General features: G+C 41.4%; 2 protein-coding genes across 2 annotated transcripts; one reads left to right on the top strand and one right to left on the bottom strand.

The window, feature by feature from the left end:
* The first annotated feature begins 41,576 nt into the window (after positions 1–41,576).
* On the top strand, positions 41,577–42,209 carry LOC104221103 (uncharacterized). The gene has a single exon (XM_009772089.2). The coding sequence runs from the start codon at positions 41,577–41,579 to the stop codon at positions 42,207–42,209; it is 633 nt and encodes a 210-aa protein (XP_009770391.1).
* Positions 42,210–71,556: 29,347 nt separating this feature from the next.
* On the bottom strand, positions 71,557–122,455 carry LOC138886441 (uncharacterized). The gene is made up of 3 exons (XM_070167554.1): positions 122,237–122,455; positions 121,801–121,899; positions 71,557–71,595 (listed from the first exon to the last, which is right to left on the bottom strand). The coding sequence occupies exons 1-3, from the start codon at positions 122,406–122,408 to the stop codon at positions 71,567–71,569; spliced, it is 300 nt and encodes a 99-aa protein (XP_070023655.1). The 5' UTR covers positions 122,409–122,455; the 3' UTR covers positions 71,557–71,566.
* Positions 122,456–144,179: the final 21,724 nt, after the last annotated feature.

Here is a 144,179-nt window from a genome sequence, read left to right as displayed (position 1 = left end):
ACGGCATTGTCGGCCTATGTTTTGAGTTTATAAAGGATCATGTTGGCCTATTAGACCCATATGTCATGTGTATATGATAATGTAATAAGAAAGATACGTTACGTTGGTAATCAGTCAAGTAAGGTACTGGGTGCCCATCGCGGCCCATCGGTTTGGGTCGTGACATTCTCTTAGTCCTGTCAGAAACAAGAATAAAGGGAAGATGGAAGATCTGAACAATACCAGAAAGGAGAACTCAACTGAACGGGTAGAGGTCAATCATGCCCATGGTACTTAGGTTTCCAAAGAGAATGCATCCCAACTGGAACAAAAGCTGCTGAAGTTCCAAGAGGAACTTGATCAGGTTCGGAATCTGGCAAATCTGTCATTTTCCCTCACCACTCCAGATGCCAACTTCCCAAATGCTCAGAACCCCACACCTCCACAAAATATCCCAAAGCCACAAAACTATCCCGCTCCTCACCACCATTGCAACACCTGCCATACTTCCAACAATACTCCACTGCTCATCCCGAAACACCAAAATTCCACATTGGAGACCATGCCACACTCCACCCAACCCGTCTCAAGCACACTCGAGTCTGATGATAAAGACTTACTCGTCAGGAACTTGGCTGAAGAACTTAAGAAGTTGACTAGCCGAATTCAGGGCGTTGAAGGAAGTAAGGGGATTGAAGGGTTGAACTATGAAGATCTTTGCATACAACCCGATGTCGAACTGCCAGAGGGGTACAAAACTCCTAAGTTCGAGATATTTGATGGTATAGGGGATCCAAGAGTTCATTTGAGAACATACTGCAACAAGCTGGTCGGAGTAGGAAAGGACGAGAGGATCCGCATGAAACTTTTCATGAGGAGTCTGAAAGGAGATGCTCTATCTTGGTACATTAGCCAAGACTCGAAGAAATGGTCGAACTGGGTGAGTATGGCATCTAACTTTATGGACAGATTCAGGTTCAACACAGAAAATGCACCAGATGTGTTCTACATCCAGAACCTAAAGAAGAAGCCCACGGAAACATTCCACGAGTATGCTACTCGCTGGAGATCAGAAGCTGCTAAGGTCAGGCCTACTTTAGAGGAGGAACAAATGAAAAAGTTTTTCGTTCGGGCTCAGGACCCACAGTATTATGAAAGGCTAATGTTGATTGAGAACCATAAGTTTTCTGACATCATCAAGCTGGGAGAAAGGATCGATGAAGGCATCAAAAGTGGTATAGTTACAAACTTTGAAGCCTTACAAGCCACCAATAAGGCTTTACAGTCTGGTGGTACGTCCAAGAAAAGGGACATAGGTGCCGTAATGGTGGCACAGAGAACCAAATCCCCTATCAAATACCAAACCTATCCAATGCCTCCACTCACATATCAGCCTACTCCGAACTACCAGGCACCCTCACTCTCTCACCAAACTCCACCACCCACTTATCAATTACCTCCACCTCCCACATGTCAACCTACCTCACTAAGATATTCCCAACCTGCACATGTCTACCAATCCTACAATGTTCAACCATCCCACTATTAATCGCCTCTCACACGTCAAAACAATTCTAGACTTCGACCAAATTTTAACCGAAAACCTCCCAAACAGTATACCGCCATTGCTGAACCCATTGATCAGATGTACGAAAGGCTCAAAGCTGCTGGTTATGTCACCCCTATCCCTACCATAACCCCTTAGAACCCTTCTCAATGGGTCAACCCAAATAAATCCTATGCATACCATTCCGGCATGAAAGGGCATACCATCGACGAATGTCGCTCCCTCAGAGACATGATCCAGGCCCTAATTGATAACAAGATTATTGTGGCAAAAGAGCCTGCTCAGAATGTCCGCAATAACCCTCTGCCAGACCACAAGGGTGGAGGTGTTCACATGATTGAAATAAAGGATGATTGGGACCCCAAGGGATCGATCGGTTTGATCATAAAAGGCGACAATCCAAAGAAGCCAATAGTCACCCTTAATCCGATTGTAGTCCAGATTCAGCCTTCTGGGGACGCCAAGGTAAATATGTCCATTCCACTTAAGTTTGAAGCACCATCCTCTGCAAAGACTCAAACGCCGATTGAAGTCGAATTTATGTCACCAGCAAATGTACATACACCATTCAAAGTTGCAGTTTTACCACCCAAGGGACCTGCTTCGTTCGAGGTGAAGATAGCCACACCGATCCCAGTGGCGATGTCGGCCGTGACACCATTCCATACAAAAGCTATACCCTGGGACTATACAGCCGAGGCAAGGACGAATGACAAGGTTAGGTTTGAGAAAACTATTGTCGCACAGGGTATGACAAGAACTGGCAGAGTTTATACCCCTAAACACTTAGCTGAGTCAAGCAAGAAGGCCTCCAATCGGTCACCCATTATTGAGACAGGTCCAGACGACCTTTGGAGAAAGATACAAGCCAAGGAATACTCGGTCATTGATCAGCTGAACAAAACGCCGGCACAAATTTCTATCCTAGCTTTGCTACAAAATTCCGATGCACACAAGAATGCCTTGTTAAAGGTGCTAAGTGAGGCATATGTACCAAGAAACATCACCGGAGGAGAGATGGCAAACATGGTATGGCAGGTATTAGAAAGCCACAAGATTACTTTCCATGAAGATGAGCTGCCACCCAAAGGGTTGAGTCACAACAAGGCGTTGCACATCACCGTGCAATGCAAAGATTATTTTATCACCAGAATCCTGATTGATGGAGGATCCAACCTCAACATTTGTCCGTTGGTAACACTCAAGACATTGGGAAAAGGGCTGCATGAGATCAAGGACGGGGCCATCAAATGTCAAAGCTTTCGACGATTCCCAAAGGTCCACCATTGGGGAAATCAGCCTGTGTTTGCAAATGGGGCCTACTTGGTTCGATGCTAATTCTCAAGTGATAGACGTGTCAGCATCTTAAAATTTGTTGTTGGGACGACCGTAGATTCATTCCACTGGGGCTATAGTGTCAACACTACATCAGGCGGTGAAATTTGAATGGAACCACCAAAAGGTGATCATTCACGGCAACAGTAGCAATCCCATATACAGTCGCGACACCATCCCATCAATCGGAGGCAAAAGAAAGATAGGCAGGGAGACCTATCACCACATCGAGCGAGTCAACGCCGTCGACAAGGACAAAATGGTGGGACAATAAAACTGAAAGCATATTGAACTGGAGCAGATACGAACTTGGCAAGGGACTTGGCAAGAACCTCCAAGGAATCGCTAAGCCTATCAAACTAAAGAAATATGGCACCACCTTCGGTCTGGGATATGAGTACACTTGGGAGGAATTCAACAACTGGTCGCCACCATGGTGCGGTCCTTACTATCCGCCGAAGCATCCAATACCACATTTGGAGCAGACTTTCCAGCCAGCCGATGTTATTTATGGGTCAGAAGAAGAGGAAGCACTAGCATCAGTGAGGAATTTGTTCTTAAAAGACGATGATATGGATTGTTGTGTTGTCTTCGAGGAGGAGGGGGAGGAAGGCCCTTCCATACAGGAAGTAAGCAGAGGATCATGCCTCAATAACTGGACCATCAGAACCACTAGAGCCCGGAAAGCCTCGGGGCAGCAAGGCTGAACAAGCATCATGCACTATCTTTTATTTTTACTAGTTGACTTTCCTTTCGAATTTTCAAATTTCGCAATAAGATCTTCAATGTTCAAAACAGTTATGGAATTTATCAAAGCATTTCGACTTTCCCTATAAATCTTACTCTTATTATTTTCTCTCATTACTTTACTTATATAGCATTACTATTACTTATCTTGATGAACCAATGACTGTGACATGCAACGAGACAACGCAACAAACAGACATAGATTCAGAGGAAGATGACATACCGGAAGAGATTGTTAAAGAAGTCGAGAATTTTGAGAACAGACCTAAGTCCAACCTAGACGAGACTGAGGTTGTTAACCTGGGAGATGCAGAAAATGTCAAAGAAACACGAATTAGTGTTCATTTGTCACCGTCAGAAAAGGAAGAGTACACAAAATTTCTAAGGGAATATGAGGACATATTCGCCTAGTCGTATGATGACATGACTGGTCTAAGTACATCTATTGTGGCCCACAAACTGCCAACTGATCCGACATGTCCGCCGGTAAAGCAAAAACTCAGAAAGTTCAAGCTTGATATGAGTTTGAAAATCAAAGAAGAAGTCACTAAGCAGGTCAAAGCTAAGGTTCTCAGAGTAGTAGAGTATCCAACATGGTTAGCCAACATTGTGCTGGTACCAAAGAAGGACGGGAAGGTCAAAGTCTGTGTCGACTACCGGAATCTCAACCGGGCCAGTCCAAAAGACAACTTCCCCTTGCCAAACATACACATCCTGATCGACAATTATGCCAAGTATGAGTTGCAGTCATTTGTAGATTGTTTTGCATGGTATCATCAAATCTGGATGGATGAAGAAGATGTTGAGAAAACGGTTTTCATTACGCCGTAGGGAATGTACTGTTACAAGATGATGTCGTTTGGGTTAAAGAATGTTGGGCCACTTACATGAGGGCCATGACCACCATTTTCCACGATATGATACACAAGGAGATCGAAGTATATGTAGACGATGTTATCATCAAGTCCAAGAAAGCCATTGATCCCATGGAAGATTTGAGGAAGTTCTTCAATAGACTGCGAAGGTACAACCTAAAACTGAATCCCGCAAGGTGTGCATTTGGGTTCCTATCGGAAAACTACTTAGGTTTATTGTGAGTCGCCAAGGAATAGAACTGGATCTATCAAAAGTCAAAGCTATTCAAGAATTGTTACTGCCAAAGAACAAGAAGAACGTAATGAGTTTCTTGGGGAGACTCAACTATATCAGCTGGTTCATAGCACAATCTACTGTTATCTGTGAACCAATCTTCAAGATGTTGAAGAAGGACGCCGCTACCAAATGGACTGATAACTGCCAAAAGGCCTTTGACAGAATCAAGGAGTACCTATCAACACCACCAGTTCTAGTCCCGCCCGAGCCAAGTAACCTCTATTACTCTACCTTGCGGTACTGGACGGAGCTTTCAGTTGCGTTCTAGGGTAACATGATGAGACGGGGAGGAAGGAGTAGGCCATCTATTACCTCAGTAAGAAGTTCACCCCGTACGAGGCCCGACATTCTCTGTTAGAACGCACTTGTTGCGCTCTGACTTGGGTAGCTCAGAAGTTGAGGCATTACTTCTGTGCCTATACTACATATCTCATATCAAGGATGGATCCTTTGAAGTACATCTTCCAGAAGCCCATGCCCACTGGAAAGCTAGCCAAGTGGCAAATCCTGTTGAGTGAATTTGACATTGTCTGCGTAACTTAGAAAGGGATCAAAGGACAGGCACTAGCAAATCACCTTGCAGAAAATCCCGTGGACGGAGAGTACGAACCCCTAAAAATGTACTTTCCTAATGAAGAGGTATCTTTCATAGGAGAAGATATCGCAGAATCCTATGACGGTTAGAGAATGTTTTTTGATGGAGCAGCAAATTTCAAAGGAGTCGGCATAGGAGCAGTCCTAGTATCAGAAATCGGTCAGCATTATCCGTTGTCTGCCAAACTCAGGTTTCCTTGCACCAACAACATGGCCGAATAAGAAGCCTGCAGCTTAGGGCTCAAGATGGCCATTGACATGAACATTCAAGAATTGCTAGTAATTGGGGATTCAGACTTGCTTATACATCAGGTCCGAGAAGAATGGGCGACCAAGAACTCCAAGATACTCCCTTATCTGCATCATGTACAGGAGTTGAGAAAGAGGTTCACAAAGACAGAGTTCCAGCATGTTCCCAGAGTCCAGAATGAGTTTGTCGATACATTGGCTACCCTATCATCCATGATACAACACCCAGACAAGAACTATATTGATCCCATTCCGGTAAAGATATATGATCAACCAGCTTATTGTGCTCATATTGAGAACGAAGCAGACGGAAAGCCTTGGTTTCATGATATCAAGGAATATTTGATGAAAGGAGAATACCTAGAACTTGCAAAACCTACTCAGAAACGCATATTTTGGAGGTTGTCCAACAATTTCTTTCACAGCGGAGGTATCCTGTATAGGAGGACTCCTGATTTGGGATTACTAAGGTATGTCGAGGAAAATGAAGCATCTAAACTGCTAGAAAAAATCCATGCTGGGACCTGCGGTCCACATATGAACGGTTTTGTCTTAGCCAAGAAGATACTCCGGACTGGTTACTTCTGGATGACTATGGAAACAAATTGTATCCAGTATGTCTGAAAATGCCACCGCTGCCAGATACATGCAGACATGAACAAGGTACCCCAAAATGAGCTTACTGCAACAAGCTCACCACCATGGTCGTTCGCCGCCTGGGGAATGGACATTATTGGACCAATTGAACCAGTCGCGTCCAACGAGCACAGATTCATCCTAGTAGCAAATTGACTATTTCACCAAATGGGTCGAAGCATCGTCTTACAGAGCAGTAACTAAGAAAGTCGTGGTAGACTTTGTCTGCAACCGCATTGTTTGCCGATTCGGGATTCTAGAGTCAATCATCACTGATAATGGCTCCAATCTCAACAGTGACTTGATGAAAGCTATGTATGAAACCTTCAAGATCAAAAACAAGAATTCTACAGCCTACAGGCCTCAAATGAACGGAGCCGTAGAAGCTGCCAATAAGAATATCAAGAAGATACTAAGTAAAATGATAGAGAAGCATAAGCAGTGGCACGAGAAGCTATCATTGGCTTTATTGGGATACCGCGCCACAGTCCGCACGTCAATTGGGGCAATCCTCTACATACTAGTATATGGTATAGAAGCAGTCATTCCCGCCGAGGTGGAAATTCCTTCCTTAAGAATCATACAGGAAACAGAGTTTGACAATGCAGAGTAGGTAAAGAGTCGTTACGAGCAGCTGGCTCTTATCTATGGGAAAAGAATGAATGCAGTTTGCCAAGGTCAGCTTTATCAGAATAGAATGTCCCGAGCCTTCAACAAAAGAGCCAAGCCAAGATAGTTCACACTGGGACAGCTGGTGTTAAAGAAACTTTTTCCATATCAAGATGAAGCCAAAGGGAAATTCTCCCCCAACTGGCAGGGTCCGTACATGGTTCACCGGGTTCTAACAGGAGGAGCCCTCATACTTGCGGAAATGGACAGAGAAGTCTAGCCAAATCCGATCAACTCAGATGCAATCAAGCGATACTATGTGTAATCTTATGCTTTCCTCATATGATATAATTTGAACTACGCCTGACCTGATTCTCGTTTGAGAGAGGATACGTAGGCATCCCTATGGGTTCGGTCACAAGTCAATAAAATTTTCATTTCCCCTCGTAATTGGAAACTGGGGCAGAATTTTGAGGAGGACCCTCAAAATTCTGAAGTGATTTCAGTCAGTCATCGCAAGCAGCCGTCAGAAGCATCAACCCAGTAAAATAGGGCAAAATTTTGAGGAGGGCCCTCAAAATTCCGTAGCAAGAAAAGTTGTAGTGTCTTGAACCACGTCGCAGTCGTCAGTTCATCTAAAGAAAACTATTCTCGATTATGTACTTATGTTATATTTTTACTAAATCATGCATGTCTGTTACCAAAATTGCTTCGTTTAGCAATTCTAACCCAATGATACGCACAGTATCACCGAAACAGAGCCGAGCATATCGAGCAGAGCCAGCGGGGATACGAAATAACCTTTCCCCTATACAAAACTCACGATTTTCTTTGGATGCAGGCACCTGAGGTGCAAAATCATCGAACATATTATACACTCATATTGTTCAGGAATACAACTCTCAGAATTATTCACGTTTACCAGCATTTGCTATCAACGCACGCCGGCGATATTTCCTATATCGCAACGTCCCCAGCAGTCACAATGTCGCAACCTACTATCAACTAAGAAACTCTATTATCATTTGCCCTTTTATTTTTATTTCTGAATTGCATAAGGCTACCATTCTGCCTTCCGATACTAAGCATTGTCTCCATATGCATTCTCTATATTGCATAAGGCTACCATTCTGCTTTCTGATACTAAGCACTGTCTCCATCTGTATTCTCTGCATTGCATAAGGCTACCATTCTGCCTTCCGAACTAAGCACTGTCTCCATCTGCATTCTCTGCATTGCATAAGGCTACCATTCTGCCTTCTGAGGTTAAGCTCTACCTCCATCTGTATTCTATGCATTGCATAAGGCTACCATTCTGCCTTCCGAGACTAAGCACTGTCTCCATCTGCATTCTCTACATTGCATAAGGCTACCATTCTGCCTTCGGAGGTTAAGATCTACCTCCATCTGCGTTCTCTGCATTGCATAAGGCTACCATTCTATCTTCCGAGGTTAATCTCTACCTCCATTTGCATGGTTGAAAGATCGCTACCTTTACATTTGCATGGCTGAAATATCGCCGCTTTATTTACACTTGCATGGCTGAAATATCGCTGCTTTATTCACACTTGCATAGCTAAAATATTGCCACTTTATTCAGACTAGCATGGTTGAAATATTGTCGCTTTATTTACGCTTGCATGGCTGAAAGATCGCCACCTCATTTATATCTGCATGGATGAAATATCGTCGCTTTATTCACACTAGCACAACTGAAAGATCACCACCTTCTGCATTGCATGGGCTGAAAGATCGCCAAATGCTGCATCTCATGGGCTGAAAGATGGCCAAATTATCCGAAGGCTTCATTGTTCGGAGGCACCATTTTCATAGCCCGAGAACACCATGCCATGGCCCGAGGACTCTTTTTAATCTTTTGCATATCATTATTCAAAGTCATCATAGTTTGGAGGAATCATTCTCATTGCCCGAGAGCATCATTTCATGTCTTGCGAATCCTTTATCATACACTTCATGGCCCAGGATGACATGGTCTGAGGACGTTATCCTAACCGTCCAAAGACAACATTCATGGTCCGACGAGAACTTGCATCACGTTTAAATTTATGCACAATATATGCTTGTATTGCTCATTTGCAGGTAAACCAACGAGCAACGGCCATCTCAGCAGGAGCGATTCTGCTCCAGTTCCTACATCCCTATTTGGCCTTAACCATTTATCCCGACCTAAATATTGCGCCCGTTCTTGAAAAGGTCTCCATCGGCATACTCCACTGACGGATCCTGATCTACATATAGCCTGATTCCAATAAGACCAGGGATATGTAGGCAGCTCAGGAGCTAGAGCACGGCCAACCTCTTCAAACCATTTCGTTCGGTCAAAATTGGCCATCATATCTTTACCCGAGAACTCTTTCATCCTTCCTGGGTAAAGAGAGGCAGCTGTAGATACCCAATTTTTCCCTTTACTTTTTAAAAACAAATATGCAAAATACCTTCAAAATATCCTATATATGCGTATATAAGTATATCCCAAGGTTACATTATTTTTCCTTAATTTTTCAAAGATTTTTAAATAAATTTATTGCCCTATTTTATCAAGAAAAAAAACTCAATAATTATCCCCAAAATTATCATTTTTGGTGATTCATTTATTGGAGTCTCATGTTTATATTAAAATATAGCTAATATAGTTTTTACACATTTTTACAAATTTATTTGGTATTTTTTAAGGATAAAATTGTATAATAGCAATATTAGCCATTTTTAGGTTTAAATCCGTCTTGTATTTATAAAATGGGATTTTATATTTTTTTTAATTTATAATTATATATTATAAATCATTTTAGTGCTTTTAATTTATTTTCAGAAACTTATTTATTATTTTTAATAAATTAAAGGGAAAAGGGGGGCTATTTAACTTATAGCTACATTTGGCCTAATTAAATCCAATACCCAGCCCAATTCCTAATCAGATTACCCAACCCAAGCCCAATTACCCCTACCCGACCCAAAATAATATTAAATCCTGGTCGTTGATCTTTTAGATCAACGGACCTCATCCATCATCCATTCCCATTTTAATTCCAAACGACCCCCCAATACCCCTCTCATTTCCTCACTCGTCTCTATCTCTCTATCTCGAGTTCTATCTAGAACCTTCCTTCTTCCCTTCCTCTCCGATGAGTTCCCTTCATCTTCTCCGGCCACCTTCTGACCTGAATCCATGGTAGTTTTCACCACCCACCGACCTCCTATGGCTCCTCACGTTTGGTTACTGAAGTTTCATGACTTGACCACGAAGAGTTGGGTCCAGACCTCTGTTGATTCAAGCTTTACGTCCATCTCCGACCTGCTCCGGCAAGCCATGTCTGTTTCGAGCCTGACCTCGACTCCTCCCGCTTAGATCCAAGCCTTTCTCACCGTTTGGGTTCCTTTGAAAACCCTAGCTTTTGAGGTTTTTCTGATCTCTTTAGATCTGTTCCAGATCTATGCTTTCCCTAAACTTTTAAATGATTTTTTGATATTTTTTTCAAAAAGTTATGCTTTCAAAACCGTTATTTTTCGATCTAGGGTTTTTAGATGTCTATCTGATTTTCTTTTTCTCTTGTGTGTTTGTTCTACTATGTTTCTTCTACTGTGTTCTCGTTAAGCTTCTGCTACCATGTTCTTATCAATTTCCTCTACCATGTTTTTTTTAGTTTCTTTACGGTGTTCTGATTAGGTTTCTTCTACTATATTTGTTATTAGTTTCTTATACTATGTTTTCTTTGAGCTCTTCTACTATGTTTGTTATTAGTTTCTTTTACTATGTTTTCTTTGAGCTCTTCTATTGTGTTTCGCATGTTACTCTTCTACTATGTTTCTCATGAGTTTCTGTTACTAAAGGAACATGCTAAATGGCTCAGTTACGTTCTGAAACCTCTAAACCTATTTCGACTTGATTACTTGTCCTCTCATCTCTGCACTCGATTAATGGTAGAAACCCTAGAATTTGGGGTTTCTTTCGAGTTTGGAAACCATTGGCTATGTGATTTGCTTGAAACTGGTTTTATTTCAAGAACCCTAACTCTTGTAGACCTATTTCAAGTCTCTGAACTGAGTTTTGAAATCTTTGTCTCTCATATGATTCTGACTTTTGCTAAACTCTTCTAAAGTCTTTTACACTGGACCTTTTGTATGCTATTTGATACTATCTATCTTCTACACTGCTAACCTATGTGACTATCATGATCCTGTAGTCTACTATCTACTTATTTTTTTGCAATTGCATGACACTTTCACTCTGTCCTAAATTCAGCCTCGCATGTCTGATACTTGTGTACTCTTTATATGTGCTGAACTTCCCTTCTAAAAGGCTTTCAAATTTTGATTAGTTTTAGACTACCTTCTGTATAGGTTTGATTGATTTCTTTCCTTGTTTGCTGATTTCCCTGTAACTCGATTTAAGTTAAAAAAATTCCTTAGCTTTTCTGACCTAATTCATTTATGGACCAATACTTACATAATCTCTGACCCTTTGATTTACTGCATACTGGGGGATCCTTACCTTATTTGTTTTAACCATGTATTTCAAAGTCCTTCCCTTAATTAAAACCTCTATGTAATTACCCCTAATTGCCTACTTTGCACAAGATGTTTATTTGATTTCTTTCCCTAAATAGCTATTACCGTTTAAGTCTGAATTCCTTGATTAAAGGAAGTCTTGTATTGATTGATTTTAATTGATATTCAGCTCCTTAATTGTTTTCTTACTTTGTTTCTGTCTGTTCTTCACACTATAAATACCTGCTCTTTATTGACACAAAGGGACCATCACTCATAGTCTTTCTGAACTTACACTTACGCTCGAAAGAAAATATTCTTTCTTGTTGCTTGTACGGTGGCCTATTTACAAGACCTATGGCTTACTTTTCTTTATTTCTTCTTTGAAAACTGGTGTGTCCTGATTTAAGATTTTTAGCATCACAACAATGTGTTTATTTACTGCTTTTGTGTCCTTGTCTGTTTACTGCTTCTGTGTGTTTCAACACTACTGATCTCTTTCTGCCTGTTCTATTATGAATCCCAAACCCCTGCCCCCTATGTGTTTAAGTTATGGTTTGAGGCATGGCAATACTACAATTTATTGTCCATGAATCATACTCGATCCTTTGGGATCCTAGCCTTTAAATAATGTGTTCTGGCAGGTTTGAGAGTATGCTAGCATCCTCCATGGCTGAGCATGCTTGAAGCTTGTCCTGGCCTAAGCAATAATCTCTTCACAATTTCCCTACCCCTCTGAACTCTCTATGTGTGTTTATTAGTAGCTGTTTCCCTCTCTTTTTCCCCTTTAGTAGTCTATTATGCAATTCCACACTTTCTTAGTCTTTAAGTTCTTCCCCCCTCTTGTGAGACTTGCCTTGGGACCCTTTGAGTTCCCTCTGAACTTGGACACTTGAGGGCTGGCCCTTCCACACTGCACTTGTCCTAATCTGATTATATATTTGGGTGTGAGCATTGCCCGGAGTCCCTTTGAGGCTTTTAAGGAACTTTGACACACTCAAATGGGAGAAAGGCTTTTGATCATGATCTCATGGAGTTGGTTTACCTCATATTTCAGACATGAAGTCTGAATCAGGCTCGCCTTGGTTGTACTTTTATTTTTCTGATGTATTTTTACTTTATTCTAGGCTGTAATAAATTTTTAATAAACTCTCGGGGATAGATAGTGAAGAGGGGGATAACTATGTATGCAAAGGGTAGATATCATGCCTATAGGTATTTCTGAATTCTGCATTCTCAAATAGATATCATGCCTATAGGTATTTTTGAATTCCGCATTTCTCACATAGATATCATGCCTATAGGTATTTCTGAATTCTCCATTTCTCACATAGATATCATGCCTATAGGTATTTCTGAATTCTGCATTCTCTCATATAGAAATCATGCCTATAGCTCCTTCTGAATCTTGTATATCCATTTTTTCATCTAGCAATCATGTTCATAGGTCTAAAACAATCAACTGCAATTAGATATCATGTTCATAGGTCTTAAACAAAATTCAGCACCTAGATATCATACATATAAGGTTTCTGTATTTTACCATGTCTATAAAAGGTTTAAAATCAACAACACATAGAAAGCATGTTTATAGGAACTATTAACTGAATCTGAATCGCTTTATTCATGTCTAGAGCTAAAACTAGTAATAACGAGTATCATCAGTGGCAGAACTTGTGACCTTCATAAAAACTTGCTTTCTTTAATGATATGACAACCTTTTTAACTAGTACGTATTCAGTTTATTATTGCTTTCTGAATTTAATAGATACCATGCCTATATGATCCTTGTCCAACGCTTACGCAAGCCTTAGGGCGAAGTTATAAACTGAATTCGTGCTATTAACTACAACCAGCAGGCAGGCCTGATTCAGGTTTCTTATCTGAATCATGTAATAAATCAGTCTGCATCAACCTTTAAGTTCTTAATCAGACCATAAACAATATGTGAAAGTCATGCTAATTATGTGCTTTCTTTGTTCAAGGAGGTATATTTGAGCCTTTTACTTGTTATGTGCTTTCCCCTAACTTGCTATACATATTTTCGTATGTCGCCTTAGAATTTTACCTTTGAAACTACAAATAAGCCTAATATCCATCCCTCTTAGTATTAGTAGTCCTAAATGCCTCCGAGACTGATAGGATTGGGACAGGTAATATCATGCGATAAGTAAACAAGACCATTCCGCACTTTAATACCTTAACGGGGTGGGAAAGGGTAGATATGGATATGATGACCACGCGATAACGTTTCGTATAGCCCTTCACTGAGGAGTGATTACCAGATGTTGTGTGGGGTGATCCAAATTATTAATAAACCTAGGACCTCCCCTTTTCCCTTTGTTTCTTTGTTTCTTCTAAAGATTTCAAACTATTTCTTTTAAGAAAATCAGCTTCCTTTTAATTCTTTCCAATTTTATTTGTAACCAATATTTGAAAATCCCCTCTTATTTGAAGTTTTATTTGCCTACATGTTATTTGCACCTAAATTCACAACAATAGTCTGGCCAAGAACCACACTAGTGGATCCTAAGGGGTGCCTAACACCTTCCCCTTGGGATAATTTTAAGCCCTTAACCCAATCTCTGGTTACTCAAATCAAACCTTCTTGGTGTCCTAATTCACCTTAAACATTAGGTGGCGACTCTTCAATTCAAACCCAAATTCCAAAAAAGGGAATGAGTTGTCCTCCCAAATGTCATAAACCCGATTTCGCGAGAAAAAGGGGCACGACAGGATGCATATCCATGTGTCGGGACAGTGAATGACTTGAAATGAGGTTTGTACAGTGCATGGTTCCGAGATTCAGTATCTTATTTTCGGTGGAGGAAAAGCAATTGGCCTATGAATGTCCATATTTGGGTAGGGGAAGTAACGAGACTTGGTATTTTCAAGCGTGGTGGAATTTTCATCTGCGATGTAGTGTCATCATCCTCGATTGTACGTGTTAAGTTCGTCGGTGTTATGGTCTTCTGCAATTCGCCTTTGGGGTAAGATATTGTTAAATAATATTGGAGAAATGGATGTTAGATATCGCGGGGTGTGGTGGTTCAGGATTGAATCGGTATTTCTAATGTTGACGGCTCGAGAAAGATGATATTCGAAAAGGTTTAAAGTTAGTAGCGATTTTTGGGTTCAAGTGCTACAAAGATAGATTTTATTTAAGGAAATTACTGAGCAGCAAAGGATGAGGAAGGACATGTGGGGAGTGTCGGGCGGTGGCTAAAATTTCTAGAATGCTAGGTATAAGAGGCAAAGGTCGAGTAGTCAATTAAAGGGGTGAGTTTTGCCAAAGTGGGAGAGTGACGGAGTTGCATATGGTCTTGGTGGTAGGATGACTACGCACCTTAAGGAGAGTTTGGAACGACTTAGGAGTTTTAGTGATTGGTGATTGGGGTCTACGAATTTAAATTGATATAACGGGAAGGAGCTGCTGGAAGTGAGGAAGGATACAACATAACTTTGAATTTGGAAGGATGTTGTCGTATATTTAATTGATGTCTACGAGGGGTGAATGGGATTGTGCAGTTAGGGAGTGAGCTCGGTCTCAGGATGGGTTATTGATGTTGTAATGATTGTACCCCGTGCAGCAGCGTTGGAAGATATTAACACGTAAATTCCATATGTGGGTTATCTCTAGTGAGCAGATTGGCGGTCCATGGTTGGCAAAGCTTCTGCGAAGAATTTTATTGGTTATACAATAAGAAGATCGGTCGTGCAAATGTGGTTGATGATTTTGAGTATAAAAAAGGGTTTTACAGAAAGATTCTGAGAATTATGGCGGTTGATTGCGTAAGGTTAAGTCAATAAGAGATAAAAAATCCTGGTGAATTCAAGAGTTGTGTAATAGTGGCTTCAGGCTAAGTGGGAGAGTCTCATCGCCTATGGTTGGGTTGCATGGTTACTTGCAAGGTTTCTGGTTATTAGCATATTAATGGGATATTTCAGCAACGGGAAAAGAGCATAAGTGATAATTTGAGCAAAAGAATTGTTAAAGGTATGCTATGGTTGGCCTTATTGGCTCATGCTCAGACTTGGGGAAGGACTCAGGATTTATGCCTTCTATAAGTACGGGTTTCAAGGGAAGTGATTCTGCCAGGTGCTTCGTCGAGGGGGTATGCATGTGCTAGAAGAATCATGGAGTTAATTACATTCGGGGCCAAGTCAGAGCGGGTGGCTCTCAACAACGGTCCTAGTGGATTTAGAGGGGCAAAGTGTGGTGCCTAATGATTGCGAGCCTATAGGTACGGTTAAGAATCAAGCTTTGTAGCAGCTTATAAGAAGAGGCACAGAATACTCTATGGTGTTTTGACTTGCATTGTAGCATTTGCGAGGTATGAAATGGTTCGTGGAATTTGAGGCAGCATGGTCTCGTGATTCAAGGTCACTCGGGATAAGTGTGGATGGAGTGTGTTATGTGTTTAATGTAGTTATTATTATTTCTGAGGCAATCAAGGATAAATTGGAAGAAGATAGAATGGTTAGCCATAGTTGAATTGGCATATTGGTGGTAGTGATCAGTTCCTTCAGCGTGATCAAGTTATGCAAGGGATTTGTGGTGGTATGTACGAGGCCTATCGGCTGCCGTAATTGATGTTATTCAGGAGTATTCTACTGTTATGGCCTGTTATGTATAGGCGGATTCCAGAAGGGCTATGGTGGCTTAGACCACTACTTAGAGATTTGCATATTCTACGAATATGAGAATTCACATGTGTGTTGCTATGGTTCTCCTGAAGTGAGTTAAGTGAAAAGTTTTTAAATGATGAAGTGTTAATCTATTAGTGGTTCCGGAGTTATGATAAAAATCATGTTCTATCGTATATTGGCATGTTGGGTGCAGTGAGTGGTATAGAATTTGAAGTCAGGATCAAGGTTGCAGTTAGGTGTTGACAAGGATGTCACTAGCTCAGATGAGTAGGAGAGGAGTCTAGATGTTTAAAGTAAGTTGGTATTGTCCTCAGCGTCACTTGAGATCGGTGTTTGGTGAAAAAGGCTTTGCATCCTGGTTAAGGATTCTTGATCGCTTTTTAGCGTTAGTGCTGCCGGTGGTTTGGATGTACATACCTGTTATCTGTCACGGAAGGTTGTAGGAGCATGCCCCATGGGAAGGTTGTATAAGTGTGGCATGTAGTCACTTGATTGATTGAAAAGTTAAACCAAGTATGAAGATTGTGGTGATATCGTTAATTTGGGAATTGATGCCTGGAGGGCACTTGATTTATTGGGTTGTGGACTGTGGATGATTACTCCGGTTATGATGGTTGTTCTTATGTGTTATGAGAAAAAGGGGAGTTATTATGGACTTTGGAAAGGTTATTAGCCTAGTTCAGTGCGATCAGAATCAGCTTGAGGTCTGTGGATGGATTTAAATGTGAATATGGGCTCTATATCATGCCAGATGTGTTCATCTCAGTAATGCACTCCTTATGGAAAAGTAGTCAGTTTGTTATTTCGCCGTCAGTTATTTCATGTAATGATATATTGCGCCGTGTGAGTTATGAGACGGCTTGGTGAATTGCTTATGTGTTGAGGTTCCGCGTAGAGATGATGTTATATGAGCAAAATGGCTCTTGAGATTCAGATCATATATCGCACCTCAGTTGTGCTTGAGTTTTGTAGCTTATAGCGCTATATGTCCCCTTAGGGATGGTATTATGCACTTAGCGTGCTTGTGACCGATATTCGGTATTTTGTTGTAATGAGCAATTTAGCTCGATGTGCACCTCCTTAGGTGAATTTTATGTGTGGATCGGGTGGCACACCGCCATGGATATGTTGTTTGGATCGAGTTGCGCGCCGCAACAGTGTGATGTTGAATACAGTTTTCATACTTCATCTTATGTGTGTTTGTTTCCCATTTTCTGAGGAAAGTTCATATTAGTTGTGCGAGTTGAGTAGTCCCTTCCAGAGTTCGTTTTCTTTTCGTATTGTGTTCGAATTGGCAGCCTATTGGCGCATCATGGCATCATATGAGACTTTTGATCATGTCCGGGGTGGCCTATTGCTTGAGCAGTTCGTACTGGGTGAGACGAGATCATTGGATTTAGGATCAGTGCAATTTGATTATATGAAGTATATTAAGGAGCTAAGACCATTATTTGGTTCATAATGAGGTAATGGTTCTTGTCAGGAGTATAGACCCAATGATTTGTTGATTCAACAGTTGGTTATAAATTTCTACACATCTTCTCCATTGTGGCGGCATTGTAAGAGCTAGAGCAAGACCTATGTATGTCATGAGGTGCAATGGGAGCATCAGATTCATGGAATTTCGACTAAATGGATCAGAGAATATTATTTTGGTCCTATGAGTAAAGTGGTGCAAGGTGTGAATTCAGATAAGGTATGCAGTCATGTTTTGGTGTTGCATGCAGTTATTGATTCGGTGAGCGTATGTTGGAACAGGCTTGGCAGAGAATTCCGGATGTTGGAATTGGGCTCTAAGGCTTATTTGCCTAAGTGAAAAAGGGTATCTTCAGATTGATCGAGCTAGGGTGCCCAACTGAGTTATGGTAGCACGGGTAGGTGCTCGAGGTGTTAAACAGTGATCTCGGACAACTCCAACACAGTTCTCAGCACTTCGAGGACGAACGTATGTTTAAGTGGGAGAGAATGTAACAACTCAGCCAGTCGTTTTGAGCTCTAGCGCGTCGTTCAGCAGTTTGAGGCCATGAGTGCTTCACTTCAGGTATTATGACTTGTGCGCACAGTCGGAATTGAATTCCGGGAAGTTCGGAGTTGATTTGGAAAGAGAATTCTCATTACAAAAGCTTTAAGTTGAAAGAATTGACTAAGATTGGATATTAGAGTAAACGACCTCGGAATCGGGATCTGAAGGTTCCAGTAGGTTCGTATGATAATTTCAGACTACGGAGTACGCCCAGATTGGGTTTTAGATGACTCGGGAGCATTTTGGCACCTATTGTGGAAGTTAGTATTTTGTAAGAATTTCATAAGTTTGGGATTCCGAGTCTAGGAATAGCTCCGTATGGTGATTCTGGTTTTAGGAGCGTGATCAGAAGTGAATTCGGAGGTCCGTGGGTCATTTTGGAGTCATTTGGATAACGATAGAAATTTGAAGGCTTTATAGAAGTTTGATCGGAAGTGGACTTTTTGATATCGGAATCGGATTCCAATTCCAAAAGTTGGGGCAAGTCTGTAATGTCGAATATTACTTGTGTGCAAAATTTGAGGTCAATCAGACGTGATTTGATAGGTTTCGGCATCGAATGTAGAAGTTTGAAGTTCTAAAGTTCATTTAAGCTTGGATTGGAGGTTGATTCATTATTTTAGCGATGTTTGATGTGATTTGAGACCTCGAGCAAGTCCGTAATATGTTATGGGACTGGTTGGTATGATTGGACGGGGTCCCGGGGGCCTCGGGTGGATTTCGGGTGGTTAACGGATCGAAAATGGAATTTTGGAAAGGGCTGAAGTTGTTGGTTGCTGGTGTAACCGCACCTGCGAGACTAGGGCCGCAGGTGTGAAGCCGCAGAAGCGGACATGGACGGCTAGGGTGGGACCGCAGATGCGGTCGTTTTACCGCATATGCGGGACTGAATCTACATAGGAGAGGATGCATAAGCGAAATGTGCTGGGAGCCCTGGACCGCAGAAGCGGCGTTTGGTTTGCACCTGTGAGACCGCAGAAGCGGTCAAGAGACTACAGGTGCGGAAAGGGCTGGAGGCAGTGGGTTGTTTTAAAGTCGGGATTTGGCCATTTTCTTTCATCTTTCTCTTGGCTTGGGCGATTCTTGGAGGGTTTCAAGAGGGGGTTTTCATCATCAGCGACAAGGTAAGCTAACCCCACCTATATTAAGTTAAATACATTGATTACGTGCGGATTTGAGCATGAAAATTTGGTAAAAACTTGGGGTTTGAGGGGAAACCTAGAAAATTCGTATTCTTGGAATTTGACCACGATTTTGGGTATAAATTAAGAGAAAATCATATATTTGAGTTCGTGAGTTCATGTGTAAACTTTATATTTGAAAAATTTCGGAATCCGGGCTCGTGGGCCCGAGGGCAATTTTGTCAACTTTTCGATCGGGGTTAGGAATTGTTATAAATTGGATTGTAATGAGTAATTGAACATATATTAATGGATTTGCATAATTATTGGCTAGTTTTGGGAGCATTGTGCATCGATTTGAGTCTTCGGAAGAGCATGGAATGCCGGTTATGGATCTTCGGAGTGAGGTGAGTCTCCTTTCTAACCTTGTATGAGGGAATTGTCTCCGTAGGTAAAATAATTGGTTATGTGCTCCTATTTGTGGGGACTACGTACACACGAGGTAACGAGAGTCCGTGCGTAGCTACTATTATGTGTAAGTCCGAGTACTCTAGGACTCAAAAGCATGTTGTACTTGGAATACTTGTAACCTTGATGACCGTTTAAATTGCTTAAACCATATTGGATTAGTTAATGAATTTCTAAAAAGATTTAAACTTCATTTTCAAAAATCTTTAAAAGAGAATTGGCATTCCTTTGGATAATTGTTCCCTATTGACTTCTTGATTGACTATCTGTGTGTGCTTAATTTCGGAGCGGGCTGAACGCCTCGGCAGATTAAATAGATGCATCTATGGTTCGCGCCATTCGACCCTCTGACAGTGCACAGTTTAAATATTGTTGGATCGGGCCGTACGTCCTCGGCATGATTTGTGCATGCTTGTATTGCTTGCCTTGAGATTTATTGATATTGATATTTGCTCTCCCCGACTTGAGATAATTGTTAATTAATGGATTATGAATCCGAAGACTTTTGATAAAAGGGGCTTTTACCTGATTCGTGACTTATTTGTTTTACTATTGTTCTTAATAAATCCGTGATTCATTGCATTAATAATATTACTATTGTACCACTAGTAAGTGTCGAAGTCGACCTCTCGTCTCTACTTTTTCGAGATTAGAGGGGATACTCATTGGGTACACGTTGTTTTCGTACTCATACTACACTTGCAATGCATTTTTGTTGCACAGGTTCATATGTGGCTAGTGGCTTAGTGGCATAGCGGCAAGGTTGATACGGAAAATTAGGTGAGTTGCATTTATCGAGACGACCCGCAACCAACAGAGTCTCCTTCAGAGTATTGTATTGTATTTTCATTTCTGTCCTCTTGTATTCTGGATAGTCACTGTATTTTATTTCATTCACTGGTAGATGCTCATGCTCTTGTGACATCGGGTTCTGGGAGAATCATGGGGTATCTTGTATTAACTTCTTAACAATTATATTTGACTTAAAGCGATTATCTTTTACTGGTAAAATTGAAGGAAAATTATAGTTTTCAAAATTATTAAAAGGAGAATTTAATTAAGTAGCTTGGTTGGCTTGCTTGACAGCGGTGTCCGACGCCATCATGACCTTTAGTGCATTTTGGGTCGTGACAAGTGGGGTCATTACCGCACGTTACTACTACTTAAAAAAGAATTAAGAAATAAAATATTTTGTATTCATTCATTTTCCAAGTTTTTTTTTTTTGTTTTTGATTCTACTTTAAGCTCTAAAGAAGATTGTCAAAGAGATCCATTGTCGAGAATTTTTTTTTAGTTGAATTTATTTCCAAAATTCTTATACTGCGACAAACTACTACTACTAAGCTAGTAAACCAATGATACTACTAAGCAAATGCCAAAAATTAATAAGCTAATAATATTACTACTAACTATCTACCCGAGAGAACTTTCCTACCTCACATTTAAAGAGTGTAGTATTCCCAATGCACAATAAAAATAAAACTAGTAAGGGTGTAAAAAGGAAATCCCTGCCACTCAGAGCCGTCCATGAAGAACGCTCTATCCGGCTTCTCAGCCAACTCAAATCCATCATCAATAGCATCCTCATCATTCGTGGCATCATCCGCCTCCTCCTTAGCAGCGTCCTCATGAACAGATGACTCGAGAGTGTTTATTTCCTTCTCTGGAGGCACTCCTCAGCCAAACCCAATGCTAACCAACTGTTGTGCATGAATGTTGGGCAGAAATTGCTCATGAAACTAAGTCATAAAGCTTCATTCCGAGCATGATGCTCAATAGAAGTCAAAGTATCAGCTACGCCCTCATTTGCCCATGTATACTAGTGATGTCAGTAGCTCGCGGTTTTGCCAGAATAATGACGTCACAATCCAGATCCTCAAGACACTTTTTGAAGTCCTAAGTACTGGGTCAGTACATTGCCAAAGAACATCCTAGAGAGCTTGCCAGCTCTTGTCTACTCCATCTGCTCGCGCATCAAATAACCCACATTCACGGGCTGCCCAATCATCAAGAAATAGACAAGGCACACACGCTCCCTCAAAATATATGTATCATGATCACACGGTAAAATTAGTGTTCACCAACTTCAAGCACACCTTTCACGGCCTTCAAAAAACTTCACATTTGGCATAGTACCATGCGTTCTCCCTTTTTTCTTATGCATCCACGCAACATTTGAATTGATAACACTTAAAGTGCATCTAATATCTTGATAAATAGGGTGTCCAATGAACTCATACAATATCACGCTAGAGAAATCATGATTGTTTAGAAATTTGCACAATGCACCAAGTGAAAATATAATCAACCTCCTGCGAATGGATACCAAATTCTCTGGGTCACCAACATGCCAAGAAGTGTAGAATTCTCTAATAATGCTCACATTTTCCTCTCTCAAATTTTTGAACACAAAGCCCCACTCCATATTATGCACGACTTCCCATATGTTGTTATACTTCGCACAAAGTATTCTCACCAATAGCCGTATTAGGGGTGTACTTGGCTGCGCGAAACTTCTTGTATCATGCCTTCCTGTAGGGTCGAACATGCTTGGTATCAAAGAGATATTACTTCTTTTCTTGCGACTGAGCTGGAGCTGATGTGGAGGCCGACTACTTCCCTTTTACCTTGCCACTAGATACAGCCTCAGTGTGATTCCTCTTTTTAGGTGGTGGTGTTGAAGTGGAGGTCTTAGCCTAAGGCAGAGCTTTGGTTTGATCCAAATACTTAGCCTTAGCTGCACTGGATTTTGGCGAACCATTTTTCAAAGTACCTGAATCAGTTTAGCGATCCAAGAAAGAGAGCATAAACGTGTCAGAATGGCCCCACACTTTAAAGAACATATGCTAACTAGATAATCACAAGTTATTCAGGTTTTATTTGTTTAAATTTAGCGCATTAGCATTAAAAAACTAGGGCGACACTAGGAACCACGAATTATATGTAACGCTTTCAACACTCACCCGACTTCATTGATCCACCCTACACTTAATTCTTATGCTAAGCATTTTCTCAAAATAGAATTATATCAATCTTGGAGATTCGGGCTCCAATGGGAACATGAATTTCCTTTGAGGCAATTCATCAAACACTTAGCATGAAAAATTTGTCTGAGAGTATTTTCGCGAGTGAGGAAATACCTCACCCTCCCAAATTGGCTTGGGAGTTGAGCGTGAAACACCCCCCTTATCAATAATCAGAACAAGTAGGGGGGAAAAGGCTTGGGATCAATTTCACCATGTTCCACCATTGTAGAGCCATAACAAGCTAACAAGTATATGCTATATTAAACTATCATAAAACAAGAGAGAAAAAGAAATACTTAGAGAGAATAAACTTACCGTGCTTATAAGGGGAATTTGTTGAGAGAAGAGGGGTGTGCGCGTGTGTGACTACGTTAATTTGTTGAGGGTGGAAGTGAGTTTAGAAGATAGAAGAGGCTTAAGTTTGTTTTAAGAGACGAAGGGAAAATCGGGGGGGGGGGGGGGGGGGGGGTTCAGTCGAGTGAAATAAAAGATATGGGGTCGGTTTTGGTTTAAAAATAAAAGAAAAAGGGTCAAAGCTCTGTCAAACCTGTACGAGTAGTGAAGAAGTATAGAGCACTTTGGTTGGTTGTTGACCAACGGTAAGCATGGGAGAAAAAAAGATGCACAAACGAAAAAAGGCTAAAAAAAAGGACGAAGTAATTTCGTATATCCAAAGGCTAAAAGCCGGAGTAGTTGATCCAGTAGTTCTAAATATAGATAGAAGAATCCCGAATGAACAAGCATCCACAAATGTCGATTCATTCAAGCAAGAGAGTGCAACAATCCTTTCCTTTGACACTGGTCCCGTAAACGAGTGAAAAATACCTTGTACAGTTTCCCCTTTCCCTTTCAGCCAGTCCAAGAGTTCAGTTCACTCGAAAGCGGGTAGCCATTAAGGAAAGCGGCTGTTGGATATTTGGTTTTAACCGGTTGCCCCACCCCTTATAGTAAGTACTGGTGAGAGGGAAAGAGCGCTCCTGCCCTTTACCCAAACAGTACAAGAATGGCAATCCACCTATTGGTGTGCTGCTGCCCTCAACCGACCTGATCGTCCCAATCCGGTTGTCCTCACTAAGAAGAGATCCACAATCTCTTATCTAATGAATATGAAATTGCTATATAATATTCCTTTGCCTGACTCCGTTAGGCAAGTGTCAAGGGTCTTTGATTTCATGCTCCTGAAGATAGGAATCAAACGTGAGCTATCGTGTGTTCATACTCCGCTGCAGAATGGGGTCATTTCATGTATTTTTGTTTTGTTTTGAATAAAGAAGTTGCTTAAGACTGAGTCCCCGTAGACCACCTTCTTGTGACTATGTTGAAGAATTCTTTCCCCCCTTTGAGTTCTCGAGTAACGAAATGATCTTGTTTTGTTCTTTGCTTAAGCGCTTCTCTTCTCTGGGCGCATGCTCTCCCATTGGGAATTTTATATCCTTGTACCACTGAAGGGCTCTGGCTCTCTCAATCAAAGGATGGTCTCTATCAATCTCCTGGCCGAAGTCAGTGTTCAACTCCGCGGGGGATTCCAAGTCCAATCCGAGTATTCGCGCCTATGGACTCCCCTTTTGAAGGAAGCTTGCGAAGGGTTGAATGAGAGATAGAGCTTCGATCAAAAAGAATAAAATTGTATACTAGACCTTCCCTCACGGGAGAACCAAGCAAGGAATGCATTCCGAATGCTAAAAATTTTCGGTTCATTTTATTTACGATTTAAAAGATGCTAAAAAACTAAAGATCTGAGCCATAGAATTTCTCAATTCTAACACAAGGTACTTATTAGATCGAATGTACTTATTCGATCTAATAGAATGATTTTGCCGTATCCAGACTAATACCAATCAAAGCCATTTCATGAATAAAATGTGACCAATTAACCAACCAACAAAACCACAGGAAAGGAATACAAACTATCTAGCCTTTCAAGCCCTACTAAGTAAAGGGGGATGAGTTGTTGGCTGCTTTAACCTCACTTCTGCTCAACATTTATCCTCTCACATACTTTCTCAAGAAGTGGAACACGTCTAGTTGGTCTCCTTCTTGGCATCAAGAGTCGTCAATACTGAAAAGGCCCTGGCATTACCTTCGGGAAATCTAGGAGGACAGCTCGCCGAGCCTATGGTGGACGTCGGTTGGGTTGTCGACTCTCTTCCTAGCATTAGAAAAGTCATCTAAATCTACTAAATAAAAAAAATCCTCCAATATTAGTATAGGTGGGGCAGAAAGGTTGAGCGGAGGCAGGCAAGTTTGTAAAGTAGAGTTTTTCAGGATAAATAGTCGAGTTCAAAGGAGAGAGTTATCTCGCGCCACTAGGTTTCCTCTACCTAGCCCCCGGTCTCGCTTTCGGGTAGAGGTAGGCTCTTACAAGATGCAAGATGCTTAAAGCCTTTCGAGCTGCTGTCGCTCATTCTTTCATTGTTGCTAGCTTGCGGTCACTCGTCTCTTTGTTGCTAGACGAGGCTTTTCCTTCGCTCATGTCGCTTGCCGGTCACCCTGATTCTTTATTGGTTGCCAGCCGGTCGCTAGTCCGCCTCACTCTTGATTGGTTTGAAGGCTTCTTTAGCAGCGTAAGCAAAAGACTGTTGAAAGTTGACGAAGGCTAGACAATGTATAGCACTCTGTCAGCGAAGCCCCTATACTGCCTAGTGTTGATTCGGCAATTTTTGTCTAGTAGGGAGCTTTATCATCTCAAAGAATAAGTGCATCTTAATCTTAAAGTCGTGGATCTCCTGATGGCGGCTAGCTGCTTTCTGCTCTCCTTATTAGTTTAGTGCCAACTCCGCTAGGTATAGGTAGGGAGTCTTCTACTTCCAGTAGCTGTTCTTGCAGTTGTAGTAGTAGCTGTAGTATCATCGAACGGGTTGGGTTGGTGTAGAAAGAACAAGGTCTAAAACTTACCTAGGGTCGGGTATGTGCGAGGGGCGGTATGAGCCTCCCACAGAACAGGGCGCGAGGGCGCACTAACCACGATTGAACTGGCACTGTGTGAGGTGAAATGCAGTTCTAGAACATGGTGGAATTGTCGCACCCCCTTTTTTCCCTCCACGAAGAGTACGGGTTCCGACATTCATGGGGGTAGTAACTCATTTCCTTTTGGAAATTGGTATTTTTAAGAGTCGTCACCTAACGAATTATGGTGCGTTAGGGCACCTTGAGTGATTAACTCTTGGATTGGTTTGCATTACTAGAGATTTAGGGTAACGGCTTGAAATAACCTTGAGGTGAAGGTGTTAGGAACCCCCTCGGTCTACAACTGTGGGTCCCGGTCGAACTTATACTTGTGAATTAGTCATTTAACAAATAAGTAGTTGAAACAAATAATTGCAAATACAGCATGTTGGACATTGTATGACTCAGACAATAAGACAAAGATTCGAACAAGTTGTGTACATAAAATAAAAGTTTTAATCAAAAGGAATTTGGGAAAGGAGGGGTCCTAGGTTGGTTAGCCTACAGGATCACCCCACGCAATGTTCGGTAAACACTTCTTAATGAGGGGCTACACAAGACATTAGCGCGTAGTCATCATATCCCATATCTACCCATTCTCCACCCCTTAGTGGTTATTAAAGTGAGTGTTGTTTAACGATCTCTATTGCGTGCTGTTACTCGTCCCTTCTTAATGGTCCTGGAGAAAATCAGGACCTCTACCTATAGGCAGTTCTAGACAGACCCTTAAGGTTTATAAGGAGAAAATATTAGGCGACATGCAAGAATAAATAGGACTTTAGCACATAAGGCAGAAAAGAAGCAATTAGAGGCTCAGGTTTACCTCCGTAAATAATGCACATAAGCAAAACGACTCAAACACAAATAAGGGCAGCATTATTAAACAGGATCCTAAGGCATGATGTCTAAGTGGATATCAAACATAGAGGATAGGCAGTTTTATTTTATGAGCTCAAAGTAGGGGCCCTAATCAGTTTGCCTACTGATTTTAAGCCTGTCAGTCATTAAGCAGTAAACACAGAGGAGACGTTTTCAGTTTTTATAAGAGTTGATTACCTAAGGCTTGCCTAGGCGTGGGGTAGTGCATAGTTATTACCAGAACCATTAGAAGTTCAGAAGTCGTTTGGCCTAAGAGCATGTTGTTCTAGGTGTTACAAAGATACGAGCTTATTACTAATTTGTTTAAAGCAGGATGATACTGTTTATATTCCTTTTCATGCATCAGTAGTTTAACTAGGCGTAGCTGAGTGAGGGTGAACGAGAACCTAAACATGGTATCTAATATGCAAACATAAGGTATAGAGTGATTGATATGCAAGATTCCTAAAGCAGAATTTTCGAATGCACAACATAATTGCAGAATTTTCTAAGAGCAGGATTTCTAAATGCATAAAGGTTACAGCATTGTAGAGCATGTTGTCAAGTGTGCAGGAGTAGCAGTTCTTATTTTAATGCCCTTTATCCTAGAACAGGATCTCTGGATGATAGCAAGAATGTCGAAATGAGATGTTTAAATAGTATACATGAAATCTAAGAGCATGGTCTCTAATACATGATATGCTTTGCACATGTTGGTCCTAAACATGGATTCTATTGTGCATATAGGAAATGTAAACCTAAAGCATGGTTTCTACCCCTTTTACGTTTATAACATGCATAACCACCCTCCCATTTTCACTATCCATCCCCAATATTCGTTTACAACAAATTATTACAAACCAATATTTCATAAATTACATAAGTAGAAAAGAAAACAAGAAGTTACATTATAGGGAGCCTGAAAATAGGCCCAAATAATTTTCCCAAGCCTCCAATAGCCTCAAATGCCAAATTCCATAGACAATATCATTGTCTAGGTGTGTCAGAGTTCCCTAAGGATCTCAAGGATCCCGGGTAGTGCTCATACCTAGACTTTATAACCAGAACTGAGTAAGTACAGTATAGAAGAGCCAACTTCAGTGTATCAGAGTTCAGAGGGATCTCATAGGGATCCCAAGACAGTCATACACTGGAGGGACAGAACTTAAGGATCTAAGAGTGGAGTGAGAGTACTTGACATAATTATGAAAAGGTTTTAGCAGGAAAGCAGCGTAAAAAGAGACTTAGTTGAAATAATTTTGTAAACAAGAGAGTTGTTTCGTAAAACAGCTTTTGAAAATAGTTGTGTAATTAAACAAATAGCAGGTCATTCAAACAAGTTCAGCAACACTCAAATAACAGTCCTTCACACAAGGGAATGGGAATTGGGGACACATAGAGCATATAGTATACAAGAACATAGCAGTTCTTGTGGGGGTTTAAGGGATTAAGGGATAGCTATTGGTACCAACACAGTAGGAATTCCAGAAACAATCATAGAATCAGCCATTTAAAGTGACATATCAGTTTGCATATCAAAACTGGATAACAAGTAGACAAGCATTCAAAACAAGGTATAGTCATGTTGAGATAGACTACTATGGGGGAGGTAGAACATGTTCTGAAAGGCCCTACAAGGGTTAGACTAGCATGCTAGATGAAGCAGTAATGTAAACATGTCAATTACATGTTGAACAACAGAACCATAGATAGAAACAAATTAGAATCATGATAAAATGAAGCAGTAAAAGAAACATATTGGTTTTGGGACTTGAATTGAAATCAGAACATACCAGTAGAGAGATAGTAAACACAAAGTGTGGAATAGGAGAGCACAATAGTTAGCCTTGGCTTGCATCCATCTAACTCAGAATAATAACAAGTAACCAAAGAGAGAGAGAGAGCATAAAAGTTTTGAGTGTGAGATAGTTTTGATCTAATGTGTTCGTGTGTGTCGACTGTTAATGAGAGAGCATATATATACTATAGAAACTAGGTAAAATAAGGTAAGAATCACAATTGTATAGTAATTATGGAACTCAAAACTAATTAGAGCAAAATCAGTACAAGTACTCCCTTAATTAAGGGAATCAGTTCAAACGGTAAGGATAGGTAGCAAATAAGGAAAGAAATTAATGTATAACTGGAGCATAAAAGACAAGGAAATAATTCAAACATAGTAGGTATAGAGTAAACAATTAGGGCTAGGTTCAGAAAATTCCCATTAAGGAGATAATCGGTAAGAATCAAGTAAGAAAAAGTCATGAAAAGAGTTAGCGTTTAGCATATAAATAAAGTAAGACATGGGTAGTCAAGAGTCGACATACAACTCTAGCAAACATGAAAGTTAAACATAACTGATTCAATGAGAAAGAGGCAAGTCTTGAACAGTCAAGATGAATACAAGCACATAGAATCAGTGTAAATTTAGGCTAAGAAACTCAGTAGAAATATATCAAGGCAAGATAGTCCCAAGAAATCACAGAAACTCAAAAACGAAGACCGGTCAGTCATGCTAATACATAAAACCAAACGAAGGAGCCCTAAAAATTAGGGCTTTCAGAATAAACGAGTTAAGATGTAGTAGACTCATAGAATTAGTCAAAATATGTAAGAAATAGAAGTTTAAGCACAAAGAATCGGTTAGACAAGGTTTTAGAAAGAAGTTCTGAAAACCCTGGTTTTAGAAGAAGATGAAAAACACTTGAAATCACTCGATTCTTGTAGAGAATCTCAAGGATAGAGTAAAATATTCAAGAAATAAACTCAAATCAGCCTAGATCTGTATAGATCTAGGAGGTGTAGAAAAGAAATTAGGGTTTCGAAAGAAACCCATATAGAGATGAAGAAACCTGTCTAGAATCCCAAGGATCATAGCAAATATAGAATGATTCTGCTTGAAATCACACTGGAATATCCAGGAACAGGCAGGAGATGAACCCTAGGTGCAAGTTAGTGTGACCCTAGGCCCTTGAGGACCATAGAGAAGGCGAGAATGGCATGAGAAAAGCCATTGGAGGTGTAAGAGACGATGAGAGGTCACTGGAGATGGCCGGAGATGGGAAGTCAGTGTTGGAAGATTAGGAATAGGTTGAGAGTGTTTTGAGAGCAGAGAAGACCTTAGGGCGGCGGGGTGGATTGAAATGATTAGGTTTGGGGGGTCGTTTGGAATTAAAAAGGCAAGTTTTGATGAGGGCAATTGACCTTTTAGATCAACGGTCATGATCTGATGGGGTCTTGGGTCGGGTAGGTGTATTTAGGGCCTGAGTTGGGTAATTTAATCAGGAATTGGGCTGGGTATTGGGTTTATTGATAATTTGACTTAATTAATTGCAAATAATAAAAGTGCAGTCAAATTATCAAATAATTACACAAGAGTAGTAGACAGATTAAGGAGGCCAAGAGTTATGATTTCTTCAATTGTTGAAATTATTCTCGCTACATTACCTATTTTCTCGTTGATTTATTCTCTACTGATCATGAACACTTTATTTATCAGGATTCTCTTTCAAGCAATCTGAATAATATAATAGATGTATTCCCTCAAACTACTCTAGTTGATAATTTCTCATAACTCACTACGACCATGCCAAAGCTTCATTGTTTCTAATCCCGATTTTAAACCTGCAATATTAATCTTTCATATACCTAAAGAGTGACATTTTTCACTAAATACCTAAATAAGTATTCTCTCTCGATCAACATATAATAAACAGGCACAGTTAATTGAGGATCCTTCAACCATCTGAAATAAGCATATAGTTGAACAAGCAAAAATATTCAAAGGCTCGACTATTTTAAAACATAATAAAAATTCATCTTTAAAAAGATTCCATCAAAACCCTAGATAATGAAATTAGCTACTCATAGTTATGATAACAATCATATCACTATGGAAGAAAAAAAAAGAATTATGTGATCTTGTGCTCCCAAAGTACTCCAGCAGCCTTGCACCTCCAAACAAGTCTCTCTCCTCTCAAAAATGACGTTAGGGATTATTTATATGGTTAAGAAGATCCCTAGACAAAAACAACCAAGTCTAAGTAAAACTAAAAGAAGACAACATCAGACACGTCCCGCAACCTCGCACGCCTGTAAGGTTTAGCCATCGTCCACGACGCCTCGTGCTTGGTCTCGCGGCTGAATCAACTGTCTGTAGTGGCGCTTTGTGCCTAGCCTTCTCCCGCACTCAACCTCTTTTTTTTGGTATAATAATCGTGCAACTTCCTCTATTTGACTTCCAAGTGCTCCTGCATGCATAAACAATACATTTAAAGCTCAAAACGTCACCATACAATCAATATTATAGTAAAATGAAAGGCAATTAATGTTATAAAACATGTAATTCTATCCGGACATCAATTAGTGTGGAAAAAATAAGTCACGACCCAAAATTTCACCTTAATGATCATGATGTCACCTAGTCTCTATGACTAGGTAAGCCTAACACATGACGAGATCAACAGAATTAAACAACTTAAACTATTAAAATAAAGATGAAAAATGCCATAACAAACTTAATAGTAGAATACAATAGTAATACATTCCAAAACCAGTAGTACGGAGTCATAAGTTCTACTTAGAGTACACTAGAAACCTCTAAATACAACACTGTTTGGAAATAAAGTAAACAATAATAAAAGAACAATAGAAGGGGACCCCGCCTTCGAGCGAATATCACGTATACCTTGGAGTCTTCACAACAACTCAGATATCAGCTCCCTAATGATCTGCACGCTCTAAGGTATCCGGATCTGCAAAAAAGTATGGAGAAGCGTATTATGAGTACACCCTAAACGGTACTCTATAAGTATCAAGATTAACCTCGGTGAAGTAGTGACGAGATTCAAGTCAAGACACTCACTAGACATATAACTTGTGCAGAGTATCGATATAGAACTAACAACAGAAAGCATAATCAATAAATGGCAACAAAGAGTAAGCATGTGATAAAACGACAAATTAACTAAAACAAGTAATAACAAAGGGAAATCGGTTAAGGAAACAACGATATGTTCAAATCGTCAAGTTGTTCCAACATAAGAATAACAACAAGAATCACCTCGAGGTACCTCACCTCAAAATCAGAAATCACAATACACCCTTATGAAGCCACGTGAGCTTCATATTTTAAAATATTTTCCCCAAAATAGCTTCACGCGCATAAGACCCCTTATCTCGCCGCGTGTACATCATAATGAAGTATTTTTTCTTACTAGAAACATGCGCATAAACCTCCTTATCTCGCCGCATGTGCATCAATATACACACCATCCTTATGTTGCCGCTTGTGCATCTCAATCAAAACACAACCATCAATCACACACCACGTGCCCATATGCCACAACATTGTTCAAATAATAATACCAATGCAACAACAATACATCGCTCACGGCTCAACACCAATGTATACAAGAATTACAACAACAACAATAACACATGAGTACAGGAAGTAAATCAACAATGAAGTATGATTCATATGACAACAAATTCAATTTAAGGCATATAATATCCTAAGATTCTAATCAATCAATTACCACACATAAGCCTGCGTACACACTCGTTACCTTATGTATACGTCTTTTCACATAGTACTAGTAGTACAAATAGACCAAATATTAAGGGTTAGTTCCCCCTCACAAAGCTAGGCAAGATACTTACCTCAATTAGGTCAATTCAATACTCTAAAAATGCTTTTCCCTCTAAGTTCACCTCCGATCCGCTCAAATCTAGCCAAAAATGACTTAATAATATCAAACAATGCAAGAGAAACTAATTTCAATTAATAAAGTTAAGATCTTTACACAATTCCGAAAAAGTCAATAAAAGTCAAGCCAGAGCTTGCCCGATCAAAATTCGAGCCGAAGGGAAGATCTCAACTACCCATAACCCCACAAGTCCATTTATGTATTTGGTTTTCAAATGTGCGTCCAATTCGGCTTTCAAATCTCAAATTTTATTTTTTAAAACATAGTAAAAAATCTCCAAAATTTCTCTTCAAATCTCATGATTTAGATGTTAAATCTCATAAATAATCATGTTATATAATCAAAAGTGGATCAAAATCACTTACCTAATAATTTGGGATGAAATTCTCCTCCTACAATCGCCTCTCACCGAGTCTAGGGCTCCTAAGTGTGATAAAATGAGACTATGTCTCGAAATTCCAAACTTTTGTTCAGCTGCGAATATCACAAATGACCAGGAATTGTGAACCCTCTTAAATGCAGAAGACCTATCGCAAATGTGGCGCCTATTGAACATAGGGGATGTCGCAAATGCGGCATAGACTTCGCATTTGCGAACTCAGGCCCCTTCGCAAAAACGGCCGAATTGTCGCAATTGCGACTCACATATCCAAAGTCCAACCTTCTTAATTTCGATCATGACATCGCATTTGCGATACCTACACCCACAGCCTTCTTCACAATTGTGATGATGGTGCTCGCAATTGCGACAACTGCAGCACCAACACACCAGCAACCTGAAACAAGTCCAAATCATTTCGAAACACATCTGAAACTCACCCAAGCCATCGGGCTCCACACCAAACATCCACACAAGTATAAAAATATCATACGAACTCAAAAACCAAAATAATATCTGGAACCACAAATTTGACACCAAAATACATAGAAATTTCAAAGAAATTCAAGAATCGCTAAAATCACAACCAAGCATCAGATTCCTACCAAACCAACTCGGAATGACACCAAACTTTGCAGAAAAGTTCCAAATGACGTATATATTCTAAGTCCCGAAAATAATGTTTGATATAGCCATAAAGTCAACCTATGGTGAAACTTAGGATATTTCTAAACCTTCAAATTGCTAACTTTCGACAAAAGAGCAAACTCAACCTAGGAAAATCCGAATCCGAAAACGGGCATACGCCGATGTCCAAAATCACCATATGAACATACTGGAACAATCAAAAGAATTCATTTTCACAAAAGTAAAACATGGGTCAACATTTCCAACTTATGCTTCCAAAGTAAGAACCAATTTATCCAACTCAAACCAAAACCTCCCCTAAATGAATCCAACCACCCCCGCAAGTCATAAAATCACAAATACACATACGGAAAGCTTCACAAGAGAAAACGAGGCTCAAATATACAAAACCACCGGTCGGATCATTATATTCTCCCCTCTTAAACAAATGTTCGACTGCGAATGAGTATAAAGACATATATGAAGTACCAAAAGGATGAGGATAACGACTCCGTATATCATGCTTGGTCTCCCAAGTCGCCTCCTCAATTGGTTGACCTCTCCACTGAACCTTCACCGATGCAATGTTCTTTGACCTCAATTTTCGGACTTGTTTGTCCAAAATAGTCACCGGCTCCTTAACATAAGTCAAATCCTTGTCGAATTGCAATGAGCTGAAATGTAACACATCTGACGGATCTCCATAGTACTTTTAGATCATGAAAACATGTAACACTGAGTGAAATCCTGATAAGATGGGTGGCAATGCAAGTCTGTAGGCCACCTCACTAACTCTCTCAAGAATCTCAAAAGGACCAATATACGAGGGCTCAAATTTCCCTTCTTCCCCGAACCTCATCACACCCTTCATGCGTGAAACTCTGAGTAGAACCCTCTCATCTACCATAAATGCCATATCACGAGCCTTTCGATCAACATAACTCTTCTACCTGAATTGCGATGTACGAAGCCGATCCTAAATCAACTTTAACTTCTCCAAAGCATCTCAAACAAAATTAGTGCCCAACAACCTAGCCTCCCCAAGCTCAAACCAATCAACCAGAGAACGAAATAGCCTCCCATATAAGCCCTCATATAAGGCTATCTGGATGCTCGACTAATAGTTGTTGTTGTAGGTGAACTCTACTAGCGGTAGACACTGATCCCATGAACCCCCAAAATCAATAACACATGCACATAACATGTCCTCCAAGGTCTCAATAGTGCGCTCGAACCGCCCATCTGCCCGGGGATGAAATACCGTGCTCAGCTCAATATTGATTACATAATTTTTTGAAGTGTGCAGACTTGGAGCCCGTTTGGCATAGTTGATCTAAAGTAGCTGATAAGCAATAAGTGCTGAAAAGCACTTTTAAATGCTGAAACCGATTTAATAAATAAGCAGTTATGTGTTTGGATAAAAATGCTGAAACTGATAATAAGCAATTGAAGTGTATAGCAAAAGAGTGCTGATAAGCAACTTTTATGTTAAAATAACCTAAACGCCCTTAAAGCTGTTACACTAATAAGGACGTAATTTTTACAAGATTTTAAATTCCATATATATATATATATATATATATATATATATATTGATTCAAATCAAAAATAATTTAAGTCTTTTATAATTTTTAACACAATATTGATTACATAATTTTTTTGGTTGTAAATATAAGTTTCTTCTATGATAAGTTAACGTACAATCATAACCTATAAACGAAAATTAATGATTTCACTAAAGTCTGTTAGTAAAATATATACTTAAACAGTACATGAAATATTAAGTTCAAAATTAAAGCTTATAATCATAAATAGATCACTTCTTCGATTTTTTTCCAAATATATCATTAAGGTCTCTGAACTTTAAGTTTATTATTTTCTTCATTGGTATTTCATAGGCAAACGTTTTCGTAGAATGGAAAATAGAAGGTGTTCATATTTGGATAGAAACACAGAGAACTTAAAGAGTCTGGGAAACAAGCAACCACAGAAATAACTATGTTTTAAATGAATCTTAAAACGTTAAGGAGATGAAGAAGGGTGATTTACAAGAGATCTCTTATCCAAATGGAAATTTGATTTTAGTCTATGTAGAGGAGCCGTAAGAAATCTTAATTGCAATGATGATGTTTCTGTGTCTAAAAGAAGTCATAGAAGGTAAGAGAGAGAAGTCTACGACAGGGTCAGAGGATTTCAGTAAGGGTATTTGGGGACGACAAAATAATATCAGGGGTAGTATGGTAAAATATCTGGTCAAAGCAAAAGTGCCTATAAGCTGAAAAATTATGAGCTTATTTGGATTAGGTGATTGTAAATAGCTGATAAGCTTGAAGTGCTAAAAAATATGTTTAAGTGCTGAAACTGATTTTTTAAATAAGCATTTATGTGTTTGGATAGACGTGCTGAAACTGATAATAAGTAGTTGAAGTGTTTGGTAGAAATGTACTGATAAAGTGTTCTGTTATTAAAATGACTAAAATATCCTTAAAAGCTTTACAAAAGATTATCAATTATAAAGTTTCTTTGTAAAGAAAAAGATGAACAATGAATCTGGAATAAAAAGAGAGTTAGAAAATTTATTTTGATACAAATATTTTGTGAATTAGAAAATATTATTAAGGATAAACTAGTAAAAAACCTTGGTCAAACTAAAAATGTTTATAAGCTAAAAAGCCATAAGTTGGGGGTGACCAACTTATGACTTATGGCTAATTTTAGCTTATAAGCACTTTGGATGTTTACCAAACGCGTAGATAAGCCAAAAAGTAATATAAGCCAGTTTGACCAGCTTATAAGCTTAGGCAAACACCCTCTTGGTCTGTCTGTCCACAATGACCCACATAGCGTCGAATCTCCTCAAGGTCTATGGGAGCCTAACTACAAAATTCATGGTGATACGCTCCCACTTCCACTCTGGAATATCAAGCTTCTGCAGTAAACCACCCGATCTTTGATGTTAGTACTTAACTTGCTAACAGTTCAAACACCGAGCCACATACTCCACAATATCTTTGTTCATCCTTCTCCATCAGTAGTATTGTTTCAAATCATGGTACATCTTCATGGCGCCCAGATGAATGGAATACCGCGAACTATGGGCCTCTTCAAGAATTAACTCATGCAAACCATCCACATTCGGAACACAGATCCGACCCAACATCTTCAACACCCTATCATCATCAATGGTCACCTCCTTGGCATCACCGTACTGCACCTTGACCTTAAGAACAACCAAGTGAGGATCATCAGACTAACGTGCCTTGATGTGCACAAACAAAGAAGATCGTGAAACCACGCAAGAAAGAACCCGGCTAGGCTCCGAAACATCCAAACTCACAAATTCGTTAGCCAAATCCTAGACATCCAAAGCTAACGGTCTCTCCCCAACTAGAATAAAGGCAAGACTACCCATGCTCTCAGCCTTCGTACTCAAACAAACGGCCACCACATTGGCCATCTGGAGATGATAAAAAATGGTGATATTATAGTCCTTTAGTAGATCTAACCACCTTCGTTACCTCAAAATCAGATCCCTTTTCTTGAATTAGTATTGTAGACTCCTATGATCCGTGAACACCTCACAAGACATGCCGCAGAGATAGTGCCTCCAAATCTTCAGTGCGTGAACAATGGCTGCCAGCTCCAAAACATTTACTAGGTAGTTCTTATCATGGGGCTTCAACCGACATGAAGTATAAACAATTACTCTACCCTTTGGTATCAACACGCACCTAATGCCAATCCGTGAAGTACCACATTAGACTGTATAAGAACCCAATGCTGAAGGCAAAACCAGAACTGGAACTGCACTCAAGGCAGACTTGAGCTTCTGAAAGCTCTCCTCACACTCGCCAGACCACCTAAACGAGACTCCCTTCTAAGTCAATCTAGTCAAAGGAGCTGTGATCAATTTAAATCCCCCCACGAAATGGCAATAATACTTAGCCAAGCCTACAAAACTACGGATCTCAATAGCCGTAGAAGCCATGGGCCAACTCTGAACTACCTTAATCTTCTTCTAATCCACCTTAATCCCCTCTGTGAGCACGTAATTTTTTCCCAACGTGTAAATTGCCCCTAAATAGTCAAAAATAGTTTTAATTGATTTTGTAAAATATTAGGAATTTTCTCTTTTTTTGATTTTATTTGTTTGTCATTTAGGTCCATTTTTAGCATATTTAATAGCATTTCAAATTATAAAAATGATAAAAATATCTTATCTGTTTCTCTTTGTATTTTTATATCTTAAATACATGTTAATTGCACTACTAAAATACAAAATCAAAAAAATATATATTAGTTACTTTGCATTTTGCAGTTTAGGTTTAATTAGTTAGTTTCTTTTTTAAAAAAATTGGAGGATTAGTTAATCAGTTGGTCAATTATTTGATAAAATGGATAATTAGATTAAATGCAAAATTTAGTTTCAAATTAGAGTGTAAATTTAGGTGGTTAAAGTTGAAAAAGAAAGGAACATACCTGAAATCGTACTTGGCCAACCCTTTTGGGCCTAGTTTAAGTGCCACCACCCTCACACCCATCCAAACCACACCATTTAGACTAGGTCTAATATCCACTATTCATCCTCTTTGGTCCAACAAACGGGAACTAACCACCCCCATCCAATATAACTATCTGAAACACCCCTACCCCCAAAACTGTCTCAGACTCATCTCTATTCACTCTCACTCACTCTTTCTTCACTAACACGTATATTTCACCTTCAAAAATAGCTGAAACAAATTATTGGATTCAAAAAGATTGAATCTTAGATCTGGAAACAAAGAGGCTTGAAAACAATTAAAAAAAAACAAAGACAAGAGAAATTTTCAAAGCTGGTTGGAACTTCTACTCTTCTACTTCATATTTCTGGAATTTTACGTGATAATTGAGCTGTGGAGTTGCTATTTAGTTGCTGAATTTGTTGTTTTGCATAGCTGAGCTTCATCTCTTCTTATTTTTCCTTTATTTGTCCTGTTGAATCGTCTCTCGTCTGGAAATTAGGTACACAAGCAGAATTTTGTATTCCTGTTTGATTTATATGATCAATTAGTTAAAATTATTTTAAATGTGATGAACGACTCCTATTGAACTTGATTTCTGCGTTATGAATTAGAAATGACCCTTGATTTTAGTATTATCTAGCCTACAACTTCTTCTGACTTATACCTTATGATTCAGCATGTATAATTAATAATGATTTGATACTTGGTGATGAATGCTACTTGTTCTACCTGTGATTACGCTGCAATAAATTGAATTCCAGTTTGTTTGAATGTGAATGCCTTGAGCTGCACTTGACAAATTTATCTGCTAATTCTAAAGTCAAAAATGGAGATCCAGGAGTATTCATAGGTTGTTTGTAGGATTTTGCATGAAGATTTTGTTTTACCGAAAAAGTATTAAACTTTTTTGTAAACGGATTAATGAGAAAATAGAGGGTGAATCCTAGTTAAATATAATAACTACTAGATCTGAAGTTAAAAGTTATTAATGATGTAGATTCGTGTCCGATAATATTGAATGCCAACTACGAATGCTCAATGATAGTCAATGAATGTGGAAATGAATGGATACAATAAATGTAGATAATGGCAATAAATGTAATAAGAAAGAATTTATCACCCAAATGTTTAGATGACTTGGACGATTCTCCTTCCTGACAACAACGTGGGATAATATAAAATGAAGGTGGACAAGAAATCCTTGGATCTTGTGAATAAAGATGTATATTGAGTAATGGAATCAGTGGACAAGACAAGATTTGTATATTCTTTGTAGTCAACCCTTTACAATATGTTCTTATTACAAAAGTGAAGATCCCTTTTTGTTCTTTATCTCTTCCTATTTATAGGGGATATTCCTAAGAAACCCTAAAAAGTACAATTGAAGGAATATCCAATGGAATACTCCTTCTCTCGTTTCTAAATCATATTCTAACCGTTGCTTCCATACGTTCTTTATTCAACCTAGGCACTAGCCATTCTTTAGGTGACTCCTCTCCATTGAGCCGTGATTGGCTTCGACCTCGACCATGTCGCGTCCATTTGCAGTCATTAAGTTCAGTCCAAATTTTGACCAATACCGTTAATCCCTCTATTTTTTGGTGTCGTGCTCTTGGACATCCTTGAAGAGCAGATTCTATCTGCAATCGGTCAGAGGAAATTTAGTTGTGATGACTGAATCGAATTGGCCGAAGTTGAACTGGCGACGGTCGTCAGCAGGTCTGTGGTTGGCGTGACTGACATAGGGTAACGTCATGGACACGTGCGTCATCATTATGCATCTTCCCAATGAAGTGTGTCATTTCCTATGCTTTTGTCTCTTCGATTTTGGTGCCATTGATGGCTTTTTGCCTCGATTCAGGTGCTACCTAACCCTATAAATAGAGGAGAGGGGCTCCATTACCGAAACTTTTAGCACCTCCTACTCTGTATGCATTTCGTTCTTCTTTAGGCATCCTCTCCGATCTCAATTTCCGATTTCCTATAGCTCCTTCAGTTTCAGTTCCCGATTATTTTTTAGTCGATACTTTCTTTCTCTGGCTTCATTGTACACTTTATAACAAAAGGATGTCAAATTCTCCTCATACTTATGACGGAGTATCCAGTGCCACCCCTTTATTGGTAGCCATTCCTCCCGGCGGTAAGGAACCCATTGTAAAGGAGGATAAAAGCTTGTGGAAGAGGTAATTCCTAAGAACCTTTCGGTCAGAAACAACTTTCTAAAGGAACCTGCCCCCGCTCCCACTCAGGTGCTCTCTAAAATGAGAGCGAGTCAAATAGCCGCCCTCCGGTCCAAATTTGGTATTCCTTCTCACATCTAAATTTTTCTGGCGGGAGGCGCCATAGTGCAAGTTCACCGGCACGGATATTGCACTTTCTACGTCTATCCATTCCTGGTCGGTTATTTCTTTCCTCTCCCACAATTAGCGGAGGAGTTCTTTCATGTTTACAATGTCTACCCGGCGCAGCGCTCCCCTATTTATATAAGGTTTTTCTCATGCTGGCGAAGTACGTAGAGTTGGACGGCTGCAAGGTCACTATCCTCCATCTGCTGCATCTCTTCTCACCCAATTTTTATAGAGGCACATTGATACATCTACTGTATCGGGGGGACCAAAAGATTGGTGGCCAGGATGCATGATAAGGTGAATTGGCGGTTCTGGCATAAATACTTCTTCATCAGGACTGAGCACCTAGTGGCGAATCCGACCGAGTTCCCTGAGCAATGGAACTATAATTGTAAGGGCCTATGGTCGCTTGCCATATGCTGCTCATTATTTCTTCTCTTTTCTATTCTCTTTTTTTTCTTTGTTCTCGACCCACTTACGACTTTTCTGTTTTCAGCTGAGAAGCGTCCACCTTCTCTCATCTTTGATATTGAAGATTGGGTAGCTCGCGTGTTACCTAATATTATGGGAGTCCCCGACTAGGCATCCTTCCACAGGCACTTTGGACCCAAGCCCTCGTCTGGTGAGTGTTATTTTTACCTTTCGACTTAGTACCATTCACTATTGTCCTTTGATGTGATTTTCATTTGGTGCTAGGTTGGCAAACTTCCAAAAAGGCGAAGGCTCCGGTACTTGTATTTTTCCAGGCGGTTGCCTCGGACGGGATGTAATTCACTCTTGTTGATTCTGCACGAGGTCAACTCAAGCTCCGCGGTGAGGGACTCTACTCCTCGAACTGTTATTGTGCCGGATGAGATCTCTTCTTAGCCTATCTTGCACCTAGTCAACGAGTCATCTCATGACGAGGATGAGGCATCACTGAGGAAGAGATGAAGGGTGGAGACTGGGAAGGCTATTGTTACTGACGTTGATCCAGAAAGGTTCATTGCTTTGGAAGCAGAATCGGTGCCTTCACTAGATGTCGAGGTTGTTCCTGCGGCGGGTGCCGTTATGGAGAAGAGACCATCTGAGGTTGATGGGGTCCGTGGTATAGGAGAGCCTACATGGGTTGTTGAAGTTGGCTGATTATCAGTGATTGGGAGAGAAAGAGTCGTTCCTGTGGAGGATGATGACTCTGGCTCAGACATTGACCCTAAGGAGGTACGTGCCTTCGAGAAGAGGGATACTCGCATGGAGATAAGGACGGAGGGTCCTAATCGGAACATAGTCATTCCCATGAGCTATAACATTTTGGTCAACTCGAAACGGGCGGCACTGTCCTTTGATCCTTTGTGTGCGGAGGTTGAAAATAGGACGTTGCAAATGCTAAGCGATGCAGACCTGTCTTTGGGAATATCGGGCATGGCTTTGCGAGTAAGTTTTTGCTTCTTTCCACTTATGTTTATCCATTTCATATGTGTTGTTTACTCTTGGTGACTTGCTTTTCTTTGCGTGTCAGACTCTCATATTGGAGATTGAGAATGACCAGTGAGAGGAGGAGAGGATGACTCTATACAAGAGGATGGAATCTAAGTATAGAGAGTATCGCTCCAATCATCGGATGATGGTCAAAATTGTTGGTGAGGATGGCCAATTCCAAGCATTACATGATAAGATCAAGAAAAAGGATGAGGAGTTGAAGGAGAAATATGAGGAGATTATGAGGGCCATCGGCCAATGCAGCATGTTGGAAGAGACGCTAAGGTCTAAGGAGGATGAGCTCGAAGTGAGCAAAGGGGTGATGGCCGAGAATACAGACCTCCGGGCGCAGGTAGCGTCCTTAATAGTTGATCTTGAACAAAGTGAGGCCAGGGTCGTCACCTTGGGGGCGGAGTTAAGCACTAGGGTCGAAGAGTTGAACTTGGCTGAGAGAACCAGGATGTCCACCGTGGTGGAGGCAACAACATTAGAGGGTATCCAACGTGTTTGTAGGTCTGAGCAGGCTAGTGAGACGGAAACTTCGGCTCTCAAGTTGGAAAGGTTGGAGGAGCTGATCAAGGGTTTGGAGGCAAAGCTATATGGGCTGAATGAGCAGGTCATCACCTTAAAGGCCGAGAAGGAGAAACAACAGGTCCAGCCGTCTACTTCTCATACTTCTGCTGATCCTAGTGTGTCACGGGAGTTGTACAAGATGTAGGTTCACGCTAAGGACCAGCTTGGCATGTATATGTCTTTGAAGACGGTCGGGAAGGTTTCTGAGGTGGAGCTTGAAGACGTTCATGTCAAGGAACGTGCAGCTCGTGAAGCCTGTGGTTATGACCCTGGTACGCCCGGTGGGAATGATGATGAAGACACCTTGGATGGGCTTGCCTCCGACCCTTGGTATGATGATGAGTATGCCGATGATGCTGATGGGGATGATGCGGCATGAAGTCTTTGTACTTAGTTTTTTTTGTTTTGCTATTTTTTGTGGGGGCATCTCTTAGGCCCTTTGTAAAATGTATTGGACCTCGAATATTTGAAATGGAACAATTGTCTTTTTACTGTGTATTTTCAGATTTTCTTTTTCCCTTTTTCCTCTTTTGTTGCCATTTTATTTTGTGAGGAATTCCTTGACTTTTTGGCCATCTACATGTAAGGTTGATTTGGGCGGAGTTGAATGTTGACCAATTTGAGGTCAAATATAAGTTAGCTCGAATGAGGTTGAGGCTTGATTGATTCGAGCGAGGTCGAATTTAAAATAATTCGAGTGAGGTTGAATGTAATATATTTCGAGCAAGATCGAATGAAAAATAATTCGAGAGAGGTCGAATGTATCGAGCAATGTCGAATGTATGTTCTCTTCTTTGATGCACAACTTTGGTGGAGTTGTGCAAGAATGTTGTATACTGCTTTGTTTATTCATTCATTGGAGAATATTACATGTTTTTGTTTGTTCCATACATACATTTGAGAAGTTCCAGTCTATCTAGTCACTTCATTGCTCGGCCTGGAGAAGTTGTAGATAGGCGGGGCGATGAATTCGACACTTCATATTCGAGACGCCCTCTTCGTCGCCTCATTAAAAACCTCCCCGATAAAAACTTATTGGGACAAAACATGGGTGAGGGAAAAAGAGTACGACTTGGAGGACGTCCATTTTCAGAAGTTGAAGCATTTGAGGTGGGCAACGTTCCAGTTGTTTGGTAGTAGCTTTCCCTCCATTGTTTCTAGTTGGAATGATCATTTATTTGCTGCTGTCGTGATTTTGTATGGCTCATCCCAATTGGTTCCTATTTTACCTTCTCTTGGGTCTTAGCTCGCATGCGTTTTGGCCTTGAGTATATAGTCCCCGACCTTGAATGGTCTTACTTTGGCCTTTTTGTTGTATTACCATTCTGCTTGCTATTTTTGAGCTATCATTCTTATGTATGCCATGTCTCTTCGCTCGTCTGCTTTGTCAAGGTCTTGCTTCCTGTTCTCGTCGTTGCTTGATTCGCTCTTATTGGAGTATCTCAAACTTGGTTCTCCGACTTTGACTGTATCACGACCCAAGTTCGCCCTCCGTGAACTGTCGTGACGGCACCTAGTCTCTACGACTAGGTAAGCCTAACAAATTACGAAAAATAAATCAACAGGAAAAAACTAGCCAAAACTATAGAAAAATATAAAAATGAAGCATTTAAGATGCGCTCGGCATATACAATACAACTCTCAAACTGGAACTACATTTCCCAAAATCCGGAATCTCATAAAATCACAAGCTTTTGTATGTCTATAAGTATCTAACTCCAGAGTGTCAAAATAAAAGAAAATACAAAAGGGCTAATACTTTAAGAGAGAATAGAAAGGGACTCCTCGGTCTGCGGACGCGGCCGATATACCTAAAAGTCTCTGGAAAATTGCCTCGCCTCAAGGGCGGTAGGGCTGAGTCGAAGTACCTAGATATGCACATGACAAACATGTGCAGAAAGGGCATGAGTACACCACAACGGTACTCAGTAAGTGCCAAGCCTAACCTCAGTCGAGTAGTGACGAGGAAAGTCAGGGCCCTATTGAGGTTAAATGAAATACAAGGTATAACAGTGTAGAATAAGACAATATAATTAAGTGCAACAGTAAAAGTAACACAGGATAGAAAGAATGGCAACAACTACAACAGAGACAAAGTAAACACAGAAAGGAATACAGCTCAGCATAGAGATAACAACCGGGGATCTCCCAGGATACCGTCCTGTAGTCCCGAATAATAACATCCAACGTAATCTCCAGGGATACCGTCTCTTAGTCCAACTCATAATGTGTGGGGATCTCCCGGAATACCGATCCGTAGTCCCAAATGTAAATATCCAGTGCTGGGGGACTCTACCGGGTGCAATCCCGTAGTTCTAATATAAAAGTACAGGGGGATCTCCCGTAATACAAATCTGTAATCCCAAAGTAAACATTCAAGGGGGGATCTCTCGGGATACCATCCCGTAGTCCCAAAGTAAACACACAGCAGCAACACGAAAAACACTCAATTCAATTCAAATTCCATATCAAGGTAAAATAGGTACTTCTAACCTAGCATGCTGCACAGAATCCAAATAAGGCAGTTTGAGCAAATAATGCAGTTAAGTCAATTATGCATGCTTCCCTAAGCTAACAGTAAGCTTAAATTTGCAAATAGTATAGACAAGAAAAAGAAGCACAATTCTAGTTAATTAATGAAAACAGGATTTTCAACAATTAGCACAAGTACGCACTCGTCACCTCATGTACAAGGCATTTCGAATATCAACAATACCAAATCCTAAGGGGAGTTCTTCCACACAAGGTTAGGCAAGTCACTTACCTCGAATTGGCTCAAAATCAACCTGAAACCACGTTCTTCCCACGAGTACTCGACTCCAAATGGCACAAATCTATTCAATAAAATTTTATAATATAAATATAACTTCAAGTAACTAATTCCACTAATTAATTCTAAGCTAATACGCGAAATTAGAAAAAATAACCAAAATGCCCCTCAGGCCCACATCTCAAAATCGATAAAATTTACAAATTCAGAATCCCCATACTCCCACGAGTACATTTATACCAAAATTATCCAAATCCGACATCAAATTCTAGATCAAAGCCCCAAAATTAGGCCTAAGAACTTTTTAAATTTTTCCACCCCAAAATCGAATTTAAAGGATGAATTTAAGCATAAATTCGTGGGAACTAATCAATACCGAGTAAGAATTACTTACCCAAAACACTCAGGTGAAAATCTTTCTCAAACTCGCCAATCCCGAGCTCCCAAATCAATTTCTAAGGTTTTGAAACTAAACCCTCGATTCTGCCCCTATTCTGACCAGTGAAACCGCATCTGCGGCTCTGGGACCGCACCTGCGGTCCCACTTCTGCGAAGACTAAGTCTCACCTGTGACTTTTCATTAAACCCAATTTTCCGCTTCTGCGACTACCTTTCCGCACCTGTGGCCTCACATGTGCATCCCCCTTCTAGCACCTCCGGCTTCTGGAGCCTAGACCAGTTTTCGCTTCTCTGGTTACCTAGCCACTTCTGCGGTACCGCCCCTGCGGTCCCACACACGCAGGTGCAGTTATGACAGCAATTCAGTAGCTTCAGCTGCAAATTCCCAACTCCAAACTTCCCGTTAACCATCCGAAATCATCCCGAGGCCCCCGGGACCTCAACCAAAGGAATGATCAAGTCATATACCACTATCCAAACTTATACAAATCTTCAAAACACCTCAAACTACATCGAATCAACCAATTAACATCGGATTCAAGCCTAGAACTTCAAAAACTCTCTAATTACGCTTTCGATAAAAAAGTCTATCAAACCTCGTCCGAATGACCTAAAATTTTGCACACACATCACATTCAACACTATAGAGCTACTCCAACTTCTGGAATTCCATTCTGACCCTTAGATCAAAATCTCACTATCGAACCAGAAACTTCAAAAATTCAACTTTCGGCATTTCAAGCCTAAATTAGCTATAGACCTCCAAAACACAATCTGAATATGCCCCTAAGCCCGAAATCACCCAATGGAGCTAACAGAACCAACGAAAATTCCATTCCGGGGCCGTCTTCTCACTGCTCCGACTACGGTCCAAATTCTAAAACTTAAACTCTCATTTAAGGACTAAGAGTCCAAAAACTCTCCGAAACTCCAAATAAATCCTCCCGTCAACTCACAATAGCAGAAACAAACATGGGGAAAGCAGTTAATAGGGGATCAGGGCATAAATTCTTAAAATGACCGGCGGGTCGTTACATCCTCCTACACTTAAACATTTGTTCGTCCTTGAACGAGCATGAAGACATACCTGAAGTAGTGAAAAGATGGGGGTAATGGCTGCACATATCTTTCTCGGTCTCCCCGATCGCCTCCTTGATCGGCTGACCCCGCCATTGAACTTTTATGGATGCAATGTTCTTTGACCTCAGCTTTCAAACCTGCCTGTCCGATATTGCCACTGGCTCCTCAACATAAGATAGATCCTTGTCCAATTGGACGGAACTGAAATCCAACACGTGTGATGGATCACCGTGATACCTCCAGAGCATCAAAACATGAAATACTGGATGAACTCCTACCAAACTAGGAGGTAAGGAAAGCTCATAAGCAACTTCCCCAACATGCCGCAATATCTCAAATGGACCAATAAACCTCGGACTCAATTTCCCTTTTTTCCCAAATCTCATAACGCCCTTCATAGGCGAAACCCGAAGCAGAACCCGCTCTCCAACCATATAGGAAACATCACGAACCTCTCGATCCGCGTACCTCTTCTCTATGGACTAGGCTGTACGGGGTCTATCTTGAATCACCTTAACCTTCTCCAAAGCATCCTAAACCAAGTTTGTGCCCAATAATCTAGCCTCACCCCGCTCAAACCAACCCATCGGGGATCTACACCACCTACCATATAAAGCCTCATACGGTGCCATCTGAATGCTAGATTGATAGCTGTTGTTGTAGGCAAACTCCGCCAATGGCAAGAACTAATCCCAAGACCCTCCAAACTCAATCACACCTGGACAGAGCATATCCTCAAGAATATGAATAGTGCACTCGGACTTTCCGTCTGTCTGAGAGTGAAATGTTGTACTCAACTCTATCCGAGTACCCAACTCATGTTGTACAACCTTCCAGAATCGTGATGTGAACTGAGTACCTCTATCTGTAATGATGGAAACTGGAATACCATGCAGACGAACAATCTCCTAGATATAAATCTCCGCTAGTCGCTTCGAAGAATAGGTAGTACACACAGGAATGAAGTGTGCGGACTTGGTCAGCCAATCCACAATCACCCAAATAGCATCGAACTTTCTTAAAGTCCATAGGACCCCAACTACGAAGTCCATGGTGATCTTCTCCAACTTCCACTCCGGAATATCTATCTGCTAAAGCAACCCACCCGATTTTTGGTGCTCATACTTCACCTGCTAACAATTGAGGCACCGAGCTACAAACCGAACTATATCTTTCTTCATCCGCCTCCACCAATAGTGTTGCCTCAAATCCTGGTACATCTTCACAACACCCGGATGGATGGAATACCACAAACTATGGGCCTCCTCTAAAATCAACACCCGAAGCCCATCAACATTAGGTACACAAATCTGACCATGCATCCTCAATACCCTACCATCACCAATAGTCACATCCCTGGCATCACCGTGCTAAACCCTTTCCTTGAGGACAAGCAAATGAGGGTCATCAAACTGATGCTCCCGGATACGATCAAACAAGGAAGACCAGGAAACCACGCAATCTAGAACCCGACTGGGCTCCGAAAGATCCAATATCACAAACTGGCTGGCTAAGCCCTGAACATCCACTGCCATGGGCCTCTCTGCTGCTGGTGACTAAGCCAAACTCCCCAAACTCTCCACCCGGCGAATCAAAGCATCGGCCACTACATTGGCCTTGCCCGGGTGATACAAAATACCGATATCATAGTCCTCCAATAGCTCTAACTACCTCCTCTGATGCAAATTAAGATCCTTCTCCTTGAACAGATGCTGCAAACTCTGGTTATCAGTATAGATCTCACAAGGCACACCGTACAAATAATGACGCCATATCTTCAAGGCGTGAACAATAGCGGCTAACTCGAGATCATGGACAGGATAGTTTTTCTCATGTACCTTCAACTGTCTGGATGCGTAGGCAATCACCCTACCATCCTGCATCAATACCGCTCCAAGGCCAATCCTCGAAGCATCGCAATAGACATTATAAAACACTGAACCTATAGGCAATATCAAAACTGGGGTTGTAGTCATAGCTGTCTTAAGCTTCTGAAAGCTCGCCTCACACTCTTCCGTCCATTAGAACGGAGCACCCTTTTGGGTTAGCCTGGTCATAGGTGCTGAAATAGATGAAAACCCCTCAATAAATCTATGGTAATAACCCACCAAGCTAAGAAAATTGCGGATCTCTAAAGCTGAGGATGATCTAGGCCAACTCTGCACTGCTTCCATTTTATTTGGATCCACCTGAGTACCCTCACTCGATACCACGTGGCCTAAGAATGCCATAGAATCGAACCAAAACTCACATTTCGAGAACATTGCATATAACTTCTTTTCCCTCAAAGTCTGAAGTACTATCCTCGGGTGCTGCTCATGATCTTCCCGATTCCGGGAATACACCGGAATATCATTAATAAAGACAATGACGAACGAGTCAAGATACGGCCGGAACACACTGTGCATCAAATTCATAAAGGCTACTGGGGCATTCGTCAGACCAGATGACATGACAAGGAACTTGTAATGACCATACCTTGTCCTGAAAGCAGTCTTCGAGATAACTGGCTCCCGAATCTTCAACTGATGGTAACCTGAACGCAAGTCAATCTTAGAAAATACTCGTGCACCCTGAAGTTGGTCAAACAAATCATCAATACGAGGCAAAGGATACCAGTTCTTTACTGTAACTTTGTTCAACTGGTGATAATCAATGCATATACACATAGAACCATCCTTTTTCTTCATAAACAAGACAGGAGCACCCCAAGGTGATACACTGGGCCAAATTAAACCCTTATCAAGAAATTCCTATAACTGATCCTTCAACTCTTTCAACTCAATAGGAGCCATACGATATGGAGGAATAGAAATGGGCTGACTGCCCGGCAACAGATTAATGCCAAAATTAATATCTCTATCGGGCGGCATGCCCGGAAGGTCAGCTGGAAACCCATCAGGGAAATCCCGTACTATTGGGACTGAATCAACTGTATAGGTATCAATACTCACATCTCTCACATAAGCTAGATATGCATCACACCCCTTCTTAACCATATGCTGAGCCTTAAAGAATGAAATTACTCTACTGGAAGTATGATCTAATGTACACCTCCACTCTACTCGCGGTACACCTGGCATAGCCATTGTCATGATTTTGGCGTGACAATCAAGAATAGCATAATGTGGCGACAACCAGTCCATTACCAAGATAACATCAAAATCTACCACGCTGAGCAATAATAAATCAGCTCTGGTCTCAAAACTACCAAGAACAGCCATACACGACCGATAAACACGGTCCACAACAAGAGAATCTCCCACAAGAGTAGAAATGTAAATAGGGGTACTCAAAGAATCCCGAGGTACACCTAAATGCGAGGCAAAATAATAAGACACATAAGAATAGGTGGAGCCTGGATCGAATAAAATCGATGCATCTCTATGACAAACTAGGACAATACCTGTGATGAGAGAATCGGAGGCGACAGCCTCGGTACGGGCAGAAAGGGCATAATATCTGGCCTGGGCTCCCCCTCTATGGCGACCTCTACCTCCCCGACCTCCACCTCTAGCTGGCTAAGCAGGTGGGGTAGCAACTGGAGCTGTAACCATAGCTTGAGAACTCTACGGGGCATGTTGAGGCTGAGAAGTCTATGGAGGTGTACCCCTCCTAAGTCTGGGGCAATATCTCACCATATGGCGTGTGTCGCCATGCTCAAAACAAGCTCTAGGAGGACGTGTCAGTTGTGATTGGCTCGGGCCAGGTCTGCTAGACTGACCACTGAAAGCACCTCGCACAGGAGGCGCACTAGATATTGGAGGTGCATAATAAGTGTCCTGAGGCCTAGGAGGAGCTGAAATACCATTGGCTACTGGGAGAGCTGAATGAACAGGGCGACTCATATAATCCCTACCATGACAAACTGCAGCAGGAGCACGAGCACCAGAATAATGGCCCGACTCTCGAGACCTCTTGGCCTCCCTCTCTTTTCTATTCCTAGCATGCATACCCTCTATCATCCTAGCAATGCTCACCAACTGCTGATAAGAAATATCCATCTCCAACTCACGAGCCATACTAGATCTGATGCTAGGAATAAGCCCCTCAATAAATCAGCGAACCCTCTTGCAAACAGTAGAAACCAAGGCTGGGGCATGTCTAGCCAAGCTAGTGTAACGGGCAACATACTCCGAGACAGTCATAATACCCTAGCGCAAATGCTCAAACTCTGCACGCCATACGTCCCTAAGGCTCTAAGGAATATACTCTCTCAGGAACATATCAGAAAACAGAGTCCAAGTTAGGGAAGCAGCCTCATCCAGACTGTCTAACTCATAGGTACGCCACTACTCATAGGCGGCTCCTCGAAGCTGGAAGGCAGTGAAGAAAACCCCGCTCGATCCTGATATACCCATGGTACAGAGAATACTGTGGCACTCATCTAGAAATCCCAAAGCATTATCTGATGCTAGACCACTGAATATATGAGGCTTGTACTTCTTGAACTTCTCAAGCCTCAGCTGCCCATCCTCGGAAACCGCTGCCCTGTCCTCGGGCTGATCTGGGACTGCAGGCTGTACATGAATAATCTCTGGGACCTGATCAACATGCACTCGCTGCTCAGGAGTGCGGGCGGCGGGAGTCTGTGCTCTTTCCCCGGCCTGAGATGTGGTTGTAGTAAGGGGAAACAACCCTACTTGAGCCAGAGTGGTGTACATGCTCATGAACTACGCAAGAGTCTCATAGAGAGCTGGAGTAGTAGTAGCAGTAGGCGTATCAGGTGTCTGGACTCCGGTTGGGATTGTTGGTGGCACCTCGGTGGAAGCTCGCGCAGGTGTTCTGGCTGCACCACGTGTGCGTCCTCGGCCTCTACCCCGGCCCCGACCTCTAACGGCTCCAATAGGGGCGCAGGTGTCTGATCATCTCTGGTAGCACGTGTCCTCACCATATATGGGAGAATAGAAGACAGAAGGTTAGAATTGTGATATCAAAATCTCGTACGACAAGGAAATCAAATGAAGTGGAATTTTCCTAATAGTTACATAGCCTCTCGTAGATAAGTACAAATATCTCTATACCAATCCGCGAGACTCTAATAAACCGGATTGTGATTCATGACTCCTATGAACCTAGAGCTCTAATACCAACTTGTCACGACCCAAGTTCGCCCTCCATGAACTGTCGTGATGGCACCTAGTGTCTATGACTAGGTAAACCTAACAAATTGCGGAAAAGAAATCAATAGGATAAAACTAGCCAAAATTGTAGAAAAATATCAAAATGAAGCATTTAAGATGTCGCTCTCCATATACAATAAAACTCTCAAAGTGGAACTATATTTCCCAAAACCCGGAATCTCATGAAATCACAAGCTTTTGAATGTCTACAAGTATCTAACTCCAGAGTGTGTAAACAAAAGAAAATACAGAAGGGCTAATACTTTAAGAGAGAATAGAAAGGGACTCCTCGGTCTGCGGACGCGACAGATATACCTCAAAGTCTCTAGAAAATCACCTCGCCTCAAGGGTGGTAGGGCTGAGTCGAAGTACCTAGATCTGCACATGAAAAACATGCGCAGAAAGGGCATGAGTACACTACAGCGGTACTCAGTAAGCGCCAAGCCTAACCTCGGTCAGGTACTGACAAGGAAAGTCAGGTCCCTAATGAGGTTAAATGAAATACAAGGTATAACAGTGTAGAATAAGGCAGTATAATTAAGTGCAACAGTAAAAGTAATACAGGTTAGAAAGAACAACAACAACTACAATAGAGACAAAGTAAACATAGAAATGAATACAGCTCAACACATAGATAACAACCGGGGATCTCCTAGGATACCATCCTGTAGTCCCGAATAATAATATCCAGTGTAATCTCCTGGGATACCGTCCCGTACCCCAACTTATAATGGGCGGGGATCTCCCGGAATACCTATCCATAATCCCAAATGTAAATATCCAGTGCTAGGGGAATCTACCGGGTGCAGCCCTGCAGTTCCAATATAAAAGTGCAGGGGGATCTCCCGTAATACAAATCCATAGTCCCAAAGTTAACATGCAGGTGGGATCTCCCAAGATACCGTCCCGTAGTCCCAAAGTAAACACACTGCAGCAACACGAAGAACACTCAATTCAATTCAAATTCCATATCAAGGTAAAACAGGTATTTCTAACCTAGCATGTTGCACATAATCCAAATAAGACGGTTTGAGCAAATAACGCAATTAATTCAATTAGGTATGCTTCCCTAAGCTAACAATAAGCTTAAATTTGCAATTAGTATAGACAGGAAAAAGAAGCACAATTCTAGTTAATTAATTAAAATAATATTTTCAACAATTAGCACAAGTACGCACTCGTCACCTCACGTATGAGGCATTTAGAATATCAACAATACCAAATCCTATGGGGAGTTCCCCCCCACAAGGTTAGGCAAGCCACTTACCTCGAACCGGCTCAAAATCAACCCGAAACCACATTCTTGCCACGCGTATTCGACTCCAAATGACCCAAATATATTCAATTAAATTATATAATGTAAATATAACTTCAAGTAACTGATTCCACTAATTAATTCTAAGCTAATACGCGAAATTAGGAAAAATGACCAAAATGGCCCTCGATCCCACATCTCGGAATCGGTAAAATTTACAAATTCAGAATTCCCATAATCTCAGGAGTTCATTTATACCAATATTATCCCAATCCGATATCAAATTCTAGATCAAAGCCCCCAAATTAGGCCTAAGAACTTTTCCAATTTTCCCTCCCAAATTCGAATTTAAAGGATGAATTTAAGATAGATTCATGGGAATTAATCAAAACGAGTAAGAATTACTTATCCAAAACACCCAGGTGAAAATCTCTCTCAAAATCGCCAATCCCGAGCTCCCAAATCAATTTCTAAGGTTGTGAAACTAAACCCTCGATTCTGCCCCTTTTCTGACAAATGAAACCACATCCGCGGCTCTGGGACCGCACCTGCGGTCCCGCTTTTGCGAAGACCAAGTCGCACCTGCGACTTTTCATTAAACCCAATTTTCCGCTTCTGCGACTGCCTTTCCGCACCTATGGCCTCGCAGGTGCGTCCCCCTTCTCGTACATGTGGCTTCTGGAGCTTGGACCTAGTTCCCGCTTCTGCGGTCACCTAGCCACTTCTACGGCGCTGCACCTGCGGTCCCACACATGTAGTTGCAGTTATGACAGCAACTTAGCAGCGTCAGCTGCAAATTCCCAACTCCAAACTTCTCGATAATCATCCAAAATCATCCCGAGGCCCCCCGGGACCTCAACCAAAGGCACAAACAAGTCATATACCTCTATCCAAACTTATACAAATCTTCAGAACACCTCAAACAACATCGAATCAACCAATTAACATCAGATTCAAGCCTAAGAACTTTAAAGGATCTCAAATTATGCTTTCGATCAAAACGTCTATCAAACCTCATCCGAATGACCTAAATTTTGCACACACGTCACATTCAACACTACGGAGCTACTCCAACTTCTGGAATTCCATTCCGACCCTTAGATCAAAATATCACTATCGAATCGGAAACTTCCAAAAATTTAACTTTCGGCATTTCAATCCTAAATTAGCTACGGACCTCCAAAACACAATCCGAACACGCCCTAAGCCCAAAATCACCAAACGGAGCTAACGAAACCATCAGAATTCCATTCTGAGGTCGTCTTTACACTGCTCTAACTATGACCCAAATTCTAAAACTTAAACTCTCATTTAGGGACTAAGTGTCCTAAAACTCTCTGAAACTCCAAATAAATCGTCCTGTCAACTCACAATAGTAGAAACAAACACAGGTAAAGCAGTTAATAGTGGATCGGGGTGTAAATTCTTAAAATGAATGGCTGGGTTGTTACAGACTGGTATCACTGTATCAGCCCCATAAACTAGTGAATATGGTGTTTCTCATGTGCTTTTTGGCATGATGCGGTATGCCTATAGCATTTCTGGTAGTAGTTCTGGCACAATCCCTTGGCGTCCTCGAGCTTCTTCTTCATGATGTTTAGTATTGTTTTGTTGGAGGATTCGGCTTGGCCGTTGCCTTCATAGTGATATGGCATAGAGAGTATTTGCTTGATGTACCATTTCTCGAAGAATTCGGCGTTCTTTTTCCCGGTAAACTGGGTTCGTTGTTACAACTGATTTCTTTGGGGATGCCGAAGCAACATATTATGTTCCTCTATATGAATGTGATAACTTCCTATTCGCGTATCTGGGCGAACGCACCTACTTCTACCCGTTTAGAAAAGCAGTCAGTTAAAACAAAAAGGAATTGTTCATTACCTCGTCCCGCTGGAAGTGGTCCAACGATGTCCATTCCCCATTTAATGAACGGTCATGGTAATGTGACTGAGTGGAGGTGATCGCCCGCTTGGTGTATCGTTGAGCGTATTTCTGACACTGCTCACACTTCTTAACGAAGTCAGCAGCTTCCTTTTTTATGGTGGGCCAGTAATAGCATGCTCGTATGAGGCATCTAACGAGGGATTGGTTGGCAGTGTGGGCTCCATAGTAGCCTTCGTGTACTGCCTCGAGGACGTTCCTAGTTTGATTTGGCCCTAGGCATTTTGCCAAGAGGCCAACAAATGTTCTTTTATACAAGTCGCGGTTGATGATGTTGTATATGGCCGCCTACATTCACAGCTTCTTGGCTTCTTTTTTGTCTGATGGGAGTATTCGCTCCTACAAATATGTTATATTATGGTTGCACCAGCCCCAAGTTAAATTTACAGAGTGTACCTCAATTTGGTCTATTGATGAATGGAGGAGGGTAACCACATTTCCCTTCCCTCTTAAATGTTTTGTGCTCGAGGTATCTAGTCGAGTTGACATTCGCCGAACTCCAACAATAGTTTATGAATTTCTGCCTGGTACTTTTGTAGCCTTTGTTCTTTGATTTTGAAAGTCCCTATGACTTGGTTGACAACGAGTTATGAGTCACATCGGAGGATAACTCGTCGTGCTCCATACTTGAGAGCTAGTCTTAGTCTTGCAATTATGGCCTCGTACTCAACCTCATTATTAGTCATATCGGGGAACCGTATGGACTGGCGGATGACTTCGCCTGTTGGGACCTCGAGTACGAGTCCTAGTCTAGATCTTGACGCGTTGGAAGCGCCGTCGGTGTAGAGGACCCATAGGTCGGGTAACATGGGAGAGATACGAGTAGCTTCCTGCTCAACCTCAAGCATTATTTTGGCACTAAAATTGGCGACAAAGTCAGCAAGTACTTGCGGCTTTATCGTTGTTCGTGGCTGATATGTTATATTGTGCTTGCTTAATTCTATGGCCCACTTGGACAATTTCCCCGACAGGTCGGGTTTATGTAGGATGCTTCTTAGGGGGAAGGTCATGACCACCGAGATAGGATGATATCGAAAATATGGTCTAAGATTTCGTGAAGTTACGACCAATGCCAGGGCCAACATTTCGAGGTGGGGGTACCTCGTTTCGACATCGACTAAGTTTTTTCTAATGTAATAGATTGGATAATGCGTAATTTTGTTCTCACAGACTAGCACTGCACTTACTGCGGCGTCTGATATGGCCAAGTAGATTAAGAGACACTCACCGGGTTCTGCTTTGGCGAGTAGCCTGGGCAAGGACAAGTACGCCTTTAGTTCTCTTAGGGCCTCGATGAACTCCGAATTCCATTGGATTCTGTTGTCTATTTTGAGCACGTTAAAGAATTTATGACATCTATTAGAGGACCGTGAGATGAACCTTGATTGGGCGGCTATATGGCCGGTCAGTTTCGGTGCTTGTTTCTTACTAGTCAATATCTCAAGTATTCCCTCAATGGCTTTGATTAGGTCGGGGTTGACCTCAATGCCTCTTTGCGACACCAGAAAGCTGAGGAACATCCCTGAGGTCACGCCGAAGGCACACTTTTTAGGGTTCAGCTTCATGTCGTATCGCCTTAGTATATCGAAGGCTTCCTTCAGGTGGTCGCTGTGGTCCTCCTTTCTTTTTGATTTGACCAACATATCGTCTATATAGACTTTCATTTTTTTCCCGAGTTGGTCTTTGAACATCTTGGTAACCAGCCTTTGATAAGTTGCCCCTGCATTCTTCAACCCGAACGACATGACTCTGTAGCAATACATTCCTTGGTGGGTGATGAAAATGGTCTTTTCCTGGTCCTCCTCCTCCATGAGGATTTGTTTGTAGCCTGAGTAGGCATCCAAGAAACTCAACAACTCGTGCCCCGCTGTTGCGTCAATGAGTTGATCGATGTAGGGCAACATAAATGAGTCTTTTGGGCATGCTTTGTTTAGGTCTGTGAAATCCACGCATATGTGCCACTTCCTGTTTTTCTTCTTCACCATGACCACATTGGCGACCTATTGGGGTATTTCGAATCTCGGATGGAGCCGTTGGCGAGCAGGTTTTCTACCTATTCGCGGACAACCACATTGATTGTGGTGTTGAATTTTCTTCTGATTTGTCGTATCGGTGGGTAAAGTGGGTCGACGTTCAGCTTGTGTGTAGCAATGTCTTTCAGGATACCTGGCATATCTGCATGGGAGAAAGTATATAGATCGGCGTTGTCAATTAAAAATTTATGAAATTTACCTGGTTCTAAGATTTTGTGGCCGATGTAAGCCTTTTTGTTGTGGTCGTTGCTATCCAGTTGGACGGGGTCAAAGTCTTCCACGGTTGACCTTGTGGCTTCTATGACATCGGGGTCTTTGATGACATCTTTTTGTTCGTCAGGTTCGGGCCCCGACTTCGGTAATTGCTATGCTCCTGAGCCCACTTCCTTTAATTGTTGAGTGTATGTGCAATCTTGGGCGATACAGTAGCATTCTTGGGATGTGGATTGTTCACCGCAAATACTAAATATTCCTTACGGATTGATGACTTGATATAAGGTGGACGGGATGGCCCTCATGGCATGTATCCAAGGTCGCCCTACACCATATGGCCCAAAATACCACCGAAATCAAGCCAAAACTCACACTTGGAGAATTTAGCGTGTAACTTCTTCTCCTTCAAAATCTGGAGCACAACCCTCAAGTGATGCTCATGATCCTCCCAACTGCGAGAATACACCAATATCATCAATGAACATGACGCCAAAGGAATCAAAATATGGCTGGAACACTCTATTCATCAAGTGCATAAAGGCTGCTGGGGCATTGCTCAGCCCAAATGACATCTCTAAAAACTCGTAGTGGTCATAGCGGATCTTAAAAGCCATCTTTGGAATATCTGAAGCCCTGATCTTCAATTGATGGTACCCCGATCTCAAGTCAATCTTCGAGAATACCCTAGCACCCTGAAGCTGATCGAACAAATCATCAATACGTGGTAGTGGGTGTTTGTTCTTGGCGGTAACCTTGTTTAGCTGCCTGTACTTACTACACATCCTCATAGGGCCGTCTTTCTTCTTCACAAATAGAATTGGGGCACCCTAAGGCAAGACACTCGGTTTGATGAAATCCTTATCAAGCAACTCCTGAAGTTGTTCCTTTAATTTTAACTCCGTTGGCGCCATGCAATATGGTGGAATAGATATGGGTTGAGTGCACGACACTAAGTCAATACCAAAATCAATATCCCTATCAGGTGGCATGCCAGGTAAATCTGCGGTGAAAATATTTGGAAACTCTCTCATTACTGGAACTAACTCAGCGGTACGAGTATTAGCACTAACATCCCTCACAAAGCCAAATATGCCAAACATCCCTTCTCAACCATCTGTTGTGCCTTCAGAAAAGACACCACTCTGCTAGGAACATGACCCATGAACCCCTCCACTCCAACCTCGGAAACCCAACATAGCCAACATTACAGGCTTAACATGTCAATAAAAAATGACGTGATATGGTGACAACCAATCCAGGCCTAAAATCATATCAAAGTCCACCATATTGATTAACAGAAGGCCAACACTAGTTGCACAATCCCTGATGGTGACCAAACATGAACGATAGACATGGTCTACCACAATAGAATCCCCAAAAAGCATAGACACATAAACATGAATACTCAAAGAATCATGAGACATATCCAAATATGAAGCAAAATAAGATGACATATACGAATAAGTGAAACCCAAATCAAATAAAACTGATGCATTTCTATGATAGATCGGAACAATACCTATGATGACAACATTTGATGTGACAACCTCCGTCCTGCCACTAAAGTCATAACAATAGGCCTGGACTCCCCCTCTAGGATGTCCTTTACCTGCCTGTCCTCCACCTTTAGCTGGTTGTGCAGGTAGAGTAGCAACCGGAGAAACAACTATATCATGAGTACTCTGTGGAGGTCCACCCCTCCTAAGTTTGGGACAGTCCCTCACCATATGCGTGATATCTCCACACTCAAAATAACCTCTCTAAGGACGCGCCTGTTGGAACTGAGTCTGATCCGAATGACCAGAATAACCGTTATAGGCACCTCATGTAGGAGGTGCACTAGAAGATGGCTGAGCAAAATGAGTACTCTGAGGCCCCTGAATAGATGGAACATTGCGAGTAACCTGAAGTGTAGACTGAATTGGTCGACTGATGAAACCTCTGCCATGACGAGCTGATACTTCTAAGCATGTATCACTAAACCCTCTAAAATCTCGAGGCCTCTTGCCCTCCCTATACTTCCTCTCATGGACACGAGTACACTTCAACCTCTGAGTGATCTTCGCAACTTGTTGAAATGGAGTATCAGTCTCCAACTCCTGTGCCATCCCAAATCTAAGACCATATCTGAGTCCTTCAATAAATTTGTGGACTCTCTCTCTGTGGCAGTGGAAACCAAAGCAGGTGCATGATGACATAACTCATTGAATCTCATATCATACTCGGACACAGTCATAGTCCCCTGGTGCAACTACTTAAACTCGGTCCACAATACATCCCTGAGGGTCTGGGGAACGAACCCCTTCAAAAATAGATCAGAAAACTAAGTTGAAGTGAGTGTGCTGCATCAACTGGCCTACACTCCTTATAAGCTTTCCACCATCTATATGTTGACCTTGTTAGCTGGAAGGTATTAAAGTCGACCCCGCTTAACTCCAATATGCCCATAATGCAAAGAATGATGTGGCACTGGTCTAGAAAACTGTATGTATCCTTAGAAATTGAAGCACTGAAAGTAGGAGGAGAGTACCTCCTGAATCTCTATAACCTCTTCAGCGCCTCCTCCGATGCCACTGGCCTGACCTTAAGCTGAACTGCGATCACGGGTTGTACCGGCATAACACCCGGTGCATGATCATTGATCAATATGAGCCCACTACTCTGGAGTATAGGCAGTGGGAGTCTGAGTTCCTCCCCTAGCCTGAGAAGTAGGAGGTGCAACTTGATACCCTTATAGTTGTTACAATTCTGGATATCGTCTTTGTTCTTGTACAGGGGAATCATCGTACTCCACCTCCACCCATTTGTCATCCTCTTCATCTTGAGAATAACATTAAACAGCCCAGTTAGCCACTTCAAGCCTGCTCTACCCATATACCTCCAAAATTCTATTAGGATCTCGTCTAGTCCGGTCACTTTGCCCTGACTCATCTTACGCATCGCTCCCATGACCTCATCAACCCTAATGCGCCTACAGTACCTAAAGTCTCAATGACTCTCAAAGTGACCCAATCTCAAAGTGACCCAATCCCATGATGTTTCTGTCCTCCTCTTCGTTAAGCAGTTTATGAAAGTATGACTACCATCTTTGCTTAATCTGGGCCTCTTGCATCAATACACCACCTTTCTTGTCTTTGATGAGCCTAACTTGATCCAGATCACGAGTCTTCCTCTCTCTCGCTCTGTCCAGCCGAAAAAACTTCTTGTCCCTAACTTTGGCTCACAGTTCCTCATACTGCCGACTATACGCAGCAGTCTTAGCCTCCGTGACCACTAATTTTTCCTCCCTCCTAGCTTCCTTGTATCTTTCTCCGGTCGCTCTCCTCTACTTCTCATCGGTGCTCTTCACTAACTTAAGGTATGTAGCTTTCTTTTCTTCCACTTTACCCTAGACCACTTCATTCCACCACAAGTTGCCTCTGTAACTGCCAGAGTAGCCCTTCGAGATCCCTAACACCATCCTCGCCGCCTCCCTTATACATTCTGTCGTTGCCTTCACATAACAAGCATACTTACCACTCTTCCAGGACCATATAGCCTTTAACCACCTCTCCAACTCATGTGCATTGTCCTTAGTCAAAACTCCCCACCCGATCCTCGGTTGACCCCGTACATACCTCTTCTTTCTCTTTATCCAGATATCGGCGTCCATCGCCAGGAGTGAGCAGACTATGTCGCTATGAGTAATATCGTTTTAAGGCTCATTGAATAATTTTTAGTCGAATTAACTGCATATTAGACTACTATATTTGTACATATCTTCCACTCCATAATATAACTTTTTTCTAGTCTTTGAACATAGCTGCACTATTTGGCTTTATTAATTTTCCCATTGTATGTAGGCACTAGTTTGCCAAGTCTAGGATGATTCTTGAAGGTCCACCTTTTCTTTTTAATTCATCAAAAACAATTTCATTTTTCCTAAATAAAGAATTCCTAGTACATAATGTCCAAAGGAAAAGAAACATGATTAATTTTCACTTTTATTTGAATTTTCACCTTTCGAAAGCCAGTTCATTAACGAATTTTCCAAGTACAAACAGAGGGGAGTTCCTGAAAAATGAATGTGAGGAGGTCAACTTTGAACCATTTTGATGGTTAATAAAACTTCTGCCATCAAAATGTTGGAAGCTAGAACCTCCTAGTTGTTGACGTAACTTAGCAAAAGTCACGCACTCTATTAATCAGACTCGCTAGGAAGTCTATGTAATAAAGATAAATAGAAGAGAGAATGCCACGGTATAAAAGATACAATTGTTCTTGATTTCTCCAATCTTAGGAATAAATAAAAAGAAACTCAGCTGCAACTCTAGGCTGAGCTTTTAGTGAAATGCCTACTACTAGAAACATGAGGAATAACTTCAGCAAAAACAGTTGCACATCTACCAACTACAACCAAAACTGGAAACTACATATAAGAACAATAGCTCATCTATACTCTCCAGAAGTATTTTGTGTTAGCTTATAACAACGTTGTTCTGGAGATTTCTCCTAGTTCAGTAAGGTCGAAAATTTCTTGCATCCCTCAATTGTTGTATCCGCTTCTTATCCTACTCAAATTTTCTTTGCAGCACCATGATCTCTGTGCATAATATAAATGTCACGACCCCAGTTCGTCCTCCGTGAACTATCGTGACGGCACCTAGTCTCTACGACTAGGTAAGCCTAACAATTACAGAAATAAACAAATTTACGGAAGATATAATTAAAAATCAAATTAACAAAATGGAACAATGTTTAAGATGCTGCTCGGCACATACAATACAAACTCTCGAAACTTAACAACATTTTCCAAAACCCAGAATCTCATGAAAACACAAGCCTTTGAATGTCTACAAGTATCTAACTCCAGAATGTCTAACAAAAGAAAGTACAGAAGGGCTAATACTAAAAGAGAGAGTAAAAAGGTACTCCTCGGTCTGCGGACGTGGCAGATATACCTTGAAGTCTCTGGGAAAGCCACCTCGCCTCAAGGGTGATAGGACTGAATCGAAGTGCCTGGATCTGCACATGAAAAACATGCGTAGAAAGGGCATGAGTATACCATAATGGTACTCAGTAAGTGCCAAGCCTAACCTCGATCGGGTAGTGACGAGGAAAGACAGGGCCCTACTGAGGTTAAATGAAATATAAGGTATAAAAGTACAGAATGAGACAGTATAACTAAGTGCAACAGTAAGAAATAACATAGAATGGAAGGAACAACAGCAACTATAACGGAGACAAGATAATCACGAAAAAGAGTACAACTCAACTCAGAGATAACAACTGGGGATTGCCCAGGATACCGCCACGTAGTCCTAATATACATATCCAGTGGATCTCCCGAGATACTGTCCCGTAGTCCAACTCATAGTGCACGGGGATCTACAGGAATCCCGATCCGTAGTCCCAAATATAAATACCTAGTACTGGGGTAATCTACCTGGTGCAGTCCCATAGTTCCAATATAAAAGTACAGGGGATCTCCCGGAATACACATCCATAGTTCCAAAGTAAACATACAGGGGGAGCTCCCGGGATACCGTCCCGTAGTCCCAAAGTAAACACAACAACAACAAGAATACACATTTCAATTCAAATTCCATACCAAGGTAAAATAGGTATTTCAAGCCTAACATGCTGAACACAATCCAAATAAGGCAGTTTGATCAAGTAAAGCAATTAAGTCAATTAGACATGCTTCTCTAAGCTAACAATAGGCTTAAATTACAAGTAAATAAATAGGAAAAGAAACACAGTTATAATTACTTAAAGAAAACCAGATTTTTCAACAATTAGCACAAGTATGCACTCATCACCTCACGTACAAGGCATTTCAAATATCAATAATACCCAATCCTAAGGGGGGTTTCCCTCACACAAGGTTAGGCAAGCCACTTACCTCGAACCGGCTCAAAATCAACCCGAAACCACGTTCTTGCCACGAGTACTCAACTCTAAATGACCCAAATCTATTCAATTCAATTGAATAATGTAAATATAACTTCAAGTAACTGATTCTACAAATAAATTCTAAGCTAATAAGCAAAATTAGGTAAAATGACCAAAATGCCCTTCGGGCCCACGTCTCGGAATTGGGTAAAATTTACATTTTCAGAATCTCCATACTCTCACGAGTCTAACCATACACAATTATCCAAATCCAATGTCAAATCCCCAATCAAAACTCGAAATTTAGGTCTAAGAACTTTTCCCCAATTTTTTACCATTAATTCGAAATTAAAGGATGGATTTAAATGTAGATTCATGGAAATTAGTCTAAACCAAGTAGGAATTACTTACCCAAATAGCCTAGGTGAAAATATCTTCAAAAATCGCAATTTCCCGAGCTCCCAAGTCCAAAATATGAATTATGGCTTAAACCCTCGATTTTTGATTTTTAAAATCTGCCCAGGTATTTCCTTCTTCGCGAATGCGGAAGGACCCTGGAATTCGCGAAGTACAACTCCGCTTGGGTCCAGCTTTCCTTCATCGCGAACGCGATGCCCAATTTCCTCCTCCTACGCGAACGCAGGAACACCATCGCAAATGCATAGGTATAAGACCTCCCAACTTCGCGAACGCGGGAGCACCTTCGCGAACGCACAGAATTAAACCTCCCCCAGCCCAACTCCTCTTCGTGGACGTGAGACCCCACTTGCGAACGAGAAGAAGGAATCTAAAACTGGGCTACTGCAATTTTTTGCAATTTCTTTAAGTTCAAAAATGACTCGTTGAGCATCTGAAACACACCCGAGGCCCTCGGGACCTCAACCAAACATGCCAACCAATCCTAAAACATCATTCAAACTTGTTCAAATCTTCAGAATGCTCAAATAACATCAAAACACCAATTTAATATCGTATTCAAGCCTAAGAACTCCAAAACTCTCAAATTACGCTTTCGATCAAAAAGTCTATCAAACCTTATCCGAATGACCTGAAATTTTGCAAGCACGTCACATTCAACACTACAGAGCTATTCCAACTTCCGAAATTCCATTCTGACCCCGATATCAAAACCTCACTATCGAACCGGAAGAAACAAACATGGGGAAAGCAATTAATAGGGGATCGGGGCATAAATTCTTAAAATGACCGGCCGGGTCGTTACATCCTCCTACACTTAAACATTCGTTCGTCCTCGAACAAGCATAGAGACATACATGAAGTAGTGAAAATATGAGGGTAATGGCTGCACATATCCTGCTTGGTCTCCCAGGTCGCCTCCTCGACCAGCTGACCCCGCCACTGAACCTTCACTGATGCAATGTTCTTTGACCTTAGCCTTCGAACCTGCCTATCCAATATTGACACTGGCTCCTCAACATAAGATAGATCCTTGTCCAACTGAGCTGAACTGAAATCAAACACGTGCGACGGATCACTGTGATACCTCCGGAGCATCGAAACATGAAATACCGAATGAACTCCTGCCAAGTTGGGAGGTAAGGCAAACTCATAAGCAATCAAACACGTGCGACGGATCACTGTGATACCTCCGGAGCATCGAAACATGAAATACCGAATGAACTCCTGCCAAGTTGGGAGGTAAGGCAAACTAATAAGCAACCTCCCCAACACACCTCAATATCTCCAAATGGACAAAAAACGATAAACCTCTGACTCAACTTCCCTTTCTTCCTAAATCTCATAATGCCCTTCATAGGCGATACCCGAAGTAGAACCCGCTCTCCAACCATATAGGAAACATCACGAACCTTTCCGTCCGCATAACTCTTCTGTCTGGACTGGGTTGTACGGAGTCTATCCTGAATCATCTTAACCTTCTCCAAAGCATCCTGAACCAAGTATGTGCCTAATAATCTAGCCTCACCTAGCTCAAACCAACCCACTGAGGATCTACACCGTTGTGTACGGTAAAATCAGGGGGACCGATTTCTCATTGGTAAAGTACTTCAGGAGATCGCCTCGGAGGCTCGAGACCTCAAGCCAGGTACTTCCCTCAAGATCTGTCGACACCCAGCCCAGGGATAATATTTGTCAATACCCGGACGAGCATGGAAGGCTTCTGAACAATGCATCCGGGGCCGGTTAAGTCTACCAGGGCAGTCTGACGCTGGTCTACGTCTATATCACAAAGCTAGCTAGTTGTCCCATCCCGCTTCCTTTATCATTTAATGTATCTTGTACTATGTTTGGATTCTCCCCTCTTATAAAAAGGGTATCATTAGCACTTTGTAAGCAAGTTGCTCCAACCATTCTACATAATATCAATAACAACTCTCTCTCTCTCTCTCTATCTCTCTCTCTCTCTCTCTCTCTCTCTCTCTTTCTCTCTCTCTCTCTCTCTTTTCTCTCTAACTTACATACTTAAGGCTACCTCTCTCACTTATTGCTTTCATATTTGTTTTTTACTTATTGCTTGGTATTGGCCATAAAGAGCTTCCTTTTAATTATATAATAACTATTAGTCCCTTCCCGGTTACCCCCGATAGCTTGAGCCTGAGCCCTGACATCGACCTCGAACCCAGGCATTGATCTCGAGGCCCCCCATCAACCAGTTCGAGGCCAGAGTAACTGACCTCTCAGTTCGATCATAGCTTTATTTTAGCTTGTATTTCATCTATTATCTACATACGCCTAGCATCAACTACCCTAAAAACTAGCATAAAAATAGATCACATATTTTTAGAGTCCCGTTAACAAATTTAATTGTTATTACCATTTTCGCGGTAAACAGTTTGGCTCCCACCGTGGGTCTAAAAATAATAGTGATTATTTTCTTGTTGGTTTCATTACACAAATGCAAGTTATCTTTCACACTTTTTCTTGTCCAAGATCTTCTATTTCAGGTCAAAATGTCTGGCTCAGTTAACAGAGTCTAGAACGACAACCTCGAAAACCACGGAGAAAATGGTGTGGCTATTCTAGTTGTTGGAGCGCCATCGTAGAACCCTGATAACGCACCTGGACCGATTCCAGCGGGCGCGGATTCGCAAGATGCGCAGTAGGTCGACGAAACCTCACACACCAACAGGAGCATACGACATGGAGACCAATAGGAAGCCCAGAAGACCCCAACTCGGGAAGAGTAGGAAGTTAGTGTTAATGTTATTTTAGAAATGTTGCAGTCACAATAGTTGGCTATCGCTCAGTTGCAAAGCCACCCGAATACTCCCAACACAACAGCACCGAAAATAGCTCCCCTAGCCGAATAGGTAACTAAGAGATCGAGCAATAACGGATCGATAGCCGATCCTTCCATCGTAAAAATGCTTAAGGATCTCACCAAAAGGATCAAATCGGGCGAGAAAATGACAGCAGACAATGACAAGAAGGTCGAGACCTACAACTCCAGAGTCGACCAGATCCCAGGCGCACCCCCGGTCCTCAAGGGTGTAGATTCAAAGAAGTTCATACAAAGGTCATTCCCCGAAGAAGCGGCCCCGAAACCCATTCCAAAGAAGTTCAAAATGCCGGAACTCCATAAGTAAAACGGGACCACAGACCCTAATGAACATGTTACTGCCTACACCTGCGCGGTAAAGGGTAACGATATAAAGAATGACGAGATTGAGTCTGTATTGTTGAAAATATTCTGGGAAACACTCTCAAAGGGGACCATGATGTGGTATCACAACTTGGCTTCTAATTCCATAGATTCATTCGCCATGCTAGCAGACTCCTTCGTAAAGGCACATGCCGGTTCCATCAAAGTAGCGACAAGGAAGTCCGACGTTTTCAAAATCAAGAAAAAGGAGAATGAGATGCTGCGGGAATTCGTGTCTCGCTTTCAAATGGAACGGATGGAGCTACCGCCAGTCTCCGACGACTGGGCAGTGCAGGCCTTCACTCAAGGTCTGAACGAACGAAGCTCAGTGGCTTCAAAATAGCTGAAATAGAATCTAATCGAGTACCTAGATGTGACTTGGTCAGACGTCCACGACCGGTACCAGTCAAAGATCAGGGCCGAATATGACCAATTGGGAGCCCCTTCGGGCTCAGTATACTGTTGATACCCAATTTTTTCCTATATATTTTCAATATGCAAAATAACTTCAAAATAGCATATATATGCATATATAAGCATGTCCAAGTATTTTATTATTTTTTCCATAATTTTAAAGGTTTAAATTGATTTATTTTCTCCCTTTTTATCCATAAATTCCTCAATAATTATTTCCAAAATTATTGTTTTGATAATTCATCTATGGTATTTATATATATATATATATATATATATATATGCCAAAATATGGATAAAATAATTTTTACATATTTTTACAATTGTATTTAGTATTTTTAAAGCTAAATTGCACATAATTGCAATATTAGCCATTTTAAGGTTTAATTGTGTTTTATACACATAAAGTCGGATCCTGCATTTTTAAATTGTTAATTAAGTATTATAAATCACTTTAGTACTTTTAATTTATTTTTTCAGAAACTATTTACTATTTTTTATAAATTAAAAAGGAAAAATTGGCTATTTAAATAATAGCCCATTTGTATTTCAATTATAGCCTATATCAAACCCCAATTCCCAACCCAATTAAACCCACCGGACTAAGCACAAACCCAATTTTATAACCCGACCCACCTACTCCATTCAATCTGGACCGTTGATCATTCAAATCAACGGTCCACATTTCCCCTTCCTAAAATAAACCCAAATGACCCCCTAACCTAATTCATTTCCTACCAACTCGCCGCCCTTGAATCCCCTTTCCTCTCCAATTCTCTCTAAAACCTAACTCAAACCCTAGCCGCCGTCACCCAAATTAACCCTAATCCCCTTCGATCCCCACTCAATCCATGGACTCCCATGGCTGTTTGAGACATATACCTGTCTCATACGTCTCATGGTTGCTTGTTTTCGTGATTTCATGGAAAGATCTCGAAGAGATCTAGTCCATACCTTAATCAATTTCTATCCATGGTCTTTTTTCGGCCATCCAGTGCGTCAGACCCATGGCTTTTCCGTTTAAAACCGGTAACGATCTAATGTACTCTCATCCTTCTTTGGGTTCTTTGAAACCCTAGCTCTTGAGACTTGTTACTTCTCTTTACATCTGTCTTTGATCTAGGTGTATCTATGGATTTTAACCGACTTTTTTCTTCGTCTATGCTATTTTCTGAAAAAACCTAGTTATAAATCTTCCGATCTTCTTTAGATCTGTGATGGATCTATAGGTTTCTTAAGGTTTTCACTTGTTTTCCTCAAACGTTTCTCCGATTTCAGACAGTTTCTTTATTTTTCAAACTAGCATTTCAAAATCCTTTTGCAAAAAAGGATCTCTTTCTGATTACTGTAATTTTTAGCATGTTTAAATGTTACCTGAGTCTTTCCTTTTGGCTCGATTAATTTTTTGTCAAGAAACCCTAATACTTTTGGGTATGATTCGAAGTTTGAATTTGTTTGCGATGTGTTTACATGACTATTATGAACCTTCTGGGCTCTATGTGTGTTCTATATGCTCTTGTGCTTCATGTTTTGATTTGTTCTTAAGGTTTCTTTGATTTTGTCCAAGCCCGTGTCATTTATGGGTCCGACCATTTGTTTTACTGATTGTTCACGCAATTTATGGTGATTCTGTGTAATCTCCTTAAACCTACAACTTTTATTTTGTGTATTTTCCTTGTAACTTTGTACTGGTTTTTGGAAATTGCTTCCTTACTTTTGTGATACTTTCCTAGGTTAGTACTGATTCGCTGTGATTTTCAATCTCATATGTGATTCTTTGAACTAATTTTTTAGAATCAAATCGTACTTTGCCTTGTTTATGTGCTGTTAATTAACGTGTATTTTCCTTATGTTGAAACTATTTTGTAACTAGTCCTTATTACATGCTGCATGCTTTACTATTCTTATTATAGTAAAATCAGTCTCACAAGCAATTCTTTTCCTTATTTGATATAACCTGTACCCGTTTAAACTATGACTCCCTAATTGAAGGGAATCTGGGTCTTTAATTGATTCTAATTTGCATTATTTCTATAATTATGATGTCAGTACTTGTTACCTTATTTTCCTGCCTGTTTTCAAAACTATAAATATTCTACCCTCTCTTATTTAAACACACAAACAATTAGTAAAGAACACACACATATACACTCAAAATCTCTCCTCTTTCTCTACTACTTGTGCTACTTGCTTTTTTCTAGTCTGCTGAAAGCCAAGGCTAGACTGTGAAAATCTGATTGCTTTACTTTTTCTGCACTTTGCTTCTTCAACTGGTATGTTCCTAGTTTAAATTCTGAAACTCAACTCTATATGTTCCCTTGTTTGTCAATCCCAGTCTCTTTCTGTACTGACTTAATGGCTCATGCTATTAAATTGCACTTCTTGTTTATTGCTTTACTCAGCATGCTTAAAAATTTTCCCTCCTTTGTTCAAATGTAATTAGCATGTTTACTTGTTCCTGTTTATGTCCCTCAATTAGCATGTCTCCTAATGTACTTGATTAACACTAATTCATAACTAATATTATGTTTCTGATTTAGGTCCTCTATGTCCCCAACCCCTACTTCCCTATTTGTAACTGCTGAAGCTGTAATGCTCTTTGAACTTGTTCTGTATGTGTTGTTGTTGCTCCCATCCCCTTTCCCTTTCAAAAACTGTTTCTACTAAGCATCTCTTCTGCTGTTTTGCAAACTTATTTCAAACATGCTATTTTCAAAACTGTTTTCCAACTCAACTCCTTTAAGTCCATGTCAAGCACTTTCACACATGCTATTAGATTACTAGGTTCTGCCCCTTTTGTGTGAGCCTTGCCTTGGGAATCTAGAGCTCCCTCTGAACTTGGACACATAAGAGTTGGCCCTTCCACACTGCACTCATTCTGTTTGGTTATGCAATCTGGGTGTGAGCAGTGCCCGGGATCCCTTGAGGTCCTTAGGGAACTCCGACACACCCATATATGAGAAAGGCTATGAAACAATATTGGTATTTGAGGTCGTTCATTACATAACTCATAGAGGAAGTCAGAATTAGGTTTCCTATAGATGTAACTTCTTATTTTGCATTTCTCATGTAATTCAATCACATGGTCTGTAATAATTTGTAAACAAGTATTGGGGTGGCTAGTGAAAAAGGATAGGGTAAATATGCATGCCATAATTTGTTAAGGGTAGAAAACATGTTATTAGGTTTATATTCCTAATTGTGCAATAGAAACCATCCTTAGGATTCATACAATGCATTAAAAATCATGTTCTTAGGACCTATGTTTCTTGCTTCAGCACCTCATTCATTGATTCATGCTCTATGTCTATGCACTTAAAAATCATGCTCTTAGGAAAATTCTGCAATCCTGCCATATGCATTTAGAAATCCTGCTCTTAGGAATTCTGCGTCATGAGTTTTATACATGCACATTAGACACCATGTTCTAGGGTCTTATTTGCACTTGCATTCACACTTAGTGTAAATTGCTGATTATAAAAGAGGTAAAAACAGCTTCACACTTGATTCTCCTATTTAAAATAACTGGTAATAATCTCTGCATTCAAACCAACTAGAACAACATGTTTTAGGTATCAAAAATAAGCTCCAAACTGCCTTTTAATAATTCTGAATAACCACTGCATCTTGCTTTATGCCTAGGAAAGCCTTAGGTAATAACTTAAATAAAATTGGAACTGCCTTTGTTTAATTATCAACTGTTAAAATCAGTAGGCAAACCTGATTCAGACTTCTTTTCTAAGTCATGTAATAAATCCGGTTCTGATGTTATCACTTAAACACCCTGCTTTAGGATTATGAATTCAGACCTTAATTGTGTTTGAGTCATGCTGTCTACGTGCATTATTTGTGGAGGCATATCTGAGCCTCCTGCTTGTTTTCTGTGTTTTCCCCCTTTTAAATGCAGTCCTACTTGTTTTGTATGTCGCCTTAGTATTTTGCCTTTGAACCTGAGGGTCTACCTAGAACCTCCTTATAGGATAGGAGTCATAAATTCCTCCGGGACTGATAGGAAGGGACGGGTAACAACATGCAATAAGAATCGAGACCAACCTTCGCTTAATTACCTTTACGGGGTGGGAAAGGGTAGATAGGATATGATGACCGGTGCACTAATACAATGTGTATCCCCTCTTTTGAGGAGTATCATACCGGGTATTGCATTGATGTGATCCATATTACAAACAAACCTAGGACACCCCCCTTTTACATTCATAAACATGCTTTAGATTGTAACTCTTTTCAAAATTTCGCCTTTCAGTAATTGTTTTCAAACGCTTGTGCATTTAAAGTTAAATCCCCTATTATTTGAGCCTTACTTGTCTATTTGCTAATTGCACAAATTCACAAAAAATGGTCTGGCTGAGAACCTATCACGACATGATTTTCCCAATCTTCGGGAGTCGTGATGGCTCCTAATAATGCGAGCTAGAGCCAATTATTGAACAGATTACCTTTTTTCCCATCTTATATTCTTTAACAATTATGAAGCACCAACTTTTAAATAGCCGAATTTAACTTAAGCGGAAGAAAAACAATAAACTAGTTGAACATGAATCCAATACAACTGTTTAACCAAAAACTTCCCAGAACTGGAGTCACAGTTGCACAGACGGTCTAATAGTACTACAAATAAAGGTTCTAAAGAAATAAATACAACACTGTCTCTGGAAATACATGAAAGAAACAAGAATAAATGAAGATAGGAGGTGACGCCAAGGTCCACGAACGTCTGCAGGACAATATTGGATCGCCTGTGTGGACTGAAGACAGCACCATCACTACGGTCCAAGTGCTCCGGTATCAGTATCTGCACACAGTGTATCATGTAGTATCAGCACAACTGACCCCATGCGCTGGTAAATGCCTAGCCTAACCTCGGCGAAGTAGTGACGAGGCTAGGACCAGACTATCAAATAACCTTGTGCAGTTAAATCATATACAATGGAAAAATAAAAGTAGATAATTTTAGTTAAAGATAGGAGGGGAAAAACATGCTTCAGGGAAATAACAGGTAACAACAGAATATCAAGAGAATTGTAAAGAAACCAAAAATCCAATTACTAATAAGGATAAGGAAAACAAAGGCAGATTTCACTTTCATTTCACATCATGTTACAGGCGTGCAACCCGATCCCATTTCACATATCTCGTTGTAGGCGTGCAACTCGATCCCATTTCATATATCTGGTTGTAGACGTGCCACCCGATCCCATTTCATATATCTTGTTGCAGGCGTGCATCCCGATCCCATTTTATATATCTTGTTGCAGGTGTGCAACCCGATCCTATTTCATATATTTTGTTGCAGGCGTGCAACCCGCTCCCATTTCACATATCTCGTTGCAGGCATGCAACCCGCTCCCATTTCACATATCTTGTTGTAGGCGTGCAACCCTCTCCCATTTCTTTTATTAACACCAATCACAAAAACGATCCCAGCAAGGGAACAATAATACCAAAACAAATATCCCGACAAGGGAACAATAATATGACAATAACATCCCGGCAAGGGAACAATAATGATAATAATATCCCCGCAAGGGAACAGTAATGATAATAACATCCCGGCAAGGGAACGATAATGATAATAACATGTGAAGCGCAATAACGCACAACGGAGTCATAATAATTACAATACAAGACTCACGGGCATGCTTGACACCAATGTATAGATACTCGTCACCATGCCTACACGTCGTACTCCACAATTAGCACATACCAAATAAGACACGACTCCTAATCCCTCAAGCTAAGGTTAGACCAAACACTTACCTCTATGCCACGAACACAATTCAAGCCTCTACTATCGCTTTACCTCGTGATTCCACAACCAATTCGCTCGTATCTATCCAGAAGTTACTTAATTATATCAATAAACGCTAAATGAATCAACTCCAATGCATGAAAATGGTTTTTCCAAATTTTTACCTAAAAAGCCAAAAATCGCCTCCGGACCCACATGGTCAAAACTCGAGGTTTGAACCAAAACCCAATTACCCATTCCCCCACGAACCCAAATATATAATTTGTTTTGAAATTGGACCTCAAATCGAGGTCCAAATCCTCAACTTTTGAAAAACCTAGGTTATACCCCAAAACACCCAATTTCCCCCATGAAAATCATTGGTTTTGAGTTTAAATCATGTTAAAAGATGTTAATGATTGAAGAAAACGAGTTAAAATTGACTTACAATCGATTTGGAAGAGAAGATGTTCTTGAAAAATCGCCCTAGGGAGTTTGTATTTTGAAAAGATATGAAAAATGGTTGATTTTCGGCTAAGTATAAAAATTGAAGGTTGCAGGTATGGGAATTGCGAACCTCGACCTCTGCTAGGTTCGCATTTGCGAAGGGGGTTCTCGCATTTGCAATATGGGAAATGCAAACAAGGGGTCGTATTTGCGATGACAGGCCCAATAAGGGGTGTATCGCATTTGCGAAGGGAATCTCGCATTTGTGAGGAAGAGCTGGCCTGGGATGCGAAGCCTGCAGGCCTGCAATACATCAGTTCAAAATCTTCAACATCCTAAGTCAAAATTCCACTTTGCGGCCTATCCAAAACTCACCCAAACCCTCGGGGCTCCAAACCAAACATGCACACTAACCTAAATACATCATACGGACTCGCTTGTGCATTCAAATCGCTAAAATAACATCAACAACTATGAATTTAACATCAAAATAATGAAATTTCTCAAGAACGTCAAATTTTCAATTTTTTCTCAAATATGACCCGATTCACGTCGTTTCAAGTCCGTTTCTTACCAAATTTCACAGACTTATCTAAATCACATATAAGACCTGTACCAGGCACCAGAACCAAAATACAGGCACGATACCATCGAGTTTTAAACCCATTTCATTTCCAAAACTTAGAAATATTTTCAGAAAACAATTTTCTTTAAAAAATTTATTTCTCAGGCTTGGTACCACGTAATTCGATTTTGAGCATACGCCCAAGTCCTATATTTTCTTACGGACCCTCCGGGACCGTGAAATCAGGGGTCCAGATTTGTTGACCCAAAATGTTGACCGAAGTCAACTTAGATCAAAATTTAAACATTTTCAGATAATAGCTTTCTGGCTACGCACCCAGACTGCGTACGCAAATCGAGGTGATGCTAAAAGAGGTTTTTAAGGCCTCGGAACGCAGAATTCATTTTAAAAACAAGTGATGACCTTTTGGGTCATCACAGAACCACACTAGTGGATCCTGAGTGGTGCTTAACACCTTTCCCTTAGGATAATTGCAAGCCCTTACCCTGTCTCTGGTTATCAAACATAGTTAGAAATGAACTCTGTAGGTGCCCTACCGCACCTTAAACTCGTTAGGTGGCGACTCTTCAAAAATGCAAACCCTGTTCCCAAAAGGAAAGAGTTGTCCCATACCAAAATGTCACGAACTCGATTTCCGCGTAGGGGAGAAAGGGGGCGCGACATATACCCGAGCAGGCTCCCCGCAAAGGAACCAAAACGAAACAAAGAAAGATATCAGTCGTACATTGAAGATAGGAGGAACGCCCCGAGGCGAAACCTACTTCGCAATGATCGGAGAGTGGATCGAGGACAGGATCCTCGAGGGCTCATCAACAGAGCTAAATTCGATCGCAACATAGTGCCAACTGGTGCGCCCCACTTGTCAGAATACAACTTTAACGTTGATGTGTCTGACATTGTGTTCGCCATCAGTAAAATTAGAGACTCCAAGTGGCCCAAGCCTATATAGTCGGATCCTTCGCAAAGGAATTACAACTTAGTATGCGATTTTCACAACATGCACAGCCACAGGACCGAGGATTTTCATCAGCTATGAGAAGAGGTAGCTTGACTGCTCCACAAAGGGCATCTCCGAGAATTCCTTAGCGATCGAGCCAAAAATTAGTTCCGGGAAAGGGAGGCGACTAAGAAGAACGAGGCAAACAATCCACAACATGTCATCCACATGATCATGGGGGGTGCCAATGCCCCACAAGAACCCGTAATGAGAAGAACGAAAATATCCATCACTAGAGAAAAACGGACCCGAAGATATATTCCCGAGCACACCCTCACATTTAGCATAGAAGATAATGAGACCTTTTCTGAACCTCACAATGACGCGCTGGTAATCTCCTTCCTTGTAAATTCTTTTCAAATAAAATGTGTACTTGTGGATCCAGGTAGCTCGGTCAATATTGTCAGGTCAAGGGTGATAGAGTAGCTCGGATTGCTCGACCAAATCATGCCCGCCACTCGAGTCCTCAATGGATTCAACATGACAAGTGAAACAACGAAAGGAGAAATCATTCTTCCAGTCATCGTGGCCAGCACGACCCAAGACGCCCAATTCCATGTCATCGAAGGGGACATGAGGTATAATGCCTTATTCGGACAGCCATGGATACACTGCATGAGAGTAATGTCGTCCACCCTTCACCAAATTATGAAGTTCACAACAAAGGACGGAATTAAAATCGTCCACGTGGAACAACATGCGGCAAGAGAAATGTTCGCGATACACGACGCGACACCAACGCTCGTACCTCCTCCCTCGAATAAAACAAAGGGTGATCGCGGCTCACCCTCGATCAAACTTGATGAAACGAAATAAAGGACCATATCGCATCCTCACCTCAGGCGATTGAAATAAATCAGCCCTCACGATTGTAGCGTATCAATCCTCGAGGCGTCACCGGCATATCTCACTTCAAGGTACGACTATCCTCCTTTTTTATTTCAAATTTCGGACCAACCCTTATACAGGCACTCGATCGGAGCGGTCAGAATGCTAACCCTGCTCGAAGACCTTAAGGTTTTAAAAGCACCTGTTGCACTCTTTTCCTTCGACCAAGTTTTTTTTCCAAAAAAGGGTTTTACCGGCAAGGTTTTTAACGATGCGACGTCTGCGTGCTACCTAAGGGAAACTCAACAAATGCCCAAACTTCTTTTGCAGTCAGCTGGGGGGTATTCCCCCAGGAAGCCACCCGCTTAGAAAAGTCATGAAACCCCAAATGGGGTCCCTGTAGGAAAGTAATGTACCGGGCCAAACAGTCAAACGAACAGTCTCCATATAGTCGGGCTCTCGTCGGCGAATACATGTAATATTGTACATAATAATCAAAGAATATCTTTTTTCAAGACACCTTCGCAAGATAAGGTAATAATTCCTCCGGCGGAAACGTCCCGAACACTAGGGGACTGGCATCGGCAATTCAACACGTAGACGACCTCCGGGTCGAGACTCCAAAATCATAAAGCCTTCAGGTAAGGCAATGCGGAAATCGCTAAGCATCTCCAACATTGAAAGTACCTCGAGTACTCGGGGACTGACGACAAAAGCTCGAAAGGGAAACGCATGGCCCCAAGGGTCGGAACTCTATGCTCGTAAGCCCTCAATGAGACAACTCCGAACTCACGAGTAACGACCTTCGAGCCTAAGCAAACTCGATGACTCGGACACTGTCGCCAGTCGCCACTCACTTAAAAACCGGAGGCCATAAGACCCCAAAGGGGAAAACTCGGTCTAGCAAGATCTATTTAATATGGCAACAAAATTTGTAAGACCTCAACATGCATGAAAATACTGTAAGACCTCAACAGGCATGAAAATACTGTAAGACCTCAACAGGCATGAAAAACTGTAAGACCTCAACAGGCATGAAAATTTTGTAAGACCTTACTATAGGCATAAAACTCGATCCCGAAGTTTAGGCTATATGTCGCATTTGTAAGACTCCCAAAAGGGCATACCCTCGACGTAGATGCCTAAACTACCACACTCGGTATCACAAATGGCTCTGGCCAAACACAAATGACTATGGTCAATACGGCTGCACCAACCAAATTAACGCGACTCAGGGACGCCCGACCATCGTTACCAAATAACAGGCCATTACTTTGAATCTACTTCAAAAAGAACCGGTTAAAACAGGCTACCCTCGACAGGCAAATGAGCTTCGACCATGTCAGCTCCAAATCAAAAGGCTTTGAGATACTCAACCAATGAGCTAAACCTTCCGAGGTGCTCGAACATCTCCGCAAACGACTTGAAATCGAGGTTTTCCCCGAATCGACGATGGGTCAGGCAAAATCATTTCAAAAAGTCCTTAACGAGAGGAAAACAAAGCCTACATATGCCCAAGGGCAAAAACGTAAGAGCCATTGTCGCCAGCCAAATGAGCCTCAAGGCCATAGAGTAAAAGGTCGCAACGACCAAAAGCGTAAGAGCTACTGTTGCCAGTTTAAAATTTGAAAACTTGAGGGCCAAAATGAGCTCGAGTCGTAATCGGAGACCGGATCCAAAATAGTTAACTATACATGCCTAAGGGCAAAGCGTAAGAGCCATTGTCGCTAGCCAAATGAGCCTCAGGGCCATACACTAAAAGGTCGCAACGACCAAAAGCGTAAGAGCCACTGTTGCCAACTTAAAATTTGAAAACTTGACTGCCAAAGTGAGCTCTAGTCGTAACCCGATTCGGAGACCAGATCCAAAATAGTTACTATACAGGCCTAAGGGCATACCGTAAGAGCCATCATCGCCAGCTTTACAAGCCTCAGGGATGCATACATAAAAGGTTGCTTTGACCCAAAGCATAAGAGTCATTGTCACCAGCCTCCCATTGAGGGTCAAGTGAGCTCGAGTCGCAACCCGACTCGGAGACTGAACCCAAAATAGTTAAAATAAAAATTCACAAGGGCAAGGCGTAAGAGTCATTGTTGCCCACCTATGCAGACACAAAAGCTTGAGGGTTGAATAGGCTCGAGTCAAAACTCGACTCAGAGACTAAACCCAAAACAGTTGAGCAAAGCATAAGAGCTCTAACGCCAACTTGCACTAAAGGCCACATCAACCGAGCGTGTAAGAGCCTCCGAGCCTGCTTGATGAGCCCCGGAGCCACATTGCGAATCTAAGGATTCTCGCCAACTCCAAAACCAGTCCACCTGGTCAGAAGCGAAGCAGAAAGGGGTACATAAGAAATAAAGCTTCAGGTTCTCTTCTATTTTACATACATAAAAGGTGCATCCTCCGTCTACAGAAACACTCTGAAAATATCACAAACAGGATGGCAGAGTCTATGCCTCACTCCTAAGAGCCACGGCCTACCAGCTTCGTCTTCACTCTCCTTAGCGTCGAACGGGAATGGCCGAGCATCACGCTCGCCCGACCTTGCCTGCCAGCTCCTCTAGGAAAACAAAACTCCTAGCGACGATCTCCTCGAAAATCTTTCTTCGAGATCTGCAACGAGCAAACTCTTTGATCCTCTCTTAATGATCAAGGACCCTCTTCAATTCGGATTGGGCATCGGTAGCATCCTTCAAATGAATCGCCATCTCCTAGTCAGCCTAAGTGCGGCTCAGTGCTGCTTCAGCCCCAACATCAACGATCTCGGCCTCGACCTTCAAAAATTCGAGCTCAAGCTTCGTGATCATATCCACTTAAACTGAAGCGTTGTCACGAACCAAGAGGGGTTGGGCCTCAAAGGTAGGGACTTTAGTAAAGATGCCTTTTCTCTTCCGAAGCTTGAGCCTGCGCATGTGCCTGAACCGTTGGCTCGCCACAGTCATCCCTGACTCGGTCGTCTTCACCTCTAAGGTACTTCGGAGCCTTCGTCTTTTTCTACAACTGGGATAGGCGAAAAGTTAACCCAAGAGGTTGAAAAGCGAAATGCATACCCGCCCGAGACGAGAAATTACCTGCCCCATCAAGTAGCTCTCATAATTCAAGCTCCGGTACGCCTCATATCGCCAGTGCATCAACTCAACTTCATTCTCCTCTCAAAGGAGCCTAAGGGACATACCCTCATCCGGAGCCCTCCGGAGCCTAGCTTAACAACGAAGCAGTCCGGGCTTAAGTTTATTGGAGGCCCACAGAAAAAAACTCAGTAAGAAGTATCAGGTGATAGCAAGGAAGGAATAGTGCAACGTTCACCATGGTAACTTGCTTTTCATCTGTCCAGGGACGAAACTCACCACTCGTAATCCTCGAATGATGAGTGGGCCGCCAAATCCTTAGGCCAAGCCTGGCAGGGCAATAACGTCGCCCAACGCCTGTAGAACTACGACAGAAGAAGGGAGGAAGACAGAGCCACTACATCTGCTCTCACCATAGGCAGAAATGGTAAAGCACGGGGCACACCACTTAAGAGTATAGCTCCATTCTCCAATAAATAATACGGGCTCCTCAGGTGTAACGCCAGCAGTTAGTATCCGGGTGAAGAGACTTGTCCATACCCGATCTCTGTTATCCTCAACAATAGGAATGAAGGGCATAATCAATCAACACCATGAAGTCAGCAGACCCCGATGATCTCGAAGATCGGGGGCAGAGTTTTCCCCACCCCCTGTCGGATAAACCCCAATATAGCTGCCATAGCGGTCGCAAAGCTGAAGAACTAAAAGGCAGAAAGAGGTACATATGTGTAAATACCAGAATACCAAAAACATGGCGTGGAAAGAAAATGGCAACTGCTTAAAAAATGGGGTAACCCATGAAAAGGTGGAAACAACCTCATATTGTATGGGGGAAAGGCGGCAGTGATTCGCGTACCTCAAAGTCGGTCGGGAATGCTAGCTGATAACATCCTCTCAAATCCTAAGGTGGTACCCGACCTCGAGGACCTCCGTCAAGGTAAGGCTACGCTCCGGGGAGCCGACGATGCATTCACCAACACAACGGTGGCACCCGACTTCGAGGATCTCCATCAAAGGGAATCAGGCTCTGGAGAAATGAGCATTTTTTTGAACACCACCCGTATGGACCTGGCTCCAGGTGCCATCCTTAGTCGGACAAACCCTCTTTCTGAATCTATCTGCAACACCATAAGGCTATTCACACTAAAACGCACTTCTGAGTGGTCCGAGTGCAAGCAAATCTTTGCTCGGAGACTGATTTCAAGATATCAAAAGCAGCCCACACCCACGGATCCCCGAGCAAATTACATCTCAAAGGTGATTACGAAACTCAACTGGTAAGTCACGACTCCAAGGCCCGAAACATTATTCTTATTTTCGCGTGAAGCCAGGGTCCTGGCGGCCCAAGTTTATCGGCCTTATTCGGGTTCAATCCAAGGAATCACAAAAGACCCCCTGCGGAACCGTTTCCATCAACCCAAAGTCAGAAGGAATACACGCATCCGGGTTTGGTATTATCAACAACAAAAGGATTGTGCATTCGAAGACTCCGCAAACATAAAGAAATACGGCAAGTATCAAAGGCAGGAGTCAAGAAAATATCTTTGTATTCATAAACATTTGCTTACAATAGCCCTCGGGGGGTCCTTACATATGATTATAAAAGCTCGCAAGGGGATCCTTACATAGGAACAAAGAAGCGTATGGGTGTACATACAACAAAAGTCTAAAAATCTAGCCTATTCCCAAAAGTGCATCCTCAATAGCGGCATCTTCAGTGTCATCTCCTCAGGTGCGCGACCTCAAAGACAATATCTTCCAAGCCCAATCCCCTTGGGAGTCTTATCTCGACCCTCTCGAAATGGCATCTTCAAAAGGGAGGACATAAAAGAGGAAAGCGATGGAGAAGAGCAAAGTGACGAAGGAGAAGCCGAAAGGAGACAAGAAGTGGCTGGGTGAAAAATCTGTCTAGTATGAACTCCGCTAGTATTACTATTATAAAGCCACTTCTTGAGACGTTTCCTTAGCCTGGGAGGTGACATTTAATAGAAAGCGTCGCCATACCCCAAGGAATCCAAAAGGGGTGTAATGCTCGAAGCTGAGGAAGTAGGGTGAGTAGCGGTGTATAATTCGAGCCCCCTCTTGAGCAGCGGTGTATAATCCAAATATTTCTTCAGGCCGAAGGAAATTGGTCCTCTGCTTTATCACCCTGAGCTAGCGAGACAACAACAACAACAACATCAAGGCAGCACATCTACGTCCGACCAGAAAAGGTCCGAGAGACAGGCCGTAACACGCATGATGTCGCCATAAAATCTTGAGGCCATGGGCATCAAAAATAGTGAAGCAGCAATGAATAAAGATATCAAGAAAGAAGGAAAGGATAGATATCAGAGGGTGCTTGGATAAAAAACTGGTCACAAAAGGCCCCATTTATAGAAGAGAAAGGGAAAAATAACCGGCGGCGCCATTATCTCCCTCGAAAAATGTAACGACAGGCGCATTCAATGCATTCATGGGGGCTGAATCAACGGCAACATTATGACCCTAAAGAACAAGAAATCACGACACGTCGAAATGGCCCTGAAAAAGCAAAACGGTGAAACATTTTGGCACTCATAAAGGGTTGCATCATCAGCACGACGTCATCATGGGAGCCCATAGAGTGGGATGTCAAAATAATTTCTTATCGCTTATCTCTAAGAAACACAGAGACTATCTGTGTACGGCAAAATCAGGAGGACCGATTTCTCGTTGGTAAAGTACTTCAGGAGATTGCCTCGGAGGATCGAGACCTCTAGTCGGGTACTTCCCTAAAGATATGTTGACACCCAGCCTAGGGATAATATTGGCCGAGACCCCGACGCGCATGGAAGGCTTCCAAAGAATGTATCCGGGGCCGGTTAAGTCTACCAGGACAGCCTAACGCTGGTCTACGTCTACATTACGAAGCTAGCTAGCTGTTCCATCCCGATTCCTTTATCATTTAAGATATCTTGTACTAAGTTTGGATTCCCCCCTCTTATAAAAGGGGTATCATTGGCACTCTGTAAGCAAGTTTCTCCAACCATTCTACATAAGATCAATAACAACTCTCTCTCTTTTCTCTCTAACTTACACGCTCGAGGCTACCTCTCTCATTTATTGCTTTCATATTTGTTCTTTATTTATTGCTTAGTATTTGACATAAAGTGCCTCCTTTTAATTATATCCTAACTGTTAGTCCCTTCCCGGTTACCCCTGGTAGCTCGAGCCTAAGCCCTGACATCGACCTCAAACACATGCATTGATCCCGAGGTCCCTTATTGACCAGTTCGAGGCCAGAGTAACTGACCTCTCAGTTCGATCATTACTCTACTTTAGCTCGTATTTCATCTATTATCTACATACGCCTAGTATCAACTGCCTTAACAACTAGCATAAAAATAGATCACGTATTTTTAGAGTCCCGTTAACAAATTTAATTATTATTACCATTTTAACGGTAAACAACCACCTACCATATAAACCCTCATATGGTGCCATTTGAATGCTGGACTGATAGCTGTTGTTGTAGGCAAACTCCGCCAATGGAAAGAACTGACCCCAAGACCCTCCAAACTCAATCACACATGCATGGAGTATATCCTCAAGAATCTAAATAGTGCGCTCAGACTATTCATCCGTATGAGGGTGAAATGTTGTAATCAACTCCACCTGGTAACCCAACTCATGTTGTACGGCCCTCCAAAACCGTGATGTGAACTGCGTACCTCTATCTAAAATGATGGAAACTGGAATACCATGCAGACGAACAATCTCCCGGATATAAATCTCCACTAGACACTCTGAAGAATAGGTAGTACACACAGGAATGAAGTGTGCGGACTTGGTCAACCGATCCACAATCACCCAAATGGTATCGAACTTTCTCAAAGTCCATGGGAGCCCAACTACGAAGTCCATGGTGAATTCTCTCCCACTTCCACTCTAGAGTCTTTATCTGCTAAAGCAACCCTCCCGGTCTCTGATTCTCATACTTCACCTGCTCACAATTGAGGCACTGAGCTACAAACCCAACTATATCTTTTTTCATCTGCCTCCACCAATAGTGCTGCCTCAAATCCTGGTAAATCTTCGTGGCACCCGAATGAATTGAATACCGTAAATTGTGGGCCTCCTCTAAAATCAACTCCCGAAGCCCATCAACATTGGGTACACATATCCGACCCTGCATCCTCAATACTCGATCATCACCAATAGTCACATCTCTGGAATCGCTGTGCTAAACCTTGTCCTTGAGGAAAAGCAAATGAGGGTCATCAAACTGACGCTCCCTGATGCGATCAAATAATATAGACCGAGAAACTACGCAAGCTAGAACCCGATTGGGCTCTGAAAGATCCAATCTCATAAACTGGCTGGCTAAGGCCTGAATATCCATCGCTAGGGGCCTCTCCGCTGCTGGTAAATAAGCCAAACTCCCCAAACTCTCTGCTCGGCGACTAAAAGCATTAGCCACCACATTGTCCTTGCCCTAGTGATACAAAATAGTGATATCATAGTCCTTCAGCTGGAGCTATAACCATAGCCTGAAATCTCTGCGGGGCATACTGTGGTTGAGAAGTCTGTGGAGGTGCACCCCTTCTAAGTTTGGGGAAATCCCTCACCATATGGCATGTATCACCACACTCAAAACAAGCTCTTAGAGGACGTGGCGACTGTGACTGGCTCGGGCCAGGTATGCTGGACTGACCACTGAAAGCACCCCGCACAGGAAGCGCACTAGATACTAGAGGTGCATAATAAGGCTCCTGAAGCCTAGGAGGAGCTGGAAAACCACTGGCTGCTGGAAGAGCTAAATCAACAGGGCAACTCATATAACCCCTACCATGACGACCTGCAGCTAGGGCACGGGCATCAGAATAATGGCCTGACTCTCGAGACCTCTTGGCCTTTCTCTCCTCTCTATCCCTAGCATGCATACCCTCAATCCTCCTAGCAATTCTCACCACCTACTGATGAGAAAAATCCATCACCAACTCACGAGCCATGCTAGACCTGATGCTAGGAATAAGCCCCTCAATAAACCGGCGAACCCTCTCGCGAACGGTAGAAACCAAGGCTGGGGCATGTCTAGCCAAGCTAGTGTAACAGACAACATACTCCAATACAGTCATAGTACCCTGGCGCAAATGCTCAAACTCTGCGCGCTATGCATCCTTGAGGCTTTGAGGGACATACTCTCTCATGAACATATCTGAAAATTGATTCCAAGTCAGGGAAGCAGCCTCGTCCGGACTATCTAACTCATAGGTGCGCCACCACTCATAGGCGGTTCCTTGAAGCTGGAAAGCAGTAAAGGAAACCCCGCTCGATTCTGATATACCCATGGTACGGAGAATATGGTATCATCTGATGCTAGTCCACTAAATATAGGAGGCTTGTACTTCTTGAACCTCTCAAGCCTCAGCTGCTCATCCTTGGAAACCACTGCCCTGTCCTCGGGCTGATCTGGGACTGCAGGCTGTATAGGAATAATCTTTGGAACCTGATCAACATACACTCACTGCTCAGGAGTGCGGGCGGTGGGAGTCTGTGCTCCTCCCCCGGTCTGAGATGTAGCTGCAGCAAGGGGAAGCAACCATGCTTGAGCCAAAGTGGTGTACATGCTCATGAACTATGTCAGAGTCTCCTGAAGTGCTGGAGTAGTAGTAGTAGTAGGCATATCAGGTGCCTGGGCTCTGGATGGAACTGCTGATGGCTCCTCGATGGCAGCTCACGCGGGTTCTCTAGCTACATCGCATGCGCGTTCTCGGCCTTTACCCTGTCCCCTGCCTCTAACGGCTGCAGTAGGGGACGTGAGTGCCTGATCATCTCGGGTAGCACGTGTCCTCACCATATGTGAGAGAACAGAAGACAGAATTTTAGAGTTGTGATATCAAAATCTCGCACGACAAGGAAATCAAATGAAATGGAATTTTCCTAATAGTTACATAGCCTCTCGTAGATAAGTACAGACCTTTCCGTACCGATTTGCATGACTCTAATAACTGCCTTGTGATTCATGACTCCTATGAACCTAGATCTCTAATACCAACTTGTCACGACCCCAGTTAACCCTCCGTGAACTATTGTGACGGCACCTAGTCTCTACGACTAGGTAAGCCTAACAATTGCGGAACTAAATAAATTTGTGGAAGATATAATTAAAAACAAAATAACAAAATGGAACAGTGTTTAAGATGCCGCTCGGCACATACAATACAAACTCTCGAAACTTAACAACATTTCCCAAAATCCGGAATCTCGTGAAAATACAAGCCTTTGAATGTATACAAGTATCACTCCAGAATGTCTAACAAAAGAAAGTACAGAAGGGATAATACTTAAATAGAGAGTAGAAAGGAACTCCTCGGTCTGCGGACGCGGCAGATATACCTCGAATTCTCTGGGAAAGTCGCCTCGCCTCAAGGATGATAGGACTGAGTCGAAGTACCTGGATCTGCACATGAAAAACATGCGCAGAAAGGGCATGAGTACACCACAGCGGTACTCAGGAAAATGTATCCCAACTTGAACAGAAACTGTTGAAATTCCAAGAAGAGCTCGATCAGGTTCGGAATCTGGCAAGCCTATAATTTTCCCTCAGCACCACAGATATCAATATCCAAACACTCAAAACCCTACACCTCCTCAAAATATCCCAAAGCAACAGAATCATCCCGCTCCTCACCATCACATTGTTCCACCAAAGACCCAATGCAACGCCTGTCATATCCCAAACAATACTGTACTACTCATCCAAGAACCTCAAAACTCCACAAATGACCATTTCCACACCCATATACCAAGCCACCATAACACTCCTATCTACGTGGAGACCATACCACACTCCACCCAACCTATCTCAGTCACACCTGAGTCTGATGAAAAGGATCTGCTTATCAGGAACTTAGCCGAGGAACTTAAGAAACTAACCAGACGGATTTAGGGCGTTGAGGGAAGCAAAAGAATCGAGGTGCTGAACTATGAGGATCTTTGCATACAGCCTGATGTCGAACTACCCGAGGGGTACAAACCTCCTAAGTTCGAAATGTTTGATGGTACGGGTGATCCAAGGGTCCATTTAAGGACATACTGCGACAAGCTAGTTGGAGTAGGTAAAGATGAGAGAATCCGCATGAAGCTGTTCATGAGGAGCTTGAAAGGAGATGCATTGTCTTGGTACATCAGCCAAGATCCAAAGAAGTGGTCAAGCTGGGTAGGCATGGCATCCGACTTTCTGGACAGGTTCAGGTTTAATATAGAGAATGCGCCAGACGTGTTCTATATATATAATCTAAAGAAGAAGCCCACAGAGACATTTCGCGAGTATGCTACTCGCTGGAGGTCCGAAGCTGCTAAGGTCAGACCTGCCTTAGAAGAGGAACAAATGAACAAGTTCTTTGTTCGGGCTCAAGACCCACAGTATTATGAACGACTGATGATGATAGAGAACCATAAAATCTCCGGCATTATCAAACTAGGTGAAAGAATTGAAGAAGGTATCAAAAGCGGTATGGTTACAAATTTCGAGGCCTTGCAAGCTACAAATAAGGCCTTATCGTTCGGTGGTGTGTCCAAAAAAAGGGATGTAGAGGCCGTGATGGTTGCATAGAGGACCAAATCTCCCCTCAAATACCAAACTTACCCAACACCTCCACTCACATACCAGCCAACCCCAAATTACCAAGAACCTTCACCCTTATACCAAGCTCCACCACCAACTTATCAGTCATCTCCACCTCCTACGTATCAACCTACCTCACCCAGATACTCCCAACCCGCTCATGTTTACCAAACCTATAATTCTCAACCATCCCACTATCAATCACCTACTACACGCCAAAACTTCCCTAGACCTCGACCCAATTTTGATCGCAGACCTCCAAAATAATATATACAGTCATGAACCCATTGACCAGCTGTATGAGAGACTCAAAGCTGCTAGTTATGTCACCCTCATCCCTGCTACAACCCCTGAGAATCCTTCCCAGTGGGTTAACCCAAACAAATCCTATGCATACCATTCCGGCATAAAAGGACACACCATCGATGAATGTCATTCCTTGAAAGACAAGATACAATATTTTATTGACAACAAGATCATTATGGTAAAAGAACCCACTCCAAATGTTCGCAACAACCCTCTGCCAGACCATAAGGTTGGAGGTATCCACATGATTGAAATAGAAGATGACTGGGATCCCGAGGGATTAATCGGATTGATCGCAGAAGGTGATGACCCAAAGAAACCGATAATTACTCTCAACCCAATCATAGCCCAGATTCAACCATCTGAGGATGCTGAGGTGAATATGTCTGTACCACTTGAGTTTGAAGCAATGTCATCCGCAAAGGCACAACACCAATTAAGGTTGAATTTGTGTCTCCGGCAAATGCACCCGCACCATTTGAGGTTGCAGTTTTGCCATCCAAGGCACACGCTCCGTTCGGAGTAAGGATAGCCACACCGATCCTAGTGGCAATGTCGACCATGACACCATTCCAAACAAAGGTTGTACCCTAGGACTATATAGCTGAAGTGAGAAGGAAAGGCAAGGTCAGGTTCAAAGAGACTGTTGCAGCGCAGGGTATGACAAGAACTAGTAGAGTCTATACCCAGGAACATCTAACTGAGTCAAGCAAGCAGGCCTCCAACCAGCAACCCATCATTGAGACAGGTCCATACGACCTTTGGAGGAAAATACAGGCCAAGGAGTATTCGGTCATCCACCAGTTAAACAAGACGCCAACACAAATATCCATCCTCTCCTTGCTGCAAAACTACGAGGCACACAAGAATGCTCTGTTAAAAGTTCCTAGTGAAGCATATGTACCAAGCAACATCACTGGCGGGGAAATGGATAACATGGTAGGGTAAATGCTGGAGTGCCATAAGATCACCTTTCATGAGGACGAGCTGCCACTTGAAGGGTTGGGGCACAACAAAGCACTGCACATCACCGTGCAATGTGAGGACTATTTCATCACCAGAATCCTGATCGACGGAGGTTCCAGTCTCAATATTTGTCCGCTACTAGCACTCAAGAAGTTGGGTAAAGGACTACACGAGATAAAAGATGGATCTATCAATGTGAAAGCCTTCAACGGTTCCCAGAGGTCCACCATTGGGGAGATTATCCTATTCCTACAAATGGGACTAACATGGTTCAAGGTCGATTTCCAGGTGATAGATGTGCCAACATCTTACAACTTGCTGCAAGGGCGGCCATGAATTCATGCTGCTAGGGCCGTAGCATTAACACTGCATCAGGCAATAAAGTTTGAATAGAATCACCAAGAATGATCATTCACGACGACGATAGCAACCCTATATACAGTCGTCAGACCATTCCAGCAATCAAGGGAAGAAGAAAGCTGGGAGGACAGACTTACCACCACATCGAACGGGTCAATGCTATCGACAAAGGCAAATGGTGGGACAACAAAATCGAGAGTATACGAATTGGAGTGGGTACGAACCTAGCAAGGGGCTCGGCAAGAACCTCCAAGAAATCGCTAAGCCCATAAAACTCAAGAAACATGGCACTACTTTTGGTCTGGGATATGAATATACCTGGGAAGAATTCAACAATTGGTCGCCGCCATGGTGCGGTCTTTACTATCCACTAGAGCAGCCTATACCACATTTGGAGCAGACTTTCCAGTGGGCCAACATTGTTTATGGGTCAGACAAAGAAGAAGTACTAGCAGCAGTGAAGAACTTGTTCCTAGAAGACAATGATATGGACTGTTGTGTTATTCTCGAGGAGGAGGGGGAAGAAAGTCCTTCCATACAGGCTGTGAGCAAAGGGACACGCCTCAATAACTAGGCCATCAGGACAACCAAAGCCTGACGAGCCTCGGGGTAGCAATGCTAAAACAAGCATTATCCATTATTTTTGCTAAATGATTTTCTTTTCGCATTTTTAACTCCCGCAATAAGATCTTCAATGTTCAAAATAGTTATGCAATTTATCAAAGCATTTTGAATTTTCTTATAAATCAACACTCATTATCATTTTCTCTTATTACTTTACTTATAAAGCATTATTATTACTTATTTTGATGAACCAATGACCGTGACATACAATGAGACAACGCAACAAACGGACATTAATTTAGAGGAAGATGACATACCAGACGAGATTGTCAAAGAAGTTGAGAATTTTGAGAACAAACCTAAGTCCAACCTGGACGAGACCGAAATTGTTAACCTGGGAGATGCAGAAAACATCAAGGAAATACGAATCCGTATTCACCTATCGCCATCAGAAAAGAAAGAATACACAAAATTTCTAAAGGAATATGAGGACATATTCGCCTGGTCGTATGATGACATGACTGGTTTGAGTACATCTATTGTGGCTCACAAACTGCCGACCGATCCGACATGTCTGCCGGTAAAACAAAAGCTCAGAAAGTTCAAGCCTGATATGAGTTTGAAAATCAAGGAAGAAGTCACCAAACAGGTCAAAGCTAAGGTTCTCAGGGTAGTAGAATAATCGACATGGTTAGACAACATCGTGCAAGTGCCAAAGAAGGATGGTAAGGTCAGAGTTTGTGTCGACTACTGGGATCTCAACCGGGCCAGTCCAAAATATGACTTCCCTTTGTCAAATATACACATCCTGATTGATAATTTCGCCAAGTATGAGCTGCAGTGATTTGTAGATTGCTTTGCTGGTTATCATCAAATCAGGATGGATGAAAAAGATGCTAAGAAAACGGCTTTCATTACGCCGTGGGGAATGTATTATTACAAGATGATGTCGTTCGACCTGAAGAATGCAGGGGCCAACTACATGAGGGCCATGACTACCATTTTGCATGATATGATACACAAGGAGATAGAGGTATATGTAGATGATGTTATTATCAAGCCCAAGAAGGCCACTGATCACATGGAAGATCTGAGGAAGTTTTTCAATAGACTACGGAGGTACAACCTAAAACTAAACCCTGCAAAGTGTGCATTTGGGGTTCCTGCTGAGAAACTGCTTGGGTTTATTATGAGTCACCGAGGAATAGAACTGGATCCATCAAAAGTCAAAGCCATTCAAGAATTGCCACCGCCAAAGAAAAAGAAGGATGTAATGAGTTTCTTGGGAAGGCTTAACTACATCAGCCGATTCATAGCACAGTCTACACTTATCAGTGAGCCAATCTTTAAGATGTTAAAGAAGGATGACGCTACCAAATGGACAGATGACTGCCAAAAGTCCTTCAACAGAATCAAGGAGTACCTGTCAACTCCATTAGTCTTAGTCCCGCCCGACCTAGGTAGACCCTTACTACTCTACCTTGCAGTGTTGGATGGAGCTTTTGGGTGTGTTCTAGGGCAGCATGAGGAAACGGGAAGGAAGGAGCAGGCCATTTATTATCTCAGCAAGAATTTCACCCTGTATGAGGCCTGGAATTCTTTATTGGAATGCACCTGCTGTGCTTTGACCTGGGTAGCTCAGAAGTTGAGGCATTACTTCTGTGCCTATACTACAGATCTCATATCAAGGATGGATCCTTTAAAGAACATCTTTTAGAAACCCATGCCCACTGGCAAGATAACCAAGTGGCAAATCCTGTTGAGTGAGTTTGACATTGTTTACGTAACTCAGAAAGTGGTCAAGGGACAAGCAGTGGCAGACCACCTTGCTGAGAATCCCGTGGATGGAGAATACAAACCCTTGAAAACCTATTTTCCTGACGAAGAGGTATCATTCATAGGAGAAGACATTGCATAAACCTATGACGGTTGGAGAATGTTTTTCGATGGAGCAGAAAATTTCAAAGGAGTCGGCATAGGAGCAGTCCTAGTATCAAAAACCGGTCAGCATCATCTGGTGTCCGCCAAACGCAGGTTCCCGTGCACCAACAATATGGCCGAGTACAAAACCTGCATCTTAGGACTCAATATGGCCATTGACGCGAACATTCAAGAGCTTCTAGTAATTGGAGATTCAGGCTTACTTATACATCAGGTACGAGAAGAATGGTCTACCAAGAACTCCAAGATACTCCCATATCTGTATTATGTACAGGAATTGAGAAAGAGGTTCACGAAGATGGAATTCCAACATGTTCCTAGGGTCCAGAATGAGTTCGCCGATGCATTGGCTACCCTATCATCTATGATACAACATCCAAGCAAAAATTTCGTTGATCATATTCCTGTAAAGATCCATGATCAGCCAGCTTATTATGCTCATGTTGAAGAAGAAACAGACAGAAATCCTTGGTTTCATGATATCAAGGAATATTTGGCAAAAGGAGAGTACCCAGAACTTGCAAATCCTACACAAAAACGCACACTTCAAAGGTTGTCCAACAACTTCTTTCACAGCGGAGGAATCCTATATAGGAGGACTCCTGATTTGGGATTACTAAGATGTGTCGACGCAAAGGAAGCATCCAAGCTGCTAGAGGAAATTCATGATGGGACCTACGGTCCACATATGAACGGTTTTGTCTTAGCAAAAAAGATATTTCGGGCTGGTTACTTTTGGATAACCATGGAAACGGATTGCATCTAGTATGTCTGGAAAAGCCACCGCTGTCAGATACATGTAGACATGATAAAGGTACCTGCAAATGAGCTTAATGCAACAAGCTCACCATGGCCATTTGCTGCTTAGGGGATGGATATTATTGGACCAATCGAGACTGCCGCTTCCAATGGACATAGGTTTATCCTGCTAGCCATAGACTATTTCACCAAGTGGGTAGAAGCAGCATCTTACAGAGTAGGGACTAAGAAAGTCATGGCAGATTTTGTCCGCGACTGCATTGTTTGTCGATTCAGAATTCTAGAGTAATGGCTCCAACATCAATAGCGAATTGATGAAAGCTATGTGTGAAACATTCAAAATCAGACACAAAAATTCCACAGCCTACAGGCCTCAAATGAATGGAGCTGTAGAAGCCGCCAACATGAATATCAAGAACATATTAAGGAAAATGATAGAAAAGCATAAGCAGTGGCATGAAAAGTTATCATTTGCTTTATTGGGGCATCGCACCACAGTCCGCACATCAACTAGGGCAACCCCTTATATGTTTCTTTATGGTACAGAGGCTATCATTCCCGCTGAGGTAGAAATTCCTTCCCAACTGATCATACAAGAAGCTGAGCTCGATGATGCAGAGTGGGTAAAAAGTCATTATGAGCAACTAGCCCTTATAGACGGGTAAAGAATGAATGCAGTTTGCCACGGTTAACTCTATCAGAACAGAATGTTCAGAGCCTTCAACAAAAGAGTCAAGCCAAGACAGTTCACACCGAGGCAGCTGGTGTTAAAGAGAATTTTTCCGCATCATGATGAAGCCAAGGGGAAGTTCTCTCCCAACTAGCAGGGTCCATACATGGTTCACCGGGTTTTGACAGGAGGAGCCCTCATACTTGCAGAAATGGACGGAGAAGTTTGGCCAAAGCCGATTAATTAAGATGCAGTCAAGCGTTACTATGTGTAATCTTTATGCTTCCCTTATGTGATGTAAACTGAACTACGCTTGAACTGATTCCCGTTTAAGAGGGGATACGCAGGCAGCCCTATTCGGTCACAATTCAATAAAAATTTCACCCCCCCCCCGCGATTGGAAATTGGGGCACCCTCAAAATTCCAAAGTAATTTCAGCTGATCATCGCAAGCAACAGTTAGAAGCATCAACCCATTAAACTGGGGCAGAATTTTGAGGGGGACCCTCAAAATTTCGTAGCGAGAGTGGTTGCAATGTCCCGAACCGCGTCACAGTCGTCGGTTCATCTAAAAACCATTTTTAATTATAATCTTATGTCATACTTTTACAAAAATCATTGCATGTTTATTATCGAAACTGCTTTATTTAGAAACACTACCCTAATGATACAGACAGTATCACCAGGTCAAAGCCGAGCAAGTCAAGCAAAGCCAGCGGGGATACGAACTGACCTTCCCCCTTACAAAACTCACGATATTTTCTTTGGATGAAGGCACTAGGATTGCGAAATCATCAAACATATTATACACACATGTGACAAAAAGAACCGTTTCACTTACCAACATTTGCTATCCGCACACACCAGTGATTTTCCGTCCGACACGATGCTCTCAGTAAACACAATATTGCTATCAGATAAGAAAACTCTACTATCATTCGTTATTTTGTTTTGCATAAGGCTACCATTCTGCCTTCCGAGACTAAACGCTGTCTCCATCTGCATTTGCATTTCTGCATAAGGCTACCATTATGCCTTCTGAGACTAAACGTTGTCTCCATCCGCATTCTTGCATAAGGCTACCATTCTGCCTTCCGATACTAAACGTTGTCTCCATCTGCATTTCCATTTCTGCATAAGGCTACCATTATGCTTTCTGAGACTAAATGTTGTCTCCATCTGCATCCCGCATAAGGCTGCCATTCTGCCTTCCAATCTGCATAAGGCTACCTTTCTGCCTTCCGAGACTAAACATTGTCTCTATCTACATCCTACATAAGGCTACCATTCTGCTTTCCGAGGTTAAGCTCTACCTCTCTCTGCATTTGCATCTTGCATAAGGCTATCATTTTGCCTTCCAAGGCTAAGCTCTGCCTCCCGTTTTCTTCGAAACTATGCACTATTTATTTCGCTTTTCTTACGGGCTAAGCTCTGTCTTGTCCACATCATGCTACTGCATCCTTCATGGGCTAAAATATCTCCAACCCATCCGAAGGTGTCATCGTTTGGAGGCACCAGCTTCATAGCCCGAGAACACCATGTCATGGCCTTAGGATCCTTTCAATCTTTTGCATATTATTATTCAAAGGCATCATGGTTCGGAGGCACCATCCTCATAGCCCGAGAGCATCATTTCATGGCTTGCAAATCCTTTATCATACGCTTCATGGCCCAGGACGTCATCCTAACCGTCGAAAGACAACATTCATGGTCCAACGGGAATTTGCATCATGTTTAAATTTATGCACATTATACGCTTGTATTGCTTCATTGCAGGTAAAGCAGCAAGTAACGGCCATCCCGGTAAGAGCGATCCCGTTCCAGTTCCCGCAGCCATATCCAACCTAACCATTCCCACAAGCCATCCACTCACCTCGCCCTGGATATTGCGCTCGTTCTTGAAAAGTCTCCATCGGCATACTCCGCCGACGGATCCTGAACTACATATGGCCTGATTGCTATAAAACCAGGGATATGTAGGCAACTCAGAAGCCAGGGTGCGGCCTAAAAATTTTCTTTAAACCGTTTCGCTCGGTCAAAATTGGCCATCATATCTTTACACGACAACTCTTTCATCATTCCCGGGTAAAGAAGGGCAGCTGTTGATACCCAATATTTCGTATATATTTTTCAATATGCAAAATACATTCAAATAGCATATACATACATATAAGCATGTCCAAATGTTTTATTATTTTTCCATAATTTTCAAAGGTTTAAATTGATTTTTATCCCCTTTTATATATATAATCCTAATAATTATGTCCAAAATTATTATTTCTGATGATTCATTTATTGGATCTTTATATTTATGCCAAAATATGGCTAAGGTAATTTTTACATATTTTTACAATTTTATTTAGTATTTTTTAAAAGCTAATTGCATATAATTGTAATATTAGCGTTTTTAAGATTTAATTGTGTTTTATATTCATAAAATTAAGCCCTATATTTTTAAATTATTATTTATGAATTATAAATCATTTCAATGCTATCAATTTATTTTTAGAAATTTATTTACTATTTTTTATAATTTAAAAAGGGAAAATTGGCTATTTAAATAACAGCCCATTTGTATTTAATTTTTAGCATAAATTTAACCCCAACTCAAACCCAATTTCCCCGACCCAATTTTAATTAAACCTGACCCCAACCCAATTTCAACCAACCCAAACCTGGATTCCCCACCTACCCATTTAATCTAGGCCATTGATCATTCAGATCAAGGGCCACCATTCACCCTTCCATAATTAAACCCAAATGACCCCTTACCCTAACTCACTTCTCACCACCCACCGCCCCTGAAACTACTCTCCGTTGGAAGGGGAAAAAGGGGGCGCGATAGTTGGTATCAAAGCCTAGGTTACATAGGTCTCACGAGTCATGAGCAGGTTTAGTAGAGTCTCGCGGATCGGTACAGAGACGTCTGTATTTATTCTCGAGAGGCTGCAGAACCTTTAGGAAAAATTTCACATTCTTGAATTCTTATCGTGCGTCCTTGATTGAGCTTGAAAAGTAACTCTTTGAATTCTTTTCACGCGTTCGTATGCGCGCATGAGCGCTCGGTATCGGATATGCATCGATGGCTTGTGATTCCCTGATCGAGGGGTGAGATGTGATCTCTGTGCATTGATGTTGGGCCAGTCTGGAGGACTCAAGGCCAGATTTTTGCCTATAGCTTGAGCCCTGAGCTGTTGATTTTGTGAGCGCGTGATTCTGGATCCATATGTTTTATTGTGTTCCTATTAAGGGAGGTAATGACTGGATAGTTACGTGATGAGTGTGATGTGATTGCGAGATGTATTCATGTGATTTGGAAGCAACGAGAAGGATCTATTGGAGGATAGAAGGACTATTAGGTGCTCGATTATCATCTTAATTTGAGATATAGCCCTGAGTTATGGGTGTGTGAAGAATCTTTCCATGTTTCCTAGTTGGGAGTGGAGTAAATTTTATGTTGCGGTCGGAGTTCAGACTCAGGAAGTTTAAGTGACTGTGTAATGGTTATGATGGTGGAAGGTAAACAAAAATATTAGTTTGAGGCAAAGCAGGTGGGGTTATCTCCTGCGGATTGTTTTGAAGTTTGCGTGATCCCTTGTATCATTTATAGAAAGATCTCTGTTACCAGGGAAATATATGTTTCACAGTTTGAATTTGGGTTGCTCAAGAGAGTAGGCTTGACTACTACGAGAGTGAATGCGAGATTTGCATAAGAGTTAAAGTACCAGATGGTCTGTGTTTCTTGAACTTATGAAGGATCGAGTTTGATCTCACTATGGTACTTTGGCAGCAATAGAGTATATACATTATGAGTTATTGAGTGTGTCTCGATCTATGGCTTCAAGCCAAGTGGGGGAGTCCACTATTAATTAGTCGATTGCAAGGTTATGTGCTTTGTTGGTTCTAGTTTGAGGCATGCGGGTGAATCAGTCATCGGTTTCAGTGCTAGTTACTTCACCACCACCTGCCCAGTCAGTTAGGGGTCGCCCCAGAGGGGGAGGTCGATCAGGTGGTTGTCAGGCCCGTTTCTATGCACTTCCAAGTAGACCCGATGATATTGCTTCAGATGTTGTCATCACAGGTATTGTTTCAGTCTACCACAGAGATACCTCTATATTATTTGATCCCAGTTCCACCTTTTTCTTATGTGTCATCATACTTTGCTCGTTATTTGGGTATGCCCCGTGAGTTTTTTGCTTTACCTGTCCATGTATCTAACCCGGTGGGTGATACTGTTGTTGTAGACCATGTGTACTGGTCGTGTCTAGTGACTATTGGGGGTTTGGAGACTCGAGTGGATTTGTTATTATTGAGCATAGTGGATTTTGATGTCATTTTGGGCATGGATTGGTTATCTTCGTGTCGTGCTATTCTGGACTGTCATGCTAAGACAGTCACATTGGCTATACCGGCTGTGCCACGGATTGAGTGGCGAGGTGTGACTGATTATGTTCCTAGTAGAGTGATCTCTTTCTTGAAGGCCCAGCGTATGGTTGGGAAGGGTTGTCTTTCATAACTAGCGTTTGTAAGGGATGTCGGTGCTGAGACTCCCAGTAGTGATTCAGTTCCAGTTGTAAGGGATTTTCCCGATGTGTTTCCTGCAGACCTGTCGGGCATGCCACCGGACAGGGATATTGATATTGGTATTGACCCGGTGCCGGGCACTCAGCCCATTTCTATTCCGCCGTATCATATGGCACCAGCGGAGTTAAAAGAATTAAAGGAGCAGCTTCAGGAACTCCTTGATAAGGGGTTCATCCGGCCTAGCGTGTCACCTTGGGGTGCGCCGATTTTGTTTGTGAAGAAGAAGGATAGCACAACGAGGATGTGCATTGATTATAGGTAATTGAACAAGGTAACAATTAAGAACAAGTATCCTTTGCCTCGCATTGATGATTTATTCAACCAGCTTCAGGGAGCGAGAGTGTTCTCCAAGATTGATCTCCGTTCAGGTTATCACCAGTTGAAGATCAGGGGCTCGGATATTCTTAAGACGACTTTCAAGCCCCGATATGGTCATTATGAGTTTTTGGTGATGTCTTTTGGGCTGACCAATGCCCCAGCAGCGTTCATACATTTGATGAACAGCGTGTTCCAACCGTATCTCAACTCGTTTGTCATAGTCTTCATTGATGATATTCTGGTGTATTCGCGTAGTCAGGAGGAGCACGCGGAGCATTTTGACAGTTGTGTTGCAGATATTGAGGGAGGAGAAGCTTTATGCAAAGTTCTCCAAGTGTGAGTTTTGGCTTAGTTCAGTGGCTTTCTTGGGGCACGTGGTGTCCAGTAAGGGTATTTAGGTTGATCCTAAGTAGATAGAGGCGGTTCAGAGTTGGCCCAGACCATCCTCAGCCATAGAGATTTGCAGCTTTCTTGGTTTGGCAGGCTATTATCACCGGTTTATTCAGGGATTTTCATCTATCGCATCGCCCTTGACCAAGTTGACTCAGAAGGGTGCTTCATTTGTATTGTCAGACGAGTGTGAGGAGAGCTCTTAGAAGCTCAAGACAGCTTTGACCACAACTCCAGTGTTAGTTTTGCTATCAGCTTCAGGTTCATATACCGTGTATTGTAATGCTTTGAGAGTTGGTATTGGTTGTGTATTGATGTAGGAGGGTAGAGTTATTGCTTATGCTTCTCGTCAGTTGAAGTCCCATGAGAAAAACTACCATGTTCATGATTTAGAGTTGGCTGCCATAGTTCACGCATTGAAGATTTGGAGGCATTACTTGTATGGTGTGTCTTGTGAGGTATTTACTGATCTTCGTAGCCTCCATCACTTGTTCAAACAGAAGGATCTCAATTTGAGGCAATAGAGGTGGTTGGAGTTGCTTAAGGATTATGATATCACTATATTATACCATCCAGGAAAGGCCAATATGATGGCCGATGCCTTGAGCCAAAAGGCGGTGAGTATGGGGAGTTTGGCATATATTCCAGTTGGGAGAGACCTCTTGCAGTTGATGTTCAGGACTTGGCCAATCGGTTCGTGATGCTAGATATTTCGGAGCCCAATCGAGTATTAGCTTGTGTCGTTTCTCGGTCTTCCTTATATGATCGCATCAGAGAGCGCCAGTATGATGATCCGCATTTGTTTGTCCTTAAGGACAGAGTTCAGCATGATGATGCCAGAGATGTGACCATTGGTGATGATGGGGTGTTGAGGATGCAGGGTCAGATTTGTGTGCCCAATGTAGATGGGCTTCGGGAGTTGATTCTGGAGGAGGCCCATAGCTCGCGGTATTCCATTCATCCGGGTGCCGCGAAGATGTATCAGGATTTGAGGTAGCACTATTGGTGGAGGAGAATGAAGAAAGACATTGTGGGATTTGTAGCTCGGTGTCTCAATTGTCAGCAGGTGAAATATGAGCATCAGAGACCGGGTGGCTTGCTTCAGCAGATGGATATTTCCGAGTGGAAGTGGGAGAGGATCACTATGGACTTTTTTGTTGAACTTCCACAGACTTTGAGGAAGTTCGATGCTATTTGGGTGATTGTGGATCGGCTGACCAAGTCTGCGCACTTCATTCTTGTGTGTACTACTTATTCTTCAGAGCAGTTGGCAGAGATCTATATCCTGGAGATTGTTCGGTTGCATGGTGTCCCAGTTTCCATTATTTCAGATAGGGGCACTCAGTTTACATCGCAGTTTTGGAGGTCCGTGCTGTGAGAGTTGGGTACTCAGGTTGAGTTGAGCACAGCTTTTCATCCTCAGACGGACAGGCAGTCCGAGCACACTATCCAGATATTGGGGGACATGTTGCATGCTTGCGTCATTGATTTCGGAGGGTCATGGGATCAGTTTCTACCGCTTGCAGAGTTTGCTTATAACAACATCTACCAGTCGAGTATTCAGATGGCTCCACATGAGGCTTTGTATGGGAGGCAGTGTAAATCTCCAGTTGGTTGGTTCGAGCCCGGTGAGGCTAGGCTATTGGGGACAGATTTGGTGTAGGATGCTTTGGAAAAGGTAAAGGTAATTCAGGAGAGGTTTCGTATAGTGCAGTCGAGACAAAAGCGTTATGCTGACAGGAAAGGTTCGAGATGTGTCCTACATGGTTGGTGAGAAGGTTCTGTTGAAGCTTTCTCCCATGAAGGGTGTTATGAGATTTTGGAAGAAAGGGAAATTGAGTCCTCGGTTTATTGCTCCTTTGGAGGTGCTTCGGAGGATTAGGGGGATGGCTTATGAGCTTGCTTTTCCACCCTGCTTGTCGAGTGTGCATCCGGTATTTCATGTTTCTATGCTTCGGAAGTACATTGGGGATCTGTCTCATATTTTGGATTTCAGCACGGTTCAGTTGGATGATGATTTAACTTATGATGTGGAGCCAGTAGCTATTTTGGGTCGTCAAGTTCGAAAGTTGAGGTCAAAGGATATAGCTTCAGTGAAAGTGCAGTGGATAGGTCGGCCCGTGGAGGAGGCTACCTGGGAGACCGAGCGGGAGATGCAGAGAAGATATCCTCACCTGTTTGAGGCTTCAGGTATGTTTCTTGACTCGTTCGAGGATGAACGTTTGTTTAAGTTGGGAGGATGTGATGACCCGGTCAGTCGTCTCATGAGTTACCACTCTGTTTCCCCCTTATTTCTGCTTTTTTATGCCTTGTTATCTATGTTTTGTGGTATCGGGGTGGCCGGATCCAATTCGAAATGGTTTTGGTAAGGTTTGAGACACTTAGTCTCTTTTAAGGAAGTTTAAGTTGAAAAAGTCGACCGGATGTTGACTTAGGTGTTAGAGGGCTCGGATGTGAGTTCTGATGGTTTGGTTAGCTTCGGGAGGTAATTTGGAGCTTAGGAGTGTGATCGGAATGAGTTTTGGAGGTTCGGAGTAGATTTAGGCTTGAATTGACGAAGTTGATATTTTGGCAATTTCCGATTGGTAGGTGAGATTTTGATATAGGTGTCGGAATGGAATTCCGAGAGTTGCTGTAGCTCTGTTGTGTCATTTGGGATGTGTGTGCAAAATTTCAAGTCATTCAGACGTGGTTTGATTAGGTTTTTGATCAAAAGCGGAATTTGGAGGATTTCAGAAATTTAGGCTTGAATCCGATGTGTTTTGGTTGTTTTGATGTTGTTTGAGGTGTTTTGAAGGTTGGCACAAGTTTGATTAAGTTTTTGGGATATGTTGGTACCTTTGGTTGAGGTCTCGGGCGCCTCGGGTGAGTTTCGAGGGGTTGAACGGATCATTTTTAAGTTAAGAAAGTTACAAATTTTGGGTCCCAGCAGTTGCAGGCAATTTGGTCTTCGCGTTCGCGAAGGGTCAGGAAGGGAGGTGTCAGGTTTGGCCTTCGCGTTCACGAAGGGGAGTCCCGTGTTCGCGAAGGTTGTAAGCATCGCGTTTGCGAGAGGCTTGGTCACGTTCGCGTAGGTTGGTGAAGCTGAGGCATCGCGTTCGTGAAGGTGGGGTCGCGTTCGCGAAGAAGAGTTTTGGTCAACGGGATTTTTGTGCTTCGCGAATGCGAGGCTTTGACCGCGTTCGCGAAGAAGGAAATTAAGCCTGGGCAGAAGGTTTAAAAGGTCGTCTTGTCCGCAAAGGTGGGGTTTATTTCTTCCATTGTTGGTCATTTTTGGAGCTTTTTGAAGGGGATTGAAGAGGGATTCAAGGGGAATCAGTTGGAGGTACGATTCTTGGACTTAATTGTGAATACCACCTAAATAATCATGGGAATTAAGCTAAAAATTGAAGAACTAGGGCTTGGGAATTTAGACCTTTGATTGAGGATTTGAATCAACCATTTGAGGTCGGATTTCAGAACTTTTGATATGTATGAACTCGTGGGGAGATAAAGAATCTATTGATGTAAAAAATTTCGAATTTCGAGACATGGGCCAGGGGATCGGGTTTTGGTAATTTCACGATTTGTGTAGTATTTTGATTGTTTTCACTTGGGCTTCGTTCCCTTCGCATATTTTGATGTCCTCGTTCTGATTTTGGATAGATTCGACGTGAGTGGAGGCTGATTCGAGGGGCAAAGGCGTCGCGAGATAGAGATTTGACCGGTTCGAGGTGAGTAATGATTGTAGATGATGTTCTGAGGGCTGGAAACCCCGGATTGCACATCGTAGTGCTATATTGAGGTGACACACACGCTTGATGACAAGTGTGGGGTCGTGCACTATTGGGGATTATGACTTAATCAGTCCCAAATGAATATTTTACCATGTATTTGACTGAAATTCATTTGCTATTATCATGATTTGGGCTGAATGCCATATTTGGGCCTTATGCCAACTATTTTAACCCTTAGGGGATTTTTACTGGTATTTCCTCATTGATTTGACTTTATACTTGAACTCAGTCATGTTATATTTCATTGTTTTCGTACTGAGCCATGTTTACTCTGTTTTAAACACTTACATTATCTTTTAAATGATATTTTTGGGTTGAGAATCATGTTTTACTATTGCCTGTATGGCTTGTGAGAATTTTGACTGATTAAGGCCGAGGGCCTATGTTGTGAGGCAACATTTGATATTGATAATGAGGCTGAGGGCCTGAGATATGTACGCCACGAGGAGGCTTGATTGATATGAGGATGAGGGCCTAGTGATGATGCCATGAGGTGGCTTGATATTGCGCTTGGGCCGTAAGGGGCCCCTCTAGGAGTCTGCACACCCCCAGTGAGCGCGGGTACACATTGTGATGTGAGATTGAGCCCGAGGGGCTGGTATTGTGATCTAAGATTTGAGCCCGAGGGGCTGGTAATATTCTGAGATTGAGCCCGAGGGCGAGATTGTTCTGAGATGATGCCCAAGGGGCGGATTTGTTAATACTGTGCTCGAGGGGCGAACCTTTATGTGTTTATTTTTTATAATTGACTGTCAATTACCTACTTAATTATTGAAAAAGGCTTTTCATGAAGTTAAATTTTGAGTTAAAGGATTTTACCTATCTTTCACTGGCTTACTGTTTAAATGGTTTTATTGCTTTATTATAGCATGCCTTGTGCCTAACGTGATTTCCTGCTTTCAGTCTTTATTTATGATTATTACTCACTGAGTTGGAGTACTCACTTTACTCCCTGCACACTGTGTGCAGATTCAGGCATATCTGGTCCTGCTCCCGAGTGCTGATCATTTCCGGCTCAGGCGGATCTGAGGAGTCTCTAGGTAGTTGCTGGAGTTCGTAGCCCGGAGATCTTCCTTATCTTAACTCTTCACGTTCTTAGATTGTTGTATTAAACTTTGTAGTTATATATATATTGGAGTATTCCGTTTTGTTAGATGCTCATGACTAGTGACACCCTGGTATCGGGCTATGTTTGGGCTGTATTCCACATATTATACTATCATTTGCTTAAACTTTGGTTTATTTATTCATGTTTAGACTTTTTCTTAATGCTTAATTGTTAATAATTGGAAAATGGGAAGTATCGGCTGGCCTTGTCTTCACGAGAGGCGCCATCACGATCTGGTCTGGGTTTAGGGTCGTGACAAGTTGGTGTTGATACCCAATTTTTCCCTATATATTTTTCAATATGCAAAATACTTTCAGAGAGCATATATATGCATACATAAGCATGTCCAAATGTTTTATTATTTTTCCATAATTTTCAAAGGTTTAAATTGATTTATTGTCCCCTTTTATCCATATAATCCCAATAATTATGTCCAAAATTATTATTTCTGATGATTCATTTATTGGATCTTTATATTTATGCCAAAATATGGCTAAGGTAATTTTTACATATTTTTACACTTTTATTTAGTATTTTTAAAAGCTAATTGCATATAATTGTAATATTAGCCTTTTAAGATTTAATTGTGTTTTATATTCATAAAATTAATTACTATATTTTTAATTTGTTATTTATGTGTTATAAATCATTTCAGTGCTTTCAATTTATTTTTAGAAATTTATTTACTAATTTTTATAATTTAAAAAGGGGGAAATTGGCTATTTAAATAACAACCCATTTGTATTTAATTTTTAGCCTAAATTTAACCCCAAATCAAACCCAATTTCCCCGGCCCAATGTCAATTAAACCCTACCCCAACCCAATTTCAACCAACCCAAACCCGGATTTCCCACCTACCCTTTTAGTCTAGGCCGTTGATCATTCAGATCAACGATCACCATTCACCCTTCCATAATTAAACCCAAATGACCCCTTACCCTAACTCACTTCTCACCACCCGCCGCCCCTGAAACTCCTCTCCATTAGAAGGGGGAAAAGGGGGCGCGACAGCATGGCGACCCCGCTGGGGATATTTAGGCTTTTACCACTTCAGACTGTTTTTGTGAATTTGTACCTCCCTTATGTGCAATTACTTGTTTAAATTTCTTTAAGCATTTAATTTCTTTTTCAAATGCGAAACTGACATGTCTTCCTTATTTCTTTCCTTTATTACCGCTTTAAATTATAAAATTATTGTATTTATCGCTTTCTTAACATGCAAATACACGTCAACATATTTTTAGTTATTGCATAATCATGTTCAACATCATACTCCACTCGTGCCAAACAAATACTATAGCAACGCTTATAATAAATGGTTGCGCTCTTCCTATATCATTACCTTCTAAATTCGGAAAGGCATATTTACGGTAAAACTAGTCGATCAGCGATGCAGTCGACAGTTCTGTGCCTTCCCCCTTGAGTTGTCAGCTCAAGGGTACCAGTCTAAAACCTTATAGAAACCTTGCTCTGTCTAAATTGTGCATGCATCATGGTCAAACCTAGCCGGGTCAGTTATGTTGTCCACATAATGATCCTTTAAGATAGCCTTGTCCAAAGTCCACTGGGTTTCCCTGAACCCAAATGGACATCACCACGTTCTGTGCATTTATTTGGAGAACTAAATGCTTCATGCTAACTATTGGTATTAAATAGTCGAGTCTGGTGGGGGTAAGGGCTTAACCTTATTTACCTTGCAGAAATATGAAGAACGAGGTCCCCAGTTTCGGTATGATTAGCACGCCCCCACTCTTGCTAGACTGGTGGAGGAGTCTTCATCAAATGACCAAATCAATGAGTGGAAAGAGAGGGTCGCTAAATCTAGCGAAAAATTGGAATATCTGGAATGCAGTCTGCTAGAATTGGAAGAAAAAGTCAGGAAGAGAGTCACCGACTGCCAGAAACACTAAGGGAAATAAAGGAGAACACCTGGAAAAGGCATTTTTACTGGTGAACCTATGCGAACTGGAGTATCTGATCAACGAGAGCATTCAACCTGAGGAAGGTCCTTCTGGGACCAAGTAGATAGGAGATTATCTTTTTCACTTTATAAATGTAATAAGGCCAATGGCCATTAGTGACTTTTATTTCTTGTTTATTTAGTGTCAATTTGGGATTCGTCTATTTTTTATCAGTAAAATGAGGCATTTAGTATTCTAAGTTTTCCAAATCAATTTGTCGCTAGGCCTACCTCGGGCACAACGAAGTTCCCAAATTAGGACACGCTTTGCATCCATGCATTATGTGTTTAAATATTGCAATACTTTTTATAATCCTCACTAACTTGGTTACCTTTTTGTTTTTATTCTCTGTTTTTGTTTTTATTATTCCCCTCCCCAAAGGTTAGTTCGTGCACTCTGGCATCATCATCTTATTCCATGAGATCCAAGGGGCCCTCCACCCACTCATCCTCTTAGTCCTGTCAAAAACAAGAACAAAAGCAAGATGGAAGATTTGAACAACGTCAGGAAGGAGAACCCAACTAAACGGATTGAGGCCACTAATGGCCATGCTACTCAGGAAAATGCATCCCAACTTGAACAGAAACTGCTAAAATTCCAAGAAGAGCTCGATCAGGTTCGGAAACTGGCAAGTCTGTCATTTTCCCTCAGCAGCCCAGATATCAATTTCCCCAACACTCAAAACCCTACACCTCCTCAAAATATCCCAAAGCAACAGAATCATCCTGTTCCTCACCATCACACTATTCCACCAAAGACCCAATGCAATGCCTGTAATATCCTAAACAATACTCCACTACTCATCCCAGAACCTTAAAACTCCACAAATGACCATTTCCACACCCATACACCAGGCCATCATAACACTTCTATCTACGTGGAGACCATGCCACACTCCACCCAACCTATCTCAGGCACACCTGAGTCTGATGAAAAGGATTTGCTTATCAGGAACTTAGCCGAGGAACTTAAGAAACTAACCAGCTGGATTCAGGGCGTTGAGGGAAGCAAAGGAATCGAGGGGCTGAACTATGAGGATCTTTGCATACAGCCTGATGTCGAACTACCCAAGGGGTACAAACCTTCTAAGTTCGAAATGTTTGATGGTACAGGTGATCCAAGGGTCCATTTAAGGACATACTACGACAAGCTGGTTGGAGTAGGGAAAGACGAGAGAATCCGCATGAAGCTGTTCATGAGGATCTTGAAAGGAGATGCATTGTCTTGGTACATCAGCCAAGATCCAAAGAAATGGTCAAGTTAGGTAGGCATGGCATCCGACTTTCTGGACAAGTTCAGGTTTAATATAGAGAATGCGCCAGATGTGTTCTATATATAGAATCTAAAGAAGAAGCCCACAGAGACATTTCGCGAGTATGCTACTCGTTGGAGGTCCGAAGCTGCTAAGGTCAGAGCTGCCTTAGAAGAGGAACAAATGAACAAGTTCTTTGTTCGGCTCAGGACCCACAATATTATGAATGATTGATGATGATCGAGAACCACAAATTCTCCGACATTATCAAACTGGGTAAAAGAATTGAAGAATGTATCAAAAGTGGTATGGTTACAAACTTCGAGGCCTTGCAAGCTACAAATAAGGCCTTATAGTCCGATGGTGTATCCAAAAAGAGGGATGTAGGGGTCGTGATGGTTGCACAGAAGACCAAATCTCCCCTCAAATACCAAACTTACCCAACACCTCCACTCACATACCAGCCAACCCTAAATTACCAAGCACTTTCACCCTCATACCAAGCTCCACCACCAACTTATCAGTCATCTCCACCTCCTACGTATCAACCTACCTCACCCAGATACTCCCAACCCGCTCATGTTTACCAAACCTATAATTCTCAACCATCCCATTATCAATCACCTACTACACGCCAAAACTTCCCTAGACCTCGACCAAATTTTGATCGCAGACCTCCAAAACAATATATAGTCATGAACCCATTGACCAGCTGTATGAGAGACTCAAAGCAGCTGGTTATGTCACCCCCATCCTTGCTGCAATCCCTGAGAATCCTTCCCAGTGGGTTAACCCAAACAAATCTTGTGCATACCGTTCCAGCATGAAAGGGCACACCATCGATGAATGTCGTTCCTTGAAAGACAAGATCCAGTCTTTGATTGATAACAAGATTATGGTGGCAAAGGAACCCACTCCAAATATTCACAACAACCTTCTACCAGACCATAAGGGTGGAGGTATCCACATGATTGAAATAGAAGATGACTGGGATACCGAGGGATTAATCGGGTTGATCGCAGATGGTGATGACCCAAAGAAGCCGATAATTACTCTCAACCCAATCATAGTCCAGATTCAACCATCTAAGGACGCTGAGGTGAATATGTCTGTACCACTTGAGTTTGAAGCAACGGCATCCGCAAAGGCACAGCACCAATTGAGGTTGAATTCGTGTCTCCGGGAAATGCAACCGCACCATTTGAGGTTGTAGTTTTGCCACCCAAGTCACATGCTCCGTTCGGAGTAAGGATAGCCATACTGATCCCAGTGGCAATGTCGATCATGACACCATTCCAAACAAAGGTTGTACCCCGGGACTATATAGCCGAAGCGAGAAGGAAAGGCAAGGTTAGGTTCAAAGAGATTGTTGCAGTGTAGGGTATGACAAGAACTGGTAGAGTATATACCTCTGAACATCTAGCTGAGTCAAGCAAGCAGGTCTCCAACCGGCCACCCATCGTTGAGACAGGTCCAGACGACCTTTGGAGGAAAATACTAGCCAAGGAGTATTCGATCATCGACCAGTTAAACAAGACGCCAGCACACCATCCTCTCCTTGCTGAAAAACTCTGAGGCACACAAGAATGCTCTGTTAAAAGTGCTGAGTGAAGCATACGTACCAAGCAACATCACTGGCAGGGAAATGGCTAACATGGTAGGGCAAGTGCTGGAGAGCCATAAGATCACCTTTCATGAGGACGAGCTGCCACCTGAAGGGTTGGGGCACAACAAAGCACTACACATCACGGTGCAATGTGAGGACTATTTCATCACCAGAATCCTGATCGACGGAGGTTCTAGTCTCAACATTGGTCCGCTAGTAACACTCAAGAAGTTGGGTAAAGGACTACACGAGAAAAAAGATGGATCTATCAATGTGAAAGCCTTCGACGGTTCCCAGAGGTCCACCATTGGGGAGATTATCCTATGCCTACAGAAGGGACCAACGTGGTTCAACGTCGATTTCCAGGTGATAGATGTACCAATATGTTATAACTTGCTGCAAGGGAGGCGATGGATTCATGCTGCTGGGGCCGTAGAATCAACATTGCATCAGGTAGTAAATTCGAATGGAATCACCAGGAAGTGATCATTCACAACGACAATAGCAACCCTATATACAGTCGTCAGACCATTCCGGCAATCGAGGGAAGAAGGAAGCTGGGAGGAGAGACTTACCACCACATTGAATGGGTCAATGCTATCGACAAAGAAAAATGGTGGGATAACAAAATTGAGAGTATACTGAATTGGAGTGGGTACGAACCTGGCAAGGGGCTCGGCAAGAACCTCCAAGGAATCGCTAAGCCCATAAAACTCAAGAAACATGGCACTACTTTCGGTCTAGGATATGAATATACCTGGGAAGAATTCAACAATTGGTCGCCTCCATAGCGCGGTCCTTACTATCCACTAGAGCAGCCTATACCACATTTGGAGCAGACTTTCCAGTGGGCCGACATTGTGTATGGGATAGACGAAGAAGAAGTACTAGCAGCGGTGAAGAACTTGTTCCTAGAAGACACTGATATGGACTGTTGTGTTATTCTTGAGGAGGAGGGGGAGGAAGGCCCTTCCATACAGGCTGTGAGTAGAGGGGCACGCCTCAATAACTAGACCATCAGGACAACCAGATCCCGACGAGCCTCAAGGTAGCAAGGCTCAAACAAGCACTATCCGTTATTTTTGCTAAATGATTTTCTTTTCGCATTTTTAACTCCCGCAATAAGATCTTCAAAGTTCAAAACAGTTATGCAATTTATCAAAGCATTTTGACTTTTCTTATAAATCAACACTCATTATCGTTTTCTCTTATTACTTTACTTATAAAGCATTACTATTACTTATCTTGATGAACCAGTGACCGTGACATGCAATGAGACAATGCAACAAACGGACATTGATTCAGAAGAAGATGACATACCTGACGATATTATCAAAGAAGTTGAGAATTTTGAGAACAAACCTAAGTCCAACATGGACGAGACTGAAACTGTTAACCTGGGAGATGCAGAAAACATCAAGGAAATACGAATCAGCGTTCACCTATCGCCATCAGAAAAGAAAGAATACACAGAATTTCTAAAGGAATATGAGGACATATTCGCCTGGTAGTATGATGACATGACTGGTCTGAGTACGTCTATTGTGGCTCACAGATTGCCGACTGATCTGACATGTCCGCCAGTAAAACAAAAGCTCAAAAAGTTCAAGCCTGATATGAGTTTGAAAATCAAGGAAGAAGTCACCAAGTAGGTCAAAGCTAAGGTTCTCAGGGTAGTAGAACACCCGACATGGTTAGCCAACATTGTGTCAATGTCAAAGAAGGATGGGAAGGTCAGAGTTTGTGTCGACTACTGGGATCTCAACCGGGCTAGTCCGAAAGACGACTTCCCTTTGCCGAATATACACATCCTGATTGACAATTGCGCCAAGCATGAGCTGCAGTTATTTGTAGATTGCTTCCCTGGTTATCATCAGATCTAGATGGATGAAGAAGATGCTGAGAAAATGGCTTTCACTACGCCGTGGGGAATGTATTGTTACAAGATGATTTCGTTCGGGTTGAAGAATGCAGGGGCCACCTACATGAGGGCCATGACTACCATTTTCATGATATGATACACAAGGAGATAAAGATATATATAGATGATGTTATTACCAAGTCCAAGAAGGCCACTGATCACATGTAAGATCTGAGGAAGTTCTTCAATAGACTACGGAGGTACAACCAAAAACTAAACCCTGCAAAGTGTGCATTTGGAGTTCCTACTGGGAAACTACTTATGTTTATTGTGAGTTATCGAGAAATAGAACTGGATCCATCAAAAGTCAAATCCATTCAAGAATTGCCATAGCCAAAGAACAAGAAGGATGTAATGAGTTTCTTGGGAAGGTTTAACTACATCAGCCGATTCATAAAATAGTCTACAGTTATCTGTGAGCCAATCTTTAAGATGTTAAAGAAGGACGCCGCTACCAAATGGATTGATGACTGCCAAAAGGCCTTCGACAGAATCAAGGAGTACCTGTCAACACCACCAGTCTTAGTCCCGCCCGAGCCAGGTAGACCCTTACTACTCTACCTTGCATTGTTGGATGGAGCTTTTGGATATGTTCTGGGGCAGTATGAAAAGGGAAGGAATGAGCAGGCCAATTATTATCTCAGCAAGAAGTTCACCACGTAAGAGGCCCGGTATTCTTTATTGGAATGCACCTATTGTGCTTTGACCTGGGTAGCTCAGAAGCTGAGGCATTACTTTTGTGCCTATACTACATATCTCATATTAAGGATGGATCCTTTGAAGTACATCTTTTAGAAACCCATGCCCACTAGAAAGCTAGCCAAGTGGCAAATCCTGTTAAGTGAGTTTGACATTGTTTACGTAACTCAGAAATAGGTCAAGGGACAAGCATTGGCAGACTACCTGAGAATCTCATGGATTTTCTGAGAATCTCGTGGATGGAGAATACGAACCCTTGAAAATGTATTTTCCTGACGAAAAGGTATCATTCATAGGAGAAGACATTGTAGAATCCTATGACAGTTGGAGAAAGTTTTTCGATGGAGCAGCAAATTTCAAAGGAGTCAGCATAGGAGCAGCCCTAGTATCAGAAACCGGTCAGCATTATCCGGTGTCCGCCAAACTCAGGTTCTCGTGCACCAACAATAAGGCCGAGTACGAAGCCTGCATCTTAGGACTCAAAATAGCCATTGACACGAACGTTCAAGAGTTGCTAATAATTGGAGATTCAGGCTTACTTATACATCAGGTACGAGAAGAATGGTCAACCAAGAACTCCAAAATACTCCCATATCTACATCATGTACAAGAATTGAGAAAAAGGTTCACAAAGATGAAATTCTAGCATGTTCCCAGGGTCCAGAATGAGTTCGTCGATACATTGGCTACCCTGTCATCTATGATACAGCATCCAGACAAAAATTTCATCGATCCTATTCCAGTAATGATCCATGATCAACTAGCTTATTGTGCCCATGTTGAAGAACAAGCAGACGGAAAGCCTTGGTTTCATGATATCAAGGAATATTTGGCAAAAGGAGAGTACCCAAAACTTGCAAATCCTACACAAAAACACACACTTCGAAGGTTGTCCAACAACTTCTTTCACAGCGGAGGAATCCTGTATAAGAGGACTCCTGATTTAGGATTACTAAGATATGTCGATGCAAAGGAAACATCCAAGCTGCTAGAGGAAATTCATACTAGGACCTGCGGTCCACATATGAATGGTTTTGTCTTAGCAAAAAAGATACTCCGGGCTGGTTACTTTTGGATGACCATGGAAACAGACTGCATCCAGTATGTCCGGAAAAGCCACCGCTGTCAGATACATGCAGACATGATAAAGGTACCTCCAAATGAGCTTAATGCAACAAGCTCACCATGGCCGTTTGTTGCTTGGGGGATGGATATTATTGGACCAATCGAGACTGCCGCTTCCAATAGACACAGGTTTATCCTGGTAGCCATAGATTATTTCACCAAGTGAGTAGAAGCTGCATCTTACAGAGCAGTGACTAAGAAAGTCGTGGCAGATTTTTTCTGCGACCGCATTGTTTGTCGATTCGAAATTCCAGAGTCAATCATTACTGATAATGGTTCTAACCTCAATAGCGACTTGATGAAAGCTATGTGTGAAACTTTCAAAATCAGACACAAGAATTCCACAACCTATATGCCTCAAATGAATGGAGCTGTACAAGCCGCCAATAAGAATATCAAGAAGATATTGAGGAAAATGATAGAGAAGCATAAGAAGTGGCACAAAAAGTTATCATTTGCTCTATTGGGGTATCGCACCACAGTCTGCACATCAACTGGGGCAACCCCCTATATGATGGTTTATGGTACAGAGGTTGTCATTCCTGGTGAGGTAGAAATTCCTTCCCAAAGGATCATACAAGAAGCTGAGCTCGACAACACAGAGTGGGTAAAAAGCCGTTATGAGCAACTAGCACATATAGACGGGAAAAGAATGAATGCAGTTTGCCACGGTCAACTCTATCAGAACAGAATTTCTAGAGCCTTCAACAAAAGAGTCAAGCCAAGACAGTTCACACCGAGGCAGCTGGTGTTAAAGAGAATTTTTTCGCATCAAGATGAAGCCAAGGGGAAGTTCTCTCCCAACTAGCAGGGTCCATACATGGTTCACCGGGTTCTAACAAGAGGAGCCCTCATACTTGAAGAAATGGACGGAGAAGTTTGGCCAAAGCCGATTAATTTAGATGCAGTCAAGCGTTACTATGTGTAATCTTTATGCTTCCCTTATATGATGTAAACTGAACTACACCTGACCTGATTCCCGTTTAAGAGGGGATACGCAGGCAGCCATATAGGTTCGGTCACAATTCATCCTCCCCCCTCCCCCTCCCCCCGCCGCGATTGGAAACTGGGGCAGAATGTTGAGGAGGACCCTCAAAATTCCGAAGTAAATTCAGCCGATCATCGCAAGCAACAGTCAGAAGCATCAACCCATTAAACTGGGGTAGAATTTTGAGGAGGACCCTCAAATTTCCGTAGCAAGAGTGGTTGCAATGTTCCGAACCGCGTCACAGTCGTCGGTTCATCTAAAAACCTTTTTTAGTTATAAACTTATGTCATACTTTTACAAAAATCATTGCATGTTTATTATCAAAACTGCTTTATTTAGCAACGCTACCCCAATAATACAGATAGTATTACCAGATCAAAGCTGAGCAAGTCAAGCAAAGCCAGCGGGGATACGAACTGACCTTCCCCCTTACAAAACTCACGATTTTTTCTTTGGATGCAGGCACTAGGATTGCAAAATCATCAAACATACTATACACCCATGGGACAAACAGAACCGTTGCACTTAAAAACACTTGCTATCCGCACACACTAGTGATTTTCCGTCCGACACGATGCTCTCAGTAATCACAATATCGCAATCTGCTATCAGCTAAGAAAACTCTACTATCATTCGTTATTTTGTTTTGCATAAGGCTACCATTGCCTTCCGAGACTAAACGTTGTCTCCATCTGCATTTGCATTTCTGCATAAGGCTACCATTCTGCCTTCCGAGACTAAACGTTGTCTCCATCCGCATTCTTGCATAAGGCTACCATTCTGTCTTCCGATACTAAACGTTGTCTCCATCTGCATTTGCATTTCTGCATAAGGTTACCATTATGCTTTCCGAGACTAAACGCTGTCTCCATCCGCATCCCGCATAAGGCTTCCATTCTGCCTTCCAATCTGCATAAGGCTACCTTTCTGCCTTCCGAGACTAAATGCTGTCTCCATCTGCATTTGCATTTTTGCATAAGGCTACCATTCTGCCTTCCGAGACTAAACGTTGTCTCCATCCGCATTCTTGCATAAGGCTACCATTCTGCCTTCCGATACTAAACGTTGTCTCCATCCGTATTTGCATTTCTGCATAAGACTACCATTCTGCCTTCCGAGACTAAACATTGTCTCCATCTGCATCTTGCATAAGGCTACCATTCTGCTTTCGAGGTTAAGCTCTACCTCTCTCTACATTTGCATCTTGCATAAGGCTATCATTTTTCCTTCCGAGGCTAAGCTCTGCCTCCTATTTTCTTTGAAACTACACACTATTTATTTCGATTTTCTTACGGGCTAAGCTCTGCCCTTAAATTTGCAAGACTAAGCTCTGTCTTGTCCGCATCATGCTACTGCATCCTTCATGGGTTGAAATATCGCCAACCCCTCCGAAGGCGTCATCGTTCGGAGGCACTAGCTTCATAGCCCGAGAACACCATGTCATGGCCTGAGGATCCCTTTCAATCTTTTGCATATCATTATTCAAAGGCATCATGGTTCGGATGCACCATCCTCATAGCCCGAGAGCATCATTTCATGTCATGCAAATCCTTTATCATATGCTTCATGGCCCAGGACATCATGGTCTAAGGACGTCATCCTAACCGTCCAAAGACAACATTCATGGTCCAATGGGAATTTGCATCATGTTTAAATTTATGCACATTATACGCTTGTATTATTTCATTGTAGGTAAACCAGCAAGCAATGGCCATCTCGGCAGGAGCAATCCCATTCCAGTTCCCGCAGCCATATCCAACCTAACCATTCCCACAAGTCGTCCACTCACCCCGCCTGGATATTGCGCCCGTTCTTGAAAAGTCTCCATCGGCATACTCTACCGACGGATCATGAACTACATATGGCCTGATTCCTATAAAACCAAGAATATATAGGCAACTCAAAAGCCAGGGTGCGGCCTAAAAATTTTCTTCAAACTGTTTTGCTCGGTCAAAATTGGACATCATATCTTTACCCGACAACTCTTTCATCCTTCCCGGGTAAAGAGGGGTAGTTGTTGATACCCAATTTTTTTCTATATATTTTTCAATATCCAAAATACTTTCAAATAGCATATATATACATATATAAGCATGTCCAAATATTTATTATTTTTCCATAATTTTCAAAGGTTTAAATTGATTTATTGTCCCTTTTTATATATATAATCCCAATAACTATGCCCAAATTATTATTTCTAATGATTCATTTATTGGATCTTTATATATATGCCAAAATATGGCTAAGGTAATTTTTACAATTTTATTTAGTATTTTTTAAAAGCTAATTGCATATAATTGTTGGCCTTTTTAAGATTTAATTGTGTTTTATATTAATAAAATTAAGCCCTATATTTTTAAATTATTATTTATGTGTTATAAATTATTTCAGTGCTTTCAATTTATTTTTAGAAATTTATTTACTATTTTTATAATTTAAAAACGGAAAATTGGCTATTTAAATAACAGCCCATTTGTATTTAATTTTTAGCCTAAATTTAACCCCAAATCAAACCCAATTTCCCCGACCAATTTCAATTAAACCTGACCCCAACCCAATTTCAACCAACCCAAACCCGGATTCCCCACCTACCCTTTTTAATCTAGGCCGTTGATCATTCAGATCAACGGCCACCACTTACCCTTCCATAATTAAACCCAAATGACCCCTTACCCTAACTCACTTCTCACCCCCACCGCCCCTGAAAATCCTCCGTTGGAAGGGGAAAAAGGGGGCGCAATAGTTGGTATCAAAGCCTAGGTTACACAGGTCTCACGAGTCATGAGCAGGTTTAGTAGAGTCTCGCGGATCGGTACAGAGACGTCTGTATTTATCCTCGAGAGGCTGCAAAACCTTTAGGAAAAATTTCACATTCTTGAATTCTTATCGTGCGTCCTTGATTCAGCTTGAAAATTAACTCTTTGAATTCCTTCCACGCGTTCGTATGCGCGCATGAGCGCTCGGTATCAGATATGCATCGATGGCTTGTGATTCCCTGATCGAGGGGCGAGATGTGATCTATGTGCATTGATGTTGGGCCAGTCTGGAGGACTCGAGGCCAGATTTTTGCCTATAGCTTGAGGCCTGAGCTGTTGATTTTGAGAGCGCGTGTTTCTAGATCCATATGTTCTGTTGTGTTCCTCTTAAGGGAGGTGATGACTGGATAGTTACGTGATGAGTGTGATGTGATTGCGAGATGTATTCATGTGATCTGGAAGCAACGAGAAGGGTTTATTGGAGGATAGAAGGACTATTAGGTGCTCGATTATCATCTTGATTTGAAGTATAGCCCCGAGTTATGGGTGTGTGAAGAATCTTTCCATGTTTCCTAGTTGGGAGTGGAGTAAATTTCATATTGCGGTCTGAGTTCAGACTCAAGAAATTTAAGTGACTATGTAATGTTTATAACGGTGGAAGGTATACAGAAAGGTTAGTTTGAGGCAAAGCAAGTGGGGTTATCTCCTGCGGATTGTTTTGAAGTTTGCGTGATGCCTTGTGTCATTTATTGGAAAAACTCTGTTACCAGGGAAATATATGTTTCACAATTTGAATTTGGGTTGCTCAAGAGAGTAGGCTTGACTACTACGAGAGTGAATGCGAGATTTGCATAAGAGTTAAAGTACCAGATGGTCTGTGTTTCACGAACTTATGAAGGATCGAGTTTGATCTCACTATGGTATTTTGGCAGCAATAGAGTATATGTGTTATGAGTTATTGAGTGTGTTTTGATCTATGGCTTCGAGCCAAGTGGGGGAGTCCACTATTAATTAGTCGATTGCACGATTATGTGCTATGTTGGTTCCAGTTTGAGGCGTGCGGATGAATCAATCATCGGCTTCAGCGCCAGTTACTTCACCACCACCCGCCTAGTCAGCTAGGGGTCGCCCTAGAGGGGGAGGTCGATCAGGTGGTGGTCAGGCCCGTTTCTATACACTTCTAGGTAGACCCGATATTATTGCTCCAGATGTTGTCATTACATGTATTATTTCAGTCTGCCACAGAGATACCTCTATATTATTTGATCCCAGTTCCACCTTTTCTTATGTGTCATCATACTTTTCTCGATATTTGGGTATGCCCCATGAGTTTCTTGCTTTACCTGTCCATGTATCTACCCCGGTGCGCGATACTATTGTTATAAACCATGTGTACCGATCGTGTGTGATGACTATTGGGGGTCTGGAGAACCAAGTGAATCTGTTATTATTGAGCATAGTGGATTTTGATGTCATTTTGGGCATGCATTAGTTATCTACGTGTCGTTCTATTCTAGACTATCATGCTAAGACAATCACATTGGCTATACCGGGTGTGCCACGGATCGAGTGGCGAGGTATGACTTATTATGTTCCTAGTAAAGTGATCTCTTTCTTGAAGGCCCAGCGTATGGTTGGGAAGGGTTGTCTTTCGTATCAAGCGTTTGTGAGTGATGTCGGTGCTGAGACTCCCAGTAGTGATTCAGTTCCAGTTGTAAGGGATTTTCCCGATGTGTTTCCTGCAGACCTGTCGGGCATGCCACCGGACAGGGATATTGATATTGGTATTGACCCGGTGCCGGGCACTCAGCCCATTTCTATTCCGCCGTATCATATGGCACCAGCGGAGTTGAAAGAATTAAAGGAGCAGCTTCAGGAACTCCTTGATAAGGGGTTCATCCGGCCTAGCGTGTCACCTTGGGGTGCGCCGATTTTGTTTGTGAAGAAGAAGGATAGCACAACGAGGATGTGCATTGATTATAGGTAATTGAACAAGGTAACAATTAAGAACAAGTATCCTTTGCCTCGCATTGATGATTTATTCAACCAGCTTCAGGGAGCGAGAGTGTTCTCCAAGATTGATCTCCGTTCAGGTTATCACCAGTTGAAGATCAGGGGCTCGGATATTCTTAAGACGACTTTCAAGCCCCGATATGGTCATTATGAGTTTTTGGTGATGTCTTTTGGGCTGATCAATACCCCACCAGCATTCATGCATTTGATGAACAGCATGTTCCGGCCTTATCTCAACTCATTTGTCATAGTCTTCACTGATGATATTCTAGTGTATTTGCGTAGTCAGGAGGAGCACACGGAGCATTTGAGAGTTGTGTTGTAGAGATTGAGGTCGGAGAAGCTTTATGCAAAGTTCTCCAAGTGCAAGTTTTGGCTCAGTTCAGTGGCTTTCTTGGGGCACGTGGTGTCCAGCGAGGGTATTCAGGTTGATCCGAAGAAGATAGAGGCGGTTCAGAGTTGGACCAGACCATCCTCAGCCACAGAGATTCGTAGCTTTCTTGGTTTGGCAGGCTAGTATTGCCAGTTTGTTTAGAGATTTTCATCTATCGCATCACCCTTGACCAAGTTGATTCAGAAGGGTGCTTCATTTCTATGGTCGGACGAGTGTGAAGAGAACTTTTAGAAGCTCAAGATAGCTTTGACCATGGCTCCAGTGTTAGTTTTGTCATCAACTTCAGGTTTATATACCATGTATTATGATGCTTCGAGAGTTGGGATTGGTTGTGTATTGATGCAGGAGGGTAGAGTTATTGCTTATGCTTCTCGTCAGTTGAAGCCCCATGAAAAAAACTACCATGTTCATGATTTAGAGTTGGCTGCCATAGTTGACGCGTTGAAGATTTGGAGGCATTACTTGTATGGTGTGTTTTGTGGGGTGTTTACTGATCATCGTAGCCTCCAACACTTGTTCAAATAGAAGGATCTCAATTTGAGGCAACGGAGGTGGTTGGAGTTGCTTAAGGATTATGATATCACTATATTATACCATCCAGGAAAGGCCAATGTGGTGGCCGATGCCTTGAGCCGAAAGGCGGTAAGTATGGGGAGTTTGGCATATATTCTAGTTGGGGATAGACCTCTTGCAGTTGATGTTCAGGCCTTGGTCAATCGTTTCGTGAGGCTAGATATTTCGGAGCCTAGTCGGGTATTGGGTTGTGTGGTTTCTCGGTCTTCCTTATATGATCGCATCAGAGAGCGCCAGTATGATGATCCGCATTTGCTTGTCCTTAAGGAAAGAGTTCAGCATGATTATGCTAGAGATGTGACCATTGGTGATGATGGGGTGTTGATGATGCAGGGTCAGATTTGTGTGCCCAATGTGGATGGGCTTCGGGAGTTGATTCTGGAGGAGGCCCATAGCTCGCAGTATTCCATTCATTCGGGTGCCTCGAAGATGTATCAGGATTTGAGGCAACAGTATTGGTGGAGGAGAATAAAGAAAGACATTGTGGTATTTGTAGCTCGGTGTCTCAATTGTTAGCAGGTGAACTATGAGCATCAGAGATCTGGTGGCTTGCTTAAGCAGATGGATATTTCCGAGTGGAAGTGGGAGAGGATCACTATGGACTTTATTGTTGGACTTCCACAGACTTTGAGGATTTTCGATGTTATTTGGGTTATTGGGGATCGGCTGACCAAGTCCGCGCACTTCATTCTTGTGTGTACTACTTATTCTTCAGAGCGGTTGGCAGAGATCTATATCCGGGAGATTGTTCGGTTGCATGGTGTCCCAATTTTCATCATTTCAGATAGGGGCACTCAGTTTACATCGCAGTTTTGGAGGTCCGTGCAGTGAAAGTTGGGTACTCAGGTTGAGTTGAGCACAATGTTTCATCCTCAGATGAACGGGCAGTCCGAGCATACTATCCAGATATTGGAGGACATTTTGCGTGCTTGTTTCATTGATTTTGGAGGGTCATGGGATCAGTTTCTATCGCTTGCAGAGTTTTCTTATAACAACAGCTACTAGTCGAGTATTCAGATGGCTCCATATGAGGCTTTGTATGGGAGGCGGTATAAATCTCTAGTTGGTTAGTTCGAGCCCGGTGAGGCTAGGCTATTGGGGACAGATTTGGTGCAAGATGCTTTGAAAAAGGTGAAGCTAATTCAGGAGAGGTTTCGTACAGTGCAGTCGAGACAAAAACGTTATGCTGACAAGAAGGTTCGTGATGTGCCCTACATGGTTGGCGAGAAGGTTTTGTTTAAGGTTTTGCCCATGAAGGGTGTTATGAGATTTGGGAAGAAAGGGAAATTGATTCCTCGGTTCATTGGGCCTTTGGAGGTGCTTCAGAGGATTAGGGAGGTAGCTTATGAGCTTGCTTTTCCACCCAGCTTATCGAGTGTGCATCCGGTATTTCATGTTTTTATGCTTCGAAAGTACATTGGGGATCCGTCTCATGTTTTGGATTTCAGCACGGTTCAGTTGGATGATGATTTGACTTATGATGTGGAGCTAGTAGCTATTTTGGGTCGTCAGGTTCGAAAGTTGAGGTCAAAGGATATAGCTTCAGTGAAAGTGCAGTGGACATGTCGGACCGTGGAGGAGGCTACCTAGGAGACCGGGCGGGAGATGCGGAGCAGATATCCTCGCCTGTTTGTGGCTTCAGGTATGTTTCTTGACTCGTTCGAGGACGAACGTTTGTTTAAGTTGGGGAGGATGTGATGACCCGGCCCGTCGTCTCATGAGTTACCGCTCCGCTTCCCCTATTTCTTCTTCTTTATGCCTTGTTATCTATGTTTTACGGTATCGGGGTGGTCGAATCGAATCCGGAATGATTTTGGTTAGATTTGAGACATTTAGTCTCTTTTAAGGAAGTTTAAGTTGGAAAAGTCAACTGGATATTGACTTATGTGTTAGAGGGCTCGGATGTGAGTTCCGCTGGTTCGGTTAGCTTCGGGAGGTGATTTGGGGCTTAGTAGTGTGATCGGAATGAGTTTTGAAGGTTCGGAGTAGATTTAGGCTTGAATTAGCGAAGTTGATATTTTGGTGAATTAGCGGAATGAAATTCCGATAGTTGCAGTAGCTCTGTTGTGTCATTTGGGATGTGTGTGCAAAATTTCAGGTCATTCGCACGTGGTTTGGTTGGGTTTTTCATAAAAAGCAGAATTTGGAGGATTTTGAAAATTTAGGCTTGAATTCGATGTGTTTTGGTTGATTTATTGTTGTTTGAGGTGTTTTGAAGATTGGTACAAGTTTGAATAAGGTTTTGGGATATTTTAGTACCTTTGGTTGAGGTCTCGGAGGCCTCGGGTGAGTTTCGAGGGGTTGAACGGATCATTTTTAAGTTAAGAAAGTTGTAGATTTTGGGTTCCAGCAGTTGCAGGCATTTTGGTCTTCGTGTTCGCAAGTGGACCCTTGCGTTCGTGAAGGGTCAGGAAGGGAGGCGTCAGGTTTGGCCTTCGCATTTGCGAAGGGGAGTCCCATGTTCGCGAAGGGCCGGAATTGTAAGCATTGCGTTCGCGAGAGGCTTGGTCGCGTTCACGTAGGTTGGTGAGGTTGAGGCATCGCGTTCGCGATGGTGGGTTCGCGTTCGCGAAGAAGAGTTTTGATCAACGGGATTTTTGTGCTTCGCGAACGCGATGCTTTGACCGTGTTAAAGCCTCGCATTTGCGAAGAAGGAAATTAGGCCTGGGCAGAAGGTTTAAAAGGTCATCTTGTCCGCGAAGGTGGGGTTTATTTCTTCTATTGTTGGTCGTTTTTGAAGCTTTTTGAAAAGGATTGAAGAGGGATTCAAGGGGAATCACTTGGAGGTAAGATTCTTGGACTTAAACTCGATTCTGATGTGAATTCCACCTAAATAATCATGGGAATTAAGCCAAAAAGTGAAGAACTAGGGCTTGGGAATTTAGACCTTTGATTGAGGATTTGAAGGACCATTTGAGGTCGGATTTCAGAACTTTTGATATATATGAACTCATGGAGAGATAAGGAATCTGTTGATATAAAAAAAATTAATTTCGAGACGTGGGCCCGGGGTCGGGTTTTGATAATTTCGGGATTTGTGTAGTATTTTGATTGTTTTCGCTTGGGCTTTGTTCCCGAAGCATATTTTGACGTCCTCGTTCTGATTTTGGATAGATTCGACGCGAGTGGAGGCCGATTCGTGGGGCAAAGGCGTCGCGAGCTAGAGATTTGACCGGTTCGAGGTGAGTAATGATTGTAAATGATGTTCTGAGGGTTCGAAACCCCGGGTTGCACATCGTAGTGCTATATTGAGGTGACGCACACGCTTGATGACGAGTGTGGGGTCGTGCACTATTGGGGATTGTTACTTAGTCCGTCCCGAATGAATATTTTACCGCATATTTGACTGAAATCCATTTGCTATTATCATGATTTGGGCTGAATGTCATATTTGGGCCTTGTGCCAACTATTTGAACCCTTCGGGGATTTTTACTGGTACTTCCTCACTGATTTGACTTTATACTTGAACTCAGTCATGTTATATTTCACTATTTTTGTATTCAGCCATGTTTACTCTGTTTTAAACACTTACATGATCTTTTAAATGATATTTTTCGGCTGAGAATCATGTTTTACTATTGCCCGAGTGGCTTGTGAGGATTTTGACTGAGTAAGGCCGAGGGCCTATGTTGTGAGGCAGCATTTGATACTGATTATAAGGCCGAGGGCCTGAGATATGTATGCCACAAGGAGGCTTGATTGATATGAGGCTGAGGGCCTAGTGATGATGCCACGAGGTGGCTTGATATTGCGCTTGGGCCGTAAGGGGCTCCTCCAAGAGCCTGCACACCCCAGTGAGCGCGGGTACCCATTATGATATGAGATTGAGCCCGAGGGGCTAGTATTGTGATTTGAGATTTGAGCTCGAGGGGCTGGTACTATTCTGAGATTGAGCTCGAGGGGCTGGTATTGTTCTGAGATGTTGCCCGAGGGGCGGATTTGTTGATACTGTGCCCAAGGGGCGAACCTTTATGTGTTTATTTTTCATAATTGATTGTCAATTACCTGCTTAATTGTTGAAAAAAGCTTTTCATGAAGTTAAATTTTGAGTTAAAGGATTTTACCTATCTTTAACTGGCTTACTGTTTTAAATGGTTTTACTGCTTCATTATAGCATGCCTTGTGCCTTTCGTGATTTCCTGCTTTCAATCTTTATTTATGATTATTACTCACTGAGTTGGAGTACTCACTTTACTCCCTGCACCCTGTGTGCAGATTCAGGCGTATTTGGTCCCGCTCCCGGATGCTGATCATTTCCGGCTCAGGAAGATCCGAGGAGTCTCTAGGTAGCTGCTGGCGTTCGCAGCCCGGAGCTCTTCCCTATCTTACCTCTTCATGTTCTTAGTTTGATGTATTAAACTCTGTAGTTATATATATATTGGGGTATTCCATTTTGTTAGATGCTCATGACTAGTGACACCCCGGTATCGGGCTATGTTTGGGCTGTATTCCGCATATTATACTATCATTTGCTTAAACTTTAGTTTATTTATTCATGTTTAGACCGTTTCTTAATGCTTAATTGTTAATAATTGGAAAATGGGAAATGACGGCTGGCCTTGTCTTCACGAGAGGCGCCATCACGACCGGGTCCGGGTTTAGGGTCGTGACATATAAATACCACAAAAACTTTTCCACTATGGATGAAAATACGAGCATTCTTTCTATATTAAAAAAAATCATTAACAGCAACAAATGGCATGATAATCTGGATAGAGTACCTGTTTTTTTTTTCGCCTCATGATCAGTTATAAACTCATCAATTCTTTCTTGCAACACCTTTATCCCAGGCCTACTCTGATAATAATCTGTAACCCACTCTGCACCCAGTAAAAGGTAATTGACTCTTTACAAGGCAATCAATTTAATTCATACTTTTTTCTAATATAATGTTATTTCTTCAAAAGAATTATTTTTTCATATAGCGAGATGCCGAGAAAAATAACTCCTAGCTTAAATAAAACTAGGTATGTGTCCAAAAATTTTCAAAAAAGAAAAAGAAATATACAACAGCAACAACTTCTAATTTGCGGTGAAAGATTTGAATGAATTTCTCCATAACATATTTGATGAGACAAATCTCATGTCAAATCACAACGAACATAACAACAGAAGCAACAGGAATTACTTTTATATGATGTGAAGAGGAATTAATACTTCTCACTCCTTTAGAGTAATCCTCATCCCCTGAAAATAGATCATAAATCTCTTCATCTTCAGCTTGGTCTGTCTTCTCAGGCAATGGACGATCATTCTCAACAATTTTGTGGGCCTCTTTTGACTTGCCTAGAGAAGATACAGTGTTGCACAAGTTATAAATCGTCAACATCGAAAATTTTGTTTGATGAATAACATCAAAATATTTCCAATAAATTAAAGTGTGTGATGGTTGTTGGGTATAATATGAATTTATAACCTCACATACTTTGTACAATAAGTAGGTTGCATGTAACCAAGGGTGGCTTGCCTTAGCCCCCAAATATTTAAGGCCCCAAAAATATAAGGGATAAGTGCCAAATATACCCTTATATTTTTGAAAATGATTTAAGAATGTCCCTCGTTATATTATTGGTTTATCTATACCCTTCCGTCATACTTTGGAACAAAAATATCCTTATTTTGGATGGAGTGCCACGTGACAACACCAGATGAAAACGATCCATTTATTTTTTGTACCCGATCCGTTTTAAAAAACATACCACCAGACCCAATTTTCACCCAAGGCTAAACTTTGCATCTTTTGTTCTAAATCAATTTTTTTGTAAAAACTGGAAAAAAAAAAAAGAAGAAAAAAAGATTCAACAAAATATTTTCGTTTTTTTTAAAATTAATGCACCTGTAGTCCACTACTTTAGGAAAGTCTTTTTTTCAATTTTTTAAAGATTTTTTTTGTAAAAACTGAAAAAAAGATTTTGTAAAATATTTTCGTTTTTTTAAAACTAATGCACCTGTAGTCCACTGCTTTAGGAAAGTCTTTTTTCAATTTTTACAAAACGAAAAGATTTTTTAAATTTTTTATTTTTTCTAGTTTTTTTTTTTTTAAAAAATTGCTTTTCAGGTTATGGGTATATCTCATTTTAAGTAATATTTTTCAGTTTAAAAAAATACTTTTAAAAAATATTTTTCAGTTTTTGTAAAGTATTTCTTTTGTACTGGAAAGAAAATGATTTTGCAAAATATTTTTATTTTTTGTAAAACTAATACACATGTAGTCCACTGCTTTAGGAAAGTCTTTTTTTCAGTTTTTACAAAATATATTTTTCAGTTTTTTCAGTTTTCTTAAAGCATTTTTTTGTAAAAACTGGAAAAAAATATACTTTTGTAAAAACTGAAAAAAAAAATTGTAACAACTGAAAAAAAACAATTTTAGTAAAACAGTGGACTACAGGTGCATTAGTTTTAAAAAACGAAAATATTTTGTTGAATATTTTTTTTAGTTTTTACAAATAATTGATTTAGAACAAAAAATGCTAAGTTTAGCCTTGGGTGAAAATTGGGTCGGGTGGTAGGTTTATTAAACAGATTGGGTAAAAAAATAAATGGGTCGTTTTCATCTGGTGTTGCCACTTGGCACTCCATCCAAAATAAGGGTATTTTTGTTTGAAAGTATGACGGCAGGGATATAGATAACCCAATAGTTATAACGAGGGATATTCTTAGATCATTTTTGAAAGTACAAGGGTATATTTGGCCCTTTGCCGAAAATATAAAATACTACTATATCATTATATAATATATGTAATTTATATTTATATAATTATTGATAAAATATTTTAAATTCTAATATTTATTTAACATTTAGTAGATGTAGGATTGAATGAGTTAATAGGATAAAACTTTTCTCTCATTAAATTAAATAATATATTTATCTTGTTATCAATTCTATTTTTCTTTCTTTCTTTTTTCATATCTTTTATTATTTTACTTTCTAATTTCAAATCAAATTCTCTAAATTAGCTATTCCTTTTTGTCACATTTGATTGTCCACATATCAGTAAGCAAGTTTTTTTTTGTCTCATTTTTTTAACTAACAAATCCCAGAGACAAGTATCATAAGGTTCAAAACACGATCGATAATGGGCTCAATCCTTTTACCAAATAATTTAATGCTATATTTTTTTATAGGGAGTTCAATACCATATGACTTACGCCTAACCCACATATTATACGGTGTTCTCTCATGTCACAACCCATTTTACCCCTCCGAAAGGTGTCGTGACGGCACCTAGTCTCTACGACTAGGTAAACCTATTATTGCGGAAAATGAAAAGAAACATAAAGATAAAAGCCAAAATAGCATAATGTAATAAACAAGGGTAGCGCCACTCGGCAAAATACAAGGTCATCATTCCCAAAACCCGGAATATTGCCAGTCACAAGCTGTTGTAAGTCTATATTGCTCTATACAAAATATTTGAAGGAAATAAGGGAAAAATCTCTACCGAGGGGGAATAGAAGGGGACTCTGAGGTCTGCGGACGCGAGCAGAAGTACCTTGAAGTCTCCTCAATCAACAACCACACACTAAACCCGAGGCTGATAGCTCGTACCTGGATCTGTACACAAAAAAATATGTGCACAAAAGGGTATGAGTACACCACAATGGTACCCAATAAGTGCCAAGTCTAACCTCGGTCCAGTAGTGACGAGGTCAGGTCAGGGCCTTACCGGTGTAATATAAAGAACTAAAAAAGCAAGAGATATAAATATATTCTACGGTAAAATAGTTAAGGAAGTCTACAGTAAATAAAGTCAAGAAGCCCACGGCTCAGAACAAAAGAAATACAACAGGGAAATCTCCCGGGATATCGTCCCGTAGTCCCGAATTAATTATGCAGTACAGGAGGATCTCCCAAAATATGTCTGTAGTCCCAAAATAAATATGCAGTGCTGGGAGATCTCCCGGAATATGTCCATAGTCCCAAAATAAATATGCAGAGCTGGGGGATCTCTCGAAATACGTCTGTAGTCCCAAAACAAATATGCAGTACTGGGGGATCTCCCGAAATACGTCCCTAGTCCCAAATAAATATGCGGCTCAACAATGACATGACAGTTACAACATCGAAATGTACCGTTTAGACTAAATACAACCAAGTAAAATAGCAATTTACCTAAACATGTTGCACAGTATTTCAAATAGACAGTCAAAACACGTAGGCATGCTTTCCTAATCTAAACAAGGTAATTAAACATAGTGCGGTTCAACTAAAGGAAAACAGTTTATGATTTAGAAGAAAAATGGGATTGTTACAACAATAGCCCGTGTACGTACTTGTCACCTCAAGTACACGGCGCTCATACATCAAACAGTACCAAACATCCTAAGGAGAAGTTCCCCCACACAAGGTTAGGCAAGCCACTTACCTCGAACCACTCAACTCAATCCAAAACCACACTTTTGCCACGAGTATTCAACTCCGAATGGCCCACATCTAATTAAATCAATTGCATAATGTAACTAATACTACAAGTAACTACTTTAGCTAATGAATTTGAAGTTAAGGCAAGAAAATAAGTAAACGCCCAAAAAGTCTCCTCGGACTCATGACTCAGAATCAGGTAAAAGTTACCAATTTAGAACACTCATTCACTCACGAGACCAATCATACAAAAATCATCTAAATCTGATGCCTAAAACCCGTTCAAAAAACACAACTTCAATTGGCGAACTCTTTCCCCCATTTCTTACATTTCTCACCCAATTCCCTTGATTAAATGAGAAAAACTACAATAGATTAATGCAATAAAACAAAATTCGAGTAAGAAATCGTTACCCACAAGATTCCTCTGAAAATCCCTCAAAGAATTGCCTTCTCCCGAGCTCAAAATCAAAAAAATGGAGTGAAATGAATTAACGCTCGATTGTGTCCCCTTTTCTGCCCATCGATCTTCGCACATGCGGCTATTCTTCGCACCTGCGGCTTTGCACCTGCGAGAAATCCATCGCGGGTGTGGAATTCACTAAAAAGGACAGGTCTGCACCTATGCGTGCGCGCCTGCGGAACTTTGTCCGCACCTGCGAGTCCTCAGTCGCGCTTGTGAGCCTTCTGCATATCTGCGGGCGTCTGAGATGCGGAACTTCCTCGCACATGCGAGCCCATGCCAAACTCCCAATTCTCGCATCTATGCTTCCATCTCCGCTCGTGCGAGCCCACACCTGCGGTTCCCACTCCACAGGTGTGAAACACCAGACATCAGAAAAACTACAGCAATGGCCTAAGTCCAAAAATTAATCCGTTAAGCATCTGAAATACACCTGAGGACCCCGGGACCTCAACCAAACATATCAACCAATCCTATAACACCATACGAACTTAGTCGAGCTTTCAAACCACTTCGAACAACATTAAAAATATGAATTGAGCACGGATTCAAGCCTAAGGAACCTTGAATTTTTCCAAATTCTACAAACAACGCCGAAACATATCAAACCTCGTCCGAATGACTTCAAATTTTACACACAGGTCAAAAATAACACTACGAACCTACAACCACTTATGGAATTACATTCCGGGCTCAATATCAAAAAATTTCACCACCGACCGAAATTGCCAAAAATTCAACTTTTGCCAATTCAAGCCTAAATCTACTACGAACCTCCAAAACACATTCTGAATGCGCTCCTAAGCCAAAAATCACCCAACGGAGCTAACGGAAATGATGGAATTCTATTCCTGAACTGTCTTCATACAGTTCCGACTACGGTCCAAATTCTAAGACTTAAGTTCTCATTTAGGGACTAAGTGTCCCAAAACACTCTGAAATTCTCAACGAATCATCCCGTCAAGTCACAAAAGCAGAATTAGATATGAGGAAAGTTGTTATTAGGGGATCGGGACTCTAACTCTCAAAACGACCGGTCGGATCGTTACATCTTAGTACTTTTTTATCTCAATATTATATAAATTTTATGAAATAAATTTTAGGGTCTTTTAATATATTTTAGTTTTAAGCCACCAGTTTCGTTGAGTCGCCCTCATTAATGATCAACAATTATTTATAGAACACTACAAATGAATGTGTTATTCAACCAGGTTCATTCACATTGGGTAACCAAATAACACATTCACTGATTGTTGTCTTATCCTAATTGAGACTCTATAAAATTTGATTGAGGATAGCAGAGGAATGGACATGTGGTTCGATTAGGAGACTAGCAAAGCTTTAATTTAGGTCCCCAAAATTTTTTAATAATGGATTTTATGATTTTATTTCAAGTTAGACAATGTTAAAGTTTGCAAAAAAAAACACCAAAAATCTTGGACGAAAGAAAGAAAGACATTCTTTACACTAAAAATATTTTAGAACTTTGAATTAAATCACTTAGATCTGCATATTAGTAACTATATTTTTTACAACAATATCAAAGGTAACATATTGAAAATACATATCTTACATCCAATTTATTAAGTTACCTATTATTAATTTAAATGATAATACTATTATGTGAAGTTAAAGGTTTTATCATTTAAGCATGTTATACTATAAATAACAAGTATGAAAAAATGACAACACTATCTTTTTTCTGCATATGTGTGTATATATATACTAATAAAAAAAAGTATAAGGTCTCTTATTACATTGATGATTTCTTAATCCATTCACTTTATCAGTCCTCTCCCTTAGATCATTCTCTACCAGTACAGAGTTGATGCGTATACAATTCTGCTCAACAACTCCTGAAAAAAATAATTTGATGATTCATGAGGGGACAATGGCATTGCATCTCTTCTGTTGCTTGTCCAACAGTGGATCGACATCATTCTTCACGCAAGATGAAAACAATGTTCCTGCTGATGCTCCGGAAAAAATTGCAGATGCTACTACTGCTACTAAAGAAAGGTTCATATATAATAACTTTACTGATTACAAAATCAAAAACAAAGAGGAAATGTTTGGCATGAATCTTTTATTTACTTGGATAAGCAGGCGCACACACATATTCATGTTCTTACTTTTATTTATTTTTTAATTGATTTAGAATCTTATTTTTTGTTGACTTAGTTTTCTTCGTTTTTTCTTTTACTTTTCTTCAACTTTTAAATTTTACAAAGAGTTTTGTCAGAATTAAGGAATTTATTTTAGTTTTATCAGCACTCGAATGTAGTGCATAATAATAAAAGATTTTCAGATCATGGACGGATGAGCTTAAGAAGCTATTCCATGAGAGACGGATGCTGGTAAGCAGCTGTAATATAGGGTGTTTGATGGGAAAGTCGATGAAATTAGTGGATACCTTAAAAGGAGAAAAGTTGACATCACATGCCTACAAAAAACTAAATTGACAGGGCAAAAGGCTAGAGAGATAGGCAACACAGGTCATACCATTATGTGGTGGGAATTATTTTATTTTAGGATCAATAGGAACAAGAATATGGTGGGAATTATTGTAGCACCAAGACTTAAGTATAAGGCTGTTGAGGTAAAAAAAGTTGGGGTTAGGGCATGAGACAATCAATGTTCTTAGGATCAATAGGAATAAGAATGTTGTGGAAATTATTGTAGCACCAAGACTTAAGTATAAGGCTATTGAGGTAAAGAAAGTTGGGGTTAGGGAATGAGACAATCAATGTTCTTAGTTGTCTATGCTCCACAAATTAGATAAGATGCAGAAGCTAAAACTAAATGTTTGCAACCAACTTATCTTTATTGGGGGAGATCTTCACGTAGGTAAAGATAGTGATGGTTTTCGCTAAGTACATAGGGAATATGGTTAAAGATGTGGGAATGATGAAGGAAAGGTTGTCCTAGATTTTTCTCTAGCTTATGATTTAGGTGTAGCTAACACATTTAAAAAGAGTAGGGTAACCATAGTTAATTTGACTTTATTCATATTAGAAGACGTCATAGAACCACATGTAAGGTTATACCAGGAGTGATGATTTTTTTTATTGGAACCTTAATTTGTGCTAAACTAGTTTTTTTTCTTAGCTTTATTTTCTATAGCCGTAGTATCCTATTATTTCTTTATTTCTCTTTACTATCTAGGGAAAATGATCATGAGTAAGAGAAGGTAACATCATCAGAGAATGTTCTTGCTGGCTCTTCTGAGAGAGAGGGTGATAATGATCTTCAGATGGAAGAGAAAGATACTGCTGCTACTAGGAAAGGTGCAATTACACTACTTTACTGTGTACAAAATTACAATTTAAATTTATTATTTACTTGGGCAGACAGACACATACACATATACATGTTCTCACTTTTATTTGTTTGCTTATTGATTTAGAATTTTATTTTCAGTTGAATTAGTTTTTTTTCTCGTGAATACCTTAAAAGGAGAGAGTTGATATCGTATGCCTACATGAAACTAAATAGACAGGGCAAAAGGCTAGAGAGATAGGCAACACAGCTTATTTATATTATTGTATTAAGGATATATAGAAACAAGAATATGGTGGGAATTATTGTAGAATGAAGACTTAAGGATATGTGTGGAGGTAAAGCAAGTGGAGAGAGATAATCCTCAACCAACATACTTTGTCTCTAAATATACTTATGAATCATCGTCTTTATATATAGTTGTTGTCCTGAGTTTCCATCATACACAATAAGAGACACGTGGAGCTCTTTGCCTCCTCAAGATCTAAAACATGGAAGAGTACTTCCAGAACTGTATTTAGTCGTTACATGCCAACATATAGGTGCATATTTTTCTCAGCTTTGTATCTATTGAATCATTTTCTTTATCCTCTCTTCTAGGATTTAGGATGATGACGCTGGAACTGAAAGATCTCTAATAACTTGCTATCTCACTTTATTTATTTATTTTATGATTGAAAGTTTAATTTGTACTAAACTAGTTATTTTTTCTTTACTTTATTTTTTATAACCTTAGTGTGCTATTTTTTTCTTCTTTTTTCTCTTTAATATCTAGCGAACATCATCATAAGGAAGAGAAAAAGGTCACATCGCCTTCAGAAAACAATAGTGATAATGATATTCTAATGGATCTGAAAGTTGGTGGTGGTGGTGGTGCTTCTATGGAAAGGCTGTAGGATGATGAAGCTGGAAGGAAAATAGAAGCTTCTGTATACGAGATAAGGTAGAAAAGAAAGAGGAAAATAGTTCATAAAAATATCATTAATGAAAGTCGTACTGCTATATTATCTTTGATAACTTGTTATATCACTTTATGTCGCGCGCCAACCTTGGGAGGCATGACTAGCACCCAATATCGTACTAGCCCGAGAGAACCACTTTCTGTACCTATCATGGACCAACATGGCAACAACTCATAATACGTAATTGCAAGTGGGAAAATGCGGTATCAGCAAACAATCATACTCAGTACATAAATACACACGGGCCATCAAGGCCTCTAACATACTGTACATAACGAACCCTAATTTGCATAGCTTAATTCGTTGCTATTTCTTCTTCAATCAGCCACAAAAAGAGAAAGCGGAAAACTATCGTCTAGTTTCTGTTCCTAAGGCTTGAATCCACACCTTCTTATCATGTTAAGCACCCTAGTCTTACCCCAAAAAGTATAGGTTATAATATTCACAACTTGCCAACTTTCGACTAAAATCATTTTCTTCAATTTGTTGAGCTTCTAAACCTTCCGACCCTCTTGATACATGCAGTTCATGATCTTTAATATTTGTAACCTCCAAGGTAACATGATTAACTTACTTTATGTACTTCCAAAGATGATATTATTTTCGAGCTTACATCAATTGACTTACGACATACTTTTACATACGAAAATATGGGGTGTTACACTTTATTTGTTTGTTTTGTGATTGGAGCCTTAATTTTTATTGAACTAGTCTTCTTTACTTTATAACCGTAGTGTCCTATTTTTTCTTTATTTCTCTTTTAGATCTAGCGAACGTCATCACAAGGAAGAGAAGAAGGTCACATTGTCTTCGGGGGGACTTCAATTGCCATATTGGGGCTAATGTTAGGGGCTATGATGGTGTGCATGGAGGATTCGGTTTTGGGGTTAGAAATGAGGAAGGTACCTCACTATTGGATTTCGCTAGAGATTTTAACTTGGTGGTAACTAACTCTAGTTTCCCGAAGAGGGGGGAGCATCTGGTCACCTTCCGAAGTTCGGTGGCCAAGACCCAGACTGATTATCTTCTCTACGTGAAGTGCGATAAAGGTCTATAATTGGATTGCAAGGTCATCCTGAGTGAGAATCTCAGGACCCAACATAGGCTCCTGGTTATGGACCTGGAGATCAAGAGGAGTAGGAGGAAGAGAGCGGTATGCAGACGATCTAGGATCAAATGGGTAACTTCACTAAGGACAAAGCTCAGGAGTTGGGAGAGAGATTATTATCTATGAGGTCATAGAGGAGTGGGGAGACACGACTAGGATGTGGACCATGACAGCGGGTTGCATTAGGAAAGTTGCTAGAGAGATTTTGGAGGTCACGTAGGGTTATTCTATGGGTCATAAAGGGGACTGATGGTGGAATAGAGAGGTCCAAGGTAAGGTGGACGCTAAGAAAGTGACTTATTTGAAGCTCGTAGAGAGTACAGACGAGTAAGATAGAAAGATATATCAGGAGTGTTATAAGAGGACAAAGAAAGAGGCGAAGTTAGCAGTAACGGCGACTAAGACTGCGGTGTTTGGACGTATGTACGAGGAACTCAAGGGCAAGGGCGGGGACAAGAAGCTATTCCAGTTGGCCAAAGTGAGGGAGAGAAATGCCCGGGACATGGATTAAGTGAAGTGCATCAGAGACAAAGACGGAAAAGTATTGATAAATAGGCATATATTAAATGAAGATGGCAAGCATAATTCCATAAATTATTAAACAAGGAGGGGAATAGAAGCATTGTGCTGGGTGAGCTGGAGCACTCTGAGAGTCAACGTGATTCTGGATATTGTAGGTGTACTAAGGTAGTAGAGGTGGAGAGGGCGATGCGTAAGATGAACAGGGGCAGAGCAACGTGACTAGACGAAACTCCAGCAGAATTCTAGAAGAATTCAAGCCGAGCTAGCTTAGAGTGGCTTATTGAGTTATTTAAAGTTATTTTTATGACAAAAAGGATGCCCGAAGAATGGAGGTAGAGTACGATGGTTCCATTGTACAAGAACAAAGGCGGTATCCAAAATTGCAATAGCTACAGATGTATAAATTGTTTGAGCCACACAATGAAGGTTTGGGAGAGGGTGGTGGAAGCCAGGGTGAGGAGGACTGTGTCTATATCCGAAAACCAGTTAGTATTCATGTCAGGGCGGTCGATGACGGAAGCTATCCATTTGGTGAGGACACTAGTGGATCAATTTAGGGAGAGTAAGAAGGACTTGCATATGGTGTTCATTGACCTTGAAAAAGCATACGATAAAATCCCGAGAGAGGTGCTTGGAGGTTAGTGGCGTCCCAATAGCATACACTAGGTTGATTAAGGATATGTACTAGGGTTCTAAGTCTCGAGTGAGGACTGTGGGAGGAGAATCGAAATAATTTCCAGTTATAATGGGGTTGCACCAGGGATCGGATCTTAGCCTGTTCCTGTTTGCCTTGGCAATGGATGTGCTAACGCGGCGCATCCAAGGGGATGTGCCTTGGTGCATGTTGCTTCCAGATGATATATTGCTGATAGACGAGACTCGAGGTGGGGTCAGTGCGAAGTTGGAGGTATGGAGATTGACCTTGGAGTCTAAAGGTTTCAAGTTAAGCAGGACCAAAACAGAGTACTTGGAGTAAAAATTCAGTGATGAGACCCTTGAAGCCGACGTGTATGTGAAACTCGAGACTTTAAGTCATCCCCAAGAGAAGTACTTCCAAGTATCTTAGATCTATTATACAAGGTATCGGTGAGATCGACAAGTATGTCACACATCGTATTGGGGCGAGATGGATGAAGTCGAGGCTTGCCTCCAGTGTTCTTTGCGATAAGAATGTGCCAAAAAAATTTAAGGGGAAATTTTACAGAGTGGTGGTTTGACCTACCCTGCTATATGGGGCAGAGTGTTGGCCAGTCAAGGGCTCCCATGTATAGAAGATGAAAGTAGAAGAAATGAGGATGTTGAGATGGATGTATGGGTATACTATGAGGGATAAAATTTGGAATAAGGTTATTCGATACAAAGTGGGAGTGTCCTCCGTGGAGGACAAGATGCGAGGGTCGAGGCTGAGATGGTTCGGACATATTAAGAGGAGAAGTGTGGATGCTCCTGTTAGGAGATGTGAGAGGTTAACCATGGCTGGTTTGAGAAGAGGTCGAAGTAGAACTAAGAAGTACTAGAGAGAGGTGATTAGGTAGGACATGACATGACTTCAGAACACTAAGGACATGACCCTAGATAGGAGGGTGTAGAGGTTGAGGATTAGGGTAGAAGGTTAGCAGATAGTTGAGAGTTTTCCGCTTTCTGACCAGTAGTACTAGTAGCACGGATGTACTTTCCTATCTCTCAGAATTATGTTACACCTTGTTGTTTAGTTTGTTTCAATTATCGACTCATCATATTATTACTATTTTTGTGCTACTCACTCAGCCCCCCCGACTTCTACCCACTTTTTCTTCTTTTTTCTTCTTCTTGCTCTTCTTCTTCTTCTTCTTCTTCTTACTCTTCTTCTTCTTCTACTTATTCTTATTATCCTTCTTCTCCTCCCTACTTTTCTGAGCCGAGAGTCTGTTGAAAATAGTCTCTCTACCTTCACTAGTTAGGGGTAAGTTCTGCATACGCACAACCTTTCCCAGGCCCTAAGTATTGGAATATATTGGTATGTTGTTATACTACCAGCTGCGAATCGTATTTGATCTCTATGACCTCGGAGCCAAGTCCTCGGGCCAACTCAAGTTCAGCAATCAATGCCTCATAGTTGGTTTCATTGTTAGTTAAAGGAACAGTTTTTATGGCCTGCCTCAGGGCTTCCCCCGAGGGCATGATTAGGACCCCCAAGCCCGGACACTTTCACTTTGGAAGTTGTCTGTGAATAAGGTCCAAACTTCTGATGTGGTTTTTGACACCATCACCGCTTCTTTTGCAGCCAAAGCTACCAGGGACTGAAATCATCCACAAAGTCAGCTAAAGCTTGTGATTTGATCGCAGTCCTAGGCTCATATTCATGTCAAATTCACTAATTTCAACTGCACATTTGGCTAACCGACATGACAACTCAGGATCGTAAAGGACATTCCGTAAGGGAAAGGTTGTCACCATGGCTATCGGGTGGCACTAAAAATAAGGCCTAAGCTTTCGAGAGCTGATTACGGGAGCTAAGGCCAGTTTTTCAAGGTGCGGATAATGAATTTTCGCTCCTAACAAAAATTTTCTAACATAATAGATAGGAGATTGCGTACCTTCGTCCTCCCGGATAAGAACGACACTTACTACTACCTTCGAGATCGCTAAGTATATTAGCAACTGTTCACCTTCCCCTGGTTTTGATAGTAGCGAAGGGCTTGATAAATAACATTTCAGGTCTTTTAAGGCCGGTTGGCATTCTGGAGTCCATTCGAAATTGTTCTTCTTCTTCAAAAGTGAGAAGAAGTGGTGACATTTTTTGAAGATCAAGAAATGAACCTCCTTAGAGTGGCCAATCTTTCGGTTAGCCTTTGGACTTCTTTCATGCTTGTCAGTTGGTCAGGGATGTCCTCGGTGGCTTTAATCTTATCAGGATTTACCTTAATCCCTCTTTGCGAAACTCAGAAACCCATAAACTAATCGAGCTAACCCTGAAGGCGCATTTTTCGGGGTTGAGTTTCATGTTGAGCTTCCTTAGGATACTGAAGGTTTCCAAGAGGTGTTTAAATGGTCACATGCATTCAAAGACTTAACCAACATGTCATCTATGTATACTTCCATTATTTTGCCTATTTGCTTCTCAAACATCTCATTCACGAGCCTCTAACAAGTGGTATCAGTATTTTTAAGCCTGAAGGGCATCATATTATAAAAATATGTGCCAACGTTTGTATCCTGATCCTCTAGTTCATCTTAATCTGATTGTACCCGATATAGGCATCAAGGAAACTCTTTAAATCGTGCCCGGTCGTTGCATAAATCATTTGATCAATATTTGGCAGTAGGACCAGTCTTTCGAGCACGCCTTATTCAAGTATTTCTAATCTACGTACATTCGTAATTTGTTATTCTTTTTGGAAGTACAACTACATTTGCTACCCATTCAAGATACTTTACCTCCCGGATTGAACTAATGTCAAGTAATCGAGTTAACTCTTCCTTAACAAAACTATTTCTAACCTCATCTATCGGGCATTTCTTTTGCCTTACTGGAGGGATGCTCGGGTCCAGGCTTAGCTTATGCACGACCACCTCTAGCGGGATACATGTCATATCCGAGTGAGACCATGCAAAACAATCAATGTTAGTTTTAAGGAAATTACTAACCCCTGATCTCAGCTCGTTGAGTCCTGTTCCCAAGTGAAAAAATTTCCTCCAGTAATACCTCAAACAAAGCTACTTGTTTGAGTTCTTTTGTCGTGGACTTGGTCGTGTCTGTTTCTTCCGGTACCTGAAAGTATCTCAATACCTGGTGAGATTCTGATGCCCCCTCATCTTTATCACCTTCGCTCGGCTCGGTAGTAGGCGTCGGTTCCTGTAATTGCTATTTGTTGGGTTCCTTACCCTTACTGATAGAAACTGACACTGAATTCATTTCTCTTACTGTCAATTGGTCTCCTTTTATCTATTTGATTTTCTCTAGTGTCGGGAATTTTAGCAATTGGTGATAAGTTGATAGTACAACCTTCATCTCATGTTACCATGGTCTACTGAGGATGTGTTGTAGCCCATGTCACTGTCCACCACTTCAAATAAGGTGATCTTCGTGACCCCTTCAACGTTCATGGGTAGCAAGATCTCCCCATCGGGTTGTCAAACTTGCCAGATTGAACCCGTCGAGGAGCTTTGTAGCCAAAATGATGCTTCTCGTTAATTTGGCTTATTCCAGCACTCTCCATTGAGTAATCTTGGTTGAGCTTCTTGGGTCAACCAAAACACGTTTAATCTTAAAAACTAATATGTTAAGAAAAATTACCATGACGTTGTTATATGGTAGAAGAAGCTCGTCGGTGTCCTCTTTCATGAAGGTGATGTCATCCTCAGCGACTTCCTAGAGTGTTTTACTATGGGTTACCGATACTTTTGTCTATTTGGTCGCCGAGAAGGTTACATCATTGATTTTATTTACTTAGAAAATCATGTCAATGGTTAGGCGAGGAGGGTCTTCCCCTATCTTCAAGGGTTTTGTGCTGTCATGGCCGCGACCGTAATTGTTCTTGGCTCAGTCGCTCAAGAACTCCCTGTGATGGACATTCTTCTGTACCGTTGGTACCTCCCCACACAGATGGCGGTAGTCCCTAGTTTTGTGTCCATGACTCCCATGATATTCGCAAAATATGTTGGGATCCCGTTGGTTGGGATCGGATCCGTTTGGCTTCGGTAATCGTGCATCTTTGATATTTCTCATCGTCGATACCAACTCCATGATTCTAACATTGAATTTGTACTTTGACAACCTGGGATAAGTGGAATCTCGGGACCCTAATACCTCTTTGTCTTGCAACAACCTATTATTTTGGCTGTGGTCGATTCTTCTATCAGGGCTGAACCTATCTGCGGACTGGAACCCTTTGGTGTCGCGTCCTTCGGCTATCTCGTACAGCAAGAATCGACCCTCAGAAGATCGTCAGTCTGCATCAAAATCATCTTTGAATTTTTCCTAGTTCTTGTCTCTGTCTCGACCCTTGGTTGATGTGGGGAACCCAAGCTGATCATCTTCTATCCTTATCTTTAATTCATAATGATTATGGACATCCGCCCATGTGGTTGCTTGGAACTTGAGCAAACTTTCCTTCAACTTTCGGGAGGAGTTGGAGCCCCTCGGGTTCAAACCTTTAGTGAATGCCTCAGTTGCCCATTCATCTGGCACCGTAGGTAAAAACATTCTTTCTTTCTAGAACTTGATCACGAACACACGCAATAATTCGGACTCTCCTTGTGAAATTTTAAATATGTCTGCCTTCCAGGTCCTAGACCCGGTATGGGCCTTAATGAAGGAATCTGTGAGCATTTCAAAAGAATCTATCAAGGGCCCGGGTAGGATGGAATACCATGTCAGTGCCCCTTTCTTGAGGGTTTCCCCAAATTTCTTCAGCAAAACCGACTCGATCTCATGCTAGGCCAAGTCGTTACCTTTCACTATCGTTGTGTATGTTGTGATGTGCTCCTGAAGATCTGAAGTCCCATCGTATTTTGGTATGTTCGACATTTTGAACCGTTTGGAATCAATTCTGGTGTTGTGCTCTGTTTAAACAGTAGCTGGGTGTACTTCTTCGAATCTGGACCCTTCAAAACTAGTGGTGCGCCTAGAAATTAATATATTTGGGCGTGGAATGTTACACCACATATTTTCGTACGTGAAAGTACGCTATAAATAAATTGATAAAAGCTCGGAAATGAAACTATTTTGGAATTATAAGTATTATGCTATTTCAAACAAGAGATAAGTAAATTCGTAAAGGTGAGAGGGCAAGCAAATCGAAGAAAATAAGTTTTATCAATGTTTGTTAATTTGGGATAAAATACGGCCCGAGCTATAATACCCAGTATTTGACTAGTACCATACATGGTAAATCATGACCATGATAGTAAAGTATATGAGGTATGTTAAAGGTGAGTGATATTTTAAGTAATTTGTGATAATTCTTAATTATGCGGGTAATCGGTTAATTACCGAGTAGCGGGATATTACCTAATTAATTAATTAACTACAAGATAAAATTAAATTCCCCTCTCCCCCACGTGGCTGCCCGAAGGGGCCTTGATGATGAGTATTAACTCACACAAAAGGGTGGCAAACTTTGGAGGGATTCTTTGTTAAGTCATCACCTAGTGGGGCCCACAACCACTAAGGTAAGACTTCTTAAATCTAACTAATTTCATACAAGATAGGATCATTTCACAAAGAAAGATACAATGCATTTTCATACAAGATATGATCATTTCACAAAGGAAGATACGGTGCAATTTCCTACAAGATATGATCAATTCACAAATCTTCAAATCTAATTCACAAGAAACGTAAATTAAAACTAAGGAAAGTGATGGATTTCGGGTAAATTTTCATACAAAGTTACACTGCGTAATAGCAACAGGATTTGCAATTCTAAGAGAGCACGGTACAATCTTTCTTAAGAACAACGTATGGATTTTCTTCTACTTCGATCTGCCGTTACATGTTGTCGCAATCAAAGGGTGTTAAAGGAATTGTCAAGGGAATCGGTTCAGGTATGTTAAGGCTAAGCTCTTCCTTCAGTTTGGCATGATCTCGTAATTACACGAGTTTGATAACGAGGCATAAAGAAAAATTTATATACCGGAATTTACATATATTTTTCTAGTCTCGCAAGTTACGTATATCTTCCTAGTTTTGTAAGTAACAATATTCTCTTTATCGGGACTTCATATTCATTTGAGTATTTCCTTCTTCCAAAAGAGAGCACAGAGTCTATATATATAGTATTACAGTATTTTCATTACCATCGAGCTATAATCGATGGGCATGCCCCTATTGGGCAACCTCTGATCAGATGGTAAGTTATATCCGAGCCTACTATGGCTGAACGCCTATTGTTGCGCCCCCTTGTTCTCGCGAAATTGGGTTTATGATATTTGGGAGACAACTCGTTCCCGTTCGGGAATTGGATTTTGAATTGAAGATTCGCCATCTAATGATTAAAATGCATTAGGACACTAAGAAAGGTTTGGTTTGAACAACCATAGATTGGGTAAGGGGTTGAAATTATCCCAATGGGAAGGTGTTAGGCACCCCTCAGGATCCACTAGTGTGGTTCCCGGCCAAGCTATTGTTGTGGCTTAAGTGCAAATAACACATAGGCAAATAAAGACTTCAAATAAGAGGGGATTTTCACGTAATGGTTATAAATAAATAAAAGTAAGAAAAATGGACTAAAAGGAGTTGATTTTCTTAAAAGAAATAGTTTTAAAAGTTTTAAAAGAAACAAAGAAGACAAAGGAAAGGGGGGTCCTACGTTTATTAATAATATGGATCACCCCACACAACATCTGGTAATCACTCCTCAGTGAGGGGATACACGTGATGTTATCGCGTGGTCATCATATCCATGTCTACCCTTTCCCACCCCGTTAAGGTATTAAAGCGCGAAATGGTCTCGTTTACTTATTGCATGCTATTACCCGCCCCCATCTTATCAGTCCCGGAGGCACTTGGGACTACTAATCCTAAAGGGATGAGGTATTGGGCTTATTTGTGGTTTCAAAAGATAAAATACTAAGGCGACAATCAAAACACGTATGGCAAGTATGGGGAAGATAATAAACTAATGAAAAGGCTCAAACAAACCTCCTTTAAGCAGAGAAAAGCAAGTAGTTAGCATGACTTACACATACTGTTTAGGGTCTGATTAAACTTAAAGGATCGAGGCAGTCTATTTTATTACATAGTTCAGATAAGAAGCCCGAGTCGGGCCTGCCTGCTGGTTGTAGTTAATAAAATCTAATTCAGTTTATAAACTGTCCTATGTCTTACCTAAGTGTTAGACGAAAACGTATAGGCATGATATCTACTGATTTCGGAAAAGGTGAAGTATATTGATTTTAGAAAAAGGTTGTCAATTATTCAAGAAAGACGAGTTTTGACAAAAGATCATAAATTCTGCAGACATTAGACATTGTTGTTACCGGCTTTGGACCTATAAGAGAGTGAAACGATTCAGATTCGATTAAGGCTCCTATAGGCATGTTTTCTATGTGTTGTCGATTGTGGACACTCTTATAAACGTAATAAAAAATGCAAAAACCTTATAGGCATGACATCTAGATACTGAATTTCATTTAAAGCCTATGAACATGATATCTAATTGCAGTTGATTATTTAAGACCTACGAACATGTTTGCCTGATGAGGAATGCATATGCAAGATTCAGAAAGAACCTATAGGCAGGATATCTACATGATGTGCAGAAATTCAAAAATTCCTATAGGCAGGATATCTATATGCTATGCAGAAGTTCAGAAATAAACTCTAGGCATGGTACCTATATGAGAATACAGGATTCCTATAGACATGGTATCTATATGAGAATGCAGAAATTCTTATAGACATGGTAACTATATGAGAATGCAAGATTCCTATAGACATGGTATCTATATGAGAATGCAGAAATTCATAAACTCTTATAGGCAGGTTATCTACCCTTTTTTACATGCATGGTTACCCTTCCCTTTTCACTAACCATCCCCAAAAGTTATTACAGTCCAAATAAAATAAAGAAAAATACATCAGAAATTGAAAATTACAACCAAGGAGAGCCTGATTTAGACTTCCTGTCTGAAGTATGAAGTAAACCAACTCTAAAGATCATGTTTCAAAGCCTTTCTCCCACTTGGGTGTGTCAGAGTTCCCTAAAAGTTTCATAAGAACTCCGGGCAGTGCTTACACCCAAATGTATCACCATATTAAGCCAAAGTGCAGTGTGAAAGGGCCATCCCTCAAGTGTCCAAGTTCAAAGGGAACTCAAGGTCCCAAGGCAAGGCTTACAAGAAGGGGACAGAAATTAGGAACTAAGAGAGAGTGTAAGTGCTGAATTCTAAAAGGGGGAAAGGGAAAGGGAAACAACACACATACAGATATAGGGAATTGGGAGTTGCAAGAGGTAAAAAGCAGGCTAGTGGGCATAACCCAACATTGGGAGATGCTGGCACACCCATAAGCATACTGGAACACATTATTTAGAGGTTAGGATCCCCTAAGGGATCAAGTTCAATCCATAGACAATAACTTATATATTGTTATGTTTTAAACTGTAACTCAAAGCACATAAAGGGAACTAGGGAATAGGGATTCATAGCAGAAACAAGCAAAAGGGAATCAACTTGCTAGTTTAAGTATTTAACTCTATAGAAGTAGTAAAGTAGACATAGATGCAGAAAGCTATAAGTAAACACATTGTGGGGATGCTGAAATTTGAAATTAGGGCATACAGTTTCAAAGAAACAAAAGGAGAAAAATGCGTAGTCTGGTAAAAACCTCAGTGCATACAAGAAGAGAGAGTTCTATTATATGAGTAAGAGTTTAGAAGAGATTGAGAATTGTGAAGTCTGAAGTGTGTGTTTGTCAAAAGGGCCATGCCTTTTATAGTGTAAAAACAAAGTAGAAATAAGGTAAGAAATAATTGAAGAGCTGATTCTCAATCAATTACACAAGACTCCCTTTAGTTAAGGGATTCAGATTCAAACGGGTATAAACCAATTAAGGAAAGAAATTAATCAAACACTTTGTGCAAAGTAGGCAATTAGGGGTGAATACATAAAAGTTACTTAAGGACAGGGTTTTTGAAATACACGGTTTGTGTAAATAAGGTAAGCAAATCAATTAACAAACAGTAAATCAAAAGACTCTAAGATTTTGCATGAATGAACCGAGTCAGAAAAGATGAAGAAGGGTTTTAACTTAGGGAAATCAGCAAACAATGGAAAGGGAATCAATTAGACCCATATTCAGAGGGAAGTAGGAACTAATCACAAATTCAAAAGCTACTTTAAAGGGAAGCCTATCATATATAAGGAGCATACGAACATGTTAAGCATGAAGGAAGACTGTAGTGTCATTGTAAAGTCAGTAGAAAATCCAGTATAGAAAAGTTTAGCAAAAGGTCAGAGTCATATGAAAGCAAGGAATGGGTCTGAAAGAGTTAGGGATTTTGAAATAAACCCTAAGTTCAATCAAATCACATAATCAAGCTTGGCGGAACGCCCAAATTCTAGGGTTTCCATATTGAATCAAGTACAGAGATGAGAAGGCAAGTAGTTGAAACAGGCTTAGAGGTTTCAGAGTTGAAACCTCTTGCATGCCTCTTTCATCAATAGAAACTCATGAGAAAAACATGATAGCAAAGTAACATGTGGAACACAATAGAAGCACTCAAAAGAAAATCACTGATAGGAACAGTAAAAGAAACATGCTTAAGAGATTTTTCAGAAGAAACTTAAACAGGGCTTAATAGAAGGAAAATAAGGAAACTTAAGAACTTAGCATGAAAATACAGTAGGAGAAACATGCTGGAACATAGTAGAAGACAAAAATATAAGAACACAATATAAAAGCACATGAGAGCATAGTATGGAAAACATGGTAGAAGAACATACAAGCATGGAGTATATAAAACTCAGTAAAAGAACATACAAGAACGGAGTGTAAAAACTCAGTAAAAGAACATACAAGAACGGGGTGTAAAAACTCTGTAAAAGAACATACAAGGTAGAAGAAAACATAATAACATAGTAGAGGCAAATAAACACAAAAGACAAAGGAGAGAAAGTCAGAGAAACACTTAAGCATGTTCAGAAAACCCTAAATCGTAAAAGAAAGACTTTGAAAAGTAATTTTCGAAAGAAAAGTTAGAGAGATCGTTTGAAAACTCAAAGAGAGCACAGATACACAACGGATCTAAAGAGATTGGAGAAAACCTCTAAGGGTTAGGGTTTCAGAAGAACCCTAGAAATGAGGAAGGCTTTGAAAAGGTCACCAATCTGAGTCGGAGAGGTCAGAACCAGGGTCAAACACCATGGTACGCCGGAGCAAGGCCGGTGATGACTCTAAAACCTTGAATCGGTAGAGGTCTGGGTGCAAACCTTTGAGGCCAGGCCTTGAATCTTCAGAGATCAGGCATGAAAGAACAACATGAGGTAGGTATAAGACTCTCATAGCCCTGGAAGCCATGGATTCTTGTGGCTTTCAGGGTGGAAGCGGTGAGAGGCGGCTAGGGTTCTGAGAAAACTCAAGAGAGTGCAGGGTTTCAGAGGCAGCTGGGGTTGTGAAATGATTTAGGGTTAAGGGGTGTTGGTGGATTAAAAAAGGAAATGAGTGATTGTGGTCGTTGATCATTTTGATCAACGGCCTGGATTTAATGAAGGGTCGGGCGGGTTGAACTTAACTGAATCAGGGGTGGGTAGTTTAGGAATTGGGCCGTTCAAACAAGGATTGGGTCAGGGTAATTGGGTTTAAAATTGGGTTCAATTGGAGGTTCAAATAAGGCTAAAATTGAAATAAACGGGGCTAACATTTAAATATCCATTTTTCCATTATTTATTTTATAAAAAATAGTAAAATAATTTCTGAAAATAAATTAAAGGTACTAAAATGATTTAATATTATGTAATTATCAAATTAAAAAATACTGGAGTCAATTTTATAATTATGAAAATAATTAAATCTTAAAATAGGCTAATATCGCAATTATACGCAATTTAGTTTTAAAAATACTAAACAAATTTGTAAAATTATGCAAAATTTATGCCAGATATATTTTAATAAAAATATGAGAATCCAATAAGTGAATCACCCAAAATAATAATTTTGGGGATAATTATTGGGTTTTCTTGATAAAATAGGGCAATAAATAGATTTAAAAATCTAACAAAATTAAGAGAAAAATAGTAAAACCTTGGGACATATTTATATATGCATATACCTGCTATTTTGAAAGTATTTTGCATATAAAAATATACAAGGAAAATTTGGGTATCAACAGCTGCCTCTCTTTACCTAGGAAGGATGAAAGAGTTATCGGGTAAAGATATGATGGCCAATTTTGACCGAACGAGATGGTTTGATGAATTTGACCAAGCTCTGGCTCCTGAGTTGCCTACATATCCCTAGTCTTACAGGAATCAGACCATATGTATTCCAGGATCCATCGACAGAATATGCCAATGGAGGTTTTCCAAGACGGACGCGATATTCAGGTTAGGATGGATGGTTAAAGTCTAATAGGGCTGCGAGAACTGGAGCGAGATTGCTCCTGCTGAGATGGCCGTTGCTCGCCGGTTTACCTGCAAATGAACCATATGTTGTGCGGAAATTTAAACATGATGCAAGTTCCCGTCGGACCATGAAATGTTGTCTTTGGATGATTAGGATGATGTCCTGGGCCATGAAGCGTATAATAAGGATTCGCAGGCCATGAAATGGTGCTCTTGGACTATGAGAATGATGCCTCTGAACTATGACGCCTTTGAATAATGATATGCAAAAGATAAAAGGGGTCCTCAAGCCATGGCATGGCGTTCTTGGGCTATGAAAATGGTGCCTCCAAACAATGACGCCTTCGAATGATTCAGCA

Source organism: Nicotiana sylvestris, chromosome 2 (genome assembly GCF_000393655.2).
Source record: "Nicotiana sylvestris chromosome 2, ASM39365v2, whole genome shotgun sequence".
Lineage (NCBI taxonomy): Eukaryota > Viridiplantae > Streptophyta > Magnoliopsida > Solanales > Solanaceae > Nicotiana > Nicotiana sylvestris.
Note: the sequence above shows the minus strand (reverse complement) of the source record. Positions and strands in the feature narration are given on the sequence as shown.

Bases quoted from the DNA above. Each gene is read 5' to 3' on its own strand.
- LOC104221103 (XM_009772089.2), top strand. From the start codon at position 41,577: ATGACTCTATACAAGAGGATGGAATCTAAGTATAGAGAGTATCGCTCC.
- LOC138886441 (XM_070167554.1), bottom strand. From the start codon at position 122,408: ATGTTGACGATTTATAACTTGTGCAACACTGTATCTTCTCTAGGCAAG. The intron at 121,900-122,236 runs GTATTAATTCCT...TACTGGGTGCAG, and splicing joins TTACTCTAAAGGAGTGAGAA to AGTGGGTTACAGATTATTAT. The intron at 71,596-121,800 runs GTACTCTATCCA...CACTGTGTGCAG, and splicing joins TGAGGCGAAAAAAAAAACAG to ATACTGATACCGGAGCACTT.